The 120445-nt window shown below is 36.0% G+C and overlaps 3 protein-coding genes across 16 annotated transcripts; 2 read left to right on the plus strand and 1 right to left on the minus strand.

Moving 5' to 3' along the window:
- Positions 1–3275: 3275 nt before the first annotated feature.
- Positions 3276–86454, minus strand: PMS1 (PMS1 homolog 1, mismatch repair system component). 7 transcript variants are annotated; one of them, XM_069469352.1, is made up of 14 exons: positions 86306–86454; positions 85442–85567; positions 77929–78080; positions 74071–74253; positions 64016–64118; positions 53375–53538; positions 32391–32507; positions 24467–24589; positions 23778–23921; positions 22723–23612; positions 14629–15108; positions 11119–11249; positions 7337–7497; positions 3276–3621 (listed from the first exon to the last, which is right to left on the minus strand). In XM_069469352.1, the coding sequence occupies exons 3-14, from the start codon at positions 78058–78060 to the stop codon at positions 3457–3459; spliced, it is 2793 nt and encodes a 930-aa protein (XP_069325453.1). In that variant the 5' UTR covers positions 78061–78080; positions 85442–85567; positions 86306–86454; the 3' UTR covers positions 3276–3456. The 7 variants fall into 7 exon arrangements, with proteins under 7 accessions (XP_069325453.1, XP_069325460.1, XP_069325476.1 ...); XM_069469359.1 differs by lacking the exon at positions 85442–85567; XM_069469375.1 differs by lacking the exons at positions 74071–74253; positions 85442–85567.
- Positions 86455–86577: 123 nt separating this feature from the next.
- ORMDL1 (ORMDL sphingolipid biosynthesis regulator 1) lies at positions 86578–98756 on the plus strand. Of its 2 annotated transcripts, XM_069469409.1 has the most exons (5): positions 86603–86650; positions 86939–87144; positions 88344–88524; positions 93759–93910; positions 97121–98583. In XM_069469409.1, exons 3-5 carry the CDS (start codon positions 88351–88353, stop codon positions 97254–97256), a joined length of 462 nt encoding a protein of 153 aa, XP_069325510.1. In that variant the 5' UTR covers positions 86603–86650; positions 86939–87144; positions 88344–88350; the 3' UTR covers positions 97257–98583. The 2 variants fall into 2 exon arrangements, with proteins under 2 accessions (XP_069325518.1, XP_069325510.1); XM_069469417.1 differs by lacking the exon at positions 86939–87144 and having other exon boundaries at positions 86578–86650; positions 97121–98756.
- Positions 98757–108253: 9497 nt separating this feature from the next.
- Positions 108254–118865, plus strand: OSGEPL1 (O-sialoglycoprotein endopeptidase like 1). 7 transcript variants are annotated; one of them, XM_069469429.1, is made up of 8 exons: positions 108254–108284; positions 110098–110338; positions 113072–113459; positions 114268–114472; positions 114549–114697; positions 115637–115767; positions 115885–115956; positions 117347–117482. In XM_069469429.1, exons 1-8 carry the CDS (start codon positions 108272–108274, stop codon positions 117423–117425), a joined length of 1278 nt encoding a protein of 425 aa, XP_069325530.1. In that variant the 5' UTR covers positions 108254–108271; the 3' UTR covers positions 117426–117482. The 7 variants fall into 7 exon arrangements, with proteins under 7 accessions (XP_069325530.1, XP_069325542.1, XP_069325536.1 ...); XM_069469435.1 differs by lacking the exon at positions 108254–108284 and adding an exon at positions 118752–118865 and having other exon boundaries at positions 110095–110338; positions 117347–117453; XM_069469471.1 differs by lacking the exon at positions 108254–108284 and adding an exon at positions 118752–118865 and having other exon boundaries at positions 110099–110338; positions 113077–113459; positions 117347–117453.
- The last annotated feature ends 1580 nt before the right edge of the window (positions 118866–120445 follow it).

The following is a 120445-nucleotide window of genomic DNA, read 5'->3' on the forward strand; positions in this document are numbered from 1 at the left end:
TAACAGTTAACTCTTGATTATTCGTGTTTATGAAGGGAGAAAGTAACTGACAATCTCATTTTTTATTTGCAATAAAACTTGATTTCTTTTTTCAGTAGTTACCTTTTTGTTTATGATAATATGAACATTTAGAGTGAAACTAGCAGAGTACTAAATTAGTTGTGTGCACACTGGCGAATCATTTAATCATTCTAGGTTCCTTTTTCTCATCTGTAAAATTGGTTGGGTAACCCCCAGATTCTTTTTAGCCACTATGAATCCATGAACACTGGCTTGCCCGAAATGCACCAACACCAAGAATAAGTCTAGTTCATTTAAACATTTTAATATCATTACTGGTATTTTAATTTCCCCAGCAATTTCAGTTAAGTCGGTCATCAACATTTGTGTGCTCCATATGTATTATTTCCTTTACATTAAGTACTATAAAGAGTTAAATATATTTTTGGTTTTCAGTTGTAGACCCTAACCCCACTTTATACAGCTGCTCCTGCTTCTCCCTTTCACCTCCCCCCGCCGCAAAAAAAAAAAAAAAAAAAACTGGAGGAAGCTTGCAAAAATATAATGAAAATAAAAGTAAACAGATGGGTTAAGTGGTTGGTTGGATCAGGGGGGAAAATGAGTCAATAGTAATTTACATTATGCTTTAAGAAATCTGGGCTGTGGTGGGATGAATCGCAATTCCTGCAAACTGAGCCACAAAATCTGGATAAAATCACAGAGAATCAAACAGCCAATGAAAGTAATAAAAGTCTGTCCATCTGAATGCAGGCCTAACATTTTTCATGTTAAATATTTAAAACCTCATAGGCCCGGCTGGATCATAAATGGCTACCTTCCCAGCAAAACGTCCATCGGAGGGTTCTGCAGGCCTCACTTCCCTATGGCTTTGGCGTCATCCCTGTGGCTACCACTCAGTCTAGGATCTTAGCAACACCGCTGGGTCTCAAGAGGCACTTTGAGGGATTAACAATTTGAGAGTCCACCTCCTCCCTGGCCAACGCCTCCAACAACCCAGCCTAAAGAGGAGGAAAATGGGTAACTTGGGGTGAGGCTTTCCTTTCTCTTCAGGTCTCCTCGCCTCGCCCTTAACTCCCAGAGTTGGCCTGCTAGCCCACAGCTGCCGTTCCTTACCTCCGTCCTGGGATCCAAGGCTTCTCCGTCGCCACCGCCCGCTCCGGCCATTTTTGTCCCGGGGTGGTGCTGGGACTGCCGAAAGGGCTCGTGCGGGGCAGGGAGGGCGGCGTGTGCACCGCGCGCGTGGTTTCGGCGTCAGCCTCCTGCGCCGGGGCCACCTGTGGGGCGACGCCAGGGCCACCTGTGGGGCGACGCGAGGTCAACTGAACCTGCCCCTCTTCTGGAAAAAGCTGCCAACTCACCCCCTCTGCTGATTCCCTTAGAAAAACGTTGCTGCCCAGTTGATTCACTCAAAAAAGCATTTAAGTGTCACAAAGTGTTTTATACTCCCCCCCAACACCACCTACACTTTGTTGACCCAAATAACTCCTTAGGGCCTGTTTCTCATGGCAGGCAGTATAACGGTGGGTTAGGAACGCCAGCTCTGGGATTAGACTCGATAGGATCTGCAATTCTAAATTTTTGGTGATGATTAAATGAGATCATACAAGGTTAAGTGCTTAGCCTAATCTAGTAAATAGGTGGTAAATAACTGCCACCATTACTATCAACAGGATCTGGCAGAATTCAGCACTGGTTAAGAAAAAAACAAATGAGTTTATCTACAAGGCCAATAAAGGTTATATTGGCAAATAAATGAGTCCACAATTTTGCTTAGGGCTGGTGTAAATATATGATGCAAATTTCATCACCCTCTGTATCTCTGTAAGCTCTTTCCTTAATTTACCCAATTAAAAAGTTTTCCCAGAGAGGGGCCCCACACTTATAAAAGAGCTAATAAGGGGTGGGAGGACAGTTATTTTTGTAACCGCCAGACCAGCCTTATCTGGCCATACTGTTGATAACAGAATGTCCAGTTATTTTGCAGGCACAGAGCTAAGAATTTTCAAGTTATGCAGCCAGACCATGTGCAGGAAAATCTGACCTCAAATAATTAACACCTGGAAGTACAGTTTTGCCCACTCCTCCTCAACTAAAAGATGGGACATGGCCAGAACCAAGCAACAGAATACTTTCAAAAGGGATGGGTCCATTGTCTAGGAATGTCTGGTGGTAAGACCCCTCCCCATGCCCTATCATAACGTCTTGAAGTTCTTCCAATCAAAAGCTGCCCTGCCAACTCTTCCACATAACCTGTCCTCCCTAGCCCATAAAGCTTGCCCCAAACCTCAGACTAGGGAGACAGATCTGGGTTTGTTTGTTTCCAGAAGACAGAGTGCCTCCTGTGCCTTGCTGGTTGACTCTCTACACACCTTTTCTTTTCCCAAAACCTGGTGCCACAGTATTGGCTTCTATGTGCACCAGACAGCAGGCCCATTGGTTGGGACATTTTGGTTCCTGGGAAACAGAATAACGTTGGCACAATAGGCCAGGCTACAGCTAGAATTCCAGATATCACAATTTGTACCTCTTAACACAAGGATATTACCAATTTAAAGAGGATCTTTGATAATTACTGGAGATGGTGTGTAGAGACACTGTATCCAGAGTAACATATCTTACTTTACACAACCAATAGTTGGTTCAGTAAAAATCATGTTTCAGCTGGGTGTGGTGGCGTGGGCCTGTAATCCCAGCTACTTGGGAGGCTGAGGGGAGAGGATCCCAAGAGCCCAGGAGTTCAAAACCAGCCTGGGCAACATAGTAAGACCCTGTTTCAAAAGAAAAAAAAAATCATGTTTAAACTTTTGTAAATTAAATATTTTGGTACACTGTGGGACCTGGTTTTTTAAGGGGCACATGTACAATAATCTTCACCTAAATTTTCTGTTAAAAGTCTAGTTTTCCCCATGTTCTCTGTCAAAATTTGACTCCAAACTCCAATAATTACTATATAAGAAAGAGACAGCAACATCTAAGCTGTTACTCCCAACATGAAGGTAAACGTCAGGATTTCTGAGGTTATGTTCTTCTTTCTCTTAACTTCATGTTCTCATTTTCTCCCACTCAGTATCTCCATCTTACTTTAAACAAGATTGACAATATTTGTCTGATATGCTAGTCTATGTGACATGTGACTTCTCCCTGCACAAGGCTGACCTATTAAATTTACCACCCAAGAATACTACCTATCTTCCAATTTGGAGTCTACAACTAATAATTATCAAGAAGGCTGGTTGTTGAGAATAAAATGAATTAATAGTCTATTAGTTTATTTAAGTTTTCTACAATTTTTGAAACATTTTAATATACAAATAAGCCAGTGAATGTTCATTTATAAAATGACCATTTGACATATAATACAAAGATGGTTTAAAAATTGACTCATTGTTTTGTGACCAAATCAATTTCAACAGTAACTAATCTTCTTAAACATAATCATGTAGTTTCTGGAAGATGGGTTAAATGATGAAAAAATGGGCGACCATGAACACACCCTTTAATTTCATTTCCAAACTGGTGCTTCATTCTGTAGATAATGTCTTGGATGTCCTCTTTTGATAAGTGCATGGGTAATTGTCTAGACAGACGGACTGCTTCTCCCTGTGAAGGCAAAGTCATACATGTTACTGTGATATACCCTGAAGCAGAAAACATTATCTTGGCAAAAAGACAGAAAATTGATTATATTCATCTTATTAATTCACTCAACAAATATTTATTAAGCCCCAGTTATGTTGCTGGTTCTAAGGATAAGGTGGTGAGCAAGAAAACAAGACCCTTAGCTTTTATAAAATTTACTTCCTAGTGCAGAGAAACAGAAAATAGATAAAAAGACAAAGAATTTTTTTGTGAATAAATAATGCACAAAATTAAACTGGGCAATATGATAGAGTGATTGTGTGGTTGGAAAAAGCTTACTTGAGATGGCTTTAAGCTTCTTTTTAAATAAGGAGCCATAACGCAAAGATCACGGGGAAAGAAAAGTGTTTCAGGCAGAGAGAACAGACAGAATCAAATGTTCAGTGTGGGTGCAACTGTTAAAGGGAAGGGAGAAACAAGAGAGTTAGGCAGCGGCCAGATCATTCTCTAGGATAGGGTGAGCAACTGGGGTTTTAATCTGAATGCACGGGCAAGTAACCAGAGAGTGTTTAAGCAAAAGCCTGACATTTGTTTCACATTTTAAAACAATCAGTTTTATTCCTAATACAATAGAGTCAAGACGACTTCGTGATGGATGACTGAACTGGTTATGAAGGATGAAAAATCAAGGATAATGTCCATATTTTTGGTATAGTAATGCTGTTTTCTGAGATAGGGAGAACTCAGATTTTGGAGATAGTAGTGTTAGCAAAACTGGCTTAAGATTTTTTTTTTTTTTAATTGTTGTACTTCAAAGATCTTGAATCCTAATATTATTCTCTTTAACCACACACCTATTTTCTTTCCAACTATCCTACTCCTTTATTCCAACTAAGCCTGTTCTTTTTCTTTACTTTGATCTTTTCTCTCTCCAATCCCTTCTTATTCTCCTGACCCACAAGCACCCTTCTGTCATTTTTCCCTAGTTAAGGTGGGAACAGTGAATGTGACATTAAGGATACTAGCTTTACCAACTTGCATTCCTTTTAGATTCCTACTAAAATCTAATTTATCTTTACATCTCTGTAGTACCTAACATGGTTTCTTGTATATAATGTGTTCAAATTTCCCTCACTCACCTTCCTCTTGTTCTTCCACCATATCCAGTTTGCTAATCCCTACCCTTGGCCAAATTCTACTGAGCACTACTGAAGAGTCAGGAAACTATCCTAGCTGGATCCAATAGAAACGTTAGCTCTTTTGAGCCCTGAATGACACCTGGAAATCATCTTAATCCTCTCTAATCAACCGTCTCTTACAGTACCTACAGCTCTTAATTTCAGATCTTTGCTACTGAACTCAAATTCCCAATGCCTTCCCAGCCTCGTCCCTCTCAGCACTACTTCTCCTACTGTTTCACCACATATATCAGGACGTGATTTCTCTCAAGTTTACCTAAAAATATTACTTTCACTTTTCTTCCCCTCTTCTGCTCTTGATTCAGAAGATAGTTTCTCCTTTCCAAAACTTACATCCTTATGCCATCTTCCCTCCTGCCTTTTTTGGAACATTTACTCTGCAATCTTTCATTGTCAGTCTTTTCCATCAATTCAATACAAATGTGCTAAACATATTCTTTCCTTTCTTTCACTACCATGTCACTTGCTGCCTACTTTTTCACCATTAATCCACTCTTTAACCACTGGCAAATCTCTTCCATCTCTACTATAGTTAACCCTTGAACACAGGTTTTACTGCACTTATACAATAGTCCCCAACCTTTTTGGTACCAGGGACCAGTTTCATGGAAGACAATGTTTCCACAGATGGGGGGTGGGGGAGGAAGGGGAATGGTTTTGGGATGATTTAAGCACATTATATTTATTGTGTACTCAAACCCTCTGCTAATGATGATCTGTATTTACAGCTGCTCCCCAGCGCTAGCTCCACCACCTCAGCTCCACCTCAGATCATCAGGGATTAGATTGTCATAAGGAGCACACAGCCTAGATGCCCTTGCATGCACAGTTTACAGTACAGTTCATGCTCCTGTGAGAATCTAATGCTTGTGTGGTGATGCAAGCGATGGGGAGCAGCTGTAAATACAGATGAAGGTTTGCTTGCTCACCCACTGCTCACCTCCTGCTGTGCGGTCGGTTCCTAACAGGCCATGGACCAGTACTGGTCTGAGGCCCAGGGGCAGGGCACCGCAGCACTCATACATAGACTTTTTTCAACCAATTCTGCTTGAAAATACAGTATCATGGGATGAGAAACCCACATGATATGGAGAACTGACTTTTTGTATGTTTGGGTTCCACAGGGCCAACTGCAGGACTTGAGCATTTGGTCCTGGAAGCAATCCCCCAGGTATACCAAGGGACACCTGCACTATGCCATCATGGCTCTCTTCAAGATTACCACTGCCATCTAGCTGTCACACCTGAGAGTCTTCTCGCAACCATTACCCTTACAGAATGTGATACTACTTATTTTTAAATTTCTTTCCTTTCCTGACTTTTCTTTCCTTTTCTTGACTTTTATAAGATACCCTTCTCTTGGTTCTCCTTTCACTCTCCTTTCTCTCTTACTCATTTTATTCAGCTTGATCTTAAATGGAAGCAAGCATCCCTGTGATTCTGATACAGGTTCTCTCCTTTTTCTAGACCTTTTTCCTTAACAATCACATCTACTATTACCTTAATATAAAGAGAGGGGCAGTACTGGCAAAGAAAAAAACAATTTAAAACCAGTCCCAACCACTTTTTTTTGTTATTTCTGAAATTTTATTTCTTCCCACATGGTTCTTCAGTACACAAAACACTACCTACAATGTCCTCAACCTTTACTTAACTTCATGCTAACTTCTTTAAAGTCCCTAGAAACTATCAGTATTGAGTTGTCCCCACAATAGGCCGAGAATTTCCATACAACGAAGCTCCTGAAAGATTCCCAGAACACTACTGAATACATTCTTCAGAAGGGGTAACAAGTGAACTCTCCTATTAAGGAAGTCTGACCTTCAGAATACAACCAACGGGCATACCATGTATTGTAAACAAAAAAGGCTCATTTTAAAAAAGGGAGTATTAGAGTTCACATTTATTCTTAAAATAGTATCAGGCAACTTCGAGGAATATATAGAACGACAAATACAGAGGCGATCACTACTGCTTTCTTGCCACTAACCTATACTTGGACATTTTAAAGTTTATAATCTTCCTCAATCCTTTTATTATTTTTAAATTTAGTCTTTTAAACCACTGTTACATTTCTCATTTGTGGTGAATATTGTTAAGAAAACAAAAATTTCCATTTATTCAATGATTTAGGTCTTTCCCTTTCCCTCTCTTGTTTTGCTCTCAAAGAGATCAGGGCTTAGAATATCATATTTCAATTCCTTTTAGACAAGTAGATGGCATAAAAGTGGAACAGTTTTGAATCCCTCCTAAGGGGATTATTTATGGAAATTAAAAAAAAAAGAACTTTATCAAAAATGTTTCATCCATAAAGCTCTTCCTGAATATGAAATAATGCTATGGTAGGAATCCAGATAGAGTTTACCAAAACCAGTCTATATGTGAAACTTTTAATGGTCTTTTCTTTTTTTAAGTGCTCCTTCTTGCAAATAACTAATAAACCTCATAAAAACTGTTTTATTATTTTGAAACCACTATTTTTTTAAGAAACAAATATCTTAAAATCTAGCCACCCTACATAAATTAATAATGCATACCTCTAAATAACTTATCACTTTTCGAGGTCTACATTCAAAAACTTCTTTTGCATTTTTGTTCAATATAGCATTAAGAATTTCTTTTAAATCCGTTACTCCATAGAATGGGAGACAGTTAGCCATTCCTTCTATTTCCAAGTAGTTTTCAGTAATGGAAACTCCTGAAATAAAAAATAAAAACATAGTTTAGTATAAATTATATTCCAGAACATGTCCATTAAAAACAAAATCACTGTTAAAGGATTTAGTGAACCTTCATTAGAATTTAATATAGTCAGGACAAAGTTTTGTTCCTTAGGTGGAGAACAAATAGTAATCTCCCACAGGATTTCACATTAAGTCATAAGTACTCATTGACACCACATGTGCTTTATATAATTTCATTTAATCTCAGTTATTGCTGTTCTGCTCCTTACATTTGTTTAGAACATTTCTTACTTTGGAGAGAAAATGGATTCCCATGATATTTATTAAAATATAACTGGTTTAAGTGTTTTAACAACTGCTGCTCTTCAAATTCTATCTTACTGTTTTAATATCTAATTTAAGGGCCTGAATTATTTCTGTGATGATTTTAACTTACAAATTACAAAAATAGTCACATAGTAAGTTATTAATATATTCCTAATTTGAGGAAATAAAATACTAATGTTTGTTCAAAATATTTTACTAGGACAATATTTAAAAAACTGACATTTATTAAACTACTTTCAATAATTTAGTAATTAAAATAGAACTAAAAACTAGCTACAGAATTGGACGTATAACTGGGTACATAATCCATAACAGCATATATTTCAAAGCATCAGATTTGGCTTTAGAATACATGATTTTGGAAAACAGCACAGATTTGTCTTCTTTGGCTGTATCTGTATAACAGTGTTCTTAGTACTTAAGTCCACATAATTCTACCTAGAAGAAAAAGAGATGATCCAATTTTGGATAAGTAGTAGCTATCAACGGATTAGTTAAAAAAAATGTGATGCAACTTGAAGAGTTTCAGATCCTGAGACATCAATAATCCAATCTCTTACCTATTGCCAGTTACACACTAGTTCCTTTACCTAAATGGCAGATGCAATGGTGGTAGACTACAGAGCAGGTGTCCTAACGTTTTTCCCAGGAAACAACTGGAGAATAATATATGACGACATATCATCAAGCATTAAGGGATGAGATACAGAATCCAATGAAGGGAGACGAAATGAGTTTGAGCAACAGGGGGAGCTCACATGGGACTCAAAACAGTGTATATAGACAGGCAAAGAGGAAATAGCAGACTATTCTAGTTCACAACTCTTTTATGTATTTATGTAGATAATAAATTTCCAAAAATATCAGTCTAAGAGACTTTTCACTATTACTAGTTCTAAATCTTCTACAATATGATTAGATTGAAAAGTCTAATACTAACTACATTTGCCCTGGAAAATTATACACATTTCACACAATTACTAGTGGAAATGGGCAAAAAGTACTTGGCAACAAATAAGGAAATTGAGCAATATTTTAATCTGTTTGCAAAATTCAAATATGGAAAACTTAGAGACATTATGAACTATGTAACAATAAACTTTCAAAAAGTTTCCATAAAGTTCTGTAAAATGCTTCCCAATTTTCAGAGAAGCTACATCAATGAATAAATGGTTTGACAAGTTTTCACTTCCTAAAATATGAAATTCTTACTGAAGCAGGACAGAAAGCTACTCTCATTAAAAAGCAAAGTTCTTAGGGTCACACTGAGAATATTTTTCCTCAAGGCCAGATGTATTCCTTCTCTCTTTCAAATGCTTTTATCCTTATCCAAAGATGTTTTGTGACAACTGGCAAAGTTAGTACAATACAACAATATTCTCACTAAAAGAGAACGGAACTTAATTAAAGAATGGAAAGACAAAAAATGAAGAAGGAAAACATAAATGTCTTTAACTTGATCTGCTATTGACAAGGGAAATAATATTGATGATAATCTCAGTAAAGTTAATTCCAATCAAATCAAGTCAGTTTGTAGATGATTGTTTTAATCATTTTTGTATCTTTGGTGTTATGCAAAGTATCAGGCATTCAACGTTATTTAAAAAGTACTGTCTACAAGCTAAGAGCTGAAAGCATTTGTCAGACATAAACTTACTGGTAGCTCAAAAATAAACATATTCTTGGAACAGATAAGACAGTTATCCTGATTGTTAAAAAAAAAAAAAAAAAATGCTATGATAACATCTTTCACGAAGAAAATGGCACCTGCCACTACCACCACATAACTAATTAGAAAAACAGATTAAGTCAAGAATAAAATACCTTCTACACACACTTTGCTTCATACTTCAAATAAATTCAAAAAGATGCCAGGGACCCTGAGGAAGAAAGATTTCTAGGACTAAAAGAAATGACTGCGAGTCAGTTCAGGTCCTAAAGTGGGGGCTGGAGGATGGGAAGAAAAGAGAATATTTGAGCATGTACAATTGCCAAATACTACGCTCATTGATATATTTGTTACCTTGGTTAGTGCTCACAACTACTTCGTGAAGTAAATATCCCAATTTTAATAGGAAGGCAAATGTAACAAATTAGTTAAGAGCTAGGCACTAAAAGCAGATTGCTTAGGTTCAAATCTTGGTTCTACCAGAAACTGCGTCCCCTTCAGCTAACTTAACCTTTTGGCCGTTGATTTTTTCATCTGTAAAATGGGGACAGTCATAGAATCTGTAGGGGTATTAGGGAGATTAAATTAATACATTTAATACTTAGAATAGTGCTCTGCACACAATATTCAATAATTATTAGCTGTTATCAATGAGAAAACAGGCCAACTGATTTTCCCCAAAACACAATATTTTTAAATGGCAGTGTTGGGATTTGGACTCTCTCTAGCCCAAGTCTAAATATCTGGAATTGAGGTCGGAGGTAAAAAGTTTAGTGTATCCTTAAAACTTCAAAAGTCAAGTAAAATTAGTTTAAGTTTATAAACGTACACCAAAACATGCTTTTGTACATTGTTTTTACTTATTTTCTTTTCATGTCTCAGTAAAACATTCCTTTAAAAATCTTTAAATGCTGTTTGGTTAAGCTCTTGTTTTTCTACACTGGGGGCATGAGAAGCTTAGAGGCAGGTGGTGGAACAGTGGAGTCCTTCCTCATGGTGCCACTGTGCCCCTCTGACACCAGAGGAAGCTAAGGTAGAAGGCAGTTTACTAAGGAAACTACAAAAGAACAAAGAGGGGATAGCCAGGAAAACTGAAGTCTCCTAGCCAGATGAATTTTCTTTTTATTCTATCCACCCAATGAATTTCCACACTAAATAAAGAGGGTTATCAGTCTTTTAGCAGAGCCATGGAATCAAATTATTCACTCTCCAAATAGTAAGACTGCTGATGCTACATGTCTACTTGGCAAACAAGTAAATGCTTTTAAAAAAGGAAAGATGTCCATTTCTGTTAGGCCATTCTAGTATCCCACATATTTATTTCTGTTTAATCATCTAAAGGAGTACTTTAATAATTTAAACAAAGCAGGCGGTTTGACTATTGTGTCAAAGGATGACAAAAATTATAAAACTACCTGTTTAGTTATGAAAATGCAAATGCAAGGTATTGGACCGAACAAATTTGCTTGTTTCAGGCAGAGGTGATCTTTTTGAAATAAGTCTGTTTTTATACAGCCAACATTGTACATGTAGTGAGACAAAAATATACCATGATATCTGTAAATTATAAAACCCAACTGTAACTTTGGAACAAGACTTACTCCTCCAATTCAGGAAATATTAAACCACATTATCATACCTGGTATCAATTTTATCTTGAAACCATTTGCTGTAAGACGAGGGTCAGACAGGTAGGCTGATTCACTGTATCTCTGGTCATCTGCTGTCATTTTATATAAAATCTCTAAATAATGAGATCCATTTAAAAGACTGAAAAAGAAATTATGGCCTTTTAACTTATTAAATATGTAAAATGAAATAAGAAGATTTATGGAAAAAAGTTAACCCAAGGGCTCTTTTTTTGGGTGGGGGGCGGGAGGGGACAGGGTCTCACTCTGTTGCCCAGGCCAGAATGCAGTGGCATCATTATAGCTCACTACAACCTCAAACTCCTGGGCTCAAGTGATCCTCCTGCCTTGACCTCCCAAAGTGCTGGGATTACAGGCGTGAACCACTGCGTCCGGCTTCCAAGGGACATTTTTAAAGTGTTATAATCATTAACCAAAATATGAAGGTCTAAGTAGTCCTATGAGAAACTACTGTTTTACATTTCTGTTAATATTTTATTAGAGACGTACTGCATACAGTATATTAACAGGGGGAATAGAAATAAAAAACAATTTCTATCTTCTAGAATGTTACAAACTCAATGTGAAATAAATGGCTCTCTCTAAATATAATGCAAATGAAAACTATAAATAATACCATTTCATACCTTTAAAACATACATAATAACACACTATCGAGTTACTCAAGTGGTCCATCCTGCTGAATTTTCAATTACTATTCAAGGTTTCTCCAATAACAAAAAGATAAATATGTATCTTTTTCTCCCAGGAATTTATAAATTAATCAATTTAGAGCTTGGGAAAGCTTCCTTCAGTCTATTGTAGCCATGGCATCTTTGTCAAAGGTGGCACATAAAATGATTCTGAGTGGTGCAAAATTTTGAAGAAGCCAAAGATTGCCTACAAATCAACCTCACATATTGGTTTTAGGCTTTGTCAGGGTGCCATATAACAAAATAGTCATTGTAAAAAGGTGTCTGTTGGGACTGACATGTGAATGGTTACCATTTTCCCATTCATTCAATGAATATCTGGGTGCCTACCACACAATAGATATTGTCTTAGGTACACAGGCATTGCTCTGTGTTTCAATACAGGATGCTATGCTATTTTATCACAATCCTTTACACCTTGAAAAGTAAATGAATAGATAATGTCTCTGCTTATCAGTTCTAAATGGCTGAAGACCCCACTGGCTGTGAGAGCCCAGGTTTCAGAGAAGACAGCTTTGGCTATATACCCAACATGCCATGTCTTGCCTAACCAATATTCTGAAAATCACTCTGAGAGCTGGTGGTACAGGTGGTGGTGATGATGATAATGATATAGTATAGCAATTAATGGCGCAGGCTCCACAGTTAAATTGTCTGGATTGTAATCTTGGATCTTATTTACTGGCTGTGGGAGCCTACATAAATTACTTAACCATTCTGTGTTTCAGTTTCACTATAAAATGTGGATGATATCTGCCTCATAAGATTGCTGGGAAGATCATAAAAAGACTTGGCAAAGTTCCTATGATGCAGTAAATGCTCAATAAACATTAGCCATTGCTGTTGTCATTATTATTATTATTATTGAGCCCTTCCTTTTTATTCTGTAGATAACTAAATTACTCCATTCAGAGGTAGGCTACACAAACAGAAGTAGAATTCTGGTGAGAAAACTGAGCTCAACCTATAATTACTCTGTCAACATTGTGGGATACTTATTCCATGAATCAGTTTTGAACAACTTGTACCATTAACTGTGATGTGGATGCCACATTTCAAAAGAAGGGAGAAAAACAATTTTGAATTAAATTTTCTTCATTTATGTTCAAAAGATTTGTTTTCAGGTTAGCATAGGCCCAAAATAATCCTTTTTATGTATTTGTTTTTGAATAATACATAGAAAAATATTTTTTAAAGTCTATAATTTGGACAAGCACAAAAAGATTTTTGAAATTTAAATGAAAGTTTATAAATTCAGAAAAGCAATTGAGTCTAAAAATTCAGATGTGCCCCAGCCATATTTGAGGGAAGAAAGAGAACATATTATCAGGCTTTTAAAACTTTTTGAATACAGTCCAAGGCATTGTTTTCTAATTCTGCCTCTGACAGTTTCCTAAACCAATCTTAAGGGAATACTACAAAAGATACTGGATTTTAGTTAATGGGATTCCTGTTGCTTTATTTATAAAGACAGATTTAACAGATTTTTTTTGTAGTCTGGCTCTATTTTTTTCCTTCTGGTGGCACTGTATTTAACAAGAGTTTTAGCACATTTTATAAATGATTTCTGCTTTATTCTTGAAAATTCTGAAACAGAATTATCTTATGATGTGTCCTAGAGTATAAAGTTTTAATTTTTTAAATTTCAGGTTTTTATCTCCTTTGTCGTATGATTCTCTTCTACCCACGTCAGACTAAAAAAGTATAAAAAAGGGAAATGTTAATAGGTTAGTCATTAGTTATTTTTACAGAAAGTAATTTGCTCATATAGGGTAGGGAAACGAAATACCCCATTTTACAACCAATAATAAAATTATTTCAGGCAACAATAATCAATGACTGTTTGAAACCATTAGATGGAAACGTTGACAGGGAACTTTAAGGTGGAAGACCAGGTTGTCATCAGATGAACCTAGTGATAGATGTGTTTTGATGTGATGAAATACGAAGTACACAAGCCCGCCTATTAAACAGTCTTACCAGAGAGTAAAATCCAAATCTATTCAATCCTCCTGAGCTAACTTCCAATAAATACGGGAGAGAGAAAAACTAGTTAAATACCACCACAAGAAAGCAAACAGACAAATATAGACAATGGAACATTCCACCGAACAAGAGACTCGGTATCTACAATAAGTCAATTTGTGCTCCTAAGAGACATAACCAAATGTAATCTGTGAATCTTGTTTAGGTACAAATTACATTTAAAAATTAGGGGAAAAAAAAAAAGACATTTTGAGATACTGAGGAACAATTCCACAGAATTATTATTGTGTGAGGTATAATATAACAAAGGCACTGTGGTTAGGTACGAAAATAGCGATTTTTGAGATAAAAAGATACCAAAAGATGCAGAAGGGGGAATTGTTCTAAACTACTTAAGAAAATACATGTGTATATACTGTATGTAAAAGGACAGATAAAGCAAATGTGGCAAAATCTTGATAACTGTTGATAAAGGTGTGTTCACTGTTATAATTCTATTTTGGTTTGTGTTTGAAATATTAAAACAAAGCATGCACAATAGAAGAAAGTCATGGCAATCTAACTTTGAAATGAGGGAAGTCACTAATCTTCAGGAGACAGCTTGATATTTATTAAATGCACAAATGAACTACCTAGAATATTCTAAAATTATTTATAAACAATTCCATTAAAGATTAGAAATCAAATTTTAAAAAGATTTCTTTAAATAAATACCACTTATCCCTTCTGGGAAATACTTACAACTTTTTACCTTCAATTTCTAAACTAGTATGAATTAAAAATTGTTTTTAGAGTTTAAAAAATTGTATTACTTCATCATACCTCTCTGTTAATGTAATTGGCTTTTCCAGTGGCTCCGCAGGAATTTTATGATTCTCAAGAAGTCTTTTAAATAGCAGGGCTTCTTCTACTCTATATGGATTTAATAACATTACCTCTGTTTTGGATGTAATTAGCCATGCATCAGGAAATCTGAGATTGTGGATCAAGCAAAGTTCATCCTTCTCTTCTAGGTCAAATTTCTTTTGTTTCTGAAAATTTATTTTTAAGTTTTTCATAGAAAAGGGGATCTGTGCAATTTTAATATTTTGACTTTTTTTTTCAATTTGGGACTGAAAAAGCTCATCAAGTTTTGGCTGATTAGATAATGAGGTTTTCAACTTGTGCTTCTGTGCCAAAGTCCATGAGCTGGGTTTTATCTTTTTTCTGCCATCTTTAAATGATATTTGTGATTCTTGTTCAATGGCTCTCTTCATTTGACCATTGTATCGTTCCAAGTCTTTAGCAGCCTTCTCTTCATATCTAAGAAAAGAGATAAAATAGAGCTAATGAGGTCATAATCAGAAATATATTAACCATTTGAAGTAAACTTTATAAAAAATAAAAAGCTGGCATTCCAGGTCTATAAATGACAAAGAAACATGTATTGGACTAACACTCCTGCATATAACTACAATAAATTCTGAAGAAAATATAAAACTCAACTATTTAAAATAGGCATCGCAGAATAGTCAAAAGCATGCAGAAATTGCAATGGATTCAACCCCTGAAAAAAAGAGATCCACATTTATACAACTTTTACCCAGAGGGTAGTCCCCAGCATTAAAGGGGAGAGAGTGGCCAGAACTCTATCAGAAAGATGCAGTCTTATTAGCCTGAGTCATCAGAACACAGAGCTACTTGCTTCCAGAACAACCGGAAAGAAAGAAAATCCCAGAAAATCCCATGTGTGGGAGCCCAGAGGAAAACAACCATCAGAAGGCCAAATGAGCTGAACAGAGATTTCAGCTGCTGCTCATTGCAGAGGAAACAGAGTATGGAGTTTGAATTCCACAAAGTTTCACGGCTTGGTAAGCACTTTGGGCTTTCGATTAAAAGTGGAGGAGGGCAACATCTTAGGGTAAAAAAAATATGCCCTACAACTAAGGCAGTCGCCCTAAGACTAAGGACAAAATTGGAACGGTCTTTCCCTAACAAAGTATAAAACAAAGCCTCCACAAGCTCAAGGTAATCTGTTAGCAATTTAAACGCCTGGTAGAACAAAAATCAACACTTTTCAGAAGAAGATAACAGAATCCAGAGTTTAAAATATATCATCTGCAATGCCTATTATACAATCAACAGATACCACTCAAGCAGGAAAATGTGAGTCATGGTGAACAGAAAAAGTGGTCAGCAGAAGCCAACATCAAGATGCTCAAATGTTAGAATTAGCTAAAAGAAATTAAAAATAGGTTTTATAAATGTTTAAGGTCATAAAAGATGATTATGATGAAAGAAGGGGGGGAATTCAATAGAGAAATGGAAATTATAAAAAAGAATGAAATGGAAGTGGAAATTCTAGAACTAAAAAATACAATGAGTATTTCCAAGTATTCACTGGATAGGCTTAACAGTAGATCAGATGGCAAAAGAAAGGGTCAGTAAAGTTGAAGACAGATCAACAGAAAAGTGACTGAAGACTGAAAAAGCACCTCAGGCTAAAGAACCCAAAATTTGATTATATTCTGCAAAAATGTTCTTCAAAATGAAGATGAAATAGACATTTTCAGATAAAAGATGAGAATTTATTGCCAGTATATTTATTTACACTATTAAGGAATGACATCAAATATAAGTGGAATTATACTTATAAGGTTTTTACATTTTATGCAAGATGGTACAATATTACTCTAAGTAGATTATGATAAATTAAGAATGCAAAATGTAATCACTAAAGCAAAAAATAATGAAAAGCCAATAGAAGAATTACAATGAGACATTAAAACATATTCTTTTAACCCTTAAGAAGGCCTCCTGCCCCCTCAAAGGGAGGTAGAGAGAAACAAACTAGAGATGGACTAATAGAAAACAAATAGGAAAATGGTAGACCCAAACCCAACCATATCAATTATTATATTACATGGACTAAATATTCCAATTGAAAAGCAAAGATGGTCAGAAAGAACTTAAAAAGTAACAACTAACTTTACACGTAAGAGTTACACTTTAAATGTAAAGACACAGATAGTGTAAAAGTAAAAGAGTGAAAGAAGATACCTCATGCAATTAGTAAGCATAAGAAATCCAGAGTGGCTACAGTAAGATGAAGTATATTTAAAGAAGAACATTCCATAATGATAAACAGGCCCAATAATGACAAATGTGTATGTACCATATTAACAAAGCTTCGAATTACCTGAAGCAAAAGCTTATAGATCTAAAAGTAGAAATAAATCCAGAATCATTAAATCAGAGATTTCAAAATCCGTCCCTCAGTAACTGACAGAAGCAGACCAAAAAAGGAAAAAATCAGTGAAGCTATTGATGATTTTAGCAACACTATCAACTACTTCTACTTAATTGACATTTTAGAACACTACCATCTAGCAACTGCAAAATCCTGATTCTTTTTAAGTGAACAGGAAACATTTGTCAAGATAGACCATATGCTGTGTCTTAATACATTTCTAAAGATTGAAATCTAACTTACTATTTTCTCTGTTCATGACAAAATTAAATTAGAAATAATACAGAAAAGCCCAATAGTTGGAAACTAAACAACATAATTTCATTATTAATAACAACAGTTCCAAACTGGAAACTGAATAAACACATTTTGGTATATTTATACAACTGAATATTATATATCGATTAAAAAATGAACTATCAGATTCAGCACATGGATGAGCCACAAAAATATTTTGTTGAGGGGAAGAAGCCAGATATGAAAGAGTATATATCATATGACTTTATACATATGAAGTTCAAGTATTGGCAAAGCCAAGCTAGTATAACAGAAATCAAAACAGTGGCTGCCTATGGAGACTGGCTGAGAGGTGACATGAGAAGCCTTTCTGGGACGATGGAAATGACCTATACTTTGTTTGGGGTGGTGTTTCTACAGGTGCACACATTTAGGAAAATGTATCAAACTATACTGTTAAGATCTTTGCCTTTGACATTAGGTAAATTTTACCCAATTTAAAAAACCATTTAAGAAAATGTTAAGGCACAAGTACTCAGAAAAAGAGAGAATGAAAAATGAATTAAAGAGTTAATTTCAGATCTCAAGAGTTCCTTATATAAGTGCTGTAACATGGAACACATAAACAATTCCCTGAACACTACAAAAGAAAATTTACATACATTAATACTCTTAGTAATTAGATACTAGTAAAATTGTAAAGTCACTACAATAATCACAACGTGAAAAATATGATTTATAATGTTTTCATAACTAAGTATTAATTTTTTCAGTTACTAGTCTCATTTTAGAGTCATCAATGAAAAAAATACATTCAAATAAACCGAACACACCCAAGCCATTTAACTCAATTTCAAAGGTACAATATAATGGACATTTTAAAAATTATACCAGGTAAAAAGTTAAGAGGTCTTTTCTTTTTGTCAACAATGAGTAAAATGAAACTTCTAGGGCCAAAGAAAGTCTAGCACAGTGGTTATATCAATCCTTTTCTAAATATTGAAATGCCTGGGTCCCACCCTCAGAGTTTCTAATTCTCTGAGTCTAGGCCTAGGTGGAGATTGGGCAGCTCTGTTTTTAAAGAGTTCCACAGATGATGCCAGTGCATACTCAGAATTGGAAACTACTGCTATGTGTTAAGCACAGTATACTGAGTGGTTAAGAGCACAGCTAGTCTGGTTCTGCCACTTAGTAGCTCTGTAAACCTATGCAAATTATTTAATTTTTCTGTGCCTCAGTATGCTATCTACAATATATGGATAATCTGTACCTACTACATAGTTTTGTTGTGAGGAATAAAATAAGTTAAAATATTTTATGTACTTAGAATAGTGCTGGGCACATAGCAAATGGCGATAATGTTTGCTGTCATTATTTTCTATCACAAAACACAAATCTTATGATGAATGGGGCATACAATTGACTAAGAATTGGTAATTAAGTATCCTTACTAAATTTTTTTTTTAATTTTAAATTTGAGACTAGAGAATTAAGGTTATTTCTAGTCTCCTACTCTTAAGAATCCGGCTGAATTCTATTACATGCACAAAATACTTTCAAGAAGAAACTTGGATACATTAAGAAATAAAAATGATATTGGGAGAACTGTAGTAAATGTTAAAAGGGACACCAAGAGACAAAGGGCCACAGCATGGCACGTAATGTGTACTCAATACATGTTTGTTGAATGTAGAAATGCTAGCTGAATAAGAATGTTAAAAAAAAAAAAAAACCTTGTTTTACTGTAAACTAGATAAAAAATGCCTCCTTTGGTTACTTACCATGCTGTATTCACAATTTTTAAAATGATTTTCTCCCAATTCTACTTAGAATCTGAAGTTCTGGATTAGCTACATAAAACACATAATTTTCAATAGTTTACTTTCAACAGGTACTAGAAATAAATATATTTAGCTCTTAAACATTCAAATTCAAGATTTTTACTGTGCATTGGAAAATGAATTCAAGGCAAAGGTCACCATTTGTAATTAATTATAATGTGCAAATTTCCATAAACGGTACTAATCTTTTGATTTACACAAGAAGTCAATTAAATTAGTTCCTTGGGAAGTATAAAAAGTTATGTCCAAAGGAATATTAAGTAAATATTAAGTAAAAACAAGTGCTACCTTTATACTTAATTTCATTAGGGGGTTTATATTAATCCTGATTTGACCAGTAGTCAATTCAAATGATGTTTTTGTGACTAAACATTACATTTAATTATAAAGTTTGCTTATTATTTTCAGTAATGCCCCAACTGCAATGATATTCTTAATTATTTTAAGTAGAAATAGCCACTGCATAGTAGCTTTGTATAGCTACTGTAAAGGAAAGTTCAAGTTAACATCACTTGACTGAGATCCCAGTGGCAAGGCACGTGGCCTAAATCTGGACTCTAATCCACTAAAGGAAAGGGGAGAAAAGAAAAAAAAAAAAAAAAAATCCAGAAAGGAAGAACTAAAATATGAAAGTATGCCCCCTGCTCTAAAGTCTGTTTCAAGCTCTCAGCAGAATTTTAACAGCTGGAAAACCCTGATCCTAGTCCTTATTCAAACTCTTTTGTTACTGCTTACCGAAACTTCCATAATCTGGCCCTTGCTTTCTCCATTTTTCATTACTATGTTTCTTCACATTCTATTCCTGTTATAAAGGGAATTTTTTTATTTCCTCAATAACACCATGTTCCTTTTAGCGTCTGAGCCTTCTCACATGCTATTCCTCCTACCTAGACAATTCCCTAAAACCTTCCTGGTTAATTCTATTCAGGGAAGCATTTCCTGTCCCACAGGTGAGACTTAACCTAACTGCTGAATGTTCTCATAACTCCCTTATAATCTTAGAACTCATCACATTCTATGATTACTTCTTGTTTAATTGAATCTTCCTCACTAGTCTACACCATTTATGAGTAAAGAAAGTATGTTTTATAATATTTATAACTGCAGTGACTAACTGCAATACATAGGGCCTTAAACACAGAAAGGCCTTAATGGATATTTCCTAGTTGAAGAAGAAGAGGAAAAGGAGGAAGGGAGGGTGGGAAGAAGAAACGTAAAGGAAAACAAGAAGAAAGAACAGGAAGAGAGGGAAGAAAAGGAAGGATGGACCAAAAGACGGCAGAAGAGAAGTCTACTCTCATATCCCTTAGCACTCCATGCAAAATTTAGGCTCATGAAAAGAATTCCAAGCTAAAGACTGTGATTCTTGGATGTGATACCATTTTTTCTCTACCTTCTCACTAATCACGATTTTGGACACAGCTGATCATGGTCCCTGGACCCTGGGCTATGAAAGATGCAAATACAACATTCTGTGACACACAACAGACCTCTACTAAGCCCAAGATACCTACAATATATTTTCTTCACTACTTCTGGTCTCAAAATTAAATTCAATCTTGACTCAGTAGATAAAAAGTGTAATGCCCTCTCACAAATTAAAAACTCTGATTAGATTAACACTGTGGGCAATCATTTACTATGTGCCAGTCATTTATCTTGTATCGTAACACACAATATCTTATTTAATCCTCACGACAATCCAGGAGAGACTGTCCACACATTTTCTAAAAAGCTAGGAAAGAGTAACTGGGGTTAGAACCCAGGTGTAGCTTCAGTGGCCTGCTCTTGATCACCAATGCCTCTTTGGTTTATCTTATGGCAATATAATAGAAAGAAAAATTTGGATTCCAGACTACTACCTGATGATAAATAAATGTTTAGATGCGGACTATTCATCATAATCTTAGTAACCTGACACCTTGGGACTCACAAGAAAAAACAACACTGGCATTCCACAAAGACAATAAGAACAATACCTGCTGTTCTGAGGCTGCAAGGGAACAGCCAGCAGGATAAATTTCCATCTTAAGCTGTTACACTGTCCCTACTTCCATGAGAACTAGAAAAATCTATGGGTTTTTTCTATTCTAAGACAACTCTCAATTTACCACTTCCCGCAGTGATGCAGTTCAACTTTTGTGGGCTTACTGTATTTAAAAGTTAGGTCCACTCATCTTTAAATTGCATAGTTACGTCATTTAGGTAAAATTACAGAATCACAATTTTGTAAACCTTATTTCTTCATGATTCAAAATAAACTTTAAAAAAATCTGACATTTATGCAGTAACTATAACTTTGGATATTGCATATCTGATGTATTAAGGAATCCAGGCTTTTAAAAAAATTATGATAACTATATTATAGTTATGTTTAAAATGAGTGTCATCCTTTAGAATTACATATGAAATATTTATGAAACATCTGATATTATGCCTAGGATTTGCTTCAGAATAATAAAAGAGGGGAAGAAAAGTGAGTGGAGGTAGGGATGAAACAGAATTGACCATGAGATCATTACTGGCAAAACGGGGCAAGGGGTTCATTGTACCGTTTAGTCTACATTTGTGTGTTTCCAAAAGAACAAAACACAACAACCAACCCCACTTAAAAAAAAAACTGAAGAGAAGCTAAATTTATGCAGGTTTTCCATATTGGTGTTAACAGTGGTCTTTATTACTTTAAATTGATAGTCTTTATAAGACTAAATGAGTTAATGAAAAAAAATTGGTCAAGTATCCGTGTACTTTATCACTAAATATAAACTCTGGATGATGGATTATATTTAAAATTTTTTCCAGATGTTTGACATAGGATTGAGATGCTTTAGATAACAATACATGATTGCAGATATAATTCCACTCTTTCATTTTTTGTAGGCTAGATCATTCAAAACATAAAATTTTGTGTTTATGTTAAGTATTCTAAGTCAATAAAGGCACTGTTATTTTGAAACATTTACTCAGATCATCTGATCTAAAGATGGCAAGTAATATTTTAATAAAAGAGGGGATAAAACCACCTATTTACATACCAAAACACCCTCTACAGTTTATAAGTTATAATAAATAAATAACAAATTTTAGAAGCAAGTCTTGAATACTGAATAGGGACAGTATTAAACAACACTAAATTGAATCTACAACGATGACACAATTGTTTGTATTGTGTTACATATTTTGGAGAACAATTTTAAAAAGAGTCAAGATATTAAAAACACCATAGTTATAACTATTCTAATACAAAAGCTTAAAAAAAGTTCTACCATAGAAAAGTTCTTAAACATAAAAGAAATAGAAGAAAATGGTGTTTTAAATTGAGAAGATGAATGGAAACCTTTAAGAACAAATTTAATAAATCAGAAAGCAGTTAAGGCTTGTACCAAACAAAAAACAAAACACCACCCTTCAAGAAACCCCCAAAACAAAAAACCTAAATTAACAACAACAAAAAAAAGCAATACCAAAAAGGTACTTTAGCTAAGCCAAAGGCATTTTCCATTCTGCTTTTCCATAAATAAGAAGTTTAAAAAAATTATTTTAACCAGTGAGTCATATAGAATGGAAATAACTGAACATTCAGGTCACATGCAAGCTCTGGAAACTTACTTCAGTTTTTCCTCTTCACTCAATGTCTTCCACAGTTCTTCAGTTTGTACTGCTGCATCCTCTAAACTGGTCTTAGGATTTTCTGTGAGAAATTTAGCACGATAATCTTGAACAAAAAGGGCACTCGCCGACATGGGTTTCTTGATTATTTTATTGCTAATTAAATCATAAGCTGTAAGTTGTCCAGATTTGTTATCTATTACATTTGATTTTTTGTTACAGGGACCTTCACCGAGATTCTTTTGTTCAGGGCTTGGATGATTATTATTACTTACTTTACATGCTAAACTTTTCTGAGGCCCTAAAATTTTCACAGGTTCAATATTCTCTCCCATTGAATTTTTAAGTAAATTTCCCTTGCTCCAATCATCGGCAGACATTTCCAAAGACTTTTCAAGAACTCCTCCTTCCTCATTTTCCCTGTTTTCATCTATATGGTCTTTACTGCCATTTTCTGATTGAGTGTGCTTAACAGAACCTACGGCACAAGTTTCACTATGTTCCCTTTGGGTGTTCTCCCATGATAAATCACTTACTGAAATTTCTTGAGATGTATTTCTAGTATTCTTATCAATGCTAGAATTTTTACTATTAAAATGACCACCACAATGGTCACCAACACTTATCTGGTGATTTAAATAATCATCAGTGTTTTTTCCAGATTCATCATTATGCACATCATTTTGGAAAGGAATGGTTGAAGTATCAACATTTGGATAATTATTTCCAGATGATTCCATTTTATTAAAAAGCACATCTGTTTCTGCTGTTTTACTACAAACGATGTCAGCTGAGGAAACATCTGTTTTATTATTTTCACAACAATCTGTACTAGGTAGTGGTCCATAACAAGTTGTCATCAGGTTTTCAAGAGCAATTAAAACAGATTCCTAAAAATACAAATTAACAAATGTTAGGGGAAATTATGAAAATAATAGGCAAGATTCAAAATAATAAAAAAAGAAAAATATAAAGCAAATCTTTTTTATATGAAAATAGTAATGCATGTTTATAAATAGCATAAGTTAATACAAAAATTATCTGAAAATGATTACCTTATTCTGTAGTAATACTTGACTTTTATCTGGTGTTAAATTTATATCCACATCAGCTGTAGGAACATCAATTTTCAGAAAGAAAATGGGATACAAACGAGTAGATTCCTTTAGGCACTTCAGATTGTAATAATGTCGGATTAACTAGAATTAAATGTAATAAATAAAAGACAAAAATAATATATGTAAATAAAGATAGTATTGCCAACTTTAAAAGGCTACCAAAAAGCAGATTCAACTGAGAAACTGAGTAGATGTAACTGCTTATTAGGAAGGCAATATCTAAGTAGTGATACTCATTTGGAGGTCTTGAACCTAAATGAAGCACAAGCATTCATAAGTAGTACAAATATCCAATACAACTGGCTTCATGATAAAAAATCATAGTGTCACTGAAGTGACATTAAAGGCCTGAGGTTCAATTTAAAACTCTTCCTGGCTACATGGTCTAAGATTGTTTCCTCACTATAAATGGGGATAGTAATGCTGCAAAGAATTAATTGCTGTGAAGAGTAAATGAGACATCATATGTAAAATACCTAGCACAATGCTTAATAAATGATAATGTATCCCTTTTTCTTTTTCTTATTTTAGAACAAATTCTTGGAAATAGTCCTTTTTACAATTTGACAAATAAAGCTAGTTTTAAATTTCTGATCTAAGTGATACTTTTCTCTAAAAGAGATTACCTTTAATATGTCTTTTTGATGTACTGGTCGACTGTTTATAAAGATGAAACTCCTTTCTGGGGTTGAAAGACTTGTGAAAGAGTGGTCTGCATCATGCTTTGGAAGAAATCCACTTAGATAAATCTATAATTATAATAAATAGTTACAGAATATGGAATGGTAACAACGTGGTTCCATGGGTCTGGCTATATACAACACACTAAAAAATTAAAAAAGAGATATTCACCTTAGGGTCTAAAGAGCCACATACTCCTTCATAATTATGTTGAAAGCCTTAACTTCATTTATATATTTATATTTTTGAGACAGGGTCTTGCTCTATTGTCTGGCCTAGAGTGCAGTGGCATCATCATAGCTCACTGCAACCTCAAATTTCTGGGCTCAAGCGATCCTCCTGAGCAGCTGGGACTACAGGTGTGTGCCACCATGCTCAGCTAATTTTTCTTTTTTTTTTTTTTTTTTGGGTAGACATGGGGTCTCGCCATGTTTCTCAGGCTGGTCTCGAACTCATGGCCTCAAGCGATCCCTGCCTTAGCCTCCCAAAGTGCTAGGAGTACAGGCCCGAGCCATCGTGCCCAGCTTCAGCATTAACTTTAAATAAAATATTAAAGCATGTTAAAGTGGTGCTTTCTGCCTCTCTCTTTTTGCAACTCTAAGGAAAAATAGGCATTTATAAAATCTTCATGAATGGTTATACTTTCAAATATTTGACTGTCATGGGACATACTCTGCTCAACCATATCTTCTTTTGTCTTTAAAATTTCCTTCCTCACATTGTTACTTTTCTCTGGCTGTTTGTCCTTTTCTCCTTAACCATCTTTTCGTAAAAGACTGTTTCTATCTTTATTCTGAGTGTGCTAAAATGCCAATCTTACTGGGTTTTCATTTCTGAGTTTAAAAAAATATATATTTTACTCTTTGAATTAACAACCTAAGGGCTAAATACTGATTGCACTGCCGCACTTTATTTTCATTTTTTTAAAAAACTGATTATTTATATGCTATCTTTCTCTATTTTACACATGGATGAAGAGAAGGAAGAAAATGAAGGACATTAGAAAAGAAGACCAGAGAGGAGAGAAATTGAAGAGAGAGAAGGCAGGGAACATGCTCCTAGTTTTCCCATTAACTAATTAACACAGCTAAGGACAATACAGCAAACTGTTAAGAATAGGACAGAGCTAGACTGACAAGGTTTGAACCCCAGTTCCACTACTAGCTATGTGATTTTGGTTATTTAAAATACAGGCCTAAAATCTCTTATCAGAAGCAACTGAAACAAGATGTGTTATTAATCTTTCAAGAAACACCAACAGTAAAATTTTAGCTTAGGTTTAAGAAAAACAAGCAAGTTAGTGAGGGTACTATTTTTAGTTAAGCAGAAACCATGAGGCTCCTTATCAACATAGCCTGTAGACTGCTACCTATGTCTACGGCTATCCCTGCCCTTGGAAATAAGTGTTTAAGGAGATGCACTACCAATTTTAGAACACTAAGTGCATTATTGTCACAGTGCCAAATTGTGCCAATTTGAAAAAATAAATTAATAAATCTGGATAATGCATTACAAAATACTACTTAATTAACTGCAAAACTTCACAGCATTTATAAATGGTTATATTATTTACCAGGTAACATGAGACCCTTTTTAAAGCACCTGCTGAGCATCAGGCAGAGCCTATTAGCCTCTAAAGGATTTACTGAGTTTGTGGATTAAAAAAAGTCTACCCCAAATAGGACAAGAATAAAGAATAAAATGAAGAAGAAATATATAATACTGCTAGTGTTCCTTTCACACCATGTTGGTTGGCCATTGAATAATTACTATTACTTCCAGATACTGAACTTTAAAAATGATTTAGGATAATCTTAAAAACTAACAAACTATGTTTAAGTTATATAGAAAAGTAAAATAAAACAGCGAAGTCTTATAAAAATCAAACTAACTCATGGAAAAAGAACGTAAGACACCAAATAAGTGCGACAAAATTAAAAATTAGATAGACTTTACAAGATTCTGTACCCCAGTATTCCTCAATCTAAAAAGCAAAACAAAAATCAAAGGCAAAATACAAATACTTCTCCCCTGATTGCTTCTCAACCACAGGCCTTCCTCTCCTCTTCCTTTCATCTCCAACTCTCTAAAAGCAGGCTTCTACCTCAAAGGCCAACTCCAAAGGATACTACTCAGTCCTCTTATTTGCCTCTCTGCAGCCCCTGACACCAATGACAACTCTCTCCTTTGGGAAGCAGTCCACTGCATGAATCTGTTTCAATCTTCTCTTTTGGTCTTTCTGCTTCTCCTATCCTCTTTAGTCTGGTTTGCTGGTTCCCCTCCTTCTCCTTAGCCCCTATAAATGATGACAGTCCCCTGAATACTACCATCAGGCCTTTTTTACTTTCTAATTACTCTCCCTGAGTAATTTTATTCCTATCTATAGTTTCAACAACTACCCATACACGAGTGATGCTAAGATACAGACATATATTAATAGCTTCCATTTCTTTCACCCCTAAATGCTTACTATCTTTAACTGGCTGTCACAAAAATATTCTCAATCTTACTATATTCAAACCTTGATAAAACAAGTAGGAGCCCACTTCTGCCCTGCTGTCCAATGGGCTCCTCCTGTTATTCGTTTGCCATGATAAAGAGCCCTGCCATCTACGCAGTCTGTCAAACCATCTCCTCTTCTCTACCCTGATTATACCAATGTAATACTGACTGGTCTCTTAACACTAATCTTTCTCTTCTTTCAGTAAACCTCCATAACATCACAAAGTTACATTTCTAAAGTAATAATTTAAGTACTTCTGGTCAGGATAATGGAACAAGCTCATGTGGAAATTTCCTTCTCCATCCCAACTGAAATACATAGCAGTGACAGATAAAATCAATTTTTTAAAAATTTCAAAAGACCTAACCACATAAAATAAGACAAACAAAGATGTTGTGATTGCAAAACATATAACAGGGAGTGATGGCTAAAGTCAAAAGCCCTATGTGCTCTAGGATCGGAAACAAGATGTGTCAGCTGGAAATTAAATTCTGGTATGGAAATAGGGACAGAAAACAACCCATACAAGGTAGGGGATTGAAATCAATCTTTCCATTTAAAATAGGAGGTTCATATAGCACCTCCCCTCCAAAAAAGATATTTAAAAATACTGTGACCAATTTCTGGAGATGCCTGCCAGGGTCACAAGAAAGTACAGAGACAATTCCAAAACCAAGAATAAGGCTAAGCCAAGCTGGCTAGGAAAAGGGTCTGTAAAATCCTGGCAGGATGAGAGGCACCTGGTTTTGAATTGAGTTTGCGGAGGCGGATATCTGCCAAACTACGGGAATGGAGGGGAAGGTGAGGAGAGGAAAAAGAAAGCAACAAAAACAATAAACCTGCATTTGAGATGATTTTGCAAATTAAAATTTCAAACCATATAAAATTACACAGAATGAGAGAATTTTGTCTCAGGAAAATGGAAATGAGAGTAATATGAAAAAAACTTTGAAATTAGAATGTATAATATGCTTTTTAAAAAATAAATTGCATCTATTAAAAAAAAAAAACAGAAGGAAAATAAAATTGGTAACTTTATTTTATTTTATTTTATTTTAGACAGAGTCTCACTCTGTTGCCCGGGCTAGAGTGCTGTGGCATCGGCCCAGCTCACAGCAACCTCAGACTCCTGGGCTCAAGCAGTCCTTCTGCCTCAGCCTCCCGAGTAGCTGGGACTACAGGCATGCACCACCATGCCTGGCTAATTTTTTTTCTATATATATTTTTAGCTGTCCACATAATTTCTTTCTGTTTTTAGTAGAGATGGGGTCTTGCTGTTGCTCAGGCTGGTCTTGAACTTCTGAGCTCAAACAATCCGCCTGCCTCGGCCTCCCAGAGTGCTAGGATTACAGGTGTGAGCCACCATGCCCGGCCAAATTGGTAACTTTGAATCAAGTTTAGAAGAGAAGAATATGAAAATAAACAAATTCTGAATCCTGGAAACAAAATATATAGCTTTGGGAATAAAAATCAACCAGTACTGAGGAATTCACTCAGAACTTAGCATGGAATAATGCAGAGATAAAAATACCCAAGAGAAGACAGATGTCAAGAAGGATAACTTGAAAAGCTTCATCAAGCCAACAAATCCACGCTGGGAAATGCCTAACAAAAGCCACCAGAGCAGTGGCCCAGTTGAGACCACCACCCATATTAGAATACTGTTCCCATGTAGGATCCCTGTAGATTAAAAAAAAAAAAAAAAAAAAAAGGAACCCTCACATTATGGGAAGACATCTATAAACATTCTCTACACCCAAGGTTCCTAATGGCCAATGGATTTGTCACCCCAGTCCAGTGAAGGGGGCCCTGGTGGCCAAGTTGCACAACTTAAAGGTATGTAATGAGGGTGGAAGTGAGGTGAGTAGGAACAACCACTAGCAATTAGGAAACAACTTAAGATTGCTTCTGGCTAGGAATGAGAAGGGGCTCAAAGAAACTCAGATATAGGACAAGTCTTCAATCTTATAAGCCCAGAAAGCATGGAATGGTGATGGGTAGCTGGTGGCAACATAAATACAACAGCTGTTTGGACACACAGTGCAAGAACAGAAGAGGGATTTTTGGTTAGATGATCATTCTCAATCATTAACTGAGTTCAAGCTCTCATCGAAGACTAATAAACTGATAATCAATAATTAAGAACTCAATACTGCAAAGAGAATGTGAGGGGAACCAGTAGCGGAAGAGATTTCAACAAACAATGAAAAAAGAGAAGAGTAGAACAGAGAAGCCAAATGTCTAGCAAAACTCCAGAGAGCCTTAAAGTCAACTTAAATTCAGCAGATAACAACAAAGAAAAGGACTCTTCTAGAGCTGTGAGTCTTTTAAGGTACAATTTTCAGCATCAAGTATATGTCTCTCAGAAATAATATTAAAATTAAACTATAGCTTTATCTTAGAAGTTGTGGAATATGATGACAATAGCTTAAAATGGCATGATGATATCTTGAAATATGCTTGCTTGTATCTTGTAGGTTCTTTTATAAAAATAAAGTTGATGGTTGAAAAAAATTCTTCAGCCAGGCACAGTGTCTCACGCCTGTAATCCTAACACTCTGGGAGGTTAAGGAGGGAGGATTGCTTGAGCTCAGGAATTTAAGACCCCATGTCTACAAAAAAAATAGAAAAATTAGCTGGGCGTGGTGGTATGCCCCTGTAGTCCCAGCTACTCGGGAGGCTGAGGCAGGAGGATCGCTTGAGCCCAGGAGTCTGAGGTTGCAGTGAGCTATGACGACACCACTGTACTCTAGACAGCTCTGTCTCAAAAAAAAGAAAAAAAAAAGCTAAGTCAATTGGATATGGATATCTATATATCTATATGCAAAAAAGATTTTTCTATAAAGAAACCGAATAACGACAACATGTCGTGAACTAATTATAATTAACCTAACTTTATGCTAGAAGGAAAAAAAAGAAAGAAATAGAGGAAAGGGAGAGAGATGAAATGAATTTCCTGAGAAAAACTAGGGCAGCAAGTAAGTGCACAGTGCAGAATAAGCATCCACCGCAATATGGCACTTAGAATTCTCCCATACTCTAGGAGCAGGACTAGGATCTTACTACTCAACACTCAGGTGGAACCTGAGAGTCAGTAAGCGCAGCCACAAACACCATGTTCCCAATTAGATTTCCTATTCACAGGCAAAGACATGGAGAGAATTGAGCCTTGGAGGAAAAAGACCTCATAAACAGAACAAAGCTGACCTCGTTAAAAAATAAAAATTATTTAAGGAACAAATAATTTAAAACAAAGACAATGTATAGAGAGACTCAAGGTTATGTATCCATAAAACAACAGAAAGTTATGAAAAAGCAATAAAATTAAAAAATACTCTTGGAGATTAAACATAACCTCAAATTAAAAAAATTCAATAAATGGATTCAAAGACAAAGTGAGAACTCTCAAATCTTATGGAAAAAAGAAAAGATGAAAAACTGGAGGAAAAAACAGTATTACAAAAATAAGAGTAGGTCCTAATCAAAATAGAGAGTTTTATTTAAAAAAAAGAGGCCAGGCACGATGGCTCTCGCCTATAATCCTAGCACTCTGGAAGGCCAAGGTGGGAGAATTGCTTGAGGTCAGGAATTCAAGACCAGCCTGAAGAGGAGCAAGATCCCCTCTCTCTACTAAAAACAGAAAAAATTAGCCAGGCATGGTGGCATGCACCTGTAGTCCCAGCTACTCGGGAGGCTGAGGCAGGAGGATTGCTTGAGCCCAGGAGTTTGAGGTTGCTGTAAGCTACGCTGACGCCACGGCACTCTAGCTCGGGTGACAGAGCAAGATTCTGTCTTAAAAAAAAAAAAAAAAATTATCAAAGTGATAATGGATGGAAGTATATAACAGGAAGAAAGAAACAAGTCTTCAGATTTAAAAGGTACACATCAAGTGCTCAAACAAATGAATGATAAGAGACACACACCTAGACACATCCTTGTAAAATTTAAGAACAAAAATGAAGGAAAGATCCTAAAGAACTTTCAGACAGAAAAAAACATATCAGAGAAAGAAAGAATTGGAATGCATTAATCTTCCCACCAGCAAAAATGGATGGTCAAAAATACTCAATAGTCTTCAAAGTTCTAAAGAAAAATTATCTTCAGTCTATAAGTCTACATCTACCAGACTATCAATAAGACAAAGTTCAAAATGAAGTCATTCTCAAAGTGAAAATTTATGTCTCATGTCCCCTTTCTATGAAAGTTACTTAAAGATGTACCTCAGAAAAAGGAGTGTGAATTCCAAGAAAGAGGAAGACATGGAATATAAGAAATAATGTAACCAACCAATATTCCTGTGAAAGAAATCCCAGCATGAGAGTTGTGCAAAAGGTCTAATATATAATCAATCCACATAAGAAAAAAGTGGGTTCTAAGAACAATGACTTCAAAAAGATGGAATTTTCAACCTAAGAAAGCTGATCCAAAAAAAAAAAAAGGAATGGAATAGATTACCAGCATAGCTAGAATGACTAAAAAAGTTGGATTTTATTACTGTTATAATGAAGAAAACTTCTTCACCTAAAAAAGGAGGGGGAAAAAAAAAACTTTTGGAAACCCCAGAAAAAGGAAAAAACTCCCAGAACCCTACATAAAATAATTCATGTATAAAGCAAAAAAAAAAAAAAAAACATGACAAATTTTGAGTCACTGAAGGGAATACAAGAAAGGAGAGTCCATCTAATCAGGACACTAGGAATATTCTCATTTGTATGGCATAGAGACACCACACCAGATCCTTAGGAAATGAAATCCTAGCACAATACTGAGCTTTGTAATAAAGATTACTTATTGTCGTAATATAATATAATATACACTCCATATGAGTTTTCCACTTTCAGAGTCAATCTTCAGACAAAAGATGTAAGACTTTAAAAAAGGTTACATAAGAAAATATATTAAGCTTGATAAAAGTATTGTTGACAAGACTGAAAGAGGAAAAAGCAATTAAGAGGAAGAGGGAGAGTGTTAACCTCATCCATTATTACAGGAAGTCAAAAAGCACTATGTAAAGCTGATAGAGCCAGAAAAGATAGCAGGAGTGTATATTTAGGATGGGGAGGGGGGAAAAAAGGATAAGCAAGCTCAACTCTTTTTCTTTCTTTCATAGTAGAAAGTAAATAGATAAGATTCTAAATTGAAAAATATATTAAAAAAAAATCAATGTAAGCAACATACAGAAAAGATAAAGAGGGAAGCAGGGCTGCAGGAGGAGGTTTAACATAAGCTATTTTCTTATCTTATATACATATTTGATAAAAATGTTAAAAGAAAAACCTCTTACCATCCCAACCCACCTAAAGGAGAAATATTTTAATGGCTTCATTAGCAAATCTGAATTATTAAAGAACATTTTTGTTGCATACCTGAGATTCTTCAGAGTGGTACTGAAAGGATTCCATATTGCCCATAACGGCAGTCCCCAGAACTGACATGAGAGCCATCTTGTGATCCGATACTCTAGTTTTCTGCCAAATAACTGCCTAGGGACAAAATGACACAGACAACTTTTAACACAATTCAAATTTACTAAACCAAAGAACCCACAGTATTTTACTTTTATATTTAGCATTCATTCTCAGCTTAAATTTTCAATATCATTTAGAAGGGTTTCATAGGCTACAAAAGACTGACAGAATAAACTATGCTCCTGAATTTTAAAAGCTGTAGAAGTTGCAGTGTACAATGTACTTTAATGTTTCTTTACCTCAGTTTTCTCCTCTTTACAAGATGACTATTTCTTTCTTAGAGTTGCTGGAAGATGAAATTACATAATGTAGACAAGCACATAGGCCAGTGCCTGGCATAAAACAATTTCATTAAATATTAATTCTCTTCCCTCTAATCCTAAGCTTCAGAATACATACTTCTACGTATGTTTAAATTACATTGTTACTCCAAGTAAGGTATTACTGTTTTATTGAGGATGAACAGCTATGCTATAGGATTTTTGTAAACAAATAGGTATAAAAATTTTAGAAAAAGCATGCTCTTTAAAATTACCTTTTAATTATCTTCTATATACAGAGAACTCATAAAACAATAACTCTCATAACCTTAAAAGCTGAAAAACAAGCTTAGATTTTTTACACTGCATATATGTAGTAAGCTACATTAAGAGAATCATGGTCCAGAAAGACTGGACCAAAATTTGGCTGTGAAGTACAAAAGCACGTTTAGTATATTGTAATTTTTTCAGTTAACAAGGTCCAATTATAGTCAAATCCCTTGAGAAATCATCAGTACAAATACAATTCATTCATTCAACAAATATTCACTCAGACCTGAGGAAAATGTGCAAGGGGCTTAGAAGAAAACATTAATATCAACAACAGTCAAAGCGCAGGCAAAGGAAGAGGAACTAAAAAGGATGGCCACAGAGGTAAGAAGAGCAGCAGGTACACAGAACAAGAAGGTCTTTAAAGAAAGAAGCAATCATGTTTCCAATGTCAATTGAGAGCAAGGTAAGAACAGAGAGATGGCTACTGGATTTAGCAATCAGGAGAGTGAGAGCACTTTCAGCAGTAAATGGAGCCACATTTCAGTAATCTGGATAGTGACTATGGGGAGGATATAAAAAAAAAGTGAACCTAGACAGCTCTTTCAGAAAGTCTGGCTGTGAAGTACAAGCAGATAGGGAAAAACTGGAGGCAGGAATACAAGATATTTGACCAGGAAGTAGGAAGACACTAGCAAGGTTTATAGATCCAATGGCTAAAGGCTGGGAAAGTCCCTCTTTGTTCAGTAATATGGAAAGGAGGTTTTTTGTCAAAAGTGAAAAGACAGTGATGTAAATATTTAAAGATTGTGGAGAAGATTTAAAATAGCATTCCCTTGTTGGATATGGGAAAAAAAAAAAAAAAATAGAAAAATTGCCAGGTAGCACCCAGTTGAGGTGGTCTTTCATTGTCTGTATTGTTTAGAAAAGCCCAAAAAGACAGTACTTGCATCAAAAAAGGGAGTTCTCAGTGAATCAAGCTGACAAAACTGAGTAATAAAATTCTGCTTCCCATTCCACATCTGTGAAGTTGCATTTTTTGGCCACTTTGACAAACTATGAAGTTGGTGTACCCTTGGGAGATTCTATAGCTGTCTCTGTAAAGTCTAAAAAAAGGCAAAAGTCTTTTAGAAAGAGTGACAAAGGAGACTGGACCCAAGGATTCTGGCCAGAGGTATTCTTTAACAATAATCAGGAACTAACTGGAAAAAGTACTAATCATACTATGTATAACAAAATGAAAGATAAAGTAAATAGACTTATGCTGTTCCCTAATCGGCACACTGAGAATACCGATGTGTTCTCCTGGACAAGGCAGCAATAATTATTGACTCTGCTTGCTAATCTGTGTCATCTGAAAACCCCATTGTTTGAGCAACCTGTTTGGGAAAACAGAGATAGTATAACTACTACTTAATATTTAGTGTAACAGGAAGACCTTTTATCTATTCCCAGAGTTTAATTGATAACAATCAGATAGGAGCTACAAATTTATGAAGAACTTACTACTTGTTAGGTACTACTGTTTATTTTCACAACCATTTCAGGTAGGTATTATCTCATTTTACAAATGATGAAACTGAAGCTCAAGGAAATTGATTCGCCCAAAGAAACACAGATAGGTCATGGAACTAAGATTTATATTCCGTCTTTCCGGCTTTAAACCTCTCACTCTTTTTACTTTGCCAACATTTCCCTCCTCTAGAGTCAAAACAGCAGTAATTAGAACAAATTCCAGACCCTAATTGGGAACTCTAAAAAATAAACGGTATGACTGACAAATGCATTTTTCATGTACGATTATCCTCCATGGCCATGTGATATGCTATGTAATCCCCAATTACCTTGAGGATGTTAGAGAATTCAGAAAACCAATTTTTTAATCTATTCAAAAAAATAATTTGCCTTTGCAAGAAAAGCCAGGAGTAAAATTGGGTCCCCAAATCCAAGAAACTACACCAGAATAGTAAAGTCCTAAAAGATTGAGAGCTACTCTCCTAGCATCTGAAGGTAAGAATATTTTTGAGAATGTAATTATTGGTAACAACTTTAGTCTTGTTATGCAGATCCTTATACCTGAGGACTTCTAACTTCCCAATAATCTGCATTAACATTCATATAGTTACAAAATACACAGCAAAATGGCAAAACTAAAAAAAAAAAAAAATCCAAACATTCTTCCATCCTAAATTTCAACTTTTTGCTCTCTATTGCTTTGAAAGTAACCTGTATTAGAAACAGGACAAAGAGTATATTAAACTAAGTTTAGTGGCTTGAGGCCAGGTGTGGTGACTCACGCCTGTAATCCCAATGCTTTGGGAGGCCTAGGCAGGAGGATTGTTTAAGGCCAGGAGTTCAAGACCAGCATGGGAAACATAGCAAGACTCAGTTTCTAAAAAAATTTAAACAAAAACAAACAAACAAACAAAAAAAAAACAGTGGCTCCTGCTGGTAATCCTAGCACTTTGGGTGGCCACAGCAGGAAGGCTGCTTGAGGCCAAGAGTTAGAAACCAGCCTGGCCAACATAGCAAGACCCCATCCCTAAAACAAATAAAAAACCCAGTTGGGCATGGTGGTGTGTGCCTGTAGTCCCAGTTACCTGGGAGGCTGAGCCAGGACAGCTTGAACCCAGGATTTGGAGGTTACAGTGAGCTATGCACTCCAGCCTAAGTGACAGAGAAAGATCCGGTCACTTCAAAAAAGAAAAAAAAAAAAATTTAGTCTAAAGTTGTCTCCTTATATATTTGAAATTCAGCTTAAAGGTTTCTTCATACATAGTGAACTGTAACCTACTCTTACACCAATCACAAAGTTTTGGCCAATCATAGGCAGTCAACACAAATAAGGCAAAGAGCTGTAACTGATTCAGCTATTTTAGTAGTACTTCACTTCTGTTTTTTGTATGTCAGTTTCCTTTGCTTGTCCATAAATACTATCCAACCATGCGGCATCCCCAGAGTTGCTCTGAACTTATCCTGGTTCTAGGGGCTGTCCATTTGTGAATCATTTTTCACTCAATTAAACCATTAAATTTAAGTTGTCTAAAGTTTTTCTTTTTCTTTTTTTTTTTAAGGGTCTCACTCTGCCGCCCAGGCTGGAGTGCAGTGGTGCCATCATAGCTCATTACAACCTCAAACTCTCAGGCTCAAATGATCCTCCTGCCTCAGCCTCTTGAGTAGCTGGGACTATGGCCACATTCCACCACATCCAGCCAAGTTTTCTATTTTGTGCAGAGAATGGGGTCTCACTATGCTGCCCAGGCTTGGCTCAAAATCCTGGCCTCAGGTGATCCTCCAGCCTCGGCCTCCCATAGTGCTGAGATTGTAGGCATGAGTTATAGCACCCAGCCTTATCTGAAGTTTTTCTTTTAACAAGTACATGAAATCAAAATATAAACTGTATACAACGTAAAAATCAAGGTACAGGTTCAATGTGTATACTGTATTTCTAAACAAATTATGGTATGTCTTATTAACCATATACTTAAAAGTCAATGACAGACTATTTAAAATTTGCACTGCTCCAGGAAACACAGGATGTAGAGTCACAGTATTTTTTTAATCCTTTAATTTTATTTCATGTAATAATATATAAATACTTTGGCTAAATTAAAATTTTTGGAGAAACTCATTTTGAGTTTGTCCAATAAATACTTATTGAACATCTACTTTGTACCAGATTCCATCCTAAAGGCTGGGAATATAAAGATAAAAGGGGAAGGTCCCAGCTCTTAAGGAGCTAAAAGTATAAAAGGAAAACAAGACATTAAAATGACTACAATACATTATGAAAACTACTATTACAAAACATAGTGGGAGTATCACAGAAGACATTTAAGGTCTGTTACAGAGAAGCTGTATGTGTGACGAGACTTGAAAGGAGTTTGTCTCTCAGACAAATCACAGGAGCACATTCCTAACAAATAAAATAGCACACGCCAAAGCATGAACATACAAAAAGTATGTCTTGCAGGAAATGAAGTTAGATAGGCACAAAATCAAGAATGACCTGGCACATCATGCAAAGGCATTTTATAGTTTCTCTTACATGTAACGCCAAGTCACTGGAGAAATCTAATTGGGAAAAATGCCACTATCAGATATGGATGCTAGAGATCTTTGGCAAAAATGACTTAGTAAGAATTGACACTAGAGCAATATGGATTTTTTAAAAACATGATCGTATTCATCCAAATCAGAGGCTTTTAACTTTTACTGAGGACATGCAAAACGGATGCTCTCATTCACAAAATGTTCCCATGGGTAACCTGAGGACTGTGTGCAATTCCTGGTGCACTAGCGGTAATGCTACTGCTTTCTCTTCCACTTGCAAAGGTTCAGTGGAATGCAAGTCAGTGAAAGTGACATTTACAGGATTATTGCTCTAGTTTTATTTTCTTTATTTTTATTTTTTAGAGATAGGGTCTCGCTATATTACTCAGGCTGGACTCAAACTTCTGGGCTCAAGTGATCCGCCTGCCTTAGCCTCCCAAGTATAATAGCTAGGACTACAGGGGCGGCCACCATGTCCAGCTTAGTTTTGTTTTTGTTGTAAGATAAACCATTTGCAAACTTTGGTACTTCGTTAACATTAACACACCATGGCTTAGAATCACTGGGCTACATAACAGAACCAGCAAGCTGGTAAGAGGGAAAGAGAAGCCAGGAACACACTAAAGGATATGAAATAGATTTGATGTGACTTTGTGACCTTCTGCATGTGAAGAGGAAGGGGAAGAATCACAAATGCCTCCCAGGTTTCTCATGGTGTGGTATCACTCACCAAGACAAGGAAACTCAGAGGAGCAGGTTTGGTGGCAGGAAGGCAATGAGTTCAGCTTGTTCAGTGTTGAGTCCCTGGTACCAAGAACAGTACCAGACACCAAGTAGGGCCCACTAAACACTTATTTGTTAAAGGAATAAGCAAACAAATACATTTTTCTAGGGAAAAGCAATCCCCATAGAGGTAAAAAATTAGCTCTTTGTTTTTAAGGATTAAGACTGCTGGTTGTCATACCACTATACATGTTAAAAATTATAGTCTTTGTCCACTCCTTTAGGAAATTCAAAGCAATCTTTGCTTTTCTTTCTTTCTTTTTAATATAATAGTTTTTATCTTGGCCGAGGTAGGAAAAAATAATAATTTTATTGAGGTATAATTCATATACCATACAATTCATCCATTTTAAGTTTACAGTTAAATGGTTTTTGGTATATTTACAGAGCTGTGCAACCACCAGCACAATCTAATCTCAGAACAATTTTATCACTCCAAAAAGAAATCCCGTATCTATTAGCAGTGACTCCTCATTCCTCTGCAATCATTAGTCTACTTTCTCTATCTATTAATATAAAGTTTGCCACTTTGGGTATTTCATCTAAACGAAATCATACAATACAGTCTTTTGTGACTAGCTTCTTTCACTCAGCATAATATTTTCAAGGTTTATTCATATTATATCAGTACTTCATTTCTTTTAAACATTTTTTTTTTTTTTTTTTTTTTGAGGAAGGGTTTTGCTCTGTCACCCAGGTGAGAGTGCAGTGAAGTCATCATAGCTCACAGCAACCTTAAACTCCTGGGCTCAAGTGATCCTCCTGCCTCAGCCTCCCAAGTAGCTGAGACTACAGGTGCATGCCACCACGCCTGGCTAATTTTGCCTTTTTTTTTTTTTTTGGTAGAGACGAGGTCTCACTGTGGTGCTCAGGCTAGTCTGGAACTCCTAGCCTCAAGCAATCCTCCTGTCTTGGCCTCCTTCCCAAATGCTGAACTTACCTGCGGGAGCCACTGTGCCCACCTCTCATTCCTTTTAAATGGCTAAAAAATATTCTGTATAGATATACATTTGAGTTATCCTTTCATCAGCTGATGGACATTTTTGTTTCCACTTTTTTCTGTTATGAATGATGCTGCTATAAATAATCACATACCAGTTTTTGTGTAGACATTAAGTTTTCATTTCTATTGGGTATATACCTAGGAGGAGTGGAACTGCCAGACCATAGTCTTTGTGTGCCTATGCACTTAAGCCTGTAAAAAGGCAAGGAAGTGATGGCTTCTGCTATTATAGCCATTGTTTTAAGCCAGCCAATAGCTAGTGATTTCAGGAACAATATTCAAAATAACAGAAAGTAGATAAGGTTCCGTATAATCTGGGAATGAAATGTTCCCTCCTTCATACTTCCCATCAGAAGTTCCTTATAACAAGGAATAGTTGAGCAATAAAAATTTATCCATAAATTGTACCTCTTTAAAGCAATGCTAGCTCTCTGATGTTGACATATATCTAAAATAAAGCAGTTAAAAAAAAAACTTTTAAAATTCCTGTGCTGAATATAGCTATAAAGCCTGTGATACCACTAATGTAAACAATATTGTTTATTTTAGTTTATATTAGAGTGATGCCTTGGTTACAGATATAAATCTTAGTTGCTGATTAATACAAGGATGCTATTTCACTGCCTGACCTGCTGAATAGTTAGTATAGTGTAAAAAGATCACTTCAGGAAATGGGTTCTAGAAAAGCTGTGAAACATGAGAACTATGCAATGTGATTTTATTTCAAAGTAAACACTGCTAGGAGTCTGGGAGCATTATTTCACACTAAGCAATTATTGCATCAGATCAAGGGGGCTAATTTATGAGCATTTTCTGAACTAGTTACACTTGTGCTAACAATAAGTGATAAAGCGGTCTGCCAACAAGTAAAATCTTCACTATTAGGCAATTAAGATTCATTTTCAAAACAAGATTCATCATCAAAGAACTAAACTATAAAAAGTGATAAAATTGGGAATCCAGGAGAAACTGAATTTTTAAATTACATTTTCTTTAGAAAATAGCTTTTAGTTTGCTTTCTCTACCATTTCATTAATTCTACATTATTTTCAAAAACAGGTTTTCTTTTCACTTCTTGAAGTTTTTCACAAATCTTGCTCTTAGGCCAAAAGCTTAACATGCGCTAAAAATACACACAAACCTCCATATGTTTTCTATCTAGGTCACACAAAGTTGGAGCATCTAGATGTGCCAAGAATCTGACTCTAGTCAGTATGATGACAGTGCAAAAACACCTCAATCAAAAATATATTATTACAAGCACACCATCTCAGGTTTGATTGAAGTTAAGCCAAATGTATCTTTCCCCTATTCCTACCTAACTGATACATATCATTTGAAGAAAATGAAGTTAGATGAGAATACTCACTAATTTTTAAACCTCACCGTAAAGGCAATTTGTGATAGAGAAAAGTAGGTTCACACAGATGATGCACAATTAATTGAAAAATGCAATGCTAAGGCTGCCTGAGCAAAGACAACTCCTAGAATATGAAATAGAGTATACATTATTACCCTAAAATGCAACCAAACTTTTCTTGAACATTACACGCATAGATGTACTAAATTCACAATTTCTTAAAAGTCAGAAGTTTTAACTACTTCCAACACCTTAAAAGTTAGTACAATTAGATCTGCATCTACTGCTATCAACTCCTGGGTGTGTATTTGTACTGAATCTGGTTCAGAGAAGGGCAGGGGCACAAACACAGTATAAAAAAGGGCAATTTTTTCCCACACTGGCAATATGGTAATAACATTAGCTATAGCAGCTTACCAGTAAGACATTGCTAATTCAGTATAAAATTATGGATTACTCCATCACAATATCAATACTATTCTTAAAAGAACAATGCCACATTCTACTAACATAATAAACATTAATATTATTTGATTATTGCTAACCAGTCTGACTTTCAAAAATGATTTTATCTTGGTAAAATTTATTCAGCACAATTCTGAGTTCTAAAATCTTTTATATTTACTATTACTCTACTTAAATATTTCTTTTTCTATTCTTATAGTCTGTTTTTGCAATATAACTTGAATAATTATTTTTCCTGAGGGGTATACAGAAATTGATAACAGACATTTTATCTAAGGAAGGGGTGGTTTATAGAAGCTAGGCAGATGAGAGACAAAGATGAAAGTAACTTTTTCATTCTAACTTTTCACACTTGTTGGTTTTGAACCATATAATGGTAGGAGATATTTAAAAAATCAAATAACAAAAATTTAAAGGCACACAGTTAATTTTTGCATATATATATATATATATATTTATTTATTTTTTTTAAGATAAGGTCTTGCTCTGTCACCCAGACTAGACTGCAGTGGTATCATCATAGCTTACTGCAACCTCAAACTTCTGGGCTCAAGGGATCCACCAGCCTCAGCCTCTCGAGTAGCTGGGACTACAGACTTGTGCCGCCACACACAGCTCATTTTTCTATTTTTTGTAGAGACAGGGTCTCGCTCTTGCTCAGGCTAGTCTGGAACTCCTGAGCTCAAGTGATCTTCCCACCTCAGCCTCCCAAAATGCTAAGATTACAGGTCTAAGCTACTGTGCTCCCGCCTTTTGCATTACTTTCAAAGGGAGACTGTAGAGATACATATCTTTGCAGTCTTTAAAAATAAGAAAGATTACTTCCAATCAGTAAACAAAGCCTGTCTTAGCTATATCAGAAATGTTTTTCTTATCTAGACCTTCTTATCCATGCCCTGTGCAAATGCCCACACAACTAAATCAGCTGCCACAGTCTTACACAAATACCAAACATAATTTGATCCATCCTCCAACTGCCATGAGAATTACCTTATTTTGTTAAGTCTCTTACTGAAACTCCTCATTTGGTTCCCTTTTGACCATTTCGTGAGAAGTCCACATTCCCATGTAAGTAACACAAGATCCTTCAAAATCTGGCCCCAAGCAACCTTCCAGCCTCATCTCCTCTCTTCTTAGACCAGCTTTCTCTGACATCTGATGACTTCCTGACATTGCACATACTGTTCTTCCTGCTTTGAATGCCTTTGCCCACCTAGCCTTTCTCCAGAACCAGTTTTAAGTCCAACTCCTCTAATAATCCTTTTTGAATCTAAACAGAGGTTAATAATATTCACAATATTAACAATAGCAATTAATGTTTACTGAGTACTTATGTAGCAAGCACTGTGCTAAGAATGTTTACTCTCACTTAAAAACCTTACTCTGTAAGGTAGGTACTATTGTTCCATTTTAAAGATGAAGAAGGGTCCCTCCCCTGTCGCTCGCTTTCTGTCAGCCTGTCTCCCTCTCCCTCTCCCCTTCTCTCCTTTCACAACACACACACACACACACACACACACACACAAAGATGAAGAAGGAATTGAGCCCTAAACAGGTAATGTAAGCCAGTTAGTATGAATAATATGTAAGATCAGAATTTGAAACTATGCTTGTCTAACTCTAGAGTCTATTTTCTTGATATGTAGCTCAGTAAGTCCTTCCTAATAAAAAACTATGGTGGTCTCTGAAAGTCCTATAGTAATAATTTTTTCAAAACTAAAAATATTGAGGATTTGAAGCACTTTCTAATTGTAGCAGATAAAGGAAAATATTTAATCTTGTAATGCTGAGGCAATTGCTAATTCCTACCACATTCAACTTTATAGAAACAGTTATTTGCAAATCAAACTGCTATTGGTTTATAACAATACAGTATTTGATTACAGCCTTTATTCTCATTTAATAGAACATCTTATCTATTACATTTTGTTTTTCATGAAACCCTTCTTCTCTGGACTTGCTCTTACTTCTTCATAACTCATGCTAAATGAAGCTACCCCAACACTCTTCTGCGTTCCAACTCCATCCCTCCACATGGTTCTTCAGATTAAGATCAAATCCACACTCCCATCAGCTGGCTCCCTGGTACTTACTTACCCGATGGTATTTCCTTTCCCATACTTTCTATTTTGTTCAGGCAAATGTTCTAACAATTTGGTTCTTTATTCTTCCATTTCTGACCCCCTTTTTCTTTTTAAACAAGCAACAAATTTTAAGGCTAACAAATAATATCCAGCCTAGAGTGGATTAGCTTTTCTCTCTAAATTGACTAGTTAACAACTCCCTATTGGTGTGGCAACAATTTTACTTTAAAAGTTTTGTGTCTAGAACCTTTTTTTTTTTTTTTGCAGTGAAATAAAAATCATGTAATTCATGAAGGTAGCTATGTATTAAAGGAGAAAGTCAGATGCACATATCCAGGGATTTAAAAAAGAATGTAGTTATTACCATTTTCCTAGGCATGTAAGTTAAGTAAATCAGGTATCTTCAAACCTTTTCTGTTCTTTATGTTCTACATGCAGCCAGTCAACTAATCCCATGGATTCTTCCTTATAATAACTATCACAGATACTTTTGCTCTCCATGTCCAATGTGTTTATCCTAATTCAGGCCCTTAGAGCCTAGAATTTTTTTAACAGCTTCCTAACTCCTCCCTGCAGACTACTGCCAAACTGTCAGAGGCAGCATCTTGATCAGGTCATTTGCCTATTCAAAAGGTATTAACGGCTCCCAATTTAAAAAAGAAATTCAGTCTAGCATTTAAGAACCTTTACAATTTAGCCTCAAATTATCTTTCTGGACTTATCTTCCTCTATTCCCTTATATAAAATACCAATTTATCTAAATCAACTTATTCACTGCCTCTAATGTGCTCTCCACTTTCCTGTCTTATATGGTTATAGCTTTTCTCTACTTAGAACAATTTTGATCCATTTATCCACATTACCAAATTCTACTGTAATAGAATCACCCTACGACCCACCTGGTGGTCCTAGATGACATCATGTTTACAGATTGTTTCTACTCTACTGAATTAATAACACCCACCTGCCAAGTGGCCAAACTCAGCCCTCCCTCTTTTGTGACTTTTTAGGAATCTCTCAACCAAAAGAGAAGGAAAGTATTTTGAGTATGAGAAAGGATGCTTGCTGCTTTGTCATCTTTCTGTGGTAGTCATAGACACGGTGAAAAGTAGATATATTTTGTAAATATAGTAGTTAGATATATTCTAGATATATTTTGAAGGTAGACCTACAGCATTTACTCTTGAATCAGATTAGAGCATGAGAGAATCAGTAGCCAACAATAACCCTAAGGGTTTTGGTTAGCCAACTGGAAAAACAAGAGTTTTTGTATACAGATGGAGAAGGATACAGAAAGAACAAGAGTCTGGGAGGGAAGATATGAACCTCAGTTTATAACATGTTAAATATAAGGAGCCTATTAATAGATATCTAAAGACAGATACTGGGGTGGTAGCTGGATCCACGAGTCTGGTGTTCAGGGAAGAATTATGGAATGGAGATAAAATTTAGGAGTTGTCAATATATAACTGGTATCTAAAGTCATGAGATTGAATAAGCACACCAAGAAAATGAATAAAAATACAGAAAATAGAGTAAGTTCTGTAACTGAGCCCTGGGACACTAAATATTTAGAAGCTAGAGAAATAAGGTGGAACTAGGAGACTGATAACAAATGCCCAGGAAGGCAGAAAGAAAAATAAGAGGGTGTTTTGACCAAGAAGCCAAGTGAAAAAGTGTTTCAAAGATGGGGATATCAATTGTACCAAATGCTAAGACAGAGACTGGGAAATACCACTGGATTTAGAAATTTGGAGGTCAACAGAGACCTTGATAAGAGAATTTTTGGTGGAACGGTAGGGAGTAAAAGCCTGACTAAAATGGGTTTAAGAGAGAATGGAAGGAGGGTAACTGGAGACAATGAATACAGAAAACTATTTCAAGAAGTTTTGCCTAAGTGGAGGAATTGGCCTTTCCTAGGATTATGGAGAGTGTATCTACTGTAACAGAAAGGAGGACTGGGCACAACTGCAGATAGGTGGATAGCTTGCGGAAGTTCTTAATTGTCTCACTACACTAGGAAGCAAGATCTTCAAGTAAGAGTTAAGATGGGGAAAAGGTATTGGATGCATGAAAAAACAGACATGAAAGAGTCATTCAGGACCTTGCAACTCAAAGTGTGGTCCATGGGCCAGCAGCAATTGCATCTCCCGAAGGCTTGTTGGAAATGCAGAATCTCAGGCTCTCCTTCCACTACTGAATCAGAATCTGCATTTTCAACAAGATCCCCCAGTGATCTGTATGCACATTAAAGTTTGTTTAAAGCACTGATATAGGAAACCAAGAGAGAAAATAGACTTGAGAAACAGTACAGCTACCAGGCAGCATAAAGATTAGCCATCATTAATTTAAAGTGGTCCTAATCAGCATGGGTGTGTGTTTTCTTCCACTACCTTCAGCTGTACTGGTTAAGTACTGAGACAATGAAGAGATCGATTTGGTTGTCAAACAAGTACAGTTAAGTGAGAAAGGAACAAGAGAATTGAGAGAATTCCCAAGGGAAGGATGATAATGATGGACCCTAGAATTTAAGCAGAGAAAAGAGAACTAGGGACATCAGGAGACAAGACACAGTTAAAAGGCAGCAGAATCAATGGATCACAGGTCCAAAAGAGTCTGAGGATTGTTGGAGGGAGTAAGAGAGACAGGAGGTGGTGGTTAGAGATGGAATATTTAACAAGAAATATTTAACAAGTCTGCGTACAGACTATATACGCAGATTTGGCAATCACAAGGTCTGTGGCATAGCCACAGGAATAAATGGCTTAAGTAGGGTGGAGAACAAGATCCCTGAAGGAGAGGAGGTAAAACATCTGAGAAGCTAGGAAGGGCTATCTATGTAGACACTGAAATCACTAAACTGATAGTGATCTTGGAAGCTAAAGACATGAGATTCAAAGCTGAATGGAGTCTTTACAGAGGGGAAAAAGTGGTCTGGAAGCAGCAATGAGACATGGTGATGGGAGGTATAGATGAGAGAAATCAGTCCCCACCAGAAAAAGCTGTAAGGGATACAAGGTCATATGGTTTGGATGTTTGGCCCCTCCAAATCTCATGCTGAAATCTGATCCCCAGTGTTGGAGGTGGGCCTGGTGGGAGATGTTAGGATCATAGGGGTGGGTCCCTCATGAATGGCTTGGTGCCCTCCCTGCAATATTGAGTTCTCCCTTTGTTAGTTCACAGGAGAGCTGGTTGTTTAAAGGAGTCTGGCACCACCTCCTTTATCTCTTGCTCCTTCTCTCACCATGTGACATGCTTGTTCCCCCTTTGCCTTTCGCCTTAATTGGAAGCTCCTTGAGACCCTCACCAGAAGTGTACAGTCTGCAGAACCAAGCCAAACAAACCTCTTTTCTTTATAAATTACCCAGCCTCAGGTATTTCCTTTATAGTAATGCAAAACAGACTAACACACAGGAAGAGCCAGATTTCCACCAGAGCAAGGTGATCAAAGGAAAGACTAACGACATAGGAAAGTTTACTTATGACTGAGCATCTGACCATGAAATCAGTGTGTTTCAGGAGATGGGGATGTGTGAAAAATAGAGTTAGAAATAGCAATGATTTGTATAAGAGTCCAGAGTGATAAGATATGATTTGAGAGACCCAGGGCTTGTGTTGGCTAATATAAACAGGGATAAAAATACAGTGAGATTAGTCCTGATGGCCCCAAAGCAGTTATGAGATTCTGACTTTTAAGGAGAAGGCTGGAGAGATTTTGCCAGGATTATGGAGTTCTGGGAATCCCATATGACACCTGCAGAAAGAGGCACGGAGGAGAGAGGGGTGGTCTTGTCCTGAGAGCAAAGGCTCCCTCTTGAACCCTATTAATGGAGATCTACCTAGAGGTGGTCTTACTCCCCACTACTCTGGACTCTCATCTGACCACTATTAATGGAAGCCTAGGAAGAAATAGTACTTTCTGTCCATTCATTATCAGAAAATTTCTCTCACTCATAAGAATTTTTGTCAAAGATTCTATTGTGCCTCTCCTGCCTCACCATCTGATATTTAGTATAGAATTGAATCCCAATTGTGGAGAGTGCTTTTTATTCCCTAATTCTAGGTATTAGTCAAATCAGGGGTGTGACTAAATTCTCTCAAACATTTCACAACAGCTAAAATGATGTGGTTTTTTGTTTTATTTTTTTGAGACAGGTTCTTGTTCTGTTGCCTGGGCTAGAGTGCAGTGGTATCATCATAGCTCACTGAAACTTCAAATTCCTGGGCTCAAGCAATCCTCCTCTGCCTCAGCCTCAGCCTCCCAAATAGGTGGGACTACAGGCATGCACCACTATACCTGGCTAACTTTTCTATTTTTTGTAGAGAGGGGGTCTTGCTCTTGCTCAGGCGGGTCTCAAACTCCTGGCTTCAAGAAATCCTGCTATGGCCGGGCGCAGTGGCTCACGCCTGTAATCCTAGCACTCTGGGAGGCCGAGGCGGGTGGATCGCTCAAGGTCAGGAGTTCAAGACCAGCCTGAGCAAGAGCGAGACCCTGTCTCTACTAAAAATAGAAAGAAATTATATGGACAACTAAAATATATATAGAAAAAATTAGCCGGGCATGGTGGCGCGTGCCTGTAGTCCCAGCTACTCGGGAGGCTGAGGCAGTAGGATCGCTTGAGCCCAGGAGTTTGAGGTTGCTGTGAGCTAGGCTGACGCCATGGCACTCACTCTAGCCCGGGCAACAAAGTGAGATTCTGTCTCAAAAAAAAAAAAAAAAAAAAAAAAAAAAAGAAATCCTCCTGCCTCGGCCTCCTGAGTGCTAGGATTACAGGTATAAGCCACCGCACCTGGCCTGAAATGATGTTTTATCTGTTCAGAGCAAGTAAGAACTTTGTGATAGGGTAAGACCTACCTCCACATGCTAATATATACATGTGAGCATCAGCTCCACAATAACAAGATACTTGTTAAACACTTACCCTTTAAGACCGAGATCAACACACATCCACCATGAATTTTTCCCTGACCATTCTAGCCTGAAGTAATCTTTTCCTCCTCTCAATTCCCACAGTATTTATAGATATCATTTGACAATCACATTTTCATTATTCTTTTCCTCTATTTAAATGTTCATATACAGCTTTTGATATGCGAACTAACACATTCACATATTCCTTCAGGGCAAAGCCCTGCAAAACTGAGATCGTTTTTGTCTCTAATATAGCAATATTAATCTATGGAGCAACAAGACATCTACACACCCATGTTTACTGTAGCACCTTCTATCTCCCCATTATTTTACAATTTGATATATGAATCATCTTAGCAGAAATTCTAGGTGACAGAAATGTGAAATTACAATTTTGTGAGAAGGAAATGAAAGTGCTCAAAATGTATGTAGACATTCTGAAAAATCAAAGAGTTTTTAGAGTTGAAAAAGGCCTTAGAGATCATTTGATCAACATTCCCTGGCCTAATCTCAAAAAGCTAGATTTGTGCAGGATTCCCTACCGAGTGCTATTTATTGATTGGAAGAGAAATCTACAGTGTTGGGTGTTAGGATAAATAATAAATATATGAAATGCATTTGGTTAGAGGATCAGTAAAGGAATAATTATGTGGTTGTATTTGACTACGTTAGTAGAAACAAAATACATGAAATCGATAGCTCTCTTATTAGAAACTGTCCCTGTCAAAAGTGTTTCCCTCCCATTGCCCCACCAAGGCAAAGTCTTTTTATATTTCCTGATTAGTTCTAATGAAGACATTTCAGTACTTCATGTCCAAGAAAAAAAATAGACTACACTAGTATATATATAAATACAAATGAAAATATACCCTGTAAAAATCTAAGAGGTCACCGGGGAATTCAAAGATGAATTTTATCAATAAATATAATGAAAAAGATTTGAGAGAGGCCTGAGTGTTTAAAACTGGTGCTTCATACATTTACATATTTTGACTTTAGCACTACCTAATTCATTTAATATTCCATGCTATGTTATGCAATGAGTGAGTATTAAGGGGAATATGGATAAGTTAGATGCAGCCTTCCTTCTCATAAAAGGCTGTTGAATAAGGGAGACAGAATGCAAATCACTGTCAACGAAGTAAAAATGATGTAATAGAAATATATGAATAATGCTATGGGAACAGTTGAAGAACAACTATGTCTTGCTGGGAGATAATGGAAGACTTCAGAGACTCCATGAATAGTGTGGTTAAACACAAACATCACAAATCAACTATACTAAAATTTGACTTATATGTGTCCTTTATCTTTTCTATATTTCACAGAATTTAGGTGAAAAGGAAATTAATATAACAAAGAAGAAAACATGAGAAACATTTAATAAATTTATCATTAATTTGTAAGTAGTAAAAATAAGAAAACAAAAAACCTCCCAAACCAAAAAAACCATGCTCAGCTCCAGGCTAATCTTAAAATATATCTGAAAGGATATTCACCTTTGTTAATTAAAAAAGAAACAAAAACAAAACCCAACCAAGCTTTCCAGATTGGCACTGGAAGAATAATTTCTTATAAGGAAGGGGCATTTGAGCCACAGTCCTGAACTAGAAGCTCTCTTTGATTATACTGCCTACACAACCCTCGCTGGGTTGGTGGAGAAGGAGGTGACCCTTTAACACCAGCCTAATAGTGGCAGAAGACTTTTCCTTGATTCCCCATAGGAAAGCTGAAACAAACCTGGGACATTCAAAACAATTTGAGTAAAAGGTAAAGAAAGACAAAATGAACAAAGACAGTATGATGAATGTAGGGGATATAGATTATTCGGCATCACTTCAGTTTATAATCCAAATCTTCAGCCACCATCACAAAATAGTACCCTCCTAGAGACTCAGAAAAATATGTGAAGAGAGGGAGCCATCACACTCACTATCAGATCTCCACAGCCAGTGTTCCAGGTTTCTTTTCCTGTCTAAGGCTCTGCCTCTTCCCAGACTGACTGAAATCAGAGCTATTCAACCCTTCAGAGTTGTGTCATCATTCTTACAGACCTCAAAAATAACAAAGACCAAAAATCACAGAAAATAACTGATCTCAACAAGCCTTAACACTCATGTGACATGGAGGTAGGAATAGGAGGGAAGCCACTCTTTTAAGTCTCTCTCTTTTGTAATAGTTAAAACTTTCTTATATCAATATCATCCAATTCAGCTTTTGCAATACCAGTGGGTCTCTAATTATCAAAACAAAATTTAATCAAAGCAATTTTTAAAACCACAAATGATATTTTAGGAAAAGCCAAGTTTTCACAAAAATCATCGATTATAATGTACAACAGGAGTAGACCTTATTTGAAATCACACATTTAACATTATGTTCTGAACTAGTGGTCTACAAAATTATTCATGTTCATATAAAATAGTTAAGAATACTAAATTGGTTTCAGATATTAGCACACTGAGAAAAATTTCTAATTCTGGGAAATAACTACTTTATAAATGAAAATATATACAGCAAGTTCTCACAGGGATTCTGTTATTACAACTGAAGCTGCAAACTGCACTGTTCGTCTAAGGAATGGCTCTAGTAATTCTCCAAATATTATCTACTTTAAATAAACTCACAGAATCCACTTGTAAATTATTTCCCTTTGGCTGTCTCATTATTCAATATGCTTTCAAGGAACATGGTGATGAAAGAAGAAAAATACCTCTTTCTAACATAACCATACTGGCAAGAACATCAACATTATCAGTATTCAAAGAATGTCCTGGCAGGTTAAACCTTCATAAAAAGAAGAAACACTATCTAATCCAAGTTATCAAAATAGCAATAGTACTTCTCATATTATGTGCAATATGATTGTTTGTTTCTAATGCAGAAGACAAAATAAAGACACCAATGTTGTCATATCTAGATTTTAAGCAAAGCAAAAAAAAATTCTTTATGAAAGCACATAAAGAATGATGAAAGTAGGCATGTTTAAAAGAAAAAGGCTAAGAGCAGAGTAGGACTCAATGTTCAAAGAGGTTTATAATAACATGTCAATACTATCTTGGGAGGCTAAAACAATGTAAACAATGTATTTTAACATTTTTGAGGTATAACAGCAATATTAAGAAATAAAAAAGTAGAAAAATAATCTGTAGTAGGAGAAAAATGCTTGAAAATAGCTTGTTCTAATTTAGTCCACGATTTCCCTGTGTAATAATAGCTAATACTTAATTTTACTAAAAGGCTTTTGATAATCTTATATGACTTTCATGGTATCATACCTCAGCATACTCTCAAGGATTTGAACTGCATCTGAAACTACTGGAGGCCATAGAGGAATCTGTGTTTGTACAATATGTGTACCGATACAGTGTCCTCCAAAAACAATAAAATGTGGCATGTTTCAAAATACTGCTTTCCACTCCCAAAAGAAAATATCTACACTGATAATCTTACATTGGTTGGGAAAATAATATAAACTTATCAAAAATTTAGAAGATATGTTTGACTTTAAATGAATAAGAACTCTCATATCATCTCAGATATTTCTTATATACTCATTTTCATTATGTGAACAAATAATCTTGTTTTCATCTTTTCTACTTTTTGACTCAAAAATTTTCTCTTTAGTTGTATTTTTCTTTTAGAAATATAAAATTTCTATTTCTCTTCAGATTTTACCTTTTTCATCTGTTTTTCCTTCCTAAATATGTTTCTTCTGGCTGTGGTCTTTTCTTGGGGATAAGTCAACTTTTTGCTACTAAATGTCCTCTGGATCAAGAGGCCATAGGATTATTTTTATTAATAGGATGAGCCTCTATCCATCAACATCCTGAGGAATCACCACATGATAGAGCTGGAAGGGATCTCAAGGTATCATCTGGTTGAGCTCTATGCCAGCAGGAACAGGTGGCTGACTGTTCTTAATCTTTTTCTTTCTTCTTTTTTTTAAAAATGACCAAAGATTTTGATCATAAACAGTCTACCATGGCTTGGTTTAATAAAAACTCTTCTTCCAGCCTGACCAAGAGTGAGATCCCGTCTCTACTAAAAATAGAAAGAAATTATATCGACAGCTAAAAATATATATAGAAAAAATTAGCTGGGCATGGTGGCACATGTCTGTGGTCCCAGCTACTCGGGAGGCTGAGGCAGAAGGATCGCTTGAGCCCAGGAGTTTGAGGTTGCTGTGAGCTAGGCTGACGTCACAACACTCACTCTAGCCCGGGCAACAGAGTGAGACTCTGTCTCAAAAAAAAAATAAATAAATAAAATAAAAATAAAATAAATACTCTTCTTGATAGTAAATAAAAGACATGGAGTAGAAAGAAAACTGGATCAAAAAGGATTCTGACCTCAGCACTGTTACTTATCGTAAAATATAAAACAATTCCTTTAATTGTTCTGAGCTTTAAGTTCCCCATACAAATAGAGACAATGCTGTCTATGTCACAAAGTTATTGTAAGTGTTCTGAAACCTAGGAAAAAACTATATAAAGTAATAGGAAGATGGGAAGAAAACACAGTAGAATGTAAAGAACCTGAACTCCACAGGCATACTAAGTTTCAAATCCCATCTCAACAATTTATTAGTTGGGCAACAACTAGCAAAGTATTAAAACTTTCTGAGTCCTGTTCAGATGACAACTGCAAAATTGATATAATGTCTACCACACTTGGTTGTTGCTATGAGGATTACAGGAGACTGACAGATATACCCAGCACAGGTCCTGGCATTGTGTAGGCCCTCAGTATGTGTCAATTCCCTATTCCCTATCAGGCTTCCACAATGCTGTGTGGATCTGCTTTCCTTTCATTAAATATCTCAAAGATGCCCAACTGAAAAACAGATAATCAGAAAATAAGTAAACCTTTCTTTCCCAGATTCACCAAGCAACAAGATGATTTCCTTCCCTTATCAGCCCTGCTTTGAAAAAAGGAAAGAAATAAGCTAGAGTTTACTTTAAAAGACAAACTCTTCCAAAAAAGAAACAATTTAAAATAGAAAGAGAAAATTGTCACTAAATTGTGAAATCTTTAAAAGAAAAGAACAAGTCTTACTCATCTTCATATTTTCAGAATTTATCATAGCACCTGGTAAAAGGAAACGCTCAATCCATTTCTTGGATGAAAAAGTCTGCTGGGGGAATTACTGATTTTAGAGATTAAGAAATGAAAGGTTCAATCAGATTTTATTGGGCAACAAATTAAAGATACTCTTTACATAGTAAAGATAAAACTAAACAAATGTGGACTAAATTTTTGAAGAAAAGATCCTTTATATATTATCTTTGGGCAACTATAGCAAAATACTAAGAACTGGGTAGCTTATAAAGAACAGAAATTTATTTCTTGCAATTCTGGAGGCTGAGAAGTCCAAGATCAAGGTACCAGCAGACTTGGCGTCTGGTGAGATCCCACTATCTGGTTCATAGATGGCACTTTTTCACTGTGTGGTGGCCTACCCCCATGGTGGAAGGGAGAAGGCAGCTCTCTGGACCCTCATGATCTAATCACCTTCCAAAGGCCTCATGTCCTAATACCATCACATTGGTGGTTAGGTTTTCAACAAATTAATTCTGTGGCAAGACACATACATTCAGTCCAATAGCCCATATCGAACTGATTTAGATAAAATATACTGTTCTTTTATTACATTACAGACCAAAAAAGCTTATAAAAGTATAATGCTTACCTTGTTATGTACAAAAACAATCCTCAAGTCAGGTTTAAGGACACCATAGCTTATAAGCAGATCCTGGACCTTTTTAATTTCATCTTTACATTTTTTAGCAGTTGAGTAAAATTGCTTTCTTACAGGTAAATTCTTAAATAATCTTAAAGCGGTTACAGTCGTACCTGTTGGCAGATAAGAGGAAAGCATTTTCAGATTTGGAAGAAACTTCACAGATTTTCAAATCCATATGCAATTAGTAATTAAGCCCATCTATCACTGAAGGCCAGTCCTCCTCCAACTCTGGGAACACAAAGAAAGCTGAACTTTGCAAACTATTCTGATTCCTTGCTAGACTCTTTCATTTGTAACAAGATTGACCTGTGAAGTATGATCTCTTCTGTGTGGTCTAAACAAACATCACCTTATTTCTACCACTGCAGAGAAACACGGACTCACTAGAATGCAGTATCATGAGAAATCTGCTGGTGTTCAAACCACCTAGGGATGATGTTTATTCTTTACTTTAAAATACAATATATAGATAAGACTACATTGCATATGTGATAATCTTAATTATTCCACTAAAAATTCTTACCAGAAATAATATTTGGTAACCTGGTTTAATTTACCTCATCTTCAACAAATATTCAAAAACACAGTATAATCTAAGAAGCAGATTTTTTTTTTACTTATGAATTAATTTAAATAAAAAGTTGAATAAAGGTATAAAAATTATACTGCTTTACTATGAGGTTAATAAATAGCTTTTATTTTAAAAAAAGAAAAAAATAAGCCAGGTGAAATGGCTCACACCTGTAATCCTAGCACTCTGGGAGGCCGAGGCTGGAGAATTGCTCGAGGTCAGGAGTTCAAGACCAGCCTGAGCAAGACCCTGTCTCTACTAAAAATAGAAAGAAATGATCTGGACAGCTAAAAATATATATAGAAAAAAATTAGCCAGGCATGGTAGCACATGCCTGTAGTCCCAGCTACTCGGGAGGCTGAGGCAGAAGGATTGCTTAAGCCCAGGAGTTTGAGGTTGCTGTGAGTTTGATGCCACAGCACTCTAGCCCAGGCAACAGAGTGAGACTGTCTCAAAAAAAAAAGAAAAAGAAAACCACCACCACCACCACCACATGAAATTAGAACAAAATGTTTGCCATGACTATATAGGTCTGTGTTTTAAAACACTGAACAACTTCTAAAACCACTACTCACTAGCTAATCTCAGACTTACTAAATCAATTCTAATACACAGCCAGAGTTGAGAACCACTGTATTGAGAAGTGGGAAAAAAAAAAAAAAAAAAAAAATCAAATTAGTGTAGAGTTCCTCAGTCTTGGCACTACTGACATTTGACAAGACAATTTGTTGTGGAGGCTGTCCTGTGGATTGTAGGATGTTCAGTAGCACCTCTGGCCTCTTACACACTAGATGCCAATAGCACCCTTCCCAGTTGTGACAATCAAATGTCTCCAGATATTGCCAAATGTACCCCGGGGGACAAAGTTGCCCATGGTTGAGAATCACTGATTGAGTATACAGCAACTGGTATCTTTTTTCTTTTTAAATATAATAAAAAGACAGAATAGACTAAACTAGAAGAGAAAATAGAGTGCATCACAAACCTTAGGTTACACAGTTTCATGATATTTTGGTTTTGATTAGATTTGTGTGAACTGGGTTGCTATGTGAAATGTATTTATTACTATGAATCAGAGTCAAAAAGTCTAAAATTTGGTATAATAGGTCAATCATTGTCCTATTGCTTATAACAAAGGGCAAAAACACAGAAATGGCAATCATAAGGGAAATATAGGACTCAGAATCCCTAGCATAAAATCATGAGTTCCAAGAGAAGACAAAGAAACAAACAGAAATGTAATTAAATAAATAATAGAATAAAATTTTCTTGAGTTAAAGGCTTGAATGCTTATTTCAAGAGCTTATTTCATTATAAGGAGGAATATTTAAAAAACAAAAAAGAAACCACACCCACTAGAATCCTAAATTTCAAGGACAGAAAAAAAGTTTTACAAACTGTCAAGACAAAAAGAACAAGTTTCTTACAAGAAAAGACAAACATCAAATTTCTAACCTATTACACTAGAAGACAAACAATTTATAAACTATTAAGGGGAAACTAAGAAACCTACACCCAGTTAAGACAGGTAGATGGGCAAAATGAAGACATTTTTGGACTTGCAAGGTTTCGGCAGTATACAACCCAAGTATTAATAAATCTGATGAAAATAATGAAAAGATGAACTCTAAGCAAATGATAATTACATCAAAATAGAGATTTTCTGACCAAAGAAGATAGAAAATAAATTTGGTGAGCAAAAAATCTTAAAAGCTTAAAGTACACAGAAGATGGTAATGTGAGTGGGCTTTGATATATAACTGTTAAATATGGATTCATGAAATGAAAGACACATAATACAGAGAAAGCCTAACAATACCTTGTATCTCAATGTTTTAAACTACTATGAGGGCTGGGCTTGGCTCACATTTGTAATCCCAGCACTTTGGGAGGCCAAGGCAGGAGGACTGCTTGAGGCCAGGAGTTCAAGACCAGCTTGGGCAACATAGCAAAACCTCATCTCTACAAAAAAGAAAAAAAACTGGCTGGGTGTGGTGGCATGCACCTGTAGTCTTAGCTACTTGAGAGGCTGAGCCAGGAAGATCGCTTGAGCCCAGGAGTTGGATGTTGCAGTTAGCTGTGATCACACTACTATGCTCCAGTCTGGGAGACAGAGCAAGACCCTGTATCTTAAAAAACAAAAACCAAAAAAAAAAACCTCTGTTATTAGCTACACTGGTTAACTGGAGAAAAGAGATGGAATGAAGAAGTATAAAGCTTAAAGGACCCTACATAACCTGGCCCATGGCTATCTCCAGTCTTACCAATGTCCTTCATTTTGTTCTTCTAGAATATCAGACTTGTTTCTGCCTCAAGGCCTTTGCACATGTTCTCCTCGCCCCCCACCCTTTGCATGGCTAACTCCTTTATCAACCTTCAGATCTCAGCCTAGTATGGTATCTTTAGAAAATCCATCCCTAAGAGCCCCATCAAAGACAGCTACTTCCACATTGAAACTATGTTTTCTCTCTTCACAGAAATTGTTACTATTTGAAAAAACTTTCCTCTGCCTCCCCTTTTAGAACAGGGTAAGTTTGAGGGCAAAGGACTACCTACCATGTTTATCAGTATATCCCTAGTACCTGAAACAATGACAAATACTCTGTAGGCATTATATTTAAAATATACAATTTAAAAAAAAATTGTAAAATGAATGAAAGCATTGAAGGAAGAAAATAAGACAAATAAGGTAATAAGTATAAAGTGTTTGGAAAAACAAGCATCACATGTACTCACCAGAAAATTGGTTTCCCTGATCATCACCTAAATTCACATCTGGGAATGATACCAATCGGATATCAGACTGAGGTGGGGGGTGGGGGGAGGGGATGGGGGTATGCCTACATGATGAGTGCGTTGCGCACTGTCTGGGGAATGGACACGCCCGGAGCTCTGACTTGGGGGGATAGGCGGTACATGGGCAACGTATGTAACCAGAACTTTTGTACCCCCCATAATAAGCTGAAATAAAAAAAAAATAAAATAAAAAAATAAGTATAAAGTATGTACTTGTTTGGATTGTTTCATTATTTATGGAACCTTTGTAGTTTTTGAAAGGCAATTTTCTAATAAAAAAACAAGATTAGAAGAAAAAAGATTTTTGTGGAAAAGACTAAAGGAAAAAGCTATATTCCTACTCTGCTCACACTTCATGCTTTTCTGTTTTTCTTGATCTAGTGCTTCATTAGCATATTACATTACTAACATTTTTTTTTTTTTTTTTTTTTTTTGGTCTTCCTCCGTTTTTATGTAGGGTATTTCCTTGGCCTAACTGCACATATCACTTCCACAGACAGGATTAAATTCCCTGGAACACCATGGTATTCCTTGCTGCTCACACTTTGGTGCTACTATTCTTTGTCTTAGGAAAATAAAAAGGCCACTGCCAAGTTTTAGAGCAAACGTTGACAAAGATCAAGGAGGGCATGTATTTAGCAATCAGAGCAGGTATGCATTCTGCCTCCACTGCTAGGAGGGAGAACACACTCAGATCACAATTCACACCACAACCTAGTCACAGAGACCTCTTATGCCTTCTTATTGCACTTTATTCTCTCTACATATTTCCTCCATTCTCACAGCTTCAACTACTACCCACACACTGATTGTTTTCATGAAAGCTGTAAGAAGCACCACACTTTTATGAATCTCTAAAAAAGAAAAAACACTTCCAATTAAACCATGATACACTGCCTTAACAATAGTCCCGACTGACACAGGAAATGGTTGCACTAGCTCCTCACTGCTTTGAAATTTATCTATCTCCATGAATACAGCAATTCCCTCTGGTGTCTTCAATTTCAATGCTTTGCATGTGATAGCAATTCTTTTGCACTTAACAGTTTTATCTACTTGTGGCTATTTTCCCTTTTTAAGTTTCATAAAGCACTTGTTTGTTGCAATAAAATATGAAATTGTTTATTCCTCCAATCAACACATGAATTATTAATATTGCACAAAACTCAACTGATTTAACAATAAGAACATCCATGATCGCTGTCTGTCCAAAAAGGATTCTGGGAGTCCATTAATTATAAGCCACAATTTGTTTTCAGGAACATCAAAATGTGACAAGATGTGCAACTTAGAATTGATTAACTAATTTCTGATAGTCTGGTGGTTAGGGGGAAAAATTGATTAACAGACATATATCTGAGACCTAAAGCACTCTTTTATGTACAGATGCTCACTCAATATTCCCACCTGGATATCCACCCAGACTTGAACTCATTACCTTCCTCCTCGAGTCTGATACTACACCAACAATTTCCAAAGGCAGTTACCCCAGATTTAATTGATTTTTCCCTTTGCCTCTTACTGTAATACTGCATAACTCACATAGGCCTATATATTCTATCCTAAAACTCTCTCTCAAATCTATGTCAAGTTCCTTCCTTACTCTTAAACTTTAGTAGTTCAAGATAACAACTCCTACAGAAAGACACAATTTATGGTAGGAGTCACGATGCCAGTTAATTTTGTAAATAACATGATACCAATCCTCTGCCTAAAAAAGTTTCAATGTCTCATTGTTGAGGTAAGGTACAAACTCCCTAGCATGATATAAAAGGGCCTTCATAATCTAACACCCAAGATTCCATTTTCTAAATTAAGTTTCCTGCTTCAACTACCCTCAAATCCTCTCACTGAACTCTGCTATGTCATTCTTAGTATTCCATTTTATTTACTTTATTGGCTTTTTAGCTATACTTCTTCGCATTACTTTTAGTGATTGCTCTATAGATTATAATATACACTCAAATTATCAAGCTACCTTGATTACTATGAAATGAATTGTACTTTACAATGTAACAATCTTACAATAGCATAATTCCATTTATTCTACTGCCTTTTAAAATATATTTATCATGCATTTTACTTCCTCATATTATAAATACCACAAAATATTGTTTTTGTAAAATAAATTTCTTAAAAATTTAGTCTTTCAATTTTTCCCCCACACATTTTCCAATGCTTTTCTTTCCTTCTTGAAGATTCAGGTTGCTATCTGGAAGCATTTCCCTTCAGCTTAAAAATCTTCCTTTAGTATTTCTCATAGTACATGTCTGTTGGTGACAAATTCTCTCAGTTTTATTTGTATTACATTGCCTTCATTTTGTCCTAATTTTTTTAAAGGACATCTTTGCTGGTTATAAAATTCTAGGTTGACAAATTTTTTTTTAAATGCTTAAAAGATACCATTCCATTTTCTCTGGGCTGCTATGTTTCTGATGAGAAGTCAGCCATCATTCTTGTTGTTCTCCTGAATTCAATACATTTTTTCCTCTTATTGCTTTAGTATTTTCTCTGGTTTTCAGTAATTTCATGATGATGTGCTTATCTGTGGTTCTGTTTGTATTTATTTCACCTGGGGTTCATTCTGTTCCTTGAGTCTATGGCTTTATGTCTTTCAACAATTTTGAAAAATTCTCTTTTCAGGTTTATTGTTCTGCTCCAGTCTCTCTCTTTCTTGTCTTCCTGGGATTCCAGTCACATGTATGTTAGACTGTTTAATGTTGTCTCACAGATCTCTGATGCTCTCTTCTCTTTTTTTCATTCTATTTGCTCTCTGTGCTTCAGTTTACATCATTTCTATTGACCTGCCTTCAAATTCACAAATCTTTTCTTCTGCTATGTCCAGTCTGCTGTTAAGTCCATCCAAGCAATGCTTTAGATATAGCACTTTTTTTGTTCTAGAATTTTCAATTGGCTCTTTAGTTTCCATTTCTCTGCTGAAATTCTCCAGCTTCACATTGATTTTGACGACTTTTCCTTCTAAATTCTTTAACATCATTGTTTTTAAAGTTTTCATCTGTTAATTCAAACATCTGGGTTATCTTTGAATTTGCTTCCACTATTTTTTCTCTTGATTATAGATTCCATTTTCCTTTCTTTGTGTCTCTCCAAATTTTTGCCAGACATTGTGTATAAAAGAAAAATAGTTACTGAAGAAGATATATTTTTTCCTAAAGTGCTTTGTTTCCTATTAAGCAGCTAGAATGAAGAACAGATCTTTTCAACCTAATTAAGAGCCTATCTAAGTTGTGGCTGAGTTTCCCCTTTAGTTCCAGTTCACCTCTAGTTTCAAAAATGCCTTGAGGATGGAATCAGACCCCTTCTTCTAGCAAGGTTTTAAGATCTTTCTTTCTCTAGCTCAGTCCCAACTTCCTTCATCACTGCAGCAAAGTCCTGAGATTCAGTGTGTGGGGCAGACTAGGTCTGTTTGAGGATCCCATATTCCAATCTGTCATGTCAGGCCATATGTGGCTATTAGAAGTTCAGCTGGTTTCCTCTACTGTCATAAAAGATCTCTCATCTATAGCATGCCTGCTCCTTTGTCCACAAATGCCTCCAGACTCAGTTAATGATCCCAGGAATGCAAGTGGCCACCAGTCACTTCTTTTCTAGGAAGGGGTAGTCTCTCTTGAATTTAGTTCATTTAAACTCTGTAACACAGTTCTTCAGTGAGTTTACAGAAAGACACAACTTTTTAAAATTATGTTTTTTCCCCCTCATTGCTACACAAAGAGCAATGGTCTCTTGAAATCTTCTATATCCATCACTCTTCTCTTGCTGAAAGGTTATACTCATTCCTTCTTACCTATTATCTTCACACTCCTACCATCTTCAAACTCAAATGTCATCTTTTCTGAAAAACTTGTTAACCTCTCTCTAGGCAGTTGGTGGCTTCATTTTATCGTCATTATTTATTTACTCAATCTGTGTTCCCCACTACTGAGTTCCTAGAAGACAGATATAATGGCATCCACTATAGCTGTGGACAGAAGGCAAAAATCAAGAGGGAAAAATACAAATGTGTACATAAAAGTAAAAAAAGGTATCTGTTGACTTTTAAATATATGTTATGCATCAAAGACCACACTCTATCTAATCCACATATTGATATATTATTGCTTTGGCACCTAAAAATATTCTCTCAAAGTAAATTGAGAATTATTAGTAAGATGAGAATTACATGTTTGAATAAAACAGTGGTGGAAAAGACTTTTCTGATTCCAAATGAAATGTGTATCCTTAAAAATAAAAGTACCAAGTAATAGTAGCCAATAGGGAGGAGGCTCCATTATACTATCATATTTTACAAGACAAGCGCTCAGCTCTCTAACTTTAGCACATTCTACAAACACCAGAATTAAAATGTAGTCTTGTGATATGCTCCGTGTTATATTTTTACCTGACCCTATGTTATGCCATTTATAAAGACAGCTATTTGTATGCCCAACATAAAGGTATGATTCCTTGACTATATCAGAAAGTTTTCTTAAACTATTCAATGAATAAAAGTTCCATTCTTAAATTAAGATGAAAAGGTCTTTTAATACATGCACAAGCACACATAGCAGAATTTACAAAGAGCATGATGCCCTACTCTAATAACAGAGTAGGGAAAGGAAATACCTTGATCAGAGCAATTTAAATATACTACTTTTGATATCTGAGAAATTTCTAAGTCAGAAGTACTAGAAGGCATTAAAAGGATTTGTCCAGGAGGGTAAATCAATTTAGAAAACTTAATACTTATTATCTTGGGTAAAGAGAAGTGACAACAGAAAAAGATATGACAAAAGCAAACAATTTTAGTCAGTGTTCTTGGTAAAAGAATTTAAAAGCTGTAAACTTATTTCTTTTTAGTTTCAAAAAATGTTTTAAAATGGAAGTGAACAGAAGGTAAGGGCAACTTAAAACAACATACTGTTAAACACATAAATCATTTTAAATGTCTAAATGAAGCCATTAAAAAAAACCTACACCTAGAAAAACCGTAACTGGAATTTCCAGTAAACTTTTTAAACACTTTAAAATGTTTTTTAAATGGGCAACAAATTTTCCAATGCATAAATAAAATTTTGTAGTAAGCTGTTTCTACACTTACAATTATGCTATCTATAGGTGACATCCTATCAGACGATATGAAGAGGAACTGCAAAGCAAGGATGTTCACACCACGGCAGAAATTAATCCAAGAACCCTAAATGTACAGGTATAAATTAGGATGGTTGAACTGTAGTTTTATCTTACACAGAAAATATTTAAATGGAAGCTGAATGACAGCTGGTGAAATGTGAGTCTGTGATTCAATCACTCAAAAACTATCAACACTAAAGCAATATAAATGTAAAAGCCTTTTGAAAGTGTTTATAGATTTCTATAATATGTCCATCTGGAGCAATTTAAAATTAAGACTTTCATTTTTTGTTTTCCTAACCAATCAACAGTAATTAGATGAAACAAGTGAGTTATGAAAGGTTAATTACTAGTTTTATAACTACTAATCTCCTAAGTATGTTGCTTCTTAAGATAAAAGGAATATGCTAAAGAAATAAGGTTCATTCATTGACTACAGAAATTCTTTAATATGCATACCTGTTCTCACTTCCTAAAGGTAGAAGGCTGAGGTCAGCAGGAAAAGAAAAATCAACCAGCAAAAGGGCAAAGATCAGATGGATTCCGTATCTCAGGATTGTTATTTCAAAGTTCCCATGGAGATGAATAAAGAAAAGCATGAGAAGTATGAGTGATGCAGAGCCACTGGCCATCCAGATTAGACTGGTTACTACTAAGATAAAAATAAATACTTTTAAGTTTTATAAGGCGACTAGATTACTTCAAAGTACTCTACTGGAGACCTACTCAAATACCGCCTAATGGTTTCCTAATTTGAATTCCTAAGAACTGAGCTCAGAGTATTTCTGGAGAGGGTTTGTCCTAACCTTCAATACATACCAAAAAGAATTACAATCTATTATTTTTAATTAAAACATATACAATTTTTATTATTACACATCAAATTAAATAGCTGTTAGACTTGAACTCTTTTTCATTAACTGAACAAATGAGAAAAAACAGTGTGTTTTCTTAGGAGTTTCTATTAACTCCTTCCCCTAGGGGGATACAAAAATATTAATCCCAAGTAGGCAAAAGTAATCAGTAACAAAGCTAAGGATTTATAAAATAAGAAAAAGAGAGAATTTGGTATCAGTATTAAGATACCAGAAAATAAATTCAATGAAGACAGAAGTCATCTGGAAAAAATCCAGTAACGTTAAACCTGGAAGGAAGAAACCACAGAAAATATATGGCATGCACTTTGATAAATTACAATGAGGGACCACAAAATTAAACATGAATTTATGATACAAACTGGAGGGGGAGAAGGCTAAACAAAAAACCCAAAAAAGTCCTTTTTGAGACCTAATAATTCTTCTGAACATCATTTTAAAGAGACCATAGCTTTAACACTCTCTTAATCATCCTATTATCACAAATTAGTAGTGTGAAAAAGATTAAAGGAAATATGTGAAACTCAAGCCTAAAAAGCTATTTTTTCCCTACAGAAGTAAGTAGTTCTTAGAAACACTTAAAACGTAAGATACCAATTAAAATGTAATAAAATTACATAAAAGGATATAAAACTCCATTAACTAAATAAGCAGCAACAATAATTAATATATTTATTTGCTTCAAAATAATACAGAAAGGGAGGAATGAGGTAAGGGTATTAGAGAAAGAACTTTAGCAATGAGTTGATAATTGCTGAAAGTGAGTGAAGAGTACACTGTTCTATCTACTTGTGCATATGTTTGAAGTTTTCCATAAATAAATATATTTTAAATTATTTAACCATAATATTAACATCTTCATGATATGGTTTACTACCATTGTTACCAAATCAATGATGTTTTAGGTGTTTCAATCAAATACACTTCATATATGAAGATATCGGTGACGCAGCACAAGTAAAATGAATGCTCTTACCGTTTTTACAGAAGAGCAACTAGTCCATTGAGTTGTCCACAGTCTCTCATAGTTCCTTTTGAGAACAACTCTAAATATTTAAGAGACTGGTGACTAGAGTAAAGGCTGAATGTTCACCTGGAATTTAATTAGCCTTTATCAGGATCAAGCCCAAAGCAATACATTTAAATTTGAGGAGTAACACTTTTTTAAAACAAATAAGATAAAAGATAAAGAAGGCTACAAAGCTACTCTCTTACCTTGACCAAGATGTGAAGGTTTTTGAGAAAGTATGTGACCACTGCCATCTAAAACATATTGGGTGCTAAAATTATCAGCAGCCGTCCTTGTTGTAATTAAAACCTGGAGGAAAAAAGAAAAAACTTCTAATAAAATTATCATTTTAGATATTGCATGGATTCATTATCAAATTAGATTTAAAATAATTATCACATAATATAGTTAACATTGCAAGAAGTTTTACTTGATAAATTCTTATATCTACTTCTTTTGTAATATTCCTTAGTTATACTTATAAGCAATAGGCCAGCTTGCATTTTTTCTGTTGCAAATTACTGCTTTTTATTTCAAGTATTTTAATTAAAACACTCATACACAAACCAGTATACTTGAAATGGCTATATGTATTATATATATATCATGACATATCTGTAAAAGCAAACAATTCAACTGCATTAGGGGAGCTTGCTTTTTAACAGACTTTCCATAAATTTGATGGCAAATGAATAATCCTTTGGTAAAGTGATCATTCCCTCCCCTTTTTATATTCTGTGTAAAAACTGCATTTCTGTATTGCAAATTTATGGTTCAAAAAATAAAATTTAAAGTATACATATATATATATATTTATGGACAATTTTTTCTTAAAACCAGGCTTTAAACTCATTAAGTGTAAAATTTTTATTAATTAAAAAACTTTAGCCTTAAAATGTGTAAGCATAAGAAGGGATTTCATTCACCAATGCAAACACTTCTTCAGATGTTAGTCACAGAAATAAAATTTTAAAGTGTCTGGACTCTTCTGAGTAATGCTCGTCCTTAGCTTTCTATTTACCTACCTCATGAGATTAGTCAGAAAGTATAACAATAATAAAATATACCTTTGTTAGACAAAAACCCAAGGGTGAGGAATGGGGATGCTAGCAAGGAAAACAAGATGAACTAGGAAGAAGATAGCCTCCTCGCACATCTGGTGATCAATGATAACCCAAAATTGACCGTAATCTTTCTTGGCCATCCTACTCAGGAGCTGGAACTCTTCTGGGGCCAGTTGGGTTTACATTTGATGATTCTGTCACCCTACCCTAACCAAGCAGATTTATTGTAGGCCATAGGGCTCTGTGGAGCAAGTGGGTACCATGCAGGGAATATTAGAGCCACCACCACAAAAAAAAAAGAAAAAAAAAATGGTTTCTCTACCTCACAATACTGGTAGAATCTGCTAGATTCTGAGAATGAAGTCCATAAAACCCTTACTAGGGGTATCGTATCAAGCTATTTCTGTGATAACTATCCCCCCATAAAAAAAGTACCTAAAACAGACAAGTTGTGAGCTTCTGTGTACTCTTTAGTGATTATTCTACTTCCAAAATACATTCCATGGTTCAGAGCTTTATATTACAGGACAGAAATTGCTAAAGATTTTCTTTCCTGTGTTTAATCACTCCATGTTTATACCTTTAAAAATAATTCTACTTTTAATCAACTGCTTCTCCAAAATGCCAAGGTCAACTGAATTCTATTTCTATTCTCCAAAGAGCTAGCCACCTGACCTAAAGTTGGTGTCACTGAGCAAAGACAGCCCTGGAACTCTGAGTTCCAGTACCAATTCTGCCAGTAGCTTCTAGATGGTCCTGAATAAATGATTACACTATCATCTTTAAGGGGAGGGTGATGATAAGATGAAGATGATGCTAATATTTTGTAAGGTTACATAGGATTTTGCTTTAACCACTCAAAGCATTTTATAAGACATTAACTTGCTCATTCTTTAAACATATTAGTGAATAATAAATATACTCCAGCCTAGAAGAATAAACTGAAGTGCTAAAAAGTAAAATAGGACCTTAGTGTTCATAATGTAACATTTATGGTAAAGTAAAAAAAATAGAACACAATATTATTTTTCAATACTAAAAATGTTTTTAAATTACAATTTGTAGGGTACTATGAAAATTTATTTAGATAGGAAATGTTTTGTAATTCACAGCTAAAGACAGTGAAGGATAAAACAAGCACATAAGCATATTTCACAAATTCATGAAATACAGTGTGTTCCTCAGAGGAAGGAAAGGAATTGTATTTCAAGAGTTCATTTCATCATATGACCCTGTGTCCTAGGCAGGAAACCTTTTTTTGGACCAGGCACAGGTTCAGAAGGCGTTAGCTGTGCAGCAGCTAGCATTTAAACCTGCAACAACTCCACCATCAGGAGCATCTCTGATATATCAAACTATTAGTGGTGGTTCTTACTACAGACATTGAGGAATCATAGCAATAAGTGAATCTAGTGGTGTCAAGAGAAGAAAAAAAACCCCAGTATTTTAAACGGAGAAGTTTTAGAAGTTCTTAGAGGGCCTTAGAGGTTATGTTAGCTATCAGTTATTAAAAACTGACTCTCTAGTCCAGTTACTGAGTTTTAAGAACTTATAGTATTATAAAATTAAAATTACATAAAAACATTTAAACTTTAGATAAACACAGTTTTTCTTCAACGTTTAGATACTAGATAATTATCATAAAGCCTTTTGGTTTTATTTAGCTGACTTTTGGATGAACATTTTGGCACAGAAAACATGAGTCTGAAAATTAAGATAAATGGTCTTTATGATTCAAGTGAAATATGCACTTTTGCTTGGATGACTGAAATTTCTTTTGCTTTCTGTGTATGCCTGCCTGTGCATAGCTGTACACTAAAGTACTCTGACTTTAGAACCTACCCAGATATCTACTATGGGAAGACTAGCAGCAACAGGGAGATCCTGGCCCTAGCTTTTCTACTTTCAACAGAGTTCTATTAACCTATAAGGAAGCTGTATTTAGGAACCAAATATTCGAAGTGCTTAAAAAATTTCTGAGCCTATTCTGACTAAAGCTCTACCACCATGGCTATAAAGGATATAGGAAGTATCATACACTGTGGTAAAGGAGTCAGGAATCATTTACTTGGCTTAGAACCATCAGAATGATGCTAGGAGTTTCTCCTGACTTTTTTACAGCTATGTGGGCCCACAAATAACAGTTCCAACTTTCATCTTCAAAACAGAATGACTTAGCTTCTTATTCTGCTCCTCTAAGCAATGGAGACTTAATGTGATGTAAAACAAAAACAAACTTACAGATCTTGTATTATCTCATCACAAAATTATGTATAGCTGACCCTTGAACAACAGGAGGGCTAAACTGCATGGGTCCACTTATACGTGGATTTTTTTTCTGCCTGTGCCACCGCTGAGACAGCAAGACCAACCCCTCCTCTTCCACAGTCTGCTTAATGTGAAGACAACAAGGATGAACACTTTTATAATGATCCACCGCCACTTAATGAATAGTAAATATATTTTCTCTTTCTTATGATTTTCTTAATAACATTTTCTTTTCTTTAGCTTACTTTTATTGTAATAACACAGTATATAACATACAAAATATGTGTTAATTGTTTGTTAGCGGTAAGGCTTCTGGTCGACAGTAGGCAATTAGTATTTAAGTTTTTAGGGAATCAGAAGTTACATGCAGATTTTTGACTGCATTAGGAGTCTGTACCCATTACCCTGACACTGCTCAAGGATCAACTGTATATGATTCTAATAGGTCAGAAGAATACCCAGCACACTGTGACCACTTAAAAAATGTTTAAATGAATGAATCACTAAATATGAATGCTATGAAGAGGAAGGCTGGCAAACTCTTCTAAGTCTTCTGAGGGGAAAAAAATGAACTTATGATACAGAATGAAGGCCTTTGGTGCGAATTAGGAATTTACCTATGAATGGCTGTTAAATTTTACAAAGGATTTCCCAAAAATGTGGAGCAGTCTGAATGAACTTTGGATGTTGACGCGAAATACTGCCTGCAGAAGGGAACAAGGAATTGTGATAACTTCATCACATATGTGATACAGCTGAATACTACTTTTTCACATTCATTCAAGTCTAAAGCAGAAATAACTTTCATCTGTATGGCACAAGACAATATTTAAGATACTTTAACATGTATTATTTTACCTGACCCTCAAATCATTATCCTCACACTATAGATCAAAAAAAAAAAACGATTCTCAGAAAAGTTAACCTGTTTTACATGTTAGGTTAGGTCTCCTATTCAAACAGTTGGGATTTAGAATTAGGCTTTTGACTCCTAGCTCAAAGTTTGTTTTGAGTTTAAAAAGACAAAATTGTTGTGCATTTCTCCCAAAACCAAGATGTAATTTAGCCTACATTTAAAATCCAGTCCAAAAAGCTTAAATGAGTTTCTTAAACATTTCTTGTGCATGAAAAAGACCATTTATAATATAACACATATAAAAAATATCAACCTAAAAAGGAATAAGATCTTTTATTATACACATCTTTCTATGTCATAGAAACAACATATACAAGTAGTCTTTATAAAAATTTTTATGAAAAGGTCAAAAGCAGAATTTTCACTATCTCTAGTTCATTCTAGTCACTGTGCTTAGTAAAGCTGTAATTTAACAATACCAGTAATTTAACACTGAAGATGACAACTCAAAATTATTGCTCTACAAGCAATAAATGTTAAAAGAAATGATGCTTGCTGACATGATTTTAAAGAAAACCATTACTAATTTGTGTTAGTCACTGATATACTTACATTCATTATAGATTATGAAAGCAGTAATTCTATTTTAAATATCAATAGTTTACTCTCTATATATAAAAAGAATGCTTTACTCCTTTGGACTGTTTAAGGTGGGAAGTAATTTTATAATTGATAAGTTAGGAAAACTGCCCATTCTTTCCCAGTATATGAATAAAGAATACAGAATTAGATTCAGAAAGAATACAGAATTTAGATTCCTCCTGCCAATTTTGCTGAAAGTCTAGCTTAATTTTTCTTTTTATAACTAAAATTATTAACATCTTTAAAGTAACCTAATGAAAAGAAATGTTGAAAATTGGAGTTTTGGGTGATGGCTGTTTGACAGTGCAACAAAACTAATTCCCAACTACGTATTATCAAGTTGTTGAGCCTTGGATGGTTTACAACGGTATGACTTTTAAAATTACCTACATCAGTTTGGTAGAGTAAATAAATCACTAATTTTTATTATGTAACTGTAAATCTCTATCTAAAAATTTCAAAATAAACCAGAGTCTTGAAAATAAATAAGGAATTTCTGTATATGTAACCTCAATTCCTTCTGAGTGCTGAAGAATATTCAAGTTTAAAAAGTCAACCTCGGCCGGGCGCGGTGGCTCACGCCTGTAATCCTAGCACTCTGGGAGGCCGAGGCGGGTGGATCGCTCAAGGTCAGGAGTTCGAGACCAGCCTGAGCAATGAGCGAGACCTCGTCTCTACTAAAAATAGAAAGAAATTATCTGGCCAACTAAAATATATATAGAAAAAAAAATTAGCCGGGCATGGTGGCGCATGCCTGTAGTCCCAGCTACTTGGGAGGCTGAGGCAGTAGGATTGCTTAAGCCCAGGCGTTTGAGGTTGCTGTGAGCTAGGCTGACGCCACGGCACTCACTCTAGCCTGGGCAACAAAGCGACACTCTGTCTCAAAAAAAAAAAAAAAAAAAAAAGTCAACCTTTTTCCCCAAAAAGCACTCATTAAGCCTTACCGAACATTTATTTTTAAATGTAACTGACTTTAACAAACATATATTACTTTGTTTTTCTGAAATACTATTCACAGTCCTCCCATATAAGTTTTAATTCAACTACTGCTAACAATTTATCTATTGAGCTTATCACTGCAGGCCTGAGTATATTTATTATTTTAATATGGAGGTATTTTTAAACTTAAAAATAACTTTCTAACCATGCTAGTAAGAAGGCAATATAGCCTACTGGGGAGGACTCAGTACTGAAAGGCATGAAATTAGAACTGAATTCTGGGCTTTGCCTTGGACAAACCATATTCCTGAATAGGTCACAAATTTCATATTCCATTTACTTCACTGTGCACAATTCCTCTGAAATAGCCCACCTAGCACAGCACCCAGAATAGAGCAGACAATGAAGTATTAGTTGATTACTTATTAGAGACTGTGTTTTGAAGTTGGGGTAAGAAGACCTGGCATTTGGCTTCACCAGACCCCAGTTTTCCTCATCAGTAATATGAAGAGACTGAACCATAGAAGACCTGCATTGTAGGTTGGCTTACCAGTGGAGCAGACTCCAAGTCGAAGATTAGTAAACAAGCACTTTATTGATGAGTACTCTGGGATGATCACCTGTGGGGACAGGGAAGCCTTGCCCTGAACTGGGTGGGCCTGGGCCTTTACAACCCTCATCAACCAGTTACTGGATGCAGCTTGCCCCGCATGACCTGGGTAAGGGCAATCTCTGGGGGAGATTCCGCTGTGAGCATTCAGTCACCAATACTCTTGGAAGATGGGAGACGAGTGCTCAGTCCTAAAGGAGGGATCTGGGTGATACACCAGGGTCCACTACTACCACCAGAATCCCTTCCAGTTCTATATTTCCTTTAGCTTTCAGGTACAATCAATCCTAAATTATCCTCAAAAACTGTGATAAAATAATACATGCTGCAGGATTCTATTTATATCAAGTCCAGGAACATGTAGGACTAATCTATATTGCTAGAGGACAGAATAGCAGTTACTTTTGAGGAGCACTGACTGGAGGGGTATGAGAGAACTTTCTGGGGTGCTGATAATGGTCTGTATTTTGATCTGGGGTATATATATGTGTACAAATTCATTGTGCTCTGTGTGTGTGTATGTGTGGTTTTCCAAAGATTCCCAAAGACTTACAAGAATGGGGATTCAATAAAATAGTCCATTAGTATTTTCTAAGATTCAAAAATGCTTGGCATTGCAATGTGTACATTGCAAACATAATTTTTTAAGCTTATAGTTTTCCATTATTGTGATACTTTGGTAATTCTTTTGTAATTCTGATGAGCAAAATTATTTTAACTATTTATACTCCAGGCCATTTGAATGCCTCAAAAATAAAAGACAAAATTATAAACTTGCCTATTAAGTGGGTTTAAGTAATCAAATAAGGAAACAAGATAGAGTGACCAATGGACAAAGACTTGCAAAACTGCCATCTAGAATCAGAACTGCAATGAAGATTTGAATAAATCACACGGTTCATGTATAACATATTTATAAAGACTAAGTATAGTGCTGCCACCTAGCAGACAAAGCTGATTATGACCAACTTCAGCTCTGAAAGGTTATAAACATCTTGTAGAAAATACAGAAATGCCGAATTATATCTTTTCTGACAATACTCTACCAAATAAAGCTTAAAGATTATTTGCTAACAGCTAAGAAAATATTCAATACTTAAGCTCTACAATAAAAAATATAACTTCCAAAATAGCCACTGAGAACTCTTAACAACGGTACTAGTACTGGGAAGTTCAGAGGTTCCTTACTGCAAACTCCATTACATTTTAAAAACAGACACTCTGTATGAGATCCAGGGCTATAGGTTCCCATATACAGTCTCTGGGCAGAAAGATGGGCAATGCTCAACTGTATCTCCGGTCGTTCTTCCCCAAAATCTATCTGGAGACTCAGTGAACTCTAAATAAAACAAGTGAACAAGACAGAGAAGTACATGGTGTGCTAGATTATGGATAGAGGTTTTAAGAGTCCACCTTCAATGGTATCTCAGCATGCAGATTCTAACAAGCAAGAGCCCCGAGTCCTCTATGTTCCAACAGCAAAAACCTCCCCCTTAAACTTCATCACCCCCACAATTTTTCTGGCCTACATAGGACAACCTACAGAGCCCCAAAGTAAAAGAATAGGTGAATACAGATGGTCCCCAATTTGCAATAATTCAACTTATGATTTTTTGACTTTACAATGGTGCGAAAGCAAAATGCCTTCAATAGGAAGCAGTAGGATACTCCTGCAATGTTGGGTAGTGGAAGCGAGCCATGGCTCCCAGTTGGCCACACCATCACGAGGGTTAACAAATGATACTCTACAGTGTACAGTGTTGCCAAATGATTTTGCCCAACTGTAGGCTAACAGAAGTGTTCTAAGCATGTTTAAGGTAGGCTAGGCTAAGCTATGAGGTTTGGTAGGTCAGTGTATTAAATGCATTTTCGACTTACAACATTTTCAACTTACAATAGGTTTATTGGGATTTAACTGCATTGTAAGTCAAGGAGCATGTGGACCTGAGACCCTATCTTCAAAAAATGGAAAAAACATACACTGTGCCAGCACTTCAAAGACAGAAGTGCTAAGGGAAGACCACGATGAGCCTGAAGAATACATCACTGCTGGGGAGACTAGGCTACTAAACAGATATACAAAGACCAGAAAAGGAGACAGTAACAATATCTCAGGTCCATGCCATTTTTCCTGGACAATAGGCATGAAGTCCTATCATTTTACTGCATCTGAACATTCTCACCTAAATCGGGTCTGCCGGCCTAACCACAAATGAAGGATTACATATGGCCACTGGGCAAACCTTCAATAGCTAAAGAGACCCTCACAATTACCCTATCATTCACTGGCACACAGATATTATTACACAATAAAAAAGCCCAACACCCACATAATAATAGTATAGCACAAAGAAACTAGTATAGAATCATGTAATCAAACACAACTGGGATATATGTAAATGAAGAGATCAAGATTCTAGATGGGCTTTGCCACAAACTAGTTATAAAATCTGGGACAGAGGCAGTGTAGTATAATTTGTACTATGCAAGTGAGTGTGCCAGGCACCGAACTCATGGGTTTATAGGCATTGAAAGTACCTAACCAGCAGTTAGAAGAGTAAAGTTCTTGGACCCAATCTGCCCCTAACTGGCTAGGGTTTAAACCAACTAGTGTGATACTTCCAAAGTGTGTTCCATAGAATTAAAAAACAAAAACAGTATGCTTCTTAATACAAGTGTTTCATAGTCACGTAGGTACAGAGAAATATACCTACTATAAATCACCAACCTTGAGATTTACAACGTGCTTTAGTAAAGGCTTTAAGAAGTGCTATAGTTACATATCTGTTTAGTTTTTTTGCTATATTTTTTCCAAGCCAATGGGCCACTAAACCATCTGTTCCTCTAATAAATATTAACACTGCAAAACACACTTTGCTGCCCTTCAAAAAATTAAACATAGAATTGCCATATGACACAGCAAGTCCACTTCTGGGTATATTACCAAAAGAATTGAAAGTGGGGACTCAAACAGATATTTGTACACCAATGTTCACAGCAACATTATTCACAACAGCCAAAAGGTGCAAGCAACCCAAGTGTCCATCGATGGATGAAAGTATAAATAAAATGTAGTATATACAATGAAATATTATTCAGCCTTAAAAAGGAAATTCTGACACATGCTACAACATGGATGAACCTTGTGGACGGTATGCTAAGTGATATAGGACAGACACAAAAGAACAAATATTATATGATTTCACTTATATGAGGTACTTACAACAGTCAAATTCATGGAGACAAAGTAGAACAGTGGTTACTGGGGGATAGGGGCAAAGGGAATGGGACTTTAGTGTTTAATGGGTACATAGTTGCAGTATGGGATGCTGAAAAAGTTCTGGAGATTGATAATGGTGATGGATGCATAAAAATGTGCATGTACTTAATGCCATTGCCACTGAATTGTACATTTAAATATGGTTAAAATAGGCCAGGTGTGGTGGCTCATGCCTGTAATTCCAGCACTTTGGGAGGCCATGGCAGGAGGATTGCTTGAGGCCAGGAGTTTGAGATCAACTTGGGTAACATAGCAAAATCCATCCCCACAAAAAATTAAAATAAAATAGCTGGGCACGGTGGTGCTCACCAGTAGTCCTAGCTACTTGGGAGGCTGAGGCAGGAGGATGGCTTGAGCCCAAGAGTTCGAGGCTGCAGTGAGCTATGATCATGCCACTGCACTCCAGCCTGAGTGACAGTGAGGCCATCTCAAAAAGCAAAACCAAAATAAATAAATATGGTTAAAACGGTAAATTTTGTTGTGCATGTTTTACTATAATAAAAAATTTAAAAACACACTTCACTAAATACTGAACTATTTCTCTTAATTCTAATATTTTGTGATTATGAAATCACTACTGTAACCAATATAAATTACTTTACCTCAGCTACACAACAAATTGATCCCAAGGCTTCTCCACGAAAACCGTAAGTTGTCAAGTTTTCCAGATCTTCATGACTACTTATTTTTGAGGTGTAGTACTTCATTGCCATTACAGGTGCATCAACGGCCTTGATACCCTCACCATTATCTCGCACCTCAATTTTATCAAATCCATAGTTTTCCTATAAAATGTTAAAAAACTTTTAGTATATAAAAATATTAAACTGTTATCACATTTAGAAGCAAAAAAAAAAAACCACAGAAGAAACAATTTTGCCATTTATTTACCTCAAATGGAAGCATAACATTATGGAAATAAGAGTTTAAAATCTTTAGCTCTACTAATTTCTGGTTATGTTCCTAGCAGGTTCCTTATTTTCTTTGGGCTCAAATTCAGCAGTAAAATGAGGAGGTCAGTCCTTTTAATTGTTTCACTATAATGAGCATTTATGATAATTTGTTTAAATTTGACCAAAAAATTTTTTCCAAATTATATATTCCTTTCATATATATAGGCTCCTAAACGAAACAAAACAGAACATTATCACCAATAAAACAAAACTTTTCTACCCACCAAGACTCTAGCAATTATTCTTCAACCTTATTTTTAATACTTTTTCCCTTGCTGCTTTCATAAAAAACTTTAAATATTTACTACATTATAACTTTTTAAATTTCTTTCTGCAAATAATCACTTAACAGAAAACTGCTGAGAAACACCTAATTTGGCAACCTCAGTGACTTTTTAATTCAAAAGTCAAGAAAAATTTTTAAAAAACTAAATTCATATTTTAGTTTTATATTCTAATACTAAAAATATGCATATATAATAAAAACAAAATCTAAATTACTATAGTGATCACTTTCTAGGAATACCATATCCTAAATTTAGTAGCCATCTTCTATCATAAGACTGACTCCACAAAGTTTTACACGTTACCATAGATGCAAGTTATAAAGGGGGAAAAAATACTTCCTAAAATTATAATGACTATAGTATTTAAAATAATACATCTGGCTGGGCGTGGTGGCTCACACCTGTAATCTTAGCACTCTGGGAGAACAAAGCGGGAGGATCCTTTGAGCTCAAAAGTTAGAGAACAGCCTGAGCAAAGAGCGAGACCCTGTCTCTACTGAAAACAGAAAAAAATTAGCCAGGCATGGTGGCATATGCCTGTAGTCCCAGTTACTCAGGAGGCTGAGGCAGGAGGATGGCTTGAGCCCAGGTATCTGAGGTTGCTGTGAGCTAGGTTGATGCCATGGTACTCTGGCCCGGGCAACAGAGGGAGACTCTGTCTCAAAAAAATAAATAAATAAAACTGCTCTAAAAAAAAAAAAAAATACCACAACTTTTTAATAACCTAAAATTGTATAATACTACAAATGTCAGTATTTTTTAAGTCAGATATACAAGGCATTGGAGGAAAACATCTAAGATTTAGTTCCTCAAATCTCTCAATCTAAAATTAAGTTGACATTCTATGAATAATTTGCTTCATTTTATAGAAAAATCATTAAATACAGAAATGCAAATCTTGCGACATAAATAAGAACTCTAGGCATTTGAGTAAAATCAGAACATAAAGATCTGTTTAAATATTTAAAATTGTATTATCATGTTTAATTAATTATAAAAACATACCTAGTCAGGATAGCTATTATTGCACAAAACCACAATAAAACATTTGTGGTGTTTATTTTAAAATTCTACAAACCAGTTATCAGTAAATGTCTAGACTAAAATATACAGTCAGGTTAAAATGTTTTATTTAGTCTTATAGGAAGACTTCTGTTGACTTTGCAATACTATTTTACAGAACAATGTTTTTCTTCCGGAGACACTTAAGAACAAGATATGTTTGCTTGTCTAAGATTCTTAAGTGAAATCTGTTGGATATAACTATCTAATCCTATTCAATTATTACCATTTGTACTCTAATCAGACTGAACTATAACAAATGCCTAAAAATCATAAATTGTCTTTCTTTGGGTTTAATTTTTTTTCAGGTTTATAAAACTTAAGAGTATATTATTTAAAAACAAAATACAGATTTGATATAGAAAAGCACTTATTAAAATGTGTTCTCTAAGGTATTAGCATCACTATCAATTAGAAACTTATTAGAAATGCAAATTGTCAGGCCCAACCTAGAACCTGAAGTTCTAGAAGTGGGGCCCAGTACCTATTTTAACAAATGCTCTAAGTTATTCTGCACCCAAACATTACAAGAACCACTGACACAGAGGAAAGGTCTTGAATGGGTTTTACAGTCTGATAGTCCTGGATTCTAATCTCAGTGCCACTACTTACTAATAATGTGACTTTGGGCAAGGTCTCAGAACATTAACTATTTCTAAAATAGGTAAAGTAGTAGTTAATACACAACGCTTTTATAAGAAGTGACTGGTATTTTATTTATACATATATATAAAAACAGAGAGAGAGAGAGAGAGAGATCTCATAGAATTTTATCTGATAGATAAGAGAAGTTTAGGTCCCTTTCCTATGAAGATATTCCAATCGGCATTATTTCTAATTCCATGATACTAGAAATAACAAATACCTAATAATTAGGAGACTTTAAAAAATGTATTCTTATATTAAATCAAAAAAAGTTATTCATCTTCCTGGTATGTACTAGGTACTGGCCAGGTATGGAGGACACAAAAATAAATAAATTATAGACCTTACATCTATGAGCTAGCAATTTAGAACAGAGCAAACAGATACGCAAAGTAAGTTCAATAAATCATAATTGAGTGTTGTAAATCATATTAACTAAAATGATTTAGGCCGGGCGCGGTGGCTCACGCCTGTAATCCTAGCACTCTGGGAGGCCGAGGTGGGCGGATCGTTTGAGCTCAGGAGTTCGAGACCAGCCTGAGCAAGAGCGAGACCCCATCTCTACTAAAAATAGAAAGAAATTATATGGACAGCTAAAAATATATATAGAAAAAATTAGCCGGGCATGGTGGCGCATGCCTGTAGTCCCAGCTACTCGGGAGGCTGAGACAGGAGGATCGCTTGAGTTCAGGAGTTTGAGGTTGCTGTGAGCTAGGCTGACGCCATGGCACTCACTCTAGCCTGGGCAACAGAGTGAGACTCTGTCTCAAAAAAAAAAAAAAAAAAAAAAAAAAAAAAATGATTTAGCTGGGCACAGTAGCTTATGCCTGTAATCCCAGTGACTCAGGAGCCTGAGGCAGGAGGATTGTTTGAGGCCAGGAGTTCAAGACCAACCTGAATAACATAACCAAGACCCCATCTCTAAAAAAATAAATAAAAAGTAGCTGGGCATAGCTGCACATGCCTGTAGTCCCATCTACTTGGGAGGCTAAGGAAGGAGCATTGCTGAGCCCAAGAGTTCAAGGCTACCGTGAGTGAGCTATTATCACACCACTGCACTCCAGCCTGGGTGATAGAGTGAGACTCACATCTCTTGGGGGGAAAAAAAAAAGATTTTGTACAAAACACTAAAATTTAAAAATATGGAAACTGAAGTAACAGGGAAATGGTTTAGAAACAAGATTAAGTGGAAAAAATAAAATGCAAAGGGGAATATTTAAAACAAGTAAATATGAATAACCAAGGACAACTATTTGGAGTACATACAGACTTTAAATTGACTTTTTAGGTGACAAAGTCCTAAAGAACAAGTTTTCTTTCATAATTTTTAGTTTTACTATAATGCTGATTTAAATTAAAATTTATTTTTAACAATTTACCCTTAAGACGAGTAAGTAGTCCAATGTCCTAAGAATAATTTGCTGGTACACAGAAAAAAACAAAGGTTTAAGGAGAAAACATCTGTCCAATCCTTTTTTGCTTTGAAAGTATTTGGCTTCTCAAGGACACTCACCAGTTTGACATCTATGCTTGTGGCACCAGCATCCAAGGAGTTTTCAATGAGCTCTTTTACAACACTGACCACTGAAGTGATGATCTGAGAACTTGAAAGGAGGCGGACTGTTGCTGCAGGCAACTGTTTCATTCTAGCTCTTAGCAGAGTAGCTAGAAGATACAAAAAGTTGTAAAAATAAGAATTGTTAAACAAACATTCCTGACTAACAGAACCAACAGCAATAATAATGATGTAATAATAGCTCACATTCGTTAAGCTTTATCGTATGCCAGACTCTATTGTTAGTAAATACAGTATCTAATCATTTATTTCTTACTAATACCCTTCTGGAATAGGTGCCATTATCACCTTCATTTTATAAGACTACTGAGGCACAGAGAAGTTAGGAAACTTGTCCAAGGTCATCCAGTTATTAAGAGGCAGACCTAAGACTTAAATATAGGCAAGTCATTCAATACTTCCTGTGCTGATATGTAATCTAATTATCTTTTACAAATAAAAATAACCAAAACTGAGTTAAAAAAAAAAAAAAACATAACAACGTAAGAAGGAGAAAATTGCTTTTTTTCTAATTTTTTTTTAACCAGAACCAGAGCTTACAAACTTTTTTTCTAATTTCTCTCAAAGTTTCTGTGAGGCTTTAACTGATAACTACAATTCTGAGTTTTCTCTGAAACTCCAACCCTATATTTCCAACTGCCTGCTGAAATCACTAGCTTAAACTCAAGGTGTAACAGTCAGCTCCCCCAACCCCACGACATTACTATTACAAAAAGCCATTCACCCTGACCCAAATCTTATCAACTCCTAAATCCCATCAATTCTTTTCTCAGTATCTGTCACATTTAGTTCTTCCTTTTTATCCTCCCCCCATTAACAGTTCAAGCTCTCGGCATTATACAATATAATTTCCTAATTAGCCTCCATGATTCTTGACCCTTGGTCACCCTGTTTATACCACCCATTAATTAAAATGATAATTACAACAAAAAGAACATTTATTAAATATCTAGTATGCTAGACAATATGCTAAGCACTTTCTATGTGAGATTGCATTTAAACCTTGAACCCATAAAAAGTAGGTACTATGGGCTGGGCACCATGGCTTACACCTATAATCCTAGCACTTTGGGAGGCCAAAGAAGGAGGATCACTGGAACCTAGGAATTTAAGACCAGCCTGGGCAGTATCAAGACCCTATCTCTACAAAAAATTAAAAAATTAGCTAGGCATGATGGTGTTCACCTACAGTCCCAGCTACTCCAGAGGCTGAGGCAGGAGGATCACTCAAGCCCAGGAGTTAGAGGCTGCACTGAGCTATGATGATGTCACTGTACTATAGCCTGCGCAACAGAGAAAGACCCTGTTTCAAAAACAAAAAAAAAAAAGTAGGTACTATGTATAAAAATTGTAATTTATAATTATTATATCACTTAAAAGGTTAAAAAAGACTGAGTGATGAAGTAACTGGGCCTAGGTACTTCTCATTAGTTAGAGATTTTTATCTCAATTGTATTTCCTTAAATGTCTGTGCCAACTATGTCTTCGTCCAAACTCATCATAATAGATCATTGAAAGCATGCACATAGGAATCATTGAAATAAGCATGTTGTAAAAAGATTTCTTAAAAACATTTAGTTGCTAAATTACACTATGGTAATAACTGAAGAATGATAAAAACAGTTGTGCTATAATGAGTGTAATGTATAATCTGTTTGGCCGGGAATGACCAGGTGGTGCTATTACCTTGGGATGTAGATAATGACAGTCTCACTTAAACATCATTAGTCCTCCATATGTTTTGATGAGTTATAATGTCTTTTTCCATCACTGAGGTCTTTTGGAGTTAGGATATCTAGACCCTAGAATTACTGTTAATCTGAACTAGCCAGATACCAGACATGTCAGATAACTATCCTCTACATTATTCTGCCTAAAACATCATTTTAATCATGTGGCTCCCCAAAGCCAACACATAAAGCTCAAATCTCTAAACTGGCATTCCAGGTCCTTTATATGCTAGATCCCACCAGTAGATCCAAAATCTGCGAGCGTGAATAATTGTTTTAAGGCTGGAAACCTTTGTATAAACAAACAAACAAACAAATCTCAACTGGAAATTCCGTATGTAAAACATGCAAGGAGTGGGCCTGCATCTGCCTTAATGCCTAACTTCAGAAAAACAAACACTAGCTTCACAACATGCAATTCTTCCCTAGAGTCAAGATTTTCCTGGACAAAGAAATGGGGGCAGGGAGGACCCTAAGTACTTCCTTTATTTACCATGACTAGTTATATGCTCACATGATGACTCGATCCTATGGAATCTAGGTCCAAACAAAATAGCAATGCCCAAAACAAACAAAACCAGAAGGTGTCAGATTAGGATTCTTTCTAAAACAACATAAGACAAAGTCATGTAAAATAAGATTCAGTAATTGAGTAGGAAATGGAGTATTGGCATTGTAACAATTACATAGGATTTTAAGGAATGCATTTCTGAGGTCAACATATTTCATTCTGAGGGTGTTAACTGGTCACAATTCATAAATACAGCATAACTATATTTTGCTATACATAAGGCAAAGATGATTGGCACAGTGAAAAAACATAATATATCAGAATCTATAGAAACAGGTCTTGGGGTTCATCTTCATTACACATAAAATGAAGTAAATCACTCAAATTCCTCTGTAAAATCAACTCATCATCTGTAAAAATGGAGCTAGTAACTCACCGGTTTACTGTAAGGATCAAATAAGAAAGTAGATATAAAATGTTCTATAAATGGTAAAACTTTACAAAATGCACAGTACCATGATAAGAGATCATTATGTAAAATAATGCTGGGAATTCTTTTTTAATACTAACAATTACCCTCTAATTAACCTGTATCTTTGATTTAGTTTGGGGGTACCCAGTTTTAAGTAGAGTAACTGTCAACAACTACCTTTCAATGGCTTTTGTGCCTCTCAAGGGTTGGCAGCTTTCCTACTCCCAGTCAGGTAATGCTGTTCCACTGTCATAACACTCACACAATCAGTGCTGTCACAAGCAAAAGGTACCTTTCACAATCTTCTGAAGCTTCAGAATGACCTCAGACCTAATGGCAGGGCTGGGGAACCCTCGGCCTTAAGGCCACATGTGGCCTCCTAGGTCCTTAAGTGTGGCCTTTTGACTGAATCCACATTTTACAAAACAAATTCATTTATTTTTATTAATACATTTTTGCTCATCTTTTATATTTTTAAAATGAACACATTTAAAATACCAAAGAATAAAATAAGTTTCAACAAAGTAATCCTCCCAGATTGACTGGCCCAATTAGAACATTAGAAAGCCATAAGGGCTAAATTGGCAGCTGCTACACTCATGATTTAGTTGTAACTTCCCCCACCTGACTGGCACGACTCTCACACGAGGCTGGTTGGTGAGAGTTTATGGGGGTCAAGTATACCAGTCTGTTATCAGTTTTTGAAAATTGTGCACTGTTTCTGTTTGAAGTGGAATTTATGAATAGCTGCACAGCTCAACAGTATTTTTTAATTCTGTCTGCTTAACAGCCCATCATGTCAAAGAAGAACAAGAAAATGCTGAAGGGAGAAAACATTATTTAATGAGGATTGGGAATTGCAATATTATCTTCTTTCTGTAAAGATAAGATGATCTGCTTGCTTTGTGATACTGCAATATCAACATTAAAGAAATTCAATGCTCATCAGTATTACATAGGAATCACAAATATTTTAAATTAGAGGGAGAGGTATGAAAGGTTATACTGCAGAAATTAAAAGATGAAAAGCAAAAAAGCAGCAATAAGACCTAGTAATAATGCCACTGAAGCAACTGCCTCTTTCAAGGAGAACACAACTGATCAGCAGCATGAATTAGCCATTAACTTAACACAACGTCATGCAAGACTTTGAAAGGAAAACATATACTGTTCAATTGCTTTGGATTAATCAACTGATACTACTGACTTGGCGCAGTTTTTATACTTCATTCGGGTTATAACAGAAGATTGTCTTTGCTACAAAAAGTTACTTTGGGCACTCTTGCGAACACATATCTTTCACAACTTTCAAGATAAATGTCATGAAATTAGACAGAATTTGGTAAATTTAGTGAGTGTACAGATGGTGCAACTTCCATGATAGGAAAACATGAAGGGTTTATTGCACAGATTTAAAAAAAAGTATTAACAGATCCAGATGCTCTCATTTCTTTTCATTGTACCTAGTATCAGCAAAATCTGTTGGTAGAGCTACTATTTTAAGTGACACTTTGCAACAAGTTATAAGTACTGTTAACTATATTCGTGCAAATGCAACATGGCATCCTCACTTTCATAACACGCTAAAGTTGAATGATGAGGTGTTCAGTATGGATTTGCCATTCATTCTAAAAGTGCTTTGGCTATTGCAGGGACAGGTGTTAGCCCAAATTTTACCTCTGTGAGAACAGTTAGTTAAATTTTATGAAGAACAGAATCAACAATGTGAATTATTGAAAGAAGATTTCTATAGGAATGCAGCATTTCTGTGTGATATGTCAAATCAAAATGACTTGAATATATCTTTGCAAGGTAAAACTAAGTCTATATACTATATGTGGCAAAAAAATACAAGCATTTTGAAAAAACCTAACTTTTCTCAAAACACTTCTTGAAAAGGAAATTTCAGATGAACATTTTCCCCAATTAGCAAAGGTCACTGATGAGCAGGATATATGTGGATCATCTGAAGAATACACAGCTGTTATAGACCTATTAATTGGCAAACACAGTGAAAAGTTTACTGACTTTGAGAATCATGACATCGCACTCAAATCAGCATTTCAGCCTCACCTAGTTGATATCACCAAGGCACCTAAAGAACTACAGATGGGATTGATTGAGCTCTCAATAGATGACATTTTAAAGTCATTGTCTGATGCTAAGAAAGATACAATTGAAATACAGAAGAATGCTTTCTTGCCTTTCAACCACATACTGCTGCCAATCTACGTTCTCCTACCTAACCCAAATCAAGACACTTTTAAGATCACAAATGACTGACACCCATCTAGAGGATCACCTGAAACTGCAAACCTCCATGCTGCAACCAAATATTCAAATGCTTTCCAACAAAAAGTAGACATAATAAAGTCATTAAAAGGTTAGTTAACTTTAAAATTAACAAATAGTTTTTATTTTTTAACATAGTAGTTACATTTTTACAAAAGAATGTACATTTTTAAGTATATCCAATTGAAGTTTCTTGAATTCGGCCTTATTTGATAACTGCTAAATTAATGCAGACTTCCAACATGAAAAGGTTCCCCACCTGTGCCTAAGGGTATAGATCTTCACTGTCCAATATGGTAGCCACTAGCCACATGTAGCTGATGAGCACTTGAAATGTGGGTAGTCCAAATTAAGATGTGCTAATACACACTGGATTTCAAACTCAGCATTAAAACACATAAAATCTTATTAATTTTTTTATATTGATTACAAGATAAAATGATATGTAATATTTGGGATATAATAGGGAACATAAAATGCATTATTAAAATTAAACTTTTTTTTTTTTTTTTTTTACCTTTTTCAATATGATTAGAAAACTTAAAATTATATATGTGGCTTACGTTACAGTTCTATGGGACAGTGCTGGATAGGGTAGTAGTTAAAAGGGCAGGCTCTGAAATCACACTACTTTAGTTTTATACTAGCTGTTACAGCTATGTAACACCGAAGAAATTAAACTCTCTAAAAAGTCACCTAATCTATGAAATGGGGATAATAATGATATCATACAGTTGTGAATTTGGGGAGACACAAACATTCAGACCATAGCAGTTAGTTAAGAGAGAAGAAACATGATATGACACTGAAGGAAGAAGAGTTTGGGTAGGGATTCAGACATTTTATGAAATCAGAAGACACAATGGGGTGGGGTCCATAAGGTATGATAGAGTTTATGCAATGAATTGCCATGATCTCAGTAAACTAGAAGGTTAAGACATATGGGGATGAAATTAAAGATTTGAAAAAAGAGATTTTGGAAGAGGCATCGTAGGGAATGAGGAATGAGACAGAGGTGATGAGATTAAGACGACTGCCCAGAAGGCTGAGGTGAGGCTAGGTTAACACCCCAAAGTTTTGTTGATCAGTGTTTTTCTTAGATTATTAGAATTCTCAAACTAAGGTAGAAGCATTTCATGAATATTAATGAAGGGCCACTAAAAATAATTTTATCAGCACCTTTCTTGTGTCAATGTAAACTTTAGAAAAACTGTCCTCCTTCCCAGCCAGTCGCCATTGCCTTAACTCCTTTCTTTTATATACTTAATTTTAACTGGCCTCCATTTTATCTCCTAGCTCACCTGTATCTCACAACTTTTACTGGACTCCAGGGCCTTATTTCCACCTATCTTCTAAATATCATCATTTAGATGACTGAAGACAACCAACCTAAACTTAACACGTACCAAACTGATTTCAGAATATTATTCTAATTAACTTTCTTTTTTTGTACATGCACATTCTGCTTAAGTAATAATTAGCTTTCTTCCTATATTTGATAATATAAGTAACAGCTAATATAAGAGCTTTATATACATCATCCCATTTACTCCTCACGACAACCCTATGTACACTGTCATTCCTCTATCACAAATGGAATTTAAAGGCATGATAACTTGCTCAAGATCATAAAACTATTAAGTGGCAGATGCACACCCTGGTATGTCTGACTCCAAAGGCCATGCCCTTGAACACTTTCCATCCAAGCACACAAAGCAAAATTAGAAACCCTGAAGTCATCCTAGAAATTTTCCTCACTCATCCTGCCACCCAGTCCTATCTATCTTACTACCTATATATTTCCCAAACTAGTCCTCTCCTCTTTGTACTGCCTCTGTTCAGCCCCTCAATCTTTCTCCCCTGAACTACTGCATTAACTACCTAATTAATATTTTAACTTCAACCTCAACCACTTAACAGAGTTCTTTCTGTAATTTAAATTTCATCATGTTGCTATCCTACTCAAAATTTTTGTAAACGATTCCAACTTCTAGCCAGGTTAAGTCCTAACTCCCTAACAACTGGATTTCTGCCTGCCTTTCTAATCTTGTCCCATCATTCCCCAAATGTGCACTAGGCCAGTCATACTATATAACTTGTCTCTCTTAATGTGGTGGTACCCACTTCTCCCTTAGCTCACAACGTTCCCTCTCTTTAGGCTGACTTCTGACCATCCTTCCACATCACCTCCTCAAGGAAACCTTTCCTTCCTGCTCCAACCTCCTTCCCTTCACCGCCCAACAGATTAGGCAACCCTTCCACTGTATTCCCATAGCACCTTTCCCTTATTCCTAATCCAAAACTCATCACGGCTTATTCTATTTGTCTGTCTGTCCCTTCCTCCTCAATCAGAGCTCTTTGAGGACAGGGGTTTTATATTAATCACATATCCATAACATACCAAATGACCTCTTTAGAAAAGTGAAGGGTTGATATCACGCTTACAAATCACAGCACAGAATGTCTGAGAAAGTCAGGATAGCCAGTCTTCCATTTTTGCTGAGAGGGAAATGGAACACGTCTGAAAGACTGCCGATGACCAGGAAAGTCAGTTAAGGACAACAGGTGCACCTAAAAAAAAGAAGTAGAAATCAGAGAACTCGAAGACTTTAGGGAGAACACACAAAAAAATAATTTATTTAAAGAATAAATTAAACCAATTGTTTTCATAGAACAGAAATGCAAGATACATACACATGTATAGGAAACATCCCCTTAAATCTATTTCAAAATGTTGTTGAAAGTTATTTCAGCAATAAAAATCATAAACTTTGCACACTGCCAAGGTAGAAGAAATTTCAAAGACGATTCCAAAATATCTAATCAAGACTATTCTCCGTCCTCAAAGAAGATTTATGGAATCCACATTTCCTCAGAATGTAATACATTCTTCCTCGTATGGATAAACCCAGAACAATACTAGCAAAAATCGTGATTAACTTAAGAGTTTACTTGCACCCTTTGTATAATGCCACAACATAGCATACTATAAAACGCCACACTCACAAGAAAAGTTACAGTTGTCGTGGGTTAAATTTTCTGCCTGGAAAACAACTTTGAAGTCCTTCACCCAGAAGGGTCTAAGGAACCGGGTGCAACAAAGGTCACACGGGACCACTAAGAAGCCTGACCTGCTCCGAGAACGCTGTCCACGTGAGCGCGCCCGCCAGCCCGCTCCGTTCGCTTCCCACCCCTGTCGGGAGGTGCCCTCGGCGCGGCGGTGCTCGTGCTCGGACCCAGGAGAACTTAGAGGAGTCCTCGAGCCTTCGAGAATATAAAAATAAAAGCCCGTTAGCCACACGACACTACCTTCTTGCTCGCGCGAGGCAGGCAATAACCATCCACTAGCGGCGAGCACCCAGCGACCCACCCGGAGCCCAGGCCCGGCCTCACCGGCCTCCCCACTCGCCCCAGCGCGCGCGCGCACACGGCAGAGCGGGCACCTGGCGCGCCGCACTTAGTCCCGCCTTGCCCGGGAGGAACGTGGGATTGGCGCTGCTCGCAGCCAATCCCCTGGCAGCGAGTTTGCCTCTGAAGGCTTCCGCAAGCTGCGCAGCGCTGGGGCGGACCATTGGCATTCGGGGCGTGGGGATAAGCTGCTGTAGCCGCCGGGCTGGTCCTGCTCCGTGACGGCGGCCGGGAGTGAGGCGGCGGGTAAGTGGGCACAAACGCGGAGGGCACGAACACGGAGGGCTTGTACTGCTGCCTTCGTCGGTAGGGAGCGGCTGGCGCGCCAGGATCGTTCTGAGGGGACATAGTGGGCTGGGGCTGCATCGGCGGCGCCTTGTGTGTCTATGCGGGGCAAGTGGCCTCAGAGGCTCGCAGCCCAAGTCCTCGTTGCGGTGGCACGGCCCTGACGGGCTGTGCTGCTGGAAGAAGAAAGGGGCGGGTGGGGGAGGCGCTGCGGCGGTAGCAGCAGCGGTTTCTGCTGAATTTCCACAGGCCCGGAGCTCAGGCTGCTGGGAGAGGCTACCCCAAGGGGACCCCTGCGAGCCGCGGTCTACACCGGCACCGGCTAGGGCAGAGCCGAGAGCTTCTTCGCTGTGGAGCTAGTATTTGCCAGAAGCGGCGCGGCAAACCTGCCGGGGGAAAGGTTTTCTGGTTGGAGTAGGACCTGTACCACACCAGCTTTGCCTTCCAGCTGAGATGTAAATTTTAGGCCTCTTTCGAACATTTTTTTCTCATCTCGTGGAAAGTGGGAAAACTATCTTAAGTGGTGGCATGTTCTAGGTATAACTTGTAACAGTTAAAAATAATATATGATAAGCGATGGATGTTTACAGTAGAAAAAATATTCATACATGTAAATTTGAGACTTTTGATTCATCTTTCGTCACCATAAGGCTTTATTCCTGTTCCAGAGATCTTTAGATGGTGAAGAGAACATTATACGCGGAAACCCCACGCGGATGGGGTTATGAGAAATTTCTGTGCTAACTCTGTAATGGAACAAGTTAATATGTTTTAAATCAGAGCTGTTCCAAATATAATCTATCCCCATTTCCCTCCTCCCCAGGATGATAGGTATTCTTTAACACAGTTTTATTTTAAGGGATACTTAGACCCAAGTAAACATCAGCATTAAAATAAGTGGGAACTATTATCAGTTCTTCCTTTGGTGTTCATCTTGAATGTAAAAGGGGAAGGGAAAAGCTTTTTTAAAAGAAAGAAAGAAAACTGAAGTTTTAGGGGAGTTAACTAGAGAAATATTTGGAAGACTCATTGCTTTAACCTAGTTGTATCACAAAATTGAGAAACATTATCCCTTGATCATGTAAATTTTACACCGGATTATGTCAATGGCATGTTCCTCCCAGCGTCAGTATTCAAAAAGAAGTGATTTGAACTCTGACCACTCTGTGGCTACAACATTACCTTAAAGAGTCTGGCTACTCAACTGACTGGCTGGGTCAGTTCTGCTTTTTTTTTTTTTTTTTTTTTTTTAATATGAGATGATTCTTTTGGTAAATTTAGCTCCAGGCTTGTCACTTTGCTCTCATGATATAAGAAAATACAGGTTTTCTCTTTCAGTTTTGAGTTTTCCTGTCCATTATTTCATTTAGTAAAACTAACATGCTAGAAGACAAGCTTTAGGAAAAGGTTTTTAACTATTTATCTTTTCAAAGAGAGCCATAAAAATAAATCTTGTTTATCTCACCATAAAGTCAAAAGTTGAGGATTCTTCATCAGCATCTGCAAGTAGCATATTTTGGTGGGTGCATGTGTTCTATTTCGGAATAACTAGGAAAAAAATAATCCTCGTAACACTTACTTTATCATGTCAGAATTAAGGGTATTTGGTTTGCCAGTTTATCAAGTGTTGATTCATTTCATTACTTCCCTACAGAGGAAACATGAATGTTGGAGTTGCCCACAGTGAGGTGAATCCAAATACCCGTGTAATGAACAGCCGGGGTATGTGGCTGACATACGCATTGGGAGTTGGCTTGCTTCATATTGTCTTACTCAGCATTCCCTTCTTCAGTGTTCCTGTTGCTTGGACCTTAACAAATATTATACATAATCTGGTAAGAATATCACCTTATACTAAACACTTAAAAGCTTAAGACTTAGTGGTTGCCAGAAGTGACGAGAAGGAAGGAATGGGGAGTTATTGTTTAATGGTTACAGAGTTTCAGTTTTGCAAGATGAAAAAAGTTGTGGACATGGATGGTAGTGGTGATGGTTGCACAACAATGTGAATGTACTCAATACTACTAAAATTGTAAATTTAAAAATGGCTAATGGTAAATTTTATGATATATGTATCTTAAGGTTTTATGATATAAAAAAAGACTTTGTTTTAATAGCTTTATTGAGATGTAATTTACATACTGTAAAATTCACCCATTTAAAGTGTATAGTTCAGTGGTTTAATTCTAGTCTGGAATATTATTTTATTTTTTCCGTCACAGTTTATTTCACCATTGAGCCTTTTAGTTTTCTAAGTGAGACTATATAAAATACTAGGTCATTTTAGTAAAAATTACAAGAAAGTTACAGAATTACAAAAGTAATTTTGTTTTTTGGTTAACTGGAGTCTAATGAAAATCTTTGGTTTCAATCCTTGTTAAATCTTTCTAAATTGTATATGTATACTTTCCTATTTCAGTATAGAAATTTTGAGCTTAATCGTATCTTATGTGATTCAGGATCTTATAGTGCCTCAGCTGCTTCTGGTTGACTATCACGCTGCTGTATTGGCTGTATTTATATTAGCTTTACGAAGTATCAGAGGTTCCATTGACTCTACCGACCATATTATGCTGCCCTGGAAAGTGCTTGTTACAAAAACAAGACACACAAGAATCCTGATGGTGATTTTTTTTTTCTTGTCTTTAATAGCGGATTAAAAGTGGAATGAAAAGGGAGAAATCCAATTAGTTGAGAATTTTTTTTTGTCCCTTGCCACATCTGTATGAAAGTTAAGAATTTTATGAGCTACAGAGATGCCACTGCTTCAGGAAAAAAAAAAAAAAAGAATTTTAATTGAATCCAAAGTAACTATATTTGTTTAAAGATAACGAAAAAAGAACGTAGAGCATTAAGACAGAGAAATGTAGGAGAAATAGATTTTTAAAAATTAATATTTATATCTTCTGGAGTGTATTTGAAGTTGGCTTGAGGACAAGGATGGTGTGCTAGTGGAAATGATAAATGAATGTCCATTTGGTCCATTTTATGTGATAGACTCTGTAAGGGCAAACAATGTATGGTTTTCAATAATGACTTCTCTGAAATACTTGACACTAAGCATCTCCCTTTTACTGAAAGTTTTCCTTTGGCTTCCGTGGGATCATTTTCTCCTGGATACATTTCTGATCTTTCCTTCTCTTTCTTTCCTCTTGCAGGGTCTTCCTTCTCTTTTCTTCTCTTAAATATTGCTGTCCCCAAGGTTCTTTTCTTCATCTCTGCTTGTGCTATATATTCTGCCTAGGTCACTTCATCTACCCATATTTGCAGTTTCTACCTGTAGAATAAAGATACTCATATTTATAGCACAAGATTACCTTGTACCTTAAACCAAACAAGTATAAATGGAAGTCATCTTATTCCTGATCGGTTCCTCACCACCCACAATGTGCTCCTCTGACTTTATTCCCAATCTTTTCTAAAGGCCAAGCCAGCCAACTGAATGTCAGTGGTAAAGTGATTAATGTACAGGTTGAGCATCTCTAGTCTGAAAACCCCAAATCAGAAATGCTCCAAAACTTGAAATTTTTTGAGCACCGACATGATGCTACAAGTGGAAAATTCTACACTTGACCTCATGTGACAGGTCGCAGTCAAAACTTTGTTTCACGTGCAAAATTACTAAAAATGTTGTATAAAATTAAAATTACAGTCAGGCTATGTTTATAAGGTATATATGAAACGTCAATGAATTTTGTGTTTATACTTGGGTCCCATCCCCAAGATATCTCATTATGTCTATGCAAATATTCCAAAATCTGAAACATTTCCAGTCCTAAGCATTTCAGATAAGGGATACTCAACCAGTAATGTATAGTCCAAACTGAGACTGTTTTTAGAGTAAAAGGGAGCTCCAGTAATAATTACTCAAAGAGAATAGGTGTAAATCAGAACCGTCCTATGAAAACTAGAATTTATGTACAGTTACCTTACTCTTAGGATAACTTCTCCTTTTCCTTTATATTCCATATCTGTTTGGTCAAAGCACTGTCTGTTCTACTGATTTAATATCAACTTGGTTCCCATACCCTCATTTTTTTCTCACATGGATTATTCCAGTAAATCAAATGGTCTTCTTGATGCTCCTCTACTCTAAACTCCTCCATTCCAGCTTGGCAGAGTGATATTTTAAAAATGCTTGTCTGCTGAAATCATGTGCTAAGTCCTTCAATGATTATCCATTGCATTCATTGTAAAATTCCAAGTTTCTTGTGTAGCATATAAGACCAGTTGATAACAGTGCAGAGGCAATAAAGGGACTCCATTTTATCTCAACCATCTCTAAACACAGGCTGTGCTCTAGCAATGTGCTCTCACCTTTTTACTTTGGGTTAAGCTTTTCTACTATTTTAATACCACCCCCCCACTTTCTTGCTCTGCCTGACTGATTCCTACTTGCCCAGCAAAACTCTACTCAGGTATAACCTCCTTTAGGAATCTATACAACTCCCATGCTACATTCTTTCATCATGTGTTTATCATTGTTTTATAATTAGCAATTTATCTTACTATTTTTTAATTTCTATATCTCTAAAAACCTATTAAAAAGTCTGCTGCATAAATTAGTCTTTTCCCTTCTCCAATGGCACATGTATTAAATGTATTTTAGAAGCCATCCCCTGCTCTGCAACCCCCCACGTTTCAAGTTGGTTGACGCAAGATTGAGGCACAGTGTATGACCATGGACAAATTGATAGGTAATTGACACCATGCAGGAAAGCAAACTTTGAATTTATTATTATTATTATTGGATTTATTCATTAGTTCACCACACTAAAAGCCTAAGTAGCCATAGATGTAGCAATTATATGACTCCAAATTTGTTTCCTTTGAAGATAGCCTACATTAAACCAATTAAAAATGTAAAATGCATGCCGAATGCTTTTCAGTATGGGAAAACAGACCTAATTGTTATACCTGGTTAGACAAACGTACTATATTTGCCTTTCTGAACCTTAAAGTAGAAACCTACAGTGATTTTTTTTTTTTATTTCATTGCCACAATTCACTCTTAGAGGTATTAATGTTCACAAGGTTCTTAGCCTAGCTTTAAAAATGAGTGAAAATGCTCTTCATTTTGCTTCAGTAAATATTTATAAGGACTACCCATGAGCTACATACTTTCTTTTCCTAATTCTTTTGATGTGGGAACAATCATCTCTACGTCACTAACATTTTTATATAGAGACTACTTAACAAATAATATTGGAGTAAAAGATATGGTCAAATAAGATTTTATTCTTTTTCACTGAAAAGGATATATAAAATAAACTGATTGAATATTATATTCTAAACACCAGTAAGTGCATGTGGTTTGAAGGAAATAGAGGAGTCTTCTTCTCTTACATTCTAACACATATGTGGCCTAGAATAGAGGTTCTTAACTTTTGTGGGGGTCATATGCTCCTGAGCATTTGAAAACATTTACTTTCTATGTCATAGTTCCCTTTAAAGCCTATGTGAAAATGGTTTCCTGGTGCTTACAGAATAAACACTCTTTGGTTTAATGTCATCTTCCAACATACCTAGTACTTACTCTGTACCAGCCCTTATTCCTGAGGTATTCAGGCTAATGGAGAAACAAACAGGCAAACAACTCTTAACATAATATATTGCACTATAATAGTATTTTCAGTAAAATTCTACGCAACCACATAGGAGGCTAATTACTACTGAGGAGAGTTTCTCTAAGGAATTGTAATTTGAGGTGAACCTTCAAGATTCAGATTGTTGACAAGGTGGTATCAAGGCTTTTGCCCCAGCAACAAGGAACTTTTCTCTCCTCTGCATTTGCTGAGTACTCTGATTGTACCTTTGATAGCAGTTTCTGCCCTACCTTCTAATTGTTTAAGCATATCTTTTTTTCTTCTTACCATCTCTTAGAGGATTGAATTTTTTTCAAGGCCAATAAGTACACCTGTTTTTCAGTTTCACATGTGTATACATGTCCTGTGTCCTGTACATATCATCCACTTATTAAATGTTTGGTGAGTTAAATCCAACTGAACATGAGACCTTTCCTTCATAGCTTAGATGTTATTGCAGCTAAATAACTTTTGAATTGCCTACTAATAATAACTAGGAAGTAGACTAAGCTTTGAAAGGAAAGCCTCTCTTAACTAAGTATAACATAAAATTTCAAATCACTAATCATTCTATTTTTCTATATATTTATTAAAAATTGAGGTAGAAAAAATGACATTACATGGTGGCTTCTACAAGGAAAAACTGTTTCATGGTAATATTTAGGCTTTCTGCTGTTACCAGTACCTCAAACAGTGATCCTGAATGAAGTACTACCGATCAATCTAAATGGGCATCATAATCACAAGGAAACCACATCTAGTGTATATTGTTTTTTTCTTAACCTAACCACAAAATTAGGTACTTAAACATATCATCTGATGGAATGGCTTTTAGTAACGGTTTTTACTTTTATTTTTAAAAACTGACTTCAGAAGAAACACTATTGTGGCACAGTGGTGATTTTAAAAGTGACTTGAATCAAATGTTAATTACATCAGACTGTCCTTGTTGCTTTGGAAGAGAACTATTGAGGCAAAGGCAATCCTAATATTAAATATTTCAAAACCATTTTCCCTGATATATTTTATTTATTTATTTTATTACCAGTTTATATGTCTTTATCATTTTGTAAGTATTATCATATTTACTAATGACATTCTGGAGAAAAATCCCCTACACATTGGGGAAAAAGGTAATTCTTTTTCCTAATGGGAAAGGTATTAGAAAATCTAAATGTAATGAAATGTAATGATGTGAAGTTACCCTGATGATACTTTGTTTATTTTCAATTTAATGAAAAGAGATGAAAACAGATTACTTGTGGTTGACCTTTTACTGATTTTCACCAAATATTTATATACCCCAGAAAGCTTTATTTTGCCATAAAAAATTGACTATAGCATTTCACTGTTATGTGAAAGCTTAAAACTTTGAGCTGTTAAATCACACACTCTGTCACAAACAGCCTGGAACTACCTTAATGCTTAATGACAACTAATTTTGTATTTGATATTGATTATATACCTCCTTGCTTATTTTCCAGGGCATGTATGTATTTTTGCATGCAGTGAAAGGAACACCTTTTGAAACTCCAGACCAGGGTAAAGCAAGGCTCCTAACTCATTGGGAACAACTGGATTATGGAGTACAGTTTACATCTTCACGGAAGTTTTTCACAATTTCTCCAATAATTCTGTAAGTGGTAGAAATTTTTAGGTATGAGGAGGATTGGATAAAAGGAAGATGTCCTTTTATCAGATTGAATTGGAATTAGAAACAATATTTTGTTGAAAACTTTTATCAGTAAATAGCTACCTCAGATAAAGTACAGGCACTTTGATAATAAACCAGTTTTCACTTCAGGCAGTACATAAGGAGATGACATTTCATGCTCATCAGTGTGCCTAGACATTCTAGGATGTACAGGTCAGATATATTCCAGTTCCTGTCCTTAAGTTTCTTATAAGAAAACTAAACATAATTATATTCTGTATTGCACTATCAGATTAATCTCCCTAAATAATGGTTTAGATGATCAGAAGAATTTCATTGGCTACCCAATCCTATTCACATGTTCAACTCCTTGGGAGAAAGAGTGTGCTTTTGAAAAAGAGAGGTTAGGCTTTCATTATAGAACAGACCTGAGTTGAGTCTTGTATATATTACTCTGTCAGCTTGGTTTGCTCATGTATAAAATTCTAGCTAATGATACCTATTTCAGTCCTGGTGCTATAAGAAATAAATGAGATAATATCTGTCTGTAAAGCATCTAACCTTGTAACTGGTATCTGATTTCCTCCTATTACCTGATATTCAGGATCCTCCAGAAAATGGTTCCTCCGTCATTTTCCCTTTACATGAATATTTTATCCCCACCTAACTCCTACCAGATCAAGCTCTTCTAAGCATCATTTCTTGAATATTTCATTTGTAGTCCCACTTCTATGCGTTTGTTCAAATCATAGCTCCTACCTGAAATGCCTCTGCCTTTATTTTTTTCCAGCTTTACTGAGATATAATTGACAAATAAAAATTGCATATATATTTTGTTTTATTTCTCCAAAGAATTTATAAGTGCATAGATTGTTTTGAATCCCACACGCAGTGCAGTGGCCTGCACATAGTAGATGTATTTCACATATGTGTTAATCAACATTCTGTACCACATAGCTCATACATAATTTTTTGGTCCATGATAGAATCAGTATAGCCTTTAGTAGCAGAGAAGACTTCTTGGAGATATTGGAATTCCTTAAGCTAGAACTTAAGGGATGGTAGGTTTTGGATAGATGTTTAAGTAAAGGAAGGCATTTTCAAGTGAAAGAAATAAACTAATCATAAAGTAATAGGCTTCTTTTTCCTTGTATTTATAGCACTTTGAAGAAATTTTGAATTGGGTTAGTCCCATATAAAATTAACCTCAAAGAAAAATGTCTGTAGTCTAACAAAAATATAAATGCGATAACAAAAATATTGGCTATTCAGATGGCCCTCAGTTTGGTTTTTGGCTTAACTACTTTTAAGTTATGTGACTTTTGGCCATTTTCTTCAAAGCCTCAGTTTTCTCATCTATAAAATGTTGAGGATTGCATTATAATACATATAAAAAGCCTGACATTCTGAATTTTCAGTAAAAGCCATCAAAAAAAGGTCAACTAAGATGTATGTGTATAAGGTCCATATTTCTCAAAATATATTTTTGACCAACAGGTGTGATTTCAAATATTTTGATTAGATTCCTTATGTAACTGAAGAAACAGCATTAAAGCCATCTGTATAGCATTGATATGTTTCAAAGTACTTTCACATTTTCTTATTTAATCATTATTTGTCAGGTTAGGTGTGACATGGAAAGTTATACCAGATTTTTAGATAAAGAAACAGGCTCAAATACAAGATCTTGTAGCTAGTTGGAGTCAAGAGCCAAGATTAAACCCTAAGCTTTTATCTTCTAATACAGATCTCTTCCCAGTATATCCACGGGAAAATAAATGTATAAATGTTATCACTCTGATTCCCACTTGGGTTTTGCATACCATTGGAGGGTTGTCTAAGTTTTTGAAAGAGTCAAGTAATTTTCATATAATCTACACACACAGTTAGTTTTTATTAAAAGGCAAAGGGGACATATGTTATGATACAGTAAGAACCCATTCTAAGATTTATTATTTCCAATTATCAGTTTATAGATTAAACCTATAATGATGGGAAATCAAATGAGCTTACTAAGTGCAAGTAATATCCTATTTTGTTCAGTAAAGGAAGTATAAAAACAGTCATCAAGTATATGAAAGTAGGAAGAAAGAATTTAAAGAATGAAGAATATGTTTTACTCTCAAGAAGGAATCTTCTGACCATAGTTTTGTGAAATAGGTGGAAGATTATAGAATTTCTCAATCTAGATTGTTCTGAAAATGATATATATGGTTCTCTATCATGTTTTTAGTCATACTATTCTTTTCTAACCATATTACACAAGATATTTATCTCCTTATGAGAAACTAATGACAGTAGTTAGAGGAAACACTGTAAGAATACTTTTCTTGTGTACTATAAAAGTTATTAGACAAACACCTATATATATGGAAACTAATTTTTTAGTTATGATCAAGTAAGATATGTTTTCATCTTTACATCTTAGCTATATTAGGATATTCTTTGAGTAACCAGATGGTATGTCTGCACTTTGATATATCCTTGGGTCTAGAACTAGGGATTCTGGACTCGGTGATTTATGGTTTTAAAGGTGGTTTAGGCTTGTTAAATTCTCAGATGCTGGATGTCTGAATACACACATGTACTTAGTTATAGCAAAACAGCTGGAATTTTACAACAGTCTCTTTCAAGTTACCAGTGAAACTGGTTTTAGACAAGCTCAACTACAGTATGAAAATGTGAACATTAAAAGGGCAACCAAGTATTTGTTTCTTTCAAAGATATGAATTGTATTAGTACACTAAAAGTCCATTTTTCAGAGCTTTACTGTAGTAGTTCTTGACTTATGGGTTACCAAACCCTTTGAGAATATGATGGATGGATGCTTTGGATCCAGATCTTTTCTTCAGAAACATGCACAGAAATATAAAACTACACCTGAAATTTCAGAGGGCATGTGAAGCCTAGTTTGAATGCCTTTTACTTTAAAAGATGCTAAATAGCAATGTATTCTATTAAATGTATTTATATAATTGCAGAAATGCTAAATGTGTATCTCCATTAAACAAATTTTTAAATCCCAAGTCAAGTAACTTGAAGCCAAACTGTTTCTTTTACTTTAATGCACAAAAATGATTTTACTTTTAGGTATTTAAGTTTCAGTGGCCTTTTTTCTACTTTTTAAATTTTTAAAATTCTAAATAATTTTTTTTTGGATGTTTTATATATTTTTAACTTTTATCTCTACAGATATTTTCTCGCAAGTTTCTATACGAAGTATGATACAACTCACTTCATCCTAAACACAGCTTCTCTCCTGAGTGTGCTAATTCCCAAAATGCCACAACTACATGGTGTTCGGATCTTTGGAATTAATAAGTATTGAAATGTTTTGAAGCTGAACAAAATTTTCTTACAGCTACTGAGTTTCCTATAAGGAAGAAGTAGTTAGTAAACTGCACTGTTTCTGTGATAATGTGAAATGAGAGGTGTTTACATTGGAGGGCCTGTTGGGTTCTTCATATGCTGTTTTGAGGTGCAGATTTCTATTAAAAGATGCCTCTGTTTAATGCATCTGGTATATTTCTGAAGAGAGGCTTTATAAGCAGGCTGGGCAGGCCCAGCTTATAAGTAAATGGCAACACAGTGAGGGTGTAGTAGATGAATCCAAGGAAATAAGAGATTTGTAAGAAACTAGGACCAGCTTCACTTACAATGAATGGGCATTATGTTAGGAAAAGAAAATTTCCAATCATTCAGTCACAGTCAGTTTAAGCAGACTTACATGTAAACCAGAATCATCTCTTTATAAGCTTATTAAAGATTGTTTTTATTACCATACGTACTCCTCTTGTTTTACATAAGAGGCGATATACCCTCTTGTTTTATGCAAGCTAGTTCCTACTTAGGAGTGTACTTTTTTTGGTTTTGCTGGCTCAATATTATGTGTTGATAGATAAGGTCATTTTTATATTTATTACGTTACAGAGTTCATGAAGGTCCACCTTCATGACTGGGGAATAGAAGATAGCCAGGTATCTCACAGGCAGCCTCTGAGGCAGCATTCTAATTTTGGGACAAAGTGGGTTTTACTGCTTTTCCAGACACAAGGCTGCCAGACCAATTAAGAAAATAATTTATTTCAAGCAGTTAAAGTGTATGATAATTTAAAGTGTCTGCTTACTTGGTTGAGCAATGTAATTGGTAAAGTTTGTCATTTTTTAGAAAAGGAAATGTAAAACGGACAACTATATATAGCCAGCCTGTGGTCTGGCAGAAACTGTTTCTCTAGCAATAGTACCAAAGTAAGTAATGGAGTCTTTTTCAGCAGGTCTGCAGTAAAAGATAACATTCTCTTTTCTTAGTCTGCCTGCCCTCAACCCCCATATTTTGCCCATTAATACTTTGCCTTTAAATACATGGGTCTTAATGTAGAGAACCCAAAATGGTAACTATTTCCAGAGCACCAACCATACTGAATTCTTGGGACTTAGGAAAGCTTCCTATAGTTGCTAATATGAATTGTAAGAAATAACTATATGCTGCTTTGAGAAGTAAACATGTGGAAAAACAAAGTTCTGATATGGAATGAAATTGAAAAATTGAGTAACATAAACAGAATTGAGTGAAAAGAGTTATAGACCAACTTAAAAATCAGTTTGTGTCAATAAACTGACTTTTGGGGGTAATGATCATTGTTTTGTATTTCAAAAGTATTGAGTTTAGAAATCAGTTGTATGAGACAGCCTTTGTATGTTTGTCTTTTCTCATGTATTTTTAAATGACCAGTAATCTATACTTTAATAAAACTTTTCCGTGGTGTAAGATTATTTCAAAGGCTCCCCAAATTCAGTCATCAAAATTACATTGACATTTTTCAAGTTTATTCTTAAGCAACTGAATTTGGTAACAAAATGAAGGTAACAAAAAATATTCCTTTGTTTTTCTTCATTTTAAAGTTTAATCATCTCAAAAGGCTTACATTCTTTGTACATATCTCAGAGATAGAAGTCTTCCTGTGATACAGGCTTTCTTCCTCATTTTCCCTTCTTTCTCCTTTCAGTGTTTTAGAAATATTACTCAATAGATATGTGAGGGCCAGCGCTGTTGTAGGTATTATTTTAGGTATATCCAAACAAGACAAACCAACTCCCTCCCCTTAGGTGCTTACATTCTAGTTCGAGGACAAACAATAAATGAATAAACAAATACTTGTTATGTAGTGATAAATGCAATGGAAGAAAATTGAGCAGGGGAACCTGCCTCAGCAGGTCTTCCCTGAAGATCCTATCTGAGGTGACATTTAAAACAGACCTTGCTGACGTGAATGAGCAAGCAGTACCAAGATCTGGGAAAGAGCATTTCCAGTAGAGGTAATGACAGATATTAAGGCTCTGGGGCAGGAATGAGGCATGTTTGAGGAAAAAAAAACACAGCCACTGAGGCTAGAAAGGAGTAAGCAAGGAGGAAGAGAATGGTATCAAATGAGGTCTGAGAAGTAGATAGAGGCCAGATCATAAAGAGACTTTATACATCAAGGTAGCAAGCAGATTTTATTCTAAGTGTGACAAAGCCATGGGAGAGTTTTATGTAGGAAATTAAAAGGACCTAACTTTTTTTTTTTAAAGGTCACTGACTAATGCTGAGAATAAACGGTAAAGGGATAAAAAGCAGGAAGAAAATTGGGAAGCTACTGTAGGCAAAAAGCAAAACTAGGGAAGTTGCAGATAAAGTTACAGATAAATCTGACCGTAAAAAGTGGTCAGATTTGGGGTATGCTTTGCAAACGACTCCTAGCTTTTTGGCCTTACGAACTAGGTGAATGGTTGTGCTAAATGTAGAAACTATAGTCATTTTCACAGGTTTGTACAGTTTAAAAAAACATGCTGTGGAGTTTTTTAAAAAACAAAATCTGACAATTATTTAGAACAAAATCAATTGTCATGCCATGATAATTGCTGACTTCAAGTCAAGAGACATAATTACAATTTCTAAGTAGTCATGAGCTGAGAAATGCCACTAATTTTAGCATTTACTAGTGGATCTCCTGCAGCAATTACTGCTTTGTGGTACTAATGATGATTTCCTTCATTCTTCTACATTTATTTAGTAGAATCTTCTGTAAGGAAGATTTGTCCTTTCTCTCCTATTTATTTATTTATTCAATTATTTATGGACTCATGGGTATTTTATTCTTTGGGTTATCCTTTATCATTATTTGTTGCTCAAATTGTCCTTCAGCTTTGACCATTAGGAGCTCTTCCATGTTGGCTCCTGTGTCCTTTTGATGTGCCCCCATGCCTCCCCCTTTTTTTTTTACGTTTATGGTATTATTAAACTATAAAGATCCTAAGGGGCTAACAGCATTTCCTTAAATATCTCTGTGAGTTAGCTTTATAGAACTATATGATGCTAAGAATTAGAAAAGCCCTTAGAGACCATGTAAATTCAACTCCCTACCAGAGCTTGAATCTTTATATTAACCACCACCCTTCCATTCAATTGTTTTAATACTAACAGCAGAGGACTTACAATTTATAAAACAGCATATTCCATTTTTGTAATGGCATTTATAATTTGTTTTATGTTGAGTCAAAATGTAATCCTTATTCTATGTATCTCTTAACTATTTAAAGATACCAACAGCATTGAATAAACATTACTAGAGCCTTCACCCTTCCATATGACATGGTCTCAAATTTCTCCCACTATCCTGGTAATTCTGCTCTAAATTTCAGTTTTTTATTTATTATATAGCACTAGAGCCAAATATAAGAGGTGTAAGATATGCTGTGACTAGAACAGTACCATTTCTCCTGTTTTAAGATCCTTTTTTTTTTTTTTTTTAATGTAGCCTAATATCACTTTAGCTATTTCGGCAGCCATGTATCACTGATTCACTTTATGGTCACTAAAACCTTAAGTCTTCAACATATAGTGCTGTTAAATGATGGCTTCCCCTTCATATATTAAGTTTTTTTTTTTTTTCTTACTTATTTTGAGAAGTAGGGTCTTGCTCTGTTACCCAGGCTGGAGTGCAGTGGCTGGATCGTAACTCACTGCAGCCTCGAACTCCTGGGCTCAAGCAATCCTCTCACTTCAGCCTCCCAAGTAGCTGGGACTACAGGTTCATGCGATGACCAGCTCATGTACTTATTAAATGGATTTATTAAACCAAAGTCTTGAGACTTCTTGTTTGTCCTATAGAACTCCCTCTTGTTAGGTTTTAGCCTATTGATTCATCTTGTCTTGCTAAAGTTGAATCCTGATTGTCATGCAGTGTTTCTCCTATATTGTGTCTCCTATATTAATATATATTGCGAGTAATTGTGACCCAAAAATACCCTCATGCTAGTCATGAAGAAGACAAATGCAGCAACCTAGTATAGACCCTTGCAGTTCAATAGTCTAACAGCATAGATAGAAAAGAGTAATTCCCAAAACAATAACATGGATAGTATGTTGATGTGGGAAATGTGAATAGGTTCAGTAATGGAAATTTGGAACAGTGTTGGGCAAGAGAAGGTAAGTAGGAGAATGGCAGAGAGAAACTCTCCTTCATTTTGTCTGGTGTCAAAAAGAAACAATGAGATGTTTCATTTTTATTTTACTCCTTAATTTCAGTTCCAGTTAAAAATAATTCAGCAGTTTGTTATATGTGGCTTAAAAGTTTTCATTAGCTACAAATGGAGAGGAATTATAAACATTAAATTCAGAACACTGCATATCTTAAGAATACGGGACACGGGGGGCTTCAACTGTATTAGGTGATGTTTTCGCTCCTAAGTCAGATGTTGAGCTCACAGAAGTTTATATTCTTGATACTTTAAATCTGAAATATGTCATAATTAGAGAGATAGTAAAAATATATTTGGATTTTATCTTTGGCACAGTAGTGTAATTTATTTCATTTCATTCAAACTCCTGATAAAAAATGTTATGGAAGCGAATTACCTATATCTCTAAAGTTGTATATTATTTCAGGTTTAGCAGATAAGCCAAGCTTATCACTGTGTCTCTTCAGTCTAATTATATATGTTGATAAAAATAAATTCAAATACGAGGATTATAGTAAAGAAGTAAACCACATGAACACTGTAGAATGAGTTCTTTTCAAAATACAAAATCTGAAAGGAATTTTATAGTATATAAATTTTTAATGATTTTCCAATTATGCAGGTATAAATTTTTCACAATCCTGTCTTGAAAAACTTCCAGATTTTTCACATATTCTGTATGTATGTTGACCATATTATCAAGAAGATAAACGCATACTATTTTCTTCATTTTATAATTTTTAAAATGGGAACAGAGAAGTCAGATGATATATTGGCTATTGCCCAGGAAAATATGGTGATCCTTTGAAACATTTTTCCTTCCTATGAATTCTCTTCAAACCATATGCTTCTATCATGGCACTTAACAGCCATAGGAAGTATATGGGAACAACAAAGATTCTCCTTCTCCCTTCCCTGCTAAACCTACAGATAAATCCCACACACTTGAAAAATAAGGAAATAAGACCCTGAATATGGACATTCCTCAAAAATCAAACTTACTGTATGATCCAGCAATTCCACTGTTATAGCCTAAGATGCGAGAAATGACCACCTAAAGACGAATTGAGCCAAATTAGGAGTCTTTATTAGCTGGCCAGCGACCACCCCCTGTCCTGGGAAAGTCCAGAGACAGAATGGCCCCGAGCTTAAAGTGAGCAGGGGCTATATACCTTCACCACTAACAATACTAACAATACACATATGGCTAAAAAAACATGTTGATTACAATAATTCATAAGCAAGCAAACTTACAGAAGCAGATAGCATCCATTAAATCAAGGAACATTTCCTTATGGAACATCCAAGGAACATTTTCCCAAGGAACTGCCAAGTGTAGTACGATGTAACTATACACCTAATGATTTTAAACAATCACTTACAAATTAATCACTGTATAAATTTTTTTTAACTTTACACAACAGTGAGTTCGTACACAAGATGGCTGCACTAGCCTGCATACAAGATGGCCTCACTGTGGCTCACAGAGCTATACTGATTACTGTGCCTCATCACATTCCCCACTGGTTTTTACGTGAAATCAAATCTTTGATTTATTTCCACACATATAGTGATAATGGGTGTGCAATATCATGAGTTTAACATTTTGTATCTTTTTTTTTTTTTTTTTTTAAGAGGCCAGTGTCTCACAACCCCACTTGGCATAATAGTAATGGCCTTTTACTTGGCAATGTGGGGGCCCAGTGGAGGGGCAAGCATAATATTGGAGGCTTTGGATTCTCCGCCCCATCTGTAAAGAGTTATACCCAAACAGCTTACAAAGGTCAAAATGAAGAACTGGCTGTGATATGGTAGAATTGTGAGTTACCATAGTTCCATCAACCGTTTGGGTGAGCACCCAGGTATAGTTTAGAGGTTGATGTGGTGATCCCACAGTCCCATGAATTACAAGGGAACCAATAGATGTACGAGAGTCTTATCTTTAGAGGATCTCCGGATGGCTGGATGCTCCATGTCTCAGCCTGCTGCTCTGGTGAGGCCTTTTTGACTTGGGAATGATGACTCCAATGACGCTTGCTGGCGACTTTAACAGCTGTGGGTGTAGAAAGGATTATTGGCAGTGGTCCGGTCCACTTTGCTTTCAAGGTTGCTGGTTGTAATTTCTTGATCCACACAAGGTCCCCGGGCTGCACCTGGAATATAGTTTGCTTAGGAGGAAGGTTAGAAGGCCCGGGGTGGGCTGCCTTTATCATTTTGTGGTTGTATTTCATGCTTGACTGGAGAGCCTGTAGGGATTTAAGAAGTACCGAATCTCCTAGTTCCACGACCCATTTCTCCCCTAATTTGGGGATGAGTGGGGGAGGCTGGCCCAACATGATTTTATAGGGTATCAGTCCTTTTACATAAGGGATACATCTAGATCTTAGTAGGGCAAAAGGAAGGAGGCTCACCCAGTTTTCGCCAGTCTCTAACCTTAGTTTACTTAGTGTTTCCTTTAAAGTCTTATTTATCTTTCTACCTGCCCTGAACTCTGAGGCCTGTAGACACAATGTAATTTCCAATCAATTTTTAGCACCTGGGCCAACAATTGAGTTATTCTGGCGATAAACGCCGGGCCATTGTCGGACCCCAATGCTAATGGGAGGCCAAATCTGGGAACAATTTCAGTCATTAATTTTTTCACAACTATTTGTGCTGTCTCTGACTTGGTAGGAAAAGCTTCTGCCCATCCATAAAATGTGTCGACAAACACAAGCAAATACCGGTATCCATAGTTACCTGGTTTCACTTCGGTGAAGTCCATTTCCCATTGTTCTCCCGGGGCTTGGCCCCGTAACCTAGTTCCTAGGGGAAGATTAATGCCGTTACCCGGATTTACCTGCGCACAGGTGGGGCATTTTTCCGTTACTTGCCGAACCATCCGATGAAGCTGGGGGATATAGTAGTCCTTCTGAAGAAGCTCAGTCAGTTTCGTGCGTCCAAGGTGAGTGCTTTGATGAATCTGTTTAATTAAGTTCCGCCCCAGGCTCTCAGGGACCAAGACCCTGTTATCTGGGAGAATTTCCCAGCCTGTTGCATCAGTTCTAGTCTTTAGAGCTTTTCCAATTTTAACTTTTTCTTCCGTGTACCTTGGTGAATGTGGTAAGAGCCGTTCTGGCAAGACAGGGAGAATCTGGAGGGGCCCCACTGGTTTTTGTGCAACCTCTTTGGCTGTTGTGTCAGCAAAAGCATTTCCCCGTGCCACTGGGGAATCAGTGGTTTGATGTCCCTTACTATGAATAATAGCTACCTTTTTTGGTAACCAGATTGCTTCTAATAGGGCCAATATTTCAAGTTTATTTTTTATCTCCTTGCCTTCTGAGGTTAAGAGGCCTCGTTCCTGATAGAGTGCTCCATGCACATGAGCTATAGCAAAGGCATATCTACTATCTGCGTAGATATTAACAGTCTTATCCTTTCCCCACCTCAGGGCTTGGGTCAAAGCTATAAGTTCTGTTCTCTGGGCTGAAGTCCCATGTCCCAAAGCTTGTGCCCAGATAACCTGGTCAGCAGTGACCACAGCTGCTCTTGCATACCTGACTCCTTCAGACACATAGCTGCTTCCATCTGTGTATAATCTTTCATCAGGGTCTGGCCATGGCTGATCAGTGAGATCTGTTCTCAGATTGGCCAGTGACTCTGATATCTCATGGCAGTTATGCAGTGGCTCTGCCGGTTCATCGTCCGGCAGTAGAGTGGCAGGGTTAAGAGCAGTTGTCTTCAGTAAGTGAATCCTGGGCAGGATTTCAAGGATCCATGAAACCCGAGGACCCCCGAAGTTTCATCTGTATTTACAGCCGCTCCCCATCCCACCCATCACTGTCTCAGTTCTGCCTCCCAGCATCCCAGCACCCCCTCCTCCGTGGAAAATTGTCCTCAGAGAAACCAGTCCCTGGGGCCAAAAAGGTTGGGAACCGCTGCTCAAATCTATCCGTTATAAAACTTTCTGGATGTTAACGTAGGTCCTTTCCCTACCACACTAATGGACATCAGGGGTTCATCAGGGGTTCAAAACAAGAGCGAAAACACTGGAACTGGGCCACAGGGAATCCAGGGTAGAGATGAGCGACCTATTCACTTTCCCACCCCCTGTCCTGGGAAAGTCCAGAGACAGAGAATGGCCCCGAGCTTAAAGTGAGCAGGGGCTATATACCTTCACCACTAACAATACTAACAATACACATATGGCTAAAAAAAATGTTGATTGCAATAATTCATAAGCAAGCAAACTTACAGAAGCAGATAGCATCCATTAAATCAAGGAACATTTCCTTATGGAACATCCAAGGAACATTTTCCCAAGGAACTGCCAAGTGTAGTACAATGTAACTATACACCTAATGATTTTAAACAATCACTTACAAATTAATCACTGTATAAATTTTTTTTAACTTTACACAACAGTGAGTTCGTACACAAGATGGCTGCACTAGCCTGCATACAAGATGGCCTCACTGTGGCTCACAGAGCTATACTGATTACTGTGCCTCATCACACCACTTCTGGGTATATACCCAAAAGAAGTGAAAGCAGGATCTTGGACAGACTTTAATATTTATACATCTATGATCACAGCAATATTATTCACATTAGCCAGAAGATGGAAGCAACCCAAGTATACATTGAGGGATGAATGGATAAACAAGATGTGGTATATACATACAATGGAATATTATTCAGCCCTTAAAACAAAGAATATTAAGGTACATGTTATAACATGTATGAATCTTGAAGACATTATGATATGTGAATTAAGCCAGTCACAAAATGGCAAATACATGATCTCACTTACATGAAGTAACTAGAGTAATCAATTCATAAAGGCAGTAGAATGGTGGTTGCCAGGGGCTGGAGCAGAGGAGGCAAGAGGGTTTATTGTTAATGGGTACAGAATTTCAGTTTGGGAAGATGAAAAAGTTCTGGAACTAAATGATAGTGGTAGTTGCACAGCAATGTGAATGTACCTAGTGCTTTTGAACTTTAAAATGGTTAAAATGGCATATTTTTTTATGTATGTTCTACCACAATAAGAAAACATCATCTAAAAGTTAAGCATAATGGTTCAGCAAACGAAAAGCAAAACATCTTCCAAAGGTAAGGTCTGATTGACAGTATTAACACTAATAAAAGAATGTTCCGCATCAAAAGACATAGCAAAGAAAATTTCAAAGGAGAAAGGAAAAGTGGCAATGTATTTTTAACACACACCAACCCATGTAAAATGTAAAACTGTGTGATTCAAGTGGAAAGGGAAGCATCGGTCTTGAAACAGCCATTAAGTAAAAGCACCAACTCATTTCTATTGCTTCTATTCCATATTTACCAAGCAATCTTCTGATTATAATTTGGATTTGGACTTCATTATAATTTGACCAACACAAAGAAGATAATAATGATCAGCAAGCTCAACTATCCTAGCCCCCCCCCACTGTTGCATTTCTTGTAAATTAATACATTAGTATTAATAGTTTTTACACAGCATTTTAGCAATTTGTGGTGTGTGACTCAGTACCCCAGAAGTTAAGTCAATTCTAGACCCGATAAACAAATTTCAAGCCTATAAAAGAATCAGATGTTGAAACAAGTAATCACACTATGGGCCTGCCAGGCTGTAGATACATCTGTGACAAGTCATGCAGCCTTCCCCAAGCAGCTCCCTTCTCTCAGTGCACATTTTCCATTCATATTTCCTAAGTCTGTACTGCCTGTTGTCTTCTGCCACTAGACTCTAAAATCCTTGAGGACAGAGAATGGATCTTAATCTCTTTATACATTCTTAGCTCAAAGGAAAGAACCCAATAAATTGTGATAAATGAAAATGAAATCTAATAGGACATAATTAGGAAATGCATATTGAAAATAAGACTCTTCTACATATTTTTTCTGAAGGTTACAAATGGAAATTAAAATTATGGTTACACATAAATGCAGTTTTTGAAAAACATTAAGTTCCAACTGAAAAAACTTCTCAATATTCTGGTAATTATGAATTTATCTGCATATACCCTTCGAAGGTACTTCCCAACATGTGATTTACTCATCTTTTATACCCAGAGCTTCACACCATGCAAAGCACAGCTATATATCCCAGTCCTGTTCAACCTTGCTTACTAATACCTTAAAGCCTAGCAGGAGAGAATAAAGATTCATGGATAAATCTATTCAAACAATGATAGTTAACCAATAAAAGCAAAAAAAAAAAAAAAAAAAAAAAAAGACTGAAGGAGGGGCAAGAATAAGATTACATACTGGCCGGGCGCGGTGGCTCACGCCTGTAATCCTAGCACTCTGGGAGGCCGAGGCGGGTGGATCGCTCAAGGTCAGGAGTTCGAGACCAGCCTGAGCAAGAGCGAGACCCCGTCTCTACTAAAAATAGAAAGACATTATATGGACAACTAAAATATATATAGAAAAAATTAGCCGGGCATGGTGGCGCATGCCTGTAGTCCCAGCTACTCGGGAGGCTGAGGCAGTAGGATCGCTTAAGCCCAGGAGTTTGAGGTTGCTGTGAGCTAGGCTGACGCCACGGCACTCACTCTAGCCAGGGCAACAAAGTGACACTCTGTCTCCAAAAAAAAAAAAAGAAAGAAAAGAATAAGATTACATACTATGCTGAAGGTGGCGTGCACGTAGGATTTTTTTTGTTTTTTAAGGTAAGTGAATATTTACCGCGGCTTCCTTTTTTTTTTCTTTTTTTTTTGTATTACAAAAATAAGCCAGCCCAAGTTTACTCTTAGTGAAGCGAGAGTAACTGTTTAGACTGTCCGACAGGAAGCACTTCCGTTCTCTGGGAATCCTGGTACAGGTTGTTAGGGGCGTTGCTAGTTTCTACCGTATATCTCTGATGAAAGTGTTAGGTATCTCAGCCCACACCTTTAGATTTGGTGATAGTTCCCATGAAATGGAATGATGCATAATCTACTCCATCTTTTTCTCACAGTGGCAACCAAATTCTAGCCAAAGGCAAAAAACTGTTTTTTTTTTTTAAATGTAGCGTAGTGTTTGGAATTTAATCTGTGTAGTCAGGCAAACATGTATTCGGACTTCGCAGGATCAGTCACTAGCTGCGTGACCTTGTAGAAGTTTTGTTACCTACAAATCTGGGAGAAATCCATGAGCGCACACACTGAGTCTCGAGCAAAGACACCTTTAAGCTTTTCTTTACTGAAAATGCAGCCGTCTGGGGTAATAGCAGCCGACCCTGCAGTAGGGACACTGACAGTGTTGATGACATCACTTCCGGGGCGACAGGTTCGGCCTTTCCAGTGCTGGTGGAAGGGCAGTCGTCTGTCTTAGCTAGGGAACGGAGACGAGTACTAGTTAACTGCTGTTCGTGAGTAAGGTGGGTGAAATCGCTCACCTCTTTCCCCTTCTTGGGCCGAAAGGGACGTGCTTAGCACAGTCTGCCTTGCTCAGTTTCAGTTAATGCAAATCTATTTTCTCTAGGGTGTGTGTGCCTGGGCTGCCCCGCAGCTGTGTGCTCCGCAGCTGCCCTCTGTGAATAGGTCGCTCATCTCTACCCTGGATTCCCTGTGGCCCAGTTCCAGTGTTTTCGCTCTTGTTTTGAACCCCTGATGTCCATTAGTGTGGTAGGGAAAGGACCTACGTTAACATCCAGAAAGTTTTATAACGGATAGATTTGAGCAGCGGTTCCCAACCTTTTTGGCCCCAGGGACTGGTTTCTCTGAGGACAATTTTCCACGGAGGAGGGGGTGCTGGGATGCTGGGAGGCAGAACTGAGACAGTGATGGGTGGGATGGGGAGCGGCTGTAAATACAGATGAAACTTCGGGGGTCCTCGGGTTTCATGGAAGACTATTTTCCACGGAGGGAGGAGGCGGCAGAGCTCTGCGGCCGGATCCCTAACTGGCTGCAGACCAGTACCAGTCCATGGTCCGTGGGTTGGGGACCACAGGATTTGAAGGCATGAAATTAGGTACTTAGTGTGAAAATACTAGGGTGGCTTAGTAATGGACTACTATTATTTTGGAGAAAAAAGAATTTGGGAAGAACCTTGCTATAAAACCTGCGGCAAAAAGTGGAGATTGTAATTAAGGATAATATAAGTGTTAGGTTGCTGTTGTTTTAGTTGAGATAAGTTTCTTTTAAAATGAGCTTTATGAGAACACTGTTTCTGAACCAGAAGACTAAATTTGGTGTCTGTGTGTGTCTATGTGAACTCTTGGTTTTGAACCAAATGATTAAATTTTATATTGAAAGATGTTTTTAGGAAACGGAATTCATTAAGTGTTTTTATCTGTTCTATTTGCCTTTGATTTAAAAGAAAAAAACACATTTTGTATTAATTGTAGCTATCAAAAATAAATAGCACTTTTCAGAGGACTGTCCATGCAACTATTGTACCGTAATATTAGCTGCCTTATAAATAATAATAGTTTGATAAGAATGGCATGAAAGTAATAATACTAAAAAATTGTATGTCTGATGCCTGTTTTCCCCCTTGAAGACCATTATATTCGTTTATGCTATTATTTATATCCCCACGTTGCTACACCCTTTACAAAATTTTGATAACTTTTAAACTTTCCTATAATTCTATAAAACTGTGTATTGAAGTATAAACCAAACTTTCAGAATTTTGCTCAACTGAATGGGTTAGTGGCTAATGTCAGTCTCAAATAATATGCTTGTTTCTGTAATTATTTTCCAGAAATTGTCTATAGAGTAAGTATGCTAATATTGAATAAGACAGCAGGAGTTTTTTCTAAACCATCCAAAAGGAAAGTTTATGAATTTTTAAGAAGTTTTAATATTTATCCTGGAACACTATTTCTTCATAAACTAGTATTGGGAATTGAAACCAGCTGTGATGATACAGCAGCTGCTGTGGTGGATGAAACTGGAAATGTATTGGGAGAAGCAATACATTCCCAAACTGAAGTTCATTTAAAGTAAGTAGACATTATCTTAGTTGTTTTTACTTTTTTTGGAAAAAGTAAAATGAAATAATTCTTCTGTATTTAGCACATATAAAAGTCAATTTTTAGGAGCTAATTTCTTATTCCTTTGTGCAAAAGCTTCTAATCACTAATACGGAAAATCTCAAACACCTCATCCTGGCTTTTAAGGCTCTTCACAATAATGTCCCAACCTTAGCTAATCCTGTTGCCAAAAAGAAACTAAGCTTATTCCCAGCTTCAGTATTTCTTGATGATTTTCCTTCAGTAATGCTTTTTCTTCTTTTCTCCACTTGTATGTTTAATGGTCTCAACTGAAGTCTTAGGAAAACTGTGTTAATCACTGAGAAAAAATCCTATTCATATTTATACATATAACTTGTGTTGATAAGAATAATACACTGTTGTATTAAGGCATAGACTGGTCTAAGGATTATAAACTCAGATGTTTGCAGAGGACCACCAGGCAGTTTACATAAATAAACGGATAAAAATACAGATTTCATTTAATTAAAGCCTGCTACCAGATGCAGCTGCACAATTAAGTACATCAACTTACTTGCCACTATAAAGCCTGCCACCAGATGCAGCTTTACAACTGAAGATGCTCACTTGCCACTTTAAAGCCTGCCACCTGTTGTAGCTTAATTGTCACTTGCCACTCATTGATAGGGTTTTTTTTGTTTTTTGAGACAGAGTCTCACTGTGTTGCACGGGCTAGAGTGCTGTGGCGTCAGCCTAGCTCACAGCAACCTCAAACTCCTGGGCTCAAGCAATCTTCCTGCCTCAGCCTCCTGAGTAGCTGGGACTACAGGCATGCACCACCATGCCCGGCTTATTTTTTCTATATATTTTTAGTTGTCCGGTTAATTTCTTTCTATTTTTTAGTAGAGAAGGGGTCTCGCTCTTGCTTGGGCTGGTCTCGAACCCCTGACCTCGAGCAATCCTCCTGCCTCAGCCTCCCAGAGTGCTAGGATTACAGGCGTGAGCTCCCATGCCCACCCATTGATAGGGTTTTGATATGAGTCTGCAAGCAATTGATTTATTGTGGTCTCTGTGCAGTCAAACCTCTCTGCTACTGGTAATCTACATTTGCAGCCATTCCCTAGGGCTAGCATCACCGCCTCAGCTCCACCTCAGATCATCAGGCATCACATTCTCATAAGGAGCACACAACCTAGATCCCTTGGATGCACAGTTTACAGTAGGGTTCACGCTTCTATGAGAATCTAATGCTGCCACTGATCTTACAGGAGTCAGAGTTTATGCAGTTATGTGAGCAATGGAGGGGTGGCTATAAATACAGATGAAGCTTCACTGGCCTGCCCGCCGCTCACCTCCCTCTATGCAGCCTGGTTCCTAACAGGCCACAGACTGGTCCATGGCCCAGGGGTTGGGGACTAAAGCTTTTGAGTATTCTCTGGCAACAGCACAACATAGGATGGACTCCAAGGATCAAAGGATGTAGCTAGGGAAGTACAATTAGAAGATTGTTGAATAGACTGAGATAATGAGGACTTTTTAAACTTGACAGTGGCAATGGGAGTGGTGATAAATGTAGAGAGTGAGAAAAAGAAAGGATGTAGAGATGAACTTTGAAACCCAAGTGATTATGAGGTTATTTGATGCCACTAACAGAGATTTGATGCCACTAACAGAGAGGAATATAAGAGAAAAAGTAGCCTTGAAGAATTAAGGAAAATTTTATTACAATATGGATGTGTTGAAATAAGATCGTTTCTTTTATAACTGCTTCATTGCCTGAAACAAAATGTATTTTAACTATTAAGCAAATATTCATCGAATGCACCTACTGAGGATTTTTATTTCTATGTGTAGAATTAGCAGGTCTTGCAACATCAGATATTTGAAGATGACTTTTTGAGACTAGCAGTGTATTTTGCAGACCCTTTATTTTATTGCTCTGCTTTTCAGATCATGTATTAGTTACATGCTAGCAAATTTGTTGCTAGCAAATTTGTCTCCTAATTTACTCTTTACATTTGGAGTATCCATCTACTGTCCTACATGGACCAAAAATCCAAATTACCAACTCTGAGCACCAGATTACCAAACTTCATTTCAGGATTGCAAGCTATGTACTGTCCTGCTGTGACCTTAAGTGCAGTGTTTAAAAATAAACTCTTCTTTATAAAACTGTCTTCATGTTTCTCTCTGTTAGTATTTCCTTTTCTCCCAGTTATTCCAGCTGAATATCTGGATCATCTTTGATGTTTCAGTTCCCCTGTCCCTTTATATCCAGTTAATTAGTTAAGGCTCCTCTGTCCCTTCTTTCCATTCCCACGATCACTTAAAGCTATAATCACTTTAAACAAATACCTTTGCAATAATCTCTTTAAAAATCTCCTTGTCTGTAGGGAGATTAATTTTCCTAAAATACAATTTTATCCTGTCCTTCCCTTCTTCAAGACTTCTTTAAAGTACTTTGTAAGATTATTTTGGTGATTTAATTCATCAACAAACAAATCCATGGAAGTTTGTTGTGCATGAATTTGAAAAGTCAGTAACATTATACCCTTAATCACTGCATATTGAGTTATAGTGTGCTACATTATAAAGCAGACAATTTGAAAATGCTTTACTGAATATTTTCAGCTATATAATGATTAATTTGAAAACATGTCTTCAGCTGTAATATATGTTATTTTTCTTCCTTTGTTTTTACGATCTTAAAATTATAAAAAGATGTCTTTTTACTTCTTTCAGAACAGGTGGGATTATTCCTCCAGTCGCTCAACAGCTTCACAGAGAAAATATTCAACGAATAGTGCAAGAAGCTCTTTCTGTCAGTAGAATCTCTCCAAGTGAACTCTCAGCAATTGCAACTACCATAAAACCAGGACTTGCTTTAAGCCTGGGAGTAGGCTTATCATTTAGCTTAGAGCTGGTAGCCCAGTTAAAAAAGCCATTCATTCCCATTCATCATATGGAGGCTCATGCACTTACTATTAGGTTGACCAATAAAGTAGAATTTCCTTTTTTAGTACTTTTGATTTCTGGAGGTCACTGTCTATTGGCATTAGTTCGAGGAGTTTCAGATTTTCTGCTTCTTGGAAAGTCTTTGGACATAGCACCAGGTGACATGCTTGACAAGGTAATTTAAGAATTAATTTCTCCATTATTTTTTTTATTATGTTGTCTGTTTCAGTTAAATAGCAATAGATGTGCTACTACCATTCATCTTAATATTTCTGAATGATATCATATTAGACTGAACAAGTTTATGGTTAGAAAAAATGAAAAGAATAGTATATAATTTTATAATTCTTTCTTACCTTTTCATAATAAATGGTAAGAGGTTTACATCAATATATAAAGCCTCAAATAGTTGGCAGATGCAGTATGTATTTAGTCAAATATGTGAAAGAAAATGCTTTGTAAACTGTAATGTACTACAAAAATGTAAACTAAGAGGATGTATAAAGATTAACATAAGGACATTAAAGATACACAACGTTCTATGATTAAATCGCACAATTACTGACATCACAGACAAGTAGATTCCTTTTTGAATACTACAGAACCTACTGCCATATACAAAAAAAAAAAAAATACAGCTTCCAATAGTGAAATGATAGGAAGAAAGAATGGAGCAGATTCTTACGTTTAAAGTTTATCATTAGTCAGTCATCATCAACTTCAAACCTATTTTCCAATCCCAATAGAAGAGCAAAAGTAGACGTGGGGGCAGCAATTGGCTACTATTGATCAGGTCATCATAAGGAGCAGGGTTGTCTGCTTAAGTGATACCGGCTATAGTCCATATTTGTCAAAGTATAGCATGTTTTATTCATTCAGGGTGGTTTTTTTTAATAATACTTCAATTTATTTCCTTTGTATCTTTTGGTTTCAAAGTGTGCAATTTTATAACTTGTTTTAAAACATATTTTTCTTTTTGATAGGTAGCAAGAAGACTTTCTTTAATAAGACATCCAGAATGCTCTACCATGAGTGGTGGGAAAGCTATAGAACATTTGGCCAAGCAAGGAAATAGACTTCATTTTGATATCAAACCTCCCATGCAACATGCTAAAAATTGTGATTTTTCTTTTTCTGGATTTCAACATGTTATTGATAAAACAATAATGCAAAAGGAAAAAGAAGAAGGTATATTTCTAATTAGTAAAGTTGGACAGATAAATATTCCTGGATTGTGGCTAAAAGTGCCTGCTCATTTCTGCAGGTATTGAGAAAGGGCAAATCCTATCTTCAGCTGCAGACATTGCTGCTGCAGTACAGCACACAACAGCATGCCACCTTGCAAAAAGAACGCATCGAGCTATTCTGTTTTGCAAGCAGAGAAATTTGTTATCTCAAAGTAATGCAGTACTGGTAAGTTTTATCATCTCATTTTATAGTAACACTTTGTAGTATGTTACTTTTTCCCCAAAACGTTAACTGACCTTGTGTTTAGGATGAACAGGTCTTTATGCCATATGCTAGCCATGACAATACGAAATAATGCAGAATAGAAAAGACTAACAGCCATTTCTTGTACAGGTGTGGCAGCTTTATAGGACATCTGTACAGCTTGTGTGGCAAAAAAGTCCAAGACCACATCTTCTCATTGAATTTAATAGAGGGTTTACAATAAAGAAACCAAATGTAATAACTATAACTATTTTTAGAAAATCAGGTGGATTTCCTTCATCCTTTGATGAAATCCTTTTAATTGTGCTTAAAAGCCTTGATAAACTTCCTGTTTAACTGTATCTTAAGCTTTATTCTTTTGAAACTTTTAAGTGGGAAAATGTTTAAATGATGACAATTCACAAAATAGAATTTTATATGAATTTTAAAGACAATAGTTTTTTAAGAGTTATGTAGTAAAATGAAAAAATACTTGTAAGTAAAAACTGCAGGTTCTAGGCTGGGTGTGGTACCACACTCCTGTAATCCCAGCACTTTAGGAGACCGAGATGGGAGGATTGCTTGAGGCCAGGAGTTTAAGAGACCTCGCCTCTACAAAAAAAAAAAAAAAAGTTTCTAAAATACTGGTGGTACTATGATTGTAATTATATTAAACATTTAGAAAAAAGGTTGGAAGAAAATATACAAAAATGCTAGTATTAATTGTATGTTGATATTAAAATTGTTAGTGATTTTTTTCTTCTCTAAATTTTTATTAGATGTATTACTTGCCTATTACTGACCTCAAAATGTTATAGTTTATTATTGTATAATGCTGATGTTTTCCCCCAGATTCAGTGAATAACTTGGTTTATATCCATACGTGATGGTTGTTGATTTTGATCTTATCAATTCCTTCAGGTTGTATCTGGAGGTGTTGCAAGTAACTTATATATCCGCAAAGCTCTGGAAATTGTAACTAACGCGACACAATGCACTTTGTTGTGTCCTCCTCCCAGACTGTGCATTGATAACGGCATTATGATTGCATGGTAAGCCACAGGATTTATGTGCTTCACTCGTAATTATGTAGATGTTAATTGCCATTTCATCATACTAAATCTTTAAATCTTGAAGCTATTGATTTTATTTTAATGATTCTTGTTTAGGAACGGTATTGAAAGATTACGTGCTGGCTTGGGCATTTTACACAACGTAGAAGGCATCCGCTATGAACCAAAGTATGTGGTACCATTCATGATCTTTATGCAAGTCACATTATAAAAGTCAAAACTTGGATTTTGCTTTTATATATGAGGTTTTCATTGACATCGTGGTGATACTTGAAGGAAAGTTACATTAATTTCTTTCATGAACCTAGTTGAGGTTGATACCTTGTAAGAAATATTTTTGCTACAGTATCAAATTAATTTTGACAAATCATAAGTGGGTTAGAAAGAGGCCATGGGTAGGGGGTGATGAATTCCATCTTCTGGGACCAGAATAGAAACCATGTCCACAGCCTGGACTTTTGCAATGTCAAGAAGATCCCAGGACCAGCTGGTATGCTGGGAAATTTAAGGAAAACATGCAGAAAGCATTCAGGTGTGAGAGTTGGTTGTGATTATGCTCCTACATGAGCAACTGAGAATTGGCTAAAAGATAGCTGTTTCCTGCAAGCCTTATTTCCTCTCCCAAATCAAAGTTTCAAGGAATAGAACAGTTTTTCAATTTACTATCAAGTTCTGGTCTAAATTAATTCTGGAATAGTAAAGGACAATTGTGTTTCATAATCTAACATAATTCTGTTTTGAACATTGTTTCATTTGATGTTTTAAAACTTGTCAGCATTATAGTTCATAACTATACACTTTTGCTACATGAACCACAAACTACTAATGCCGATCATGAATGAACAGAGTTGAGTCAGTAATGTCAGAAGGAGTCCTTTTGATAGCCTACCTTCAAATAGAGTATGTACCATCTGATCCAGCTGTGCCCACCTGTGGCAGTGTTGAGGCTGAATGATAGCTTTTCCCAGGTTGGAGTTCACTCGAAGCCCATCTTGGGCAATAAGGTAGAAAAGCAGAAATCTGAAGCAGAAATTATTTACTGAGGAGGAATAGAAAAAGAAGGTAGGAGCTATGACCTATCTGGCCAGTAATGGTGAAGGAAAGTAGGAAAGGGGCAAGCTAGCTTTTGAAACCTGAACAAGACCTATAGAAGCCTGGGCAATTTCTAAAATGTGAATGGACACACAGGTTTGACTTTAGCTGCATAGTAAGAATGTTTTTTACTTTTTCTAGCTTTATAGAAAATTATAAGACATTTTTTGTTATTTTTTATTTCATTTTAAGTTTTTAACTTATTTACAGTATTTGAGAGCAGTAGAACTATTTCTTTCAAAAACATCTCAAAATTTAGATTTCTTATTAATGAAACTAGCTTTCATTATCCTGGCCTGAGGTCCCACTATATTTGTATATATTTAAGAATTGTCACCACATATGATAAATTATAGATTAGATACTTACACTGTTTGTCAGAATTCTAAGCACATAGTCTGTAGAACTAGTGACGGATAATGAAGCAAATATCTGAAATAATATGATTTGTCCAATTGTGATACAGATGTCCTCTTGGAGTAGATATATCAAAAGAAGTTGGAGAAGCTGCCATAAAAGTACCACAATTAAAAATGAAGATATGATTTTTGCTTTTCAAAAAAATCCCTAAAGGTAGTATTAATGTTAAAATTAAGTTTTGATTTTTTGTGTATCAAACTGTGGAAAATATATAGTGTTATTCATCAAGACTGTCTTTTGTTATTCCTCTGCTTATGTTTGATGTTTAACCTGCTACCTGCATTCTGAGACACTATAATATGTTATAGTTTTACAAGGGAGCATAGTTTTTTTATCATCAAAAACCAAAGTAAAACATTTTGTGGGGAAAGGATGGACTGATGCTGGCGGCTAGATAGAAAAACCTTGGAAGAAGTACAGTGATTCTGCTGAATCCTCGCCTCATATCTCACAGGCCTAGATCTTTCTCCCCTTTCTCAAATCAGGTTGGGAGAAGCTATTTTTTGACTCCTAGTGAAACAGGAGCCTGACTTCTGTAATGACAGAGCAATTTTAGAACGGTAGCCAGATCAATGTTGTGTCAAACCAGAGAATTCCAAATTGAAACAAAAGCTGACTTTCTATAACAAAATATATGTTATTAATTTTTAAATTTGTGTCATTAGGTATCCTCTCTGGAATAAATGGGATATCTATATATTTTTAAAAATCCATCTAATTTGAGATTTTAAAAATTTGACATGAATAATCCCTCAAGTATGTATTGTACTCTTAGTTTACCACATACATTCACATATATTACTTTATAAGTTGTATTTAATCAGATGAACATAAATGAGATGAAAAAGTGGGTTTTTTGGATAATTTTTTTTAATCTGAAAGTTTATACTGCAGATATCATAAGTTTATCACTTTATTTCTGCCTAGATTAAAATAACTGAACGTACTGTCCTTTCAATATAAGGACGATGCTACTGACTGTTTAATGTCCTTTGAGAGATTTTACCAGTAAAGGTTTATATTACATCATCTATTCTGGACTGGGGTGTTAACTTTCTAATCATATAATAATAATAATTGCATTATTGAGAAACTTGGGGTTAAGGATAAAAATATAGAATGGGAAACATTTCTTATTTTAATTCTACCTTAAGGTGATTTCCCTTTTGTGGTCATGGCGTATTACTTTATGATCATCCATTTTATCCTAGAAATAGAAAATGGAATTGTATATGAGGGAACATACGGAAATAGTCAATATTTATAAAACTTTGCCTTTTATTTGAGACAGAGTCTTGCTGTATCACCCTGGGTAGAGTGCAGTGGCATCATCATAGCTCACTGCAACCTCCAACTCCAGGGCTCAAGCGATCCTCCTGCCTCAGCCTCCTGAGTAGCTGGGACTACAGGTGCGCGCCAGGATGCCTGGCCGATTTTTCTATTTTTAGTAGCGACAGGGTCTCGCTCTTGCTCAGGCTGGTCTCAAACTCCTGAGCTCAAGTGATCCTCTTACCTTGACTTCCCAGAATGCTAGGATTACAGGCATGAGCCACCATGCCTGGCCAGCTTTGCATTTTTAATGTTAAAATGCTATATATGTTTGATAGAATTGGTGAGTACATATCATTTAAAAGAAACTATTAATATTAGATTGTGAATTCACATTTTACATTTGGATTTGCACTCTGTATCTGTGAATCTGAATTCACAGAGAAGAAGTGTAATTATTTCCTGTGGCTTTTATAATCAGAATACACATAAACTATGGAAGAAAATTTATCAAAATTTTCCCCACTATCACAAATATTATAAAATAAGGATAGCTATGACCTAAGTTTTTAAAATTTCAAAGTGTAAAAATCGTTCCAGGTTTTATAATCACACATGTCAAAATTGAGTTCACGATATAAATAAGGGAACCTACAGATAAAGAAAATGGGCAAGTTCTAGAAGGCTTCCATACCTAGGCCTTTCAGTATTTAACTGTAAGGTAGGGAAAAGGAAAGAAGAAAGGGAAGGGAGAGAGAGAAAGAAGGAAAAGAAAAGTAAGGGAGAACATTGAACTCTATATTGGTGAACACATGTGCCAACATATGTGTGTATCTTAAAGTACACTAGGAGGCAGGTAAATTGTTGAAATCCTCTATATCTTGAGGGTTTTTACATTTTCAAAAGCTTAATATTAATATTTCTATTAATATGAATTCTTATCCTTAATGGTACTGAATCATTTCTCATCATTTCTCATCATTAGAATTATTTATCCCTTCCTAGTATAAAATATGCCATTTTTCCTTTGTATTTCCTATATTTTAGTCCATCCACCAGAAAGTTGTGACTCAAAGAAATTAAGATAATTTAGAATTAAATTTGAAAATTAAAGAGAACTCTTACTTTGCAGTAGTTAAGAACACAGGCTGTGGACTGACAGAAAGTTGTAAGAACATGTAGTTATCATCACCACCATCATTACTGTTGTGTTAAGGTATGTTGGGGAAAATAACTGCTAATTAATATGTATGTTCAATGCTTACTGCAGTCCAGGTAGAGAATGGATTATAGCAAGACCCTCAGACTGTATGGAGGCAATTGAGCAAAGTGGATGAAGAAAAAGCAGGGCTTTAAAGAACACAGAGAAACCTAGCTTACTTTTGTTTAACATCGCTCTGTAGCTGTAAACTAGGAGAAGCAGACATACACAAAAACTTGGCACATATTGGAAACAGTGTTCTTTGAGCAAAGACATCAATCATATGATTCTAAGCCACAAAGAATATTATCCATCCAGCTGCGAACCAGACATTCTCTATAAATATGGAAGGCTTTGGTGTAGTGGCTCAGGCCTGGTAACCCCAGTTACTTGGGAGGCTGAGGCATGGGATCACTTGAGACCAGGAGTTTGAGATCACCCTGGGCAACATAGCAAGAACCTATCTCTAAAATAATAAATATATAAATAGAAAGAGAAAGAGAAGAAGGAAGGAGGGAGGGGAAGGGGAAACAGATCAGAAAAGGGAAGAGAAAGGGATGAATACTGGTGGCCAAATCTTTTAGCCATACTTAGGTACTTTGATGGGCAATGATTTCAGATTTTATTTTTAAATAAAATATTTTAAGGATGCACAGTTGAGGTTTTGGAAGCCTC

Source organism: Eulemur rufifrons, chromosome 1 (assembly GCF_041146395.1).
Source record: "Eulemur rufifrons isolate Redbay chromosome 1, OSU_ERuf_1, whole genome shotgun sequence".
NCBI lineage: Eukaryota > Metazoa > Chordata > Mammalia > Primates > Lemuridae > Eulemur > Eulemur rufifrons.

Bases quoted from the DNA above. Each gene is read 5' to 3' on its own strand.
- OSGEPL1 (XM_069469429.1), top strand. The intron at 114,698-115,636 runs GTAAGTTTTATC...CAATTCCTTCAG, and splicing joins CTCAAAGTAATGCAGTACTG to GTTGTATCTGGAGGTGTTGC. The intron at 115,957-117,346 runs GTATGTGGTACC...ATTGTGATACAG, and splicing joins GGCATCCGCTATGAACCAAA to ATGTCCTCTTGGAGTAGATA.
- PMS1 (XM_069469359.1), bottom strand. From the start codon at position 78,060: ATGAAACAGTTGCCTGCAGCAACAGTCCGCCTCCTTTCAAGTTCTCAG. The intron at 53,539-64,015 runs GTAAGAGAGTAG...ATCTGCCAACAG, and splicing joins ACCTTCACATCTTGGTCAAG to GTACGACTGTAACCGCTTTA. The intron at 7,498-11,118 runs GTATGATAATGT...TTTTTATTTCAG, and splicing joins CAAGATAAAATTGATACCAG to GAGTTTCCATTACTGAAAAC.
- ORMDL1 (XM_069469417.1), top strand. From the start codon at position 88,351: ATGAATGTTGGAGTTGCCCACAGTGAGGTGAATCCAAATACCCGTGTA. The intron at 88,525-93,758 runs GTAAGAATATCA...CTTATTTTCCAG, and splicing joins CAAATATTATACATAATCTG to GGCATGTATGTATTTTTGCA. The intron at 93,911-97,120 runs GTAAGTGGTAGA...TTATCTCTACAG, and splicing joins ACAATTTCTCCAATAATTCT to ATATTTTCTCGCAAGTTTCT.